Here is a 144,179-nt window from a genome sequence, read left to right as displayed (position 1 = left end):
TCTTCTATATACTCCTTAGCCTCATCGTAGTCCCTCAAAAGTAAATCCCACTGAAAGGATGATTAATTTATCAACACAAACTTGAGTCCAATTAGAATAGGCCCTAATGTAGAGTTTATTACATGAATTTAGTATGTACATACCACCCAAGACAGGTTATAGGAGTTGAACCAGTTGTGGTTTATTGATATTGTATCTTCCTGGAAACATTATCAATGCACATTACAAGAGATAATGACATCAATTAATCTTTTCAATGCAATTCCTAGGAAAGAAGAGCGTCACATCAAAGATAGCTCTGAACACAAAACATGGGGAAGACGAGGAGAAAAATCCAAAAACTTTCATGAGCTCTAAACCAACTGTATGGCAAATCTCACATGCAAACAATCCTTCAATCTTACACTAAAGGATCCTAGTTAGATCATATATTCCAGTCAAACAATATGGGCAACACCTTTTAACAATCTAAAAGTACATGACTCCTCTCTGACTCAAGAACAACCCCAAACCCATACGATTCTTTATAAGTATAGCCCCATGTCTCTCTCTCTCTCTCTCTCTCTCTCTCTCTCTCTCTCTCTCTCTCTCTCTCTCTCTCTCTCTCTCTCTCTCTCTCATCACATCAATCAGTAAAGAAAAATGTCCCATTTCAAGAATTATAGCCCATAGGAGTGAATGCATTCAGTTTCCATGACCAGAACTAAGGGTAACTTCAGAACTTCATATCATACTTATGTCTTACCATAATTTCCAAAACCGGATCCAGATACAAGATGAAAAAAAATAAAAACATAACTTGCAGAAAATTGCAGCATCCATCAATTAAAAAATGAAGTTTCTTGAGAATCAGCATGAACTAGTGACTTAAATAATACAGCTTATTTAACTCCTAAATATGAAAGGAAGAAAGGTAACTTATTCTTTCATTGGGAGTGGGGAAACAAATACCATGAAATGGAAAATAGTTAACTTGGACAACCTTTTAAAACTAATTTCATGTTTGCGAAAGATTGAGATGATAAACTAGAAAAGCACAAAGAAAATTATCCAAAATTTTCGCGACCAAGAAAAGAAAAAAAAAAAAAAAAAAAGACTAAGATACCAGATTATGAACTTGATGGTACCATCCACTGGGTACAAAGATGATTTCATTTTGTTCTTGAGTGCACTCCAACCAGGTAGCCTGCACAATGAACATACAACCCATAACCACAAGCAAAAGACTAAGGGCTCATTTGGAAACTTAGAATATAATATCTCTGAATAGTAATGAAATGGTTGTGAATAGTAGTGAAATGGTTTGGGATAAGATGTTTTATTGGATTTTGGGAAATGAGAGAAAAAAGTTGAATAAAAATATTATAAAAAAAAAACTGTTATAATATTATTTTTGTTTTGAAATTTAACAAAAAGTTCTATTGCTTTTTGTGTTTTGTTGGGAAGTTTGGAAAAGTTGTAATGATTAGGTAATGATTAGATGAAACAGTTAGATATTTGAAATTGAAAAGTGTTTGGTGTTTGAGTGATAGTTGAAAAGGAAATATTTCAGAATATCTAAGAATACCTCGTTACCCAAACTAGCCCTAAGAGAACTTAATAGAAGAACTATGCTGGCAAGTTACCTCCTTAAAACTAGGAAATTCTTTTTCACTGACATCATCAAAGATGTTATAAACAGACCCTTTCATGTTCCTGAATAGAAGTTGAAAAAGTATTTAAAGTTAACAAGGCCAAAGACGTGCATTTGTAGAAACTGTTTGTCACAAACAAGTAAATACTGCTTTTGTTATCACTGTATAAGAATAATATTTTTTTTTGATAAGTTATAACTACAAATGATAAATGGCACATCAACTATCGTATTGAGGTTGACATAACATTAGCAAGAATATTAGATGGCTCCGAGGTCATATGACCTGGTTCTTTCCTCTTCCCAAATCATTTTACACAATTCATCGTAAGTGTGATTTGTCAACAGGAGCAGTCCACAGTATAACTCAATACATTCTTCAAAAAAACGATAAAAAGAAAACATAAAATTTTGAAAAGGCTTACTCAATATCCCATCATAAACTGTTGGGTAGGACTCATATATGATTCCAAGTTTTGACATACAGAAGTTTTTATCTTATTAGGTGAAATACAGAAGGTTATCAACCTTATGTATCACAAAAGAGAAACAAGTATGCTCAGATCAATTATGGACACTAAATAAAATAGAATGTATGCTTGGAATAGCCACCCATAAAAGGAAATCCAAAGATTCTGCAACATGAATGAAGAAAACTTCAGTAGTTCTATCACTCTGTATTGTGTTTTCGGTGCTTTAATTATCAACCAGACTAGATGCAAGGTCCAAAAATCAGACAGTTGCCCAAAGAAAATGTTGTAAAGGCACATTAATGTAAAAGAATAGACGAAGCTAACAATGAGGTTATCAATTGAGGCTGATACCACAAGAAAGTGCATAAGCATCTAAGCTTGCTATCACAGTTAATTACTACATTAAAATGGATAACTTCCAACGTCTGTATGATTGAAAATCCAAATAGGGGAGATAATATCTACAGTTGCCTCCTTTCATCTTGAGTATATCTGATTTGATCTACATAAAGCACTAGAAATTGTATTCACACCTGTCAAACACACGATTGCACTGAGAAGGAGAGAGAAAAAGCCATTGTTTCCTCCCACACACATTTGCTGACCAACTATATGACCTGAAAACATCAGCATGAAGAGGAGTCCAAGACCCTGCATGAAAAATTAAAAATAACGTAACTGCTCATGGGATATACATTTAACCAATTGAGAGGACACAAAAATCTCTTTGTTGAAAGGAACCTAAAGCTTCCTTCACTCCCCCTTAAAAATAGTAAAATATAAATTACATAATATAGGTGTCTAACAAGGATGAGAAATTTGTTTCATCAGTGCTCGAACCTTTTGCTCCCATGTAAACAAAACGATAGTCAGAGCAACTTATTTCATTATTCGCTTGATAAGTGTCAGGATCCTTATGCATACGATAATTGTCGAGATACAGGTTGAGCCAATCATCACAGAAAAACAATGGAGTTGTGTAGGCTAAATATTCTGGGTACTCCTGAGCATCAAATTAAAGAGGATAAAGGTAACAAATCAGACTACTGAGCTAATAATAATGAAATATAATTCCTTAGATGCAAAAAACTACCACAGTCAAATTGGCATTGCCCTGCCAAACCACATTGGTGAAATTAAAAATGACTACTAAGGAACAAAAGCAAGCCTCAAGGATTTGATTAATATGAATTTAATGCTAGCTTATGACTGGGCCACTTGGCAACCAAGTCATGTAGTGATTAAACACTGATGCAACTAATTTACCATGTGAATTGAAGTTTTATCAAACAAAATTGTAATGGTCTGATATCTCACTACTTCTTTTAAGATAAGTCACCGATATCTTATTACTTGTAGGGAGAAAATCTTCTACGTGAATAATAAAGTAAGCAGAAGAATTGACTGAAATAAATTTTTATCACACAATCACAAAATGCCAATCCTTTAAATATAGCACAGAATGGTCCTAGCTGAAATTTGTTACATGCCAAAGTAACAAGTTCGATTCAGTATAATTTGATTTATCAACGAAGAAAATAAAATGAGTTATTTTATTAATATATGATACCAAAAAGGTTAGGAGTATTAAATCTTTTCTTTTTTTTGATAAGTAAGATAAGAAATTTATTAATATGAATGAAATAGGTGAAGCCCATGTACGCAGGGAGTATACAAAAGAAACCCCTAGATGCATTCTAGGAACCTGAAAACAAAAACAGAAAATCAGGAACACTAATTCCATTAAGCATCGATAAATACACAATGTATAGAAACTAAGTTACAAGAAAAAGATAAAACATTTCCTTAATTCTCCCTGAGAAGCAAGTTGAAGAATACTTTGAACCTTTTACATAATCCTATTGTTTAAAGTCTATATTTCACAGATGACTGTTATCAGAGAAAAATATGGTTCAGAGCATTAATCTCCAGCAAATTTGCTGGAGATTAATACATAGGGGGGCGTAGCCATATAATGCTAGTAACTTCTATTATCAGCTAAAAGACAAAGTAATTTATGAAACCTAGTTCATAAACCCTATCTAAAAGAGGTATATAAAGTTTTTCCTTGTTATTACATGTATTCGATACTTTAATACATTTTCTAGGAATGAAAATTTTTGTGAGCTTCTAGGAATACAAATGATGACACACTTTCTTTATAATAGTGAAAAGATAAGCAGTATGTCACAAGGTTTTAAAAAGACCAAATAATAAAAGAAAACTAAAGCATAAAGTCTATGCAAAGGAGGTTTAGAAAGTTTTCCATATTATTTGTACTAATACTTTAATCCTTGCCAAGGGCCTCTGCACCCCCAAGATTAGTCGGGACTTTGTTCTTGAACACCACATGCCGATTAAAAAACAAAATGCTATTACTTTAATACCTTTTCCAGGCATACAAATGATCGAATGCTTTCTCTATAATAGTGAAAAAAGAAAGAAGCGTGTCACAAGCTAGAATTATATAGCTGTCTCTAGAAAATTAATTCAGGGCCACTTGGCAACCAAGTCATGTATTTGATTAAATACTAATGCAGCTAATTTACCATGTGAATTGAAGTTTTATGAAACCAAGTCACAATGGACTAATATCTTACGACTTGTAAAAAGAAATCTTCCACATAATTGTAAAGTAGGAGTAAATTTGAATTAAACAAATTTCTATCCCACCTTAACAAAATGCCAATCCTTTAAATACAGCACATGATGACCATGACTGAGATTTGTTGAAGCACCACTCTGCTCTTCCATAGAATTCTCCAGCCAGTGGTCAACAAACTCGGAAACAGACATCTCCACTCTCTTCTGATCTGTGAATTCTTTTGTACCACAGTCTGCAACCTTTAAGTGCCAAACAAGTTTAATTTAGAATGATTTAATTCATCAAAGAAGAAACTTAATATGTGGTAGATATTCTATTTATATGTGATATCAAACAAGTTAGTAGTGTAATATTTAATCACTGAATTAATTGTCAATGAATGGGCAAATTTTTAGACAGATTGCATTTCAGACTTGAAGATCCAATTTCATAAACTTCCTATACAATTTAAAGAGAGCTAATTATTGGACAAAGTTAAATTCTTTCCTTAATTCTTCCTAAGAACCAAATCAGAGAATACTTTCCTCCATCTTATCCATAATCTTATTGCTCAAATTGTATATATTTTCACATATGGCTGTAATCAAAATAACATATGTTTAGCATCGTCTCTTACTAATGATGTCCCAGTACACAGACAAGCATCTCTTACGCTTCCTCAATTGAAGGTTTCTTATGGATTATGGTCATGCCAGAAGTTCAAATGTATTCATGTCGCATTACTTGTATTAGGAGGACCGAAAAAAAAAAAAAAAAAAAAAAAAAAATCAAACCCATTTTCCAACTTGACAGTATGTATGGCATGAACAAAAGAAATAGAAGTGGAAGATTGAACTCCAAACTGACCCTTAAGGCAAATCAAAAGTGACAAATAAATCCATCATGCTGCTGAGTCCTTTCCCGTTTTGTGGATAGGTCAATAAAATTTAATTGAATGAAATCATTAGACGGAGCCCAATTACACAGGAACCATACACTTGCAGTGGCATCACATTAAAAACCAATGAGTACCCCCCCCCCCCCCCGGGCGGGCCCGGGGAATAAAAACTTATACAAGTAATCAGCTATGAACAATAGGTAGTACCTGAACCCTGGAATTTCCAAAATGAGTTGAGAAGAATTGGAGATTGGGCTTTCCGTTATCAAAGACCCAATCTTTACAAGCTTTCCAATCATCCATAAGACCTATCATCACCACTGGCTGGTTCTTTTCCATGTATTTCAGCACAAACTCACTATAACTCAGTTCTTTCGCATTCACCTTCTCTATCTGACCCCCAATTCTGATACCCATTTTTCTGGCTAGGCTAGAAGCTATTTACAAATTGATTTGCGAATTTCTGATGGTTTTATGGCAAAAGAGCTTCAAGAAAACCTTTGAGCCTGTGTTGCCCCATTTTGTATTGTTCAGTGCAAATTAGCTAACCCAAGAACAAGATCATGAAAATAAGAATATAAGATAGACCAAATCAAAATAAACAGACTTAATGGTAAACTTCAAAATGCTCCTCCAATAAATATCATCATATACCCAAAAATTAAAATCCAGCAAGTCTATACGAACATTAGCATCACTAATTGCTCCCCTATCTTTTAGAATTTGGATGAAATCACTCAAATTGGAGCTAAAACACTCCGAAGTGGTGTAGGTCAAATTCTGATAATAAACAATAATGAATACTGCTTGGATGGTCAATACAAACAAGCTGGATATTTTCTTGACGAATTACATCATTCCTGGTTTGGAACAAATGTTTCCTGATAGCCTATTTATCATCGAGGAAGCTTCCCTCAAAGATAAATGTGTCATTATTTTTTCTAGACTCTAGTGAGATCTGTCTATCACAACTACTTTACTGACTTTTAAGTCCTTTTTTATCATTACCATCTTCTTTGTTTGAGGGAAACAAAACCTTTTTTTTCTTTACTTATAAAATAAAATTGTTTCTCTCAGAAAAAGAAGACTTTGTTCTCGCGCACATTATACACTCTTGTTAAAGCAGCCTCATCACGGCAAAAAGAGAAATTAGCGAGGGAGAGAGTTGAACAAAACTCGAAACAAATTTCACCGCTCTGTTTCTGAAAACAATTGTTTTTTTTTTTTTTTGATAGATTGTTTCTGAAAACAATTTAACAAAGCTCGAGAACAGAAACAGAAAACACTAATGCAGGTGAAACTTAAAAAAGAAATGCTAACAAGTTCAAGTTTAAAAATTTGCAGTGAGTAGGTCCGGCAAAACCTTTGTGTAGGTTCTTCAATTTCTTGAGAATGAGGAATATGACGACCTATATACAAAGAATTTTCATTCCAAGCTTCTTACTAAATCAGGTGGCAACTAGATCATTGCGTCCTATCGATGTTCACTATTATGAAACAGGCTATTTACAAGGTCACAAGCGTCTAGCTCTAGAAGGGAAATCTTCGTATTGGCAGTAAAGGGTGTCGCATTCGAACTCAGCAGGGACAACTGACAAGAGTTGAGTTCGAAAGCTCATTTATTTTTCTTGATTACCCTTTTTTGTCTTCCAACATTATAACAAGTTCGGCAGTTTCTGAAAACAATACTTGAAAAAAAAAACAATTAGAAAATTAACAAAAACAGAGAACACGGAATTGGTGTGTTCAAAGTCAGAAAACTGGAAAACAAGAGAACATACTGAAAACATTAAAAAAAAAACGAATGATAATTATCAAATGTACAGTAACAGGTACCTTCCGCGACGCATGCTGTTTAATCTATTTGGGTTTATTTTTTCTTGCTTCAATTAAACCTGACAGCGGCCCGGTCGGATGTCGGATAGGAACAAGACCTGGTCGGCGAAGAAGCAGATCCAAAAGCCATAGCCTATCCGTTTGCTTACTCTGCCAAGTGCCGAGGTATCCTATACTCTGTGAGGGAGAGAGGAGAGCGCGATGTTGCGGGCCGCATGGCGGTGGGCGTTCTTTTTCCTTAAAAATTTTGTAATTTTTATATCTAAAAGGGAAGAAATGGGAACTTATTATAATTTTCCTTTTATTATTTTTCGTCTTATAATAACTAAGCTTTTTAATAATTTAGTTTTAAATGAAGTCTATTTTTGTAAATATTTTGATGAATTGATTTTATTTTATTTTTTCTGTTTTATCAGTAAATAGTTCTAAGTAATAATTGAAATTTTGGTTTGGTTATACAAAATCAAATGATATCATCTCATTTTATTTCATATAATCATTATAATTTTTTCAAACTCACAGAGAAAATATAACAAACAATACAATTTTTTTTAAATTTCAAAATAAAAATAATATTAAAAAATAATAGTATAATAATATTTTATTCAACTTTCAACAAAATATCTCATCTCATTCTGTCTGAACTGCGTAACGAAACGAAACTGATTTTCTTGACAACCATTAATATACCTAATAGAAAAGTTATATTTATAAACCGATGTGTAAAGCACATCCTTCATATGATTGTTATGGCAAAACTTGATTTTGTAAGAAATTTTAAGATTTAAATCTGTTATAAATCAATTCTTGCCATGTCAACAACATAGAATGCCTGCTTTACATACCAATTTACAAGTAGAATAACTCTACTTAATAAAATCTTGAATACGTGATATTTCTTTTTTAGAGTTATAAGGAAAACACAGCTACAGTGCATTGGATAAGTTAGAATAATTTGGAGGTCTGAGGTTTCGCGACGTAGAAGCTTTTAACAAAGCTCTATTTGCAAAGCAATGATAGAGACTTCTACATAAACCTGATTCCTTGTTTGCTCTTATACTTAAAGCCAAATATTTTTCAAATGGTAATGTGTTAAGAGTCTAATCTGGATAGTAAACCTTCTTTTACTTGGAAAAGTATGTGGAGTGCTAGAGATATTTTACAGAATGTCTCATATGGAGAGTTGTAAATGGATAGAAAATAAGGATATCGAGAGATAGGTGGACCTCTAAACTATTTTCTTATAATGCTTCATCCCAACATACAACTTTTGCAAGGGATGCAAAAGTTGTAGCATTGCTCAATCAAGCAACGGGGTGGTAGCATAGTAGTTTGATTAAGGACTTGTTTCTAGAGGAAGAGGTATAGGAGATCATTCGAATGCCTGTGAGTCTATTAGGTGGAGATGATAAGCTGTTGTGGAGGGGGCACTAAGAATGGTTATTTTTCTGTTCTAAGTGCATACCAACTTTAAGTGGATATTCAGCATCGAGATAGAGGAAGTTCTTCTTCTACTAACAGAAGTAGTCCATATTGGCAAACTATTTGGGACTTGAATGTTCCAAATGCAGTCAAACACTTTATTTGGAAGGCTTTTCCATCTACTTGAGTCAATTTATTTAGCCAATAAGGCTTTATATTAGAAGGTACATATTGCAAACTTTCATTTGTCCAATCTACAACTTAGCCGAGAAACAACTATACATATCTTATGGAAATGTTCATCTTCTTCAGATGTTTGGAGTGTTGGTTCTAGAGTCTTACATAAATTTTCAAGTGTTGGAATTAGTTTTCTTGCAGTTTTTTCACTAATGTCAAGAACACTAAACAAGTTGGATCTGGAACTCATGTCACGTATTACAAGATTTATTTGGCTCTGCAGGAATAAATTAGTTTATGAAGGCAAGTTCCAAAATCCTAATGCATCATTCATAGCAGTTATATTGTCATTGAAGGAATTTCATGATTCTAAAGGTGTTGAGAATAGCAGCTCCAAAGGATTTTTCTATCAAAACTAATTAGGATATGGCTTTAGATATGCCTCAAGCATGTCACCGAGGTTTTTCTGTCCTTTACCTACAATAGCATAAGCTTGGGGAGCATATACAGTCGTATACTTTGGAACTGGGCTTCTGTGAAATCTTTGGAAGGTAATGCTGAAAAAAAAAAAAAGTGTACGAGAAATACTTGATTGAAATAAAGGAACTCATCAAAACTTGAGATTGTTGGGACTAAAGCCTCGGGTCGTGACGATTGGGTCATATATTGATACAGATAAGCCCAGTCCAATAAGAGACCAGCCGGTGTGATCTAAAAATGCCACACAACACCACGAAAACATGGCAATGTAACGAAGCGACAAGCTCAAAGGTTTTTCAAGCTAAACCGTCAGAAAGTCGTAATATTGCTTTATACAGCAGGTACTGTGGTAAGATGGCCAAACATCATGAGATTTTGGTTATTAGTATTACTTCCTGGTTTTGGTTCCGTGAATGTGATTATTATTTTGCGAGTTTATTTTAAAAAAAAAAAATTATAATTAAAACAGTTTTTTTATTTTTACTGTAATAAAATATTTCAGTATTAATATTATTTCTGGATAATTTATATATAAATAAATTAATTATATATGTATAAATTATATTTTAAAATAATATTAATATAAATTTTAAAAAGTTAAAACATATATTTATAAAACTCAATAATACTTCTAAAGTTTCAATCATTTTCGTTACAGAAAAGAGAGTAAGGATTTATTTTTAGTATTCGAGAAAATGGGATTGAAAAAAATTAAGAAAAAAATTTTTAAATATGAGAATTAGAATAAAAATTATGAAAAAATTAAACTTTTTATATCAATTATAAAAATATATTAATTTCGACTAGTATGCTAAAAACTTATTGATATTAACCGAAATGTACCGATGCAGTTGGTATTTAACTTGATACAAAATACATACATCTTTCATCTCGGTTACTCTTTGGGCACGGTATTCAAAACCTCGATTGAAACACTAAAATGGGCACAGAAATTGATCCCATAACTTGATTGGACTCAAGTTAGAATGGTTGTGGACCAGATCAATATGCAGCTTAAAATGCATTACCAATTTCAGCCCAACCTAAGAGTGGCAATATGTTATACGACATGTTAATCCAATACGAACACGACATGATAATAGTAGGTTAGGGTTTTATCTTAATGGGTTTGGGTCAAAACAGGTTGACCTGTTAAGACACGATTGCTTAACGGATTGATGACGGGTCAACTCGTTTTAACCTGTTATAACCCGTTATGACACGTTAAGAAAGTTAAAATTACAATTATGTCCTTATACCTAAAAGTAAAATTATTAGAATTTCAATTTCAATATTTTTATTATTTAGATTGTAATTTTCTACTTTTAATTAGCTTTATAATTTTTATAAATATTGTTATTTTAAAATTTATATAAAATTATGCTAAATTTAATTAGGTTAAACGGGTTAATTTCGAGTCTATTCAACTCATTTACATAAAAAGTTTAAAACGAATTGTATTGTATCATATTAACCAATTTCTTAATATTCACTAATTGATTAAAACGGGTTGACACGACCCGTTATATTAACGGGTCCTGTTAGGATTTGAGATTTTGACACGATAAACTTAACGAGTCAGATTAGTGTTGAGTTATATAGTATAATATACATATTTTGACACGATACGAACACGACCCATTAATACGATTTAACACCCTAACCAAACCTAATGCTTAACACAACCAAAAAGATGGCCTAAAATTAACTACTCTGGTCCTCCGCTAAAGCTTGTGCCGAAAGGGAACCAATTGGCAATTGGCATGGCTGGCAGTCACCATCTTCATGCATATATATTCAATTCAGAAACGAGACATCCCATGCAAGCATGCATGCATGCGGCAGACCCTACACAACCCAAAACGAAAAGTATGGGAGGCACTTTACAAGAATAAAATAAAAATGATTTCAGAGAAATTTTAAAATTATAATAATAAGATTTATCGTCTATATTTTAAATATATTTAATAATTTTTATTTACCCTTATTGTAATTATTGTTATAATCAAAATCTTTCCCGGTAATTGATTCTAATATTTTAATGTTGGGACCATCAAGTAATTGCATGACTCTTCTGAATTTGTGGCTAACATGCATGTGCGAGTCATCACATTAATACTGCTGCTTATAATAATAATAATAATAGCAAGACAGACACCCCGCCAGCATTGCCATGACACAAGCTGGCTTATTTATTGCCCAAGAGATCGATGAGCCCTTTCTGGGTATGTTGCTAAATAGAGTTAAAAAAATAAATTTTGAAACAAATAGGTTGGTTCTTCCGGCAGCAGCAACCTGAACTACATTCTTAAAAGGGATGCTGCAATCATGAGGTTGGAGTTCTATGAGGGGTGGGAAAACGAACTACTTTTTTATGTTTTCTATCAATAATCTTCACAAAAACACATTGAAAAGGGGAAAAAAAAATCACATATCTGCTACTGAGACAAGGGTGATAGCGTACTGATCATGTGGAGGGAGAATGGAGCTGCTAGCATGAGACCCACCTGACCCACCCATGCCAAACAAGCATGGAGGGGGGAGTTGTATACATGGTGGGGGCCGGCGAGTTGCATGCATATCTGGATCACAAGCTGGTTGTCCATAAAAACGAGGAAAAAATAAAAGCCTGACAATGAAAGAAAAATCTGCAAAAATGCAGGAGGAAACCAAAAGCAAAGACAGAGCTTGTAGTTCATGCATTTGCACAGCAATCGAATGATTCGAATTAGCTAGCTAGCTAGCATCGATCTCTTCTCTCGTAGATACGATATCGAATGTTGTATATATGGTTCTCTTTCACGAGGGTGACAGAGGCCGGGGGGACCTAAACACTGTACATATTGTATACAGTTGCGTGAAATCAAGGAACGTTCTTTCTTATCCTTAAGTCAACAGCTAGCCTATCGAGACAGACAGAGATAAGGGGCGGGGTTTCACACGCCCAATCATTGCCCACATTTCTTCACAGCCACACATCTCTAACGAGTAAGAGATCAGGCGAGGATAGAAGTCAGTATTTATTTATGAATATATTTCTTTTAGTTTTTTGGTTCTTGCAATTACAACTACACGTTCACGGTTCACATGACACAAATCAGCATATCCCTCCTGCACCGGCCTTTTGGTGACAGCATGGAAAACGACCTTTCAATTCAATGTTTCAGCAACTTTAATGTCAGGATGGTAAAAACAACATTAATTAATTTTACTAAGTACGACAATTCCCAAGTTGCTATACTCATTTTGCTGATCATCCTGTTTCCAAATATTATGCAAAACCAACACTTGGTAGCTAGCTGATCTTTACAATTAATTCCCACATGCATTACAACCAACGTCCTACTCCTACAAATTAATCAATATATGGAATATTGGAATAAAATTTCTCTTACTACATGGCTATTATATATGTCACTGATTTCTCGATAAATAGCCAGCTGAGGAAGATGATGAGTAGGCAAGTGAACAATGAGAGGACCCTCGGAGGAGCGACAATTGAGCCGGTGTGACTGAGGATGAAAGCGATGGTGTTTCAGTCTTTGTCAAGGAGTTGCTATTTGGCTTGATGGCCTCGGCTCCCACGGTGGGTTCGTGTTGAATCTCTCTTAATAATGCTGCCACATCTTTCATTGTGGGGCGATCTTCAGCACGATTGCTTGTGCAAAGCAAGGATATTCCTAACGTTTGCAGCATCTCTTGTATTTGTGTGTCTGGATGGCCTTGAAGCTTGGGATCTAGGATCTCAATTGGGTCCTTCTTGCTCTTTAGATGACCTCTAACCCATTGAATAACATGCTCTCCTTCAGCAAATGATGGATCTACTGGTTTTTTCCCAGTTATAATCTCTAAGAGAACCACTCCAAAACTATAGACATCACTCTTTTCAGTGATTTTCAGCATGCAACCATATTCTGTAATATGAGTCCAAAAAATATAATTGAAGTCAAATAATTAGAACAGGTGCAAGTTTCATTGAAATATATAAATAAAGGCAACAAAGCATGCAGTAAAATGTGACGTTTTGGACAAATGCTGAGCAAGGTAAACGTCACGTCATTTGCAATGCCAAATTAGAGCAGAGAGATCATCTTCAGAACAATTATGCATGTGCAAATACGTCCAAATGGATGAGACATAGCCCATCAACAGAACAAAGTTACAAACAACTTAAAAGCAACAATCAACAACCATAATGGAAGTATCTCAAAAAGTTGTACTGTTCTTTTTGTCAAGAATAAAGATTTTTTTTTCGATCGAATTAAATGATTTAATTTAAAAAATAAAATAAAATCTTACAATATTTAATGCTATTCACTTAAAAATTTTGATTAATATAAATTTTAGATTAGGACAAGTTTGATTATACAAAATCTAATTATCTCATTTTATTTTATATAATCATTATAATTTTTTTAAATTCTCATATAAAATATTATAAATATTTTATTTTTTTAAATCTTAAAATAAAATTAATATTAAAAAATTATATTATAATAATATTTTATTCAATTTTTAACAAAATATTTAATTTTATTTCGTCTGAATTGCGTATCTATACGAGGCCATAAGTGTTTAATACTGTATTCATGATCTTCTCTATATTAAACCATAAAGTTCGACTAAATCATTAAAAAGATGTCAATTCTTACGCCAACAATTGCATCCATGCACACATTAAAGCTCAAAGCCGTATTAAAAATCAAGCTTTTAGCAATAAACTAAAGATAAACACGTAAGCCTGCCTTTGGATGTTTCTAAGATGTCACAAAATTATGGGAAATTTGTCTCATCCCCTGTTCTTCCACTAATCCGATTTAGGAGATGCAAAAACTACTTTTCATAGAGCCCAAAAAAGGGTTTTTATTTGTACGGAAGTTTAATTAAGTCAAAATTTAGCTAATCCGATACAGAGGATCATGATTAATGACAGCGAAACTCACCAGGAGCCATGTAGCCGTAGGAGCCGGCAAATTGCGGGTTAGCTGAGAAGGAATTGGCGTCGTCTTCCACCAATCTTGCCAGTCCGAAATCTGCTAAACAAGCCTCGTACCGAGCCCCCAGCAAAATGTTGTGCGCCTTCACGTCCCGGTGTAAGATTGCCGGCACGCAATCGTGGTGCAAGTAAGCCAGCCCTTCTGCAACCCCCAATGCTATCTTGAGCCGAGTCTCCCATTCCACCACCATTAATCCTGCTGCTGCGCTCTCCTCGTGTAACAGTGCACCTAAGTTACCGTTGGGTAGATAGTCGTAGAAAAGCAACTTGGTTTTGCTGTTGGCACCCCATCCCAATAATCGGACTATGTTTCGGTGTCGGATTCTAGCCAAAGTGGCAATCTCCGACGAAAATGCCGACGCCGAGAACTTTTCGGATATTCGGAACCTTTTGACGGCGATGGTTAAACCTGATAGGATAGTTACCTTGTAAACGACACCGGATCGTCCGCGGCCGATTATGTTGCCAGGTGTCAGGGATTTGGCCACGTCAACAATCGACAGCTCTAGTTTCTGGTACAGTGTCACCTCCCATGGCAGGCCCATCTCCACGTCGCCGTCGCCTTCGAGGTCACACTCGTGGGCCCCACCAAATCCTGGGTCCCCGCGTCTCTTCGCTGCTCCCACGAGGATGATGTAAAGCGCTGCCAGGAGCAGCACGCATGCGGCACACAGTAGCACGATCATTGCCAAACGCGCCGCCTCCGCGCGTCTTCGGGTGGAATCGCGGCTCTTGTCGGCGGTGGCGCACTGGTTGGCTGAGAAGCACAGCTTGGGATTTCCGGAGAGGACGCTCAACGGTAGCTTCGCGAAGAAAGAAGTGTCCGGCACGTCTCCTGAGAAGTTGTTGTCCGATATGTTGAGGACCACCAGATTCTGAAGAACCGCGAGATAGCGGAGGTCACCAGACAGCTGGTTGTGAGAGAGATCTAAGATCCCCAGCTTGTCCAAGTTTGCGAACTCCGCTGGAATCTCACCGGAGAGTTGGTTCCAGCTCAAATTCATGGCAATCTCTAGCGACGGGATTTTGCCCAAACTAGCCGGGATATTCCCTGACAGTTCGTTTCCACTCAGGTCCAGTAACTGTAACTTCACAAGCGAACCAAGTTGAGTCGGGATCGTTCCGGAGAGCCGGTTCTGCCCGAGAACGAGTTTGGTGAGCGAACTGAGCGATCCAAGACTCGGGCTCAGCGTTCCTTCAATCGAGTTGTCTGAGAAATCAATGAACTGCAACGACAAAAGCTGGCTCAAGCTATTCGGAAGATTCCCGGCAATCGAATTGGAATGCAGGTCAAGATACGTAAGATTCTGACAGCTGGAGATCTCCTGCGGTATGTTTCCAGAGAGCCGATTCGACCCGAGATCCAAAAAATTGAGATTTATCAAGTTCCCAATCTGCGGCGGGACAGCCCCAGTCAGCTTGTTCTTGTTCGCTCGGAACCGAATCAGAGATGAGCAGTCGCCGATCTCGGTAGGAATTTCTCCTGATAAATTATTCGAGAGAAGCAAAAGCTTGATCAGGTTCTTGAGCTTGAAGATCCCTTTCGGAATGTTCGCCGTCAAGCTGTTTTGAGACAAATCCACGGCCTGGAGATTCTGACAGTTGGAAATCGAAGACGGTATAACTCCCTCCAGCTTGTTTTTCCACAAGAAAAGCATCGTCAGATTCCGAAGGTTTCCGAATTCGGACGGAATCGTACCAGTTATCTGATTGTTGTCGAGCTCGATATGGGTGAGTTCCGTACAGTTTCCGAGCTCAGCTGGGATTTCTCCCGATATTTGGTTCTCGCTTAGTTGGAGTTCCTGCAACGATGATAAATTTCCGAAAGTCTTCGGAATGCTTCCAGTCAACGAATTCATCGAGATATCGATAACCGACAACTGTCTGCAATTACCCAGCTCCGATGGAATAGTGCCAACCAAGCTGTTCTGCCAAAGGAGAAGGTTTTGGAGATTTACTAGGCTTCCGAGCTTGTTCGGGATTGAGCCGGTGAGGGAATTCTCGTATAAGTAGATGTTCTGGAGAGAGGTGCAGTCACCGAGTTCAGGGGGAATTTGGCCGGAGAGAAGGGCAGTGTAGATTGCGATGGTCTCGAGCTTCTTGAGGAGGCCGAGACTTGATGGGAGGAACCCCGATATACTTGTTTCGGCCAGGCCCAACATTACCAAATCAGTGCAGTTCCCGATTTCTTGGGGTAGAGGGCCTTGAAGGTTCTTATTCCCGCCAGCTCTGATTACTTGAAGCTGCTTCAGGTTGCCTATGGTACTGGGAATTCCACCACCGAGCTGGTTGTCATAGAGAATTAGTTGTACCAAGCTCCTGAGGCTGCCGATTCGGGCCGGAATCGATCCCTCAAGCCGGTTGGAATTGAGGTGGATTTCTTGGAGCTTAACCAAGTTACAAATCTCACTTGGGATTTCACCTGTCAAGGCATTGTCACTCAAGTCCAAGTAGCTCAGTCCCTCAAGGATGCCAATCTCTTTCGGGATCGAACCGGTGAGGTTTGTTCCGGTGAGAACAATCTTGTTCAAGGACAACAAGGAACTGAAGTTTGAAGGAAGTTCCCCCAACAAATCCAAGTACCTCAACTCCAATCCCACAAGCTCCTTGTTGAAGTTGCAAGTGATGCCAAACCACCCACATGGAGTTGCATCATTTGGGTCCCAATTACTCAAGGCCTCAGGTGATCCACTCAGGCTGTGCTTCCATGAAAGAAGAGCTTGGCCTTGTTGGTTAACAGCCAAAGCTACAAAAGGGTAGTAGGGAAGTGAAAGGGAAAGGATTGTAAGAAAGGAGAAAAGGGTCCATGGAATTACAGGCATTAGAGCTAAAGAGCTATTGGTACAAACTCCAATGCAGGAGGAATACAAGGAGGAGAGATTTGAGCCTAGGGAGGAGGAACAATGGGTGTGAGAAACCAAATCATGTCTTGTGGGCTATGAGTTTTTTAAGGCGTACTAATATAATGTGCAAAGGAAAAATTGAAAGACCCAGAATCTCCGGATCCAAGAACAGCTAGGCCATGACGTTTGTGCAGAGAGAAAATGGAATTTTAGATGGCTGTTTTTTAGCATTTGTTAATGGTGGAAGAGAGAGAGGTGGGGGGGAGGTGGATAACTGTTTTTTAATTTCAAAATGCAGACGGGGAGAGATGGGCAGGGCGAGGGAGTCACTGTCATGTCTAGCTTTCTATTGTGAAACTTTATCCTTTTTATATGGCCTTGTACAAAAAAAATTATCTTTAACACATGGTTGATTTTTTTTCCTTAACACAAAAAGAACTGAACAAAAAAATTAAATAAATATCAGTAAGTGAACAGTTCTTGTCACTTGCAGCAGCATGTTTTGGCCAACTAGCATTGAGGGGTCTGACTCAGCAGCCTTGTGTAGAGTTGTAGTTTTGGATTGGGACCCATTTTACAAATTTAATCCTGGATCTAACAATTTAGATTTTCCACCTGAAAGGAAATTATAGTTTTTATATATGATAATGATATCTAAACTCGTATGATTGGGTGTGGATTCATTTTCCATTTGGATTCTTCAAGTTAAATTCATCTAAAGCTATCACGTGATGTCGGAGGTTCTGAAATCATATTGGAGTTTAAAGTTTATGTGCTGTTATATTTCCCTTTTAAAGGTTCAAGCTTGCAGAAAGATTGTTGTAAAAAACAGCAAGCTGCAGCAGTTGGCAGCTCTCATCTCATGCAGGACCCCTTTTTTTGGTTTAATTTGGAGTTGTCGGAATGTCTTAAGAGTTTACAACTAGCTGCTAACGTGATAGTGCCACTTCATTAAAAATGCTAATCATTTAGAGTTTTTTAAAGTTTTCTTAAATACAGTTACTTTTGTACACTTTGCTGATATGATAGGTTAAAACAATTATTTTATATTTATAAAAAGTGACATAATCGATCACATTAGTGAAATGCACAATAAGTACATAAAAATGACTGTATATAAATTTTTTTTTTCAAAATATTACATAAATGTTCGCTCACCTTTTAAAACAGAGTGTTGCTTCACATCCTGTTACTAAAACTTGTAACCTGTTCAGATTTAGATCTATGTTAGAAAATGAAGATAGATGCTGGTGAGCCTGCTGCTCCAATTCTCAAATCTGTGAAGAGACAAGATGCATGACCTGGTCCATTTGTCCATTTATTGCTTATTATTAAAAAAAATAACACCAAATTCAACATTTTCTAAGTCATCCATCCATCCATCCATGATCAGATTTATGGTTCTGAACCTGCATATTGTATTAAAGAATTTATTAGACCATCTATCTGTATGTATTGGTGGTCTGCAACCCACAAAATGGGGGCTTCCTTTTCAACATAATTTAAAACCCCATTGAGTTTTCTGATTAGAAAAAGCTAAGCAGTCACGTGATGTCTTGTGACAACATGGCCATGCTGAGAATATGAATCATTTTGTTCTGGGATTTTACTTCACAATTTTGCAGTCATACGTATTGCCTGCCTCGTGACATTTCTGTGGGATTTATATTAGTTTATTCGGATTATCTTACAAGCATGTCTAATTAGGAATCTAAGCACGAGATGGGGGAGGGCTGCACATGAGAGAGAGAGAGAGAGAGAGAGAGATTGGAGTTTGCTTAAAAGGCCAAACCAGCCATCGTGTAGGACAGCTTTTTGGTGTATCGGAGGACTTTTTTTTTTTTTTTTTGTCGATGGCGGAAAGGAAGAGACAAGCACACCCTATCAAAAGTGGACTAAGTTCCTAACTCATCTCTCTCTCCCTCCATCATTACTTCTTGCTATAACCCTCTAATTCTAATCTCCCATACTCCAAATTGTTGAGTCAGTCCTAATAATCTCTTAATAATCTCCTTAAAAAATGACCCAAATAAGTGGAATATTTCATTAAATGTGCGAGATTTAAATTCAAAACCATCTGCTCTTGTACCATGTTTAACTACCATTAAAGTTAAGTCTTTAATTTATAGTGTAACAATGACAACCATTTAGGGGGCGAGAGAGAGAGAGAGAGAATAAAACCATACAAGGAGTTGGGTTCCATCTAGGAACATATTTGGAACCAAATCATGCATAATTTGATTAATTGGGCAAGCGGACATCTCTTCAATTGTCTTCTTTTTAGTTGTGCTGGAAAGTTTGCATGGAGTGAACCCCAATAATGGTTGGCCATTTTTCACTACAAAAAGCACATGATATGCTTAATGGTCCGAGATATGTTCTCTGCACCATTAATACGATTTAACAATGAATTGCAAACTTTAGTATTGTGTTAGAGAGAAAAGCATTAGATGAGAATAAAGATGAGTTAGGTGTTAAGGATTCAAATTCTATTGAATCCTTATCAGAAAGCAGTTGATTAATTAATTACACCATTAAACTTCTGCATGCAACCATATTCTTTCACCAGTTACCATATTGTTTTATCTTAAAAACTATGGGCTATTATATATGGATTTCAGTTGTAGTCTTATTCATTGATCATCATCTCCTTTTCCCTTGTTCACTAAGCATGTTGTCTGTTTGTTTATTTATCTGTTTTGTTTTTACCTTCTGATCTGCTTTCACTTCAATTACACAGGCCCCTGGCCTTCACACATAGAAATGGTTGAACAATCTTTTCAAACTCCTGTTAATTGAGCCACACAAAACATAAAATTTTTGGGCCATCTTGAATCCTTACTAATATATCGTTTTCTTATCAGATACCCTATTAGTCCTTGACATGACCTGATATTGGCTTTCAGTCATCAGCACACAAGTGGGTGCGTTCATGTGCCAGCACTAAGCAGTTTTAAGTACTGGGTGTTCATCTTTTAAGCAGTTTTAGGCAAAAGTAAGTTTTTGGGATCTACCACCATAAATGAAAAAACGTTGTTTGTGATCTACCACCATAAATGAAAATACCTTGTTAGTCATTATTTTCATCATTATCATTTCAATTCTTCCTTTTTTTTTTTTCGTTTGTTTGTTAATATGGCATTTCGTAAGTCTTTGGGTCGGGCCTTCAGCAACTCAAGTCTTCAATCTTAGACCTATGGATACAAAAAAAACACTGAGAGGTGGTGGCTAAGGGAGCCTCCGATGCCAAAGTCAGTAATACTTAGAAGAATATAGATGAATAGAGGGAGTTTGGAGAGTCTAGAGAGTCTTCTAATACCTGAGAATTCACTTTTATCACTTCAATAGATGAAATCTCACTCTTTTTTGTACTTATAAGGGGGCTTCTATCATTTTATAATCATTTCAATTTTATTTCCATTATTTTTTCCCATAATTTATTTTCTATATAAATATATATTTATTTAGGTTATTCTATAATAATATATCTATATTGGGTCCATAAAGTGGTTAATTTACGGTTTACCCCTCATTCCTTATAGAGAAGAGTCATTTTCTGTTAGAAAAAACTTTATTTTCCTTTATTTTTTGTCCCTACCAAACACCAAATATTGGGGAAACATTTTTAGAAAATCAATTTCCTTCAAAATAAAATTAAAGTAATACATATCATTAAAAGTTTACAGCATAAAATTTACAGCAAGTTTCCTTTAGAAGAAGAGCATTATTTTAGGTTGTGGGGACATTACCTTTTGCTTATCAATGGCGATTGAGGGCTGTGGATGGGCATCTTCATATAATCATTGCCAATTAAGAATCTACACGTGTCAGTTATTCAGGATCAGGCCCCTACAATCATGAAACTAAGGCATGATGTGTAAAGATTTCACATACTCTCATTCATTTGTCATTTTTGTGAAACCCCATGGTGGTGAATAAATTCTAATCACGATCTTAGCAAACATTTCTGTATGTGCATTCCTTTTTTATTTTGACAAATAAGTAAATATAAAACGGCAGTTACGATTGATCCAATAGACAAGACATCTACAGTCTTCTGTTACTCGCATATATCAATCAATTATTGAATTATTAATCAATTATTTGAAGAGAATTTTAATCTCTATTTTACTATGTATTACTTGAGCATTTGCACGACGAGCGTTAAAGAAATATTAATTTTTATTTCAACTTATAATTTGATTGTTATATTTCTTGAACATTTATAAGATTTTAAATTGTTTAAAGCGAAGTTCTTGTTTTAAATATTTTCTGATCGGTAAACAGAGTTTTATTAAGTATGAAATAGGCAAAGATTCAAATATACAAGACATCGCCAAGTTCTGCTTTAGATATCATATATGTTATGTAATCATAGAATAGAATACTTTGCATGCTTTGATGGAAACTTCAGTCCCATAAACATTGATTTTTCATCATAAGTATCATTACCAATGCATCTTGAAAAGATATTGGATAATATGAGCCACATTATTGCATTGCAATCCTTGTCAACATTGATCTTTCTTTTCCCTACTTATTGTTGTGAATTGTGAGTGGGCTGGAGCAGTAGGGGTCAGTAAACACAAGATCTATGGAAATTTTTGAGTTGATTTAAGCTATATATATATATATATACACACACATATATATGTGCTAAAATCTTACAAAATCTAAATGAAAAGCATGCAAGAACACCGATATTTGTAAGAGAATGTCACATCTTTTTATCATGAGATTTATGTTTTATAAGAAGAATACATGAACTTTCACATGAATGCCAATTAAAACAAAAGTAAGAAGAAATTTAAAAAAAGAAAAAGAAAAAGCCAAACAAAGCAATAAAAAAAAAAGAAATGCTTAGGGACCATTCCCTCATAATAGCTAGACCATACTGTATGATGAACCCTTGATATATATATATATATATATATATATATATATATATTTATAAGTGGAATCTTTGTTGAAGTCAAAGATTACCTAATCCATGAATATATATATATATATATAGATGCATTATGAAAGCATATTAAAAAGCAGCAAGATATTAGTTTAAGAGTCAATGCATGTTGAATGTATATTAATAATAATTTTTTGTTGTGGTTGATCTTTACCAGTCAAAACTCCTTTTTAATTGATTTTATTCTTCATTAACTCTTCCTTTTCCAAAGAATGCAATAATATTGCTTGAAATCTTTCTTTTTATTTTTATCATTAATGTTCTAATATTCGCGAAAGAAAATAAACAAATAAAAATATATAAAATAATTACAATTATATTGAATTGAATTAGCTAAGTTAATTGTATCATAAGTTTTCTCGTCTAACTCACGGTAGAGAGTACATTCTAAAAAAAACCCGTCAATGATATAATTGAAGCTTTTTTATAATTTTTTCCACTCAAATAATACAAAATTCTATTTATCACCTTATTATATATACTCAATCAGATATAATGTGAACAGACATTATATCTATGATGAATCATCCGTTAGGATCTGAACATCAATGTGTCACATTATGATCTATCTTATATGCATCTTAAAGTCCATAGTATTTTATGATATTAACTAATATTTTCCTGAATTTTGAAAATATTCCATGCTTAATTCCGAAGAAAATATTCCATAGACTAGGGGAAAGAATCTGCCCACAAAATAAAAATTAATACTGAGATCATGGGCTTTTGTTAGGCAGCTGCAAACTTTTTTGTTCTTTTTTTTGGCTTTTATTTTCCTCTTTTTGATGGCTTATCTGGGTATCACTTAGCATCAACCCAGACAGTCTATGAGATTATATTCTTAATTTTATTGATAATTACATTGTTAATGATTCTTTATCTTTTAATGATATATATGACATGCATGTTGAGATAAAAATTTGACATTTAAGCTCCGTTTGGATCTTTGAATGAGTTCGATTCGTCTCAGTTAGGTTCTATTTCAGACCTATCACAACATATAAACACACAACTCTTAAAATACTAAATATCATTTAACTCAAAATCTCTTTTATACGTAAGATTTAAAATCTTTTTTAACTTCTCACAAATACATCTAAATTCATTTTAAATAGATTCTATAAAATTCATTCTATCATCTCAATTCATTATTATTCATAAAAAAAATTTAATTTTTCTCAATTTAGTTCAACATTCTAACAAAGGTTAAATCCCGTGACATCCAACAACATAGTGCCGGATCGATCGAGCAAATATTAGTTCAAAAGGACAAAGAAAAGTGCAAGAAAGAAAACTGGTTGCTTACTTTTGGGCAATAATTGAAGTATGAGAAATGATCCCAATGAAGAAGCTTCTCTAATCAACGGTTAGTCAACTATTACATCATTTTGAAAGTGAAAGTTGGACGACACATTGCCCATTTTGGCTCCACCACACGCTTGCTCCTAACCTCACACCTACTTCCTAGACCACATAATTGAGCTCCTTCATCAATTGCCCCATCTACATATATTAATGGCTTTATTCTTTCCTTGGTGGTTTGTCATTTTTTTTTTCTTCTTTATTTTTATGTTCTCTATGTGTGCTTTTTTCTTGGTGGGTGTTGTTTCTTTTGCATGCAATTGAATAGTATTTGGGGCAGTAATCTCTAGTTTTCTGGGATGCTGTTCCCTTCTTTCAAGATAATGGCTGATTAGCTTTTCTTCTTTCGGCTCCAAAGTGGGATGATTAATTACTGATTAACAAAAGTATTAATGTGGCTAGCTACAGACATATTGTACTGTACTCTTGGTAATATATATTAATTGTTAATGCATGCTGCATTTGCTTTTTAATTTCCTTAATCTTTAATTAATTAAAGCCCGTTCGAAATTTAGACTCAATTCAATTTAGTCTAATTTTAAATTAAGTCTAACATTTAAACATCTAATTCTCAAATCACTAAATTCATCTCAACTTAAAATCTCTTTACACGTGAAACTTATAATTTTGACTCACTCAACCATCTTAACTCGTTACTATTTATAAAAATTTAAGTCATCTCAATTTAACTTAAGATCCAAACGGAGCTAATAGTCAAGGTCGGAAGAGGGGGAGGAGGAAGAGGACTGGTACATCTTTTTCAAGGCTGTGAAAGCTGTGCGATATGCATGCATGGACCCTGCAGCTTTGTTGAATCTCCATCAACAGCTGGGCAAACTTTTAAAGGTCCAAAATCAAAGGGCAATAATTCCATCCGTGAGAATAGGCTTTCTGAAAAATACCCTCAGAAAAAACTGGAAAGTGCGAGTGCAGAACATGATAGCAATGTGCATGATTGGGTCATCTATTTCAGCCAGCTTTTTGAATATCATTTATTTCTTCAACACATAAATGCTTTGAAGTTGAAATTATTGGTGATGCTTCTTGCTAATTAATGATCTCTCAGAAAATATGAACCATAAATTAGCAAGCATGGACATGCTTTGGCTTTTAATTTGGAGTAGGAAGCTGTAAACCTTTGCAGAAATTTTTGCCTTCCTATTATATATGTAATGTTTCAATCTTCAAACAATTTAGACATGTAATTTTCCAACTTTTTGAGGAAGTTTAGCAAGTTTATAAAGAGATCTTATAAAAGAATGCTTTTAAATGACGCGATTTGAATAAATTATTTTTTAATTTATATGAGACTTGTCTATTTAAGATTTATATCTGTCATTATTTTTTTTTGATTAGACTACAGTGGGTGACTGTCAAACAATGAGTTTTATTTTATTTTTTATGTTCTTTCTCTACGAAAGAGAAAGTAAACAATAGAAAGCTGAGATACTCTGGTCCGGATCATAGCAGAGAAAATAATTTTCAACTTTAAATTTGGAAAAAATAATTATTCAATTGACCTACCAAATATACTACCAATCAATATTAAAAAAAATTATTTGTATGTTAATTTTTTAATGCTTATAAATTATCCAACTAATTTACATGTAGTAGGTCTCTTAAATTTATCTGAATACTCTACCACTCCCATTTTCTAGTTCTTGCCATGAATATGTAATTCAATGCTAATAGATTGCATCCGCCTCACAGTTGAACCTCTAATTATCATGAGAAGTGTTAGAAATGAGTCACTGATAGTCTATTACTAAAAAGGCTTGCACACTTGAAGATCAGTTAATGTGGTACATTCCAAACAGACTTTATGAAAAGTCAGTTTGAAATATATCACATCTACCAGTATGATTGAAATGAAAAATCATATATAGTCACTTAAATAAAAGAGGCAATTAAAACGCATCACGCATTGCATTAAACTATATAATTGAGATGAAAAAATTTAAGATGAAGTAGCGGTTGATTCGATATTACGTTGACAAGCTTTAGACTTGATTTGTTTTTGCAGATAAAATGGGATGAACTTAAAGTTAAAAATTAAATAAAATATTATTAAAATATTATTTTTTTAAGATTTAAAAAATTTAAATTATTTATTTTATTTTATATAGGAGTTTATAAAAATTATAATGATAAAATTAGATGAGTTGTCAGAGTCTTTTTATCCAAACAACCCATTAATCAACCACAGACCCATCTAGTTCATCATGGTTCCCACCAATGGGCTCACCCTGTCACCCAATTAATTGGGTTCGGCCCACTTATGAATTGGGCCCTGCCAGCTCGGTTTACCCAAAGTGCCGGCTGTTGAATCAGTGCGAAAAAAATACTGAATATATTATATTAATGAAAAATGATATGTTCACTCGGAGCGTCAGCACGCGCCTTCCTTAAAGATAATGTGATTGGAATGAAAATGGCGGCCAAAAGCAAAGATGATGCATTCAAATACAAAACTCTGAGAGCGTGTGTTGTATACAGTTTACATATATGGAGACCCAAGCGGAGGACACTGTGCGGAGGAAGATGGAGTCGCTGCGATTGATCTACGACGGAGAGATACCGATTCAGCAGCAGAAGATGGATTCTCTAACGACGTCGTTTCGGAAATCCCTGGAATTGATCGGGGCCACAGCGCGGGAAACCTTCCAAAATCATGGTAAGATCGTATGTTTTTCTTTGTTGCTTGATTAAAGATGAGGGCTTGTGACTGTTTCCCTTGGGATTCTGAAAAACTTATCGTTTTCTGTTGCGACATTGTGGGCTGGGATTGTATTAGTGTCTTGCCGCATATGGTAGGGTTTCGTTCTGTATAAGCAACGTCCGCGGACCGATATTTTCACATTGATTAAAAGATTCTAGTTTCATTTGATTTTATCATTTAGGAAAAATAGGGGAGGTTAAAGCTAAGCTGAGACTGGCGGAGGATGATATGGTGAAAGCACTAGCAGGTATATGCCTTTGCTTCTCAAGTTGATAGAAAATCCTCAATCTTTTATGCTGTGTAGTTTCGAATTTGAATTTTATTTTTGAGCTTTTCTGTATTGTCACTTGTATAAATGGTTAGTGTCTATTTCTTTGAAAACAGGAAGTAATTCTCTTCGAGGTTTAAACTTTGTGTATGTGTTTTTGTTGTCAATTTCTTTTCTTCGTTACTCTTCTTATATAGTGAAGACCCGTAAAGAAGCTGAGAGGATGGCGAGAATGGATGCTATTGCTGCTCAAAAGGCAAGAGTAGAAGAGCTTAGAAGAAGCGTGCAAGAGCAGAGGGCTAATAGGGATGAATATGCCGCAATTACATCTCAACAATTTCTAGGTACTTCCCTCTCATCTTGTTACTTGTTTCGTACTCTGTTCATGAATTTTGTAGCTTCATACTAAGCATATAATTTTTGTGTTAAGTTCAGATAACATCGAATGACTATCAGGCTGATCCTGAAAAAACAACTGGTTTTATATTGTGCTTGTACGTAGTAAGTAATTTTACTTTTGATGTTTTCTGCAAACCAACTAGTATAATTTTGAATTTGTATGCCAGTACTTATCAACAAAAAACTTCTATGCAAGCGGTGAATGTTCAGTTAAGACCATATGAAACAAATATTTCTAGTTCCGTAGGACCAACAATATCAGCCTCTGAACAGTTTTTCATTTGTAGGAATAATGTGCAGGTTTTCTAGGATCAGATACCGTTTTCCCCATTTTGAGCAGTAACAAATTACAATTCATTTTATTTTCTCTGGTCTTATTTGAGTTTATTTTTCCATTTTTGTTCTAGGGGATAATTCTATTCCTTTTTATTTTATTTTATTAGTTCTATTGCAAGAACCAATACATGCGTACCTGTAAATTTCTAGTTAGGCCTTAAGAAAAATAAATTTAACTTTTGTTATAAAATGAAATTATTTATGAAGACCAAAGAAAAACTTATAGTCACATATGGGTCTATGATTTAAAAGAACAACTCAAGGTTATACTTAGAAACCGGAATGATTATAAAGTCTAGTCAATGTGGGGCATGACACATTTTATCTCTCATTTATCTATATCATACTTCACTCACCCAATATGGGACTTGATTGATCTTTATCATACTCATTTGCAATATCTCTCACTCAAATCCCAATGCAAAGGGCCCATGCCACACTTGGATTTATACTCTAGAAGAGTTAGTCGAGGTTACAATTAGATCTCTTGCCTATCGAATTACATCCCCTCTCTAAAACATTATAAAGGCAAGTAACATCTAATAACAAACCAATGTGGAATTTGGCACTTAGTGTATTTTATCATATTTTACCCACTTAATGTAGGAGTTAGCAGGGAGTTACACTATTCCTCTTTCTCTGTTAATATATTTTGGAAAAATACACCTTTTTCTTTCAAACTACCATGGTTTCTTTTAATTTAATTTTTGTACCTTTAACTACCGGAAAAAAATAATTTTCAACTTAAAATTTTGCACCCTTGGTTAAGATTCAGCAGTTGAAATGGATGAGAAATAGGATACCTGACACAATCTCTATTGGTTGGACTCTAACCGAGCATGCAAGTTGCCAAAATTTGATAATTGTGGTGCAAATTGACAATTTTGATAGTTTAGGGTGCATTGTTTTTTCAAAGATGGTAGTAATTTGTGGGTGCCAAAATACAATGTTCTGGCATAGTCTTGAGTTAACTCTACTACCCATCCCAAGATGCTTGATTCACCCCTTGTGAGTTTTTTAGCTTTTTATTTTTGGGGCTCATCTGTGGAAGGAGTAACCTTGTCATTTTTGATGGGAGGCTTATCTATCATTTGATGAAGCTATATGTCGTGTGTGGATCGTGATTTTAATTCATATTAAGCCATATTGCTTTTCTTTCACCTTATCATTGAATTCCCCGGCTGAAGTGATCCGTAGAAAAGAATTGTCAATGGGAATATCATTCTCGGGTCTCAATGGTGTGAGAATCATTGTTTTGTGAGTTGGTTTTATTTTGTGGTTTTATGGTTGTGAGGACCACTATACTTTGTGGGAGACAGCCTTGTGATGGTTTTACCACTTGTTAACATTGGATTTGAAGTATATTAATTTTCTCAAAAGAAATTTTATTTACTTCCTTATCCTCAAATTTTAACTTTTTGAGATAAGTATGTGTTATTTGAAGTCTAAGAAAGATGGTGAATCTGTTGACCATGTATTTCATCATTGTGAGGTGGATAAGACTTTAGGGGATGAGATTTTTGGTAGGATGGGTATTGCTTGGGTGATGCCTAAGCAAGTGGTGGATCTTTTTGCATGCTGGCAAGGTTTTAACGGGAGTCATCGCATTGTTGCCATATCGTTGAAATGGGTGAAACATTAAAGAAAAGATCAGCGCCATCTAAATCAAATTCTTCTCAGCCATCAATCTCATGTTTTTCCGTGATCTCCTCCTTGCGATGAAATTCTCCAGGTGCAGGTTCCTCTCAAGCTCGGAAGTCCCCAAATCCATGAGGTTCTTTTGGTCATCCTCTGTCCACTTAATTGCCGATTTGCTTTCATCCTCCTTGCCTCCCTGTGCTTCTTCCTTGTCATCTTCATTTTCATCAATGCCGTCTTCTTTGTCTCCATGAATTTCTGATTCTTCATCTGACTCAACGTTGGCATTGTTACTTTTACGAGAGCGTTCTGACACAGCATCTGACTCATCATCATGTGACATATGAGCAGGCTGTGGAGCTTTTTGATCCAGAAGTGGGTGAAGCTCCTCAAGGATTGGAAGGATGTTGGCTTGTTTGATGTGGTACTTATGGTTGGAAAGGAATGGGCGGTGCTTTGCAGATAGAGAACGCTTGATGGGAGAACTTAGATTGTTTTTCTTTAGTACTTTGTGTATTTGGGAAAAGGCTCTTGTATTGAATGGAGATATTGATTTTCTTTTAGCCTATTCTAGTTCCTAGCTTGTATTTAGGTGTTTTCTCTTGTATACTTCCTGTATACTTGGGCTATGCCTATTTATTTGTCAATAAAATTCTCTTATTACTTATCAAAATTTTTTTCCCTATCCAGATAAACCTTATTTATTGGTATGAGTTCATAAGAATGATTGTAATTGTTTTCTTCCTGCGTCTCATTAGCATTCTAGAAGTGTATGAAGATCGTTTCCTCGATAACAATTAGGTGCCACCATACCTTTTTTATTTTTTAATCTTGGCGCCAACTTGTGTTCTGCTACACTGTGTTTGAATGAGGAATTGCAGTTAATGTGGCATGGACTTGTACATCCACGAACCATCTCATTAGCATTTAATTGCAAACACTTCTTGAGTTGGTGGTGTAGAGATGCTGATACTGAAGTTGTCCATGTTATTTATAGTTTCAGACTGTCTAGTGGCAAATATTTTTATTTCCTTAATTTAGAAGGAAAGTTGCAAGATGTTAATTACTGTAGTTTGAGCTGTCAATAGGTAATATATGTGGTTTGTAAGTGTTGAAATGCTATATTGAACATAATGAAACGAAAACAACTTGCTTGTGTCTTGGCATTTGTTCTGTATTTCTTCCCTTATTATTTTTTCTTCTTTCCGAAATCGTCTGTCAACATTGAAATGTAGCTTTGTTAATGAACCTGGAACTGCAGAGGAAAGGGTGTTATAGTTTACTTTCCCCCATTTTGTACCATAAACAGCACTGGCAGCACTTGAAGATAGGAGTAACAAAGAAGTTGAATGTAAAGCTGAAACACAAGTTGCAACTTTGTGGTATAATAGAGTTCTTGGTTTCCATGTTGAAGGTGGACATGGTAATTGAACTCATTTAAAGCTCTGCAATATTTATTTTCTGTATTGTCAATAGCCATTTTCTTACAAGTTTTCTGTTCTTTAGGGGTAAAATTTACTTTCAAGAATATTAATCCAAAAAACCCAAATGAGAAGTACTTTTTCACCATTCGATATGCATATGATACTTACACCTGTAAGTAATTCATTCCCATTATTGTTCATGTTGTAAAATTAAATATATTCCATTGATTTTGATTTCAAGGTGCTGTATATTGTCTGTTGTGTAGTGTTAGATTGTGATCCACACTTGAATGACACCAAAGAGTTGATCCATGAATTGAACAGAACCAATGGTTTATTCAAATTTGTCAGAATCATGAGAGAGAAGTTTCAAGAAGCTGTGGCTCAAGGTAAAATCTTATTTCTTGCATCCTATGTGGCATACTGCATGCCTGACAAATGATATCGACTCAAAAGTGAGGACTTTCTTCTCTATAATTATCCCATTCCAGTAGTCAAAGAGTCAAATTCTAATTATTTAACCTGAATTGCTGACATACATGCAGCATCTTTTCTTGCATGTATTGTATATAATTAGGATACCTGAGAAAATTTGATGGTTGGGTTACTCTCTGTTCCATTGAGGTTCATCTTCTTTTGATAATGGTACCATTTGTGATTTGCCAGAGTTTTGGCCTCAATCAACTACTCGTCATCAAGAGTCTTCCATGATCTCTATGTCGGCTCCAGTGTTGTCCATGTCAACTGACAGAAGCGAATCCAGTGACCACTGTGTTCAACATGGAGAAGGCAATAGACCTAAGAAAGTAATCCATGCAAGAGTGATGAAACCTGATGTTTTGTCTCCAGGATCAGCATCATCTGTTAGATGGTCCCCTCGTTTGAAGGTATCATGAAAATGATTGATAGCCCATTTAACGAAAACACACACACACACAGAGGGTTGATAGATTACATTGGAAGCTTAAAGTGTGGATGTCAATTTCATCTACATTCTCACTACTGGGCTTTATGAGGTTTGAATGTCGTGCAATTTTCCTAGAAGAGTATCTCAGGAAGTAAAGTCCCAGAAAGTGGCTATCAACCCTAAGGGGTTGGCCTAAGTGGTGAAGGCCTTGGTTTTGGGGTATCACTCCCTTCAAGGTCCAAAGTTCAACACCTCATAGATGCAAACAATCCTTTGTGGCCCTCCGGCGAAAAGCTAGCGATTTAATCAGTTTTGTGTAGGGAAACTTTCGAGGGTGCGGTACACGGGGACCGGGGTTTACTTTGTAGGGGTGGGTTCGAAGGGCCCTGCCTTGGAGAAGTTCCCTGACATAAAAAAAAAAAAAAGAAGAAAAAAAAAAAAAAGAAAAGAAAAGAAAAAAAGAAAAAGAAGAAGAAGAAGAAGAAGAAGCAAGTGGCTATCTTTCTTTTCTTTTCTTAATTTAGTTTTGGGATAGTTGCCTTAGGGAGGATTTTAACAGTGGAAAGTCTGATCCAAAAGGAATATAATAATGTTATTTGTATGATTGCTGTATTAAGAATATGCTAAGTTGCCAAATTGTTTATTACTGGTGATGGGACTGCTTTTTGTCAGATTGCTTAATTCAGAATCACCTAAATTTTCAATTTGTTTCCATTAGGTAGCACCTTAGAAATAGTGGAAATTTATGTATGTAAACATTAGGCAGAATTCTTGATAGTTGGGTTTTAGCAAAATCTAATCTGTTTTGTTTGGGTAGGTTGGCAACCTGGTCTGATTATGATGTCGATCTGCACACTCAATTGTTCCCGGCTTTGCTTACCATATTTGAAAATTAGTAGCTAGAGCAATAAATTATAGGTGTTGCTCACAAGGTTGTAGAATAATACATATGAATATATCATTCATAATATTATGACAGTGCTCACAAGGTTTTGCTGCAGGTTAATAAATGAAGATGGTGGCTGTTATATCACATCAAAATTGATTCAACATACACCTGGGGCCGTAAGCTCTCAGCTAGTCATAACTCATGACTCAGGCTGTTTCACGATTGACATGCAAGCACAACATACAAGTGTTTGCCGTTTAGAAACAGATGACAGCCTCACCATTTTATGTTCCCAGAATTCTGTACGGTGTATTTTGTTTTAATCTAATTATCAGATTTTCTCCGCTGATACAACTCTTACATGTATTTCTTAGTTAACTCAATTACTTCATTGCCAATTATTCCCTTAAACTTGATCGATAGAATTCCTTCTTGCAACCGATCATCTAATTATCATTTCACCTCACATGCGTGATAAGTGCTGTTAACATGTGTTATTTAAGGGTAAGTGATAAAGGGGTGATAATTGGCAGGATTGAGTTGTATTAGGTCAAAGTTTCAGTAAGTGACAACAGGTGACAGTTTGGGGGATCGAGTTATATTGAGTCAAAGTCTGGACGATAAAAGGAGGTTGAGGGGTTGGAACCTACTCTGTATTTATCTTATTATTTTTTGAAGTATAGTTTTTCAATTAGTAATTCCACTCACTGTTCATGAGTCTTGCCCGTGCTCACGGACTCTGTGCGTTAGCAATTTTGTAGTATCATCTGGCATAAGCGGTGAAAATGGACCAAGAGAAGAATTTGGGTTCAAAGTTCAAACTTGATATTCCCTATTCTCTAGTCTGTGCGAGAATTGGATGGTTTGCCAGCCTATGATCTGCATTTCCTTTTTATCTGTTAGGAGCTCTAAGAACGTCATTTTTGCTGATTCTTGACCTTTGTTTTCAAAGAAGTTCCTTTAAACTTGTTCCTTGTAATATATTTGGCATCTTTTTAAGTAACATATATGTCCACATAAATATTGATATCGAATGGCTTGAAGTTGATTAATTTTGTGTAATAAATGCTATTTACTTAAGAATTATGCCCTGCTTTTGAGCTGACAATAATTAGTTCTAGTTTTGTCATATACTGCTTTGGTGGTTAACTAGTTCTTGCACTTACATGTCTTTCAATTTATATGTTTTTGTTGTCCATTTTTTGGTCTTAGCCAAGCATCAGGGACGACTTTTGTATAATTATCATATTTCTATTATTGAATAAGCCTAGAGTTGGAGGACCATAGCTTTTAGAGGTGATGAGAAGGGTAATAGTTCTCAAGCCCCTTTATTGTATTATGTATTTTAGGTGGTCACCTATTAGTAGGCTTCTCTGACTGCTTTTAATATTTGTAATACAAGACTCCTAAGGCTCTAAATTTACAGAAGAAGATATATTTTAAGCTGCTGGTTGGCCTAATTGCTTGTAAATCAGAGCTCGAGTGCGCTGCAATAGTTTTTGTGCTTCAGATTCATCATTTGCTAGACTTGAGCAGTTACTCTCATTGCAGTCTTCAAAGTATTTCCCTGTCACCCCTTCTAATTGTGGGCTGAGAGCAACATAGCATGTGGTGGATGCACCCTGCAGAAACATTTCGATTGAGTACATCAATACTCACATCGCGATATATCGATCAAGCTAAAGAACTCTCTAGTCTCTAGCAGGAATGTATGGAGACATACCTGAGATGTTGACTTTAGTAACTTGGATGCAATGAAATACAAAGAATCTGCATACAAGTAGTAAGATATTAGAATAGGATTGCACCTTGAATTGTAGCCAAAGGCTATGATGCTATCTAACCAACTCAAGTTAGGGTTTGGATCAAAGGGAAATGTATTTAATTCATGCCTGTTATAAAGCCCTTATGAGCTCTAATGATTCCTGTCTTCACAATGCCTGGATGTACTGCATTGATAGTTACCCTTGCATTCCTTGCCTGCAAGATTCCAAGAAACATTTCAGCAGTGGACTTGCATATCCATAATCCATTGATTATAACATTATCATCATTATGAGACCTCTGTTCTAAATTCATAACATTTCATGACTCTTACCTTCAAGTGTCTTGACATTTCCTTAACATGCAATATGTTAGCCAATTTTGACCGAGCATATGATAGAGTCCCATTGTAGCTGCATAAAATCATAAATAGTCAAGAATTTGTTTTCAAAAAGTTCATCATATCCAGCAATGGAAAGAAAACGACAAGAAAAGTGAGAAAATTTTACTTGTTTGGATTGAGCAATTGATTGAAGGAAAATTCATCTCTCTTCACCCAGCTATGAATAACAGAAGTAACATTTATTATTCTTCCTTGGATGCCTGTCTTGTCCGCTGTTTCTACCATTTTGTCCACCAGCATTTCTGTTAATAAAAAATGTCCTGCCCAAAATAATTCAAATAATGAGTACATTATATATATATATATATTAAAGCCCTAATTCGGGTTCTTAAATATATATATATATATATATTACTTTTTGGTAAAGGTATAAAGATGTTGAAGGGTGTATTATTTTCTTTTCTTTTCTTTTTTGTACAAAATTTTTTATATCTTAGGTTTTTTTTTTTTTCGCTTAAATAATGGCATTTGAAATACAAAGGAGGCCCCCAGCTTGTTCTTATTGGGTTAAGCTAGCAAAAAAATTTCATTGCTGGATTAAGGTTTTTTGTTCTTAAAACTACATATTTGTCAATTATAAAAGGGAAACTAATATAAATAAATTACCCAAGTAATTGGTAGCAAACGTCATCTCGATTTTGTCTTCAGAGAACTCCAAATTCTGAGAGAATATTCCAGCATTGTTTCTGCAAAAAAATCATTTTCAGAACTCCAAATCTCTCTCTCTCTCTCTCTCTCTCTCTCTCTCTCACACACACACACACACACACACACACACACACACACACACACACACACAAAGAGCTAGGAAAAGAACATGATATATGTGCATACTCACATGAGAATGTTAAGGGGTAACTCTAGTGACAAGAACTCGGTACAAAATCTCTTTACAGAAGTTAAGGAGCTCAAATCAATCTCCAACAATATGATCTCAGCGTGAGGACTCTCCTTTTGAATCTCTTCCTTCAATTCAGCTGCCCTCCTTAGATCCCTTGCTGGAATTACAACCCTCGCACCTCTCTTTGCTAAGACTCTGGCAGTTTCAACTCCAATCCCTGACGTTGCCCCTTAACAGATCAAATACCAAAAACCCAAAAAGCTTTAATTAGTAATTAATTATGCATGGGATCAATTTGAATGTGACATGCATGATAATTGGTTGTGACAATATTATAGCTAGTCGGCCGGCGCGACTCATCCTATGCAAAAGAGACAAAAATCCATATCCTGGTACAGCCAAAAAGAACCTCTACTATATTTATTTAGAATCCCATCCAAGCTTACTGATTGGAGGGAGAATGTACGTTTCAGAAAACCTTATAAGAAAATGTCTGCAAAACATGCTCAGTGTGTGTACCCGGCAATATTAAATTTGGTAAATTATTCCCGAGACTTTTTGGGAAAGTCAGATAAAATTTACTGTTTTTAAGATAATTGAAGAAGATCGATCAACAAAAGGAAAGATCGAGAAACGATACATATTGGAAGTAATGAACATGACTTCCATGAATCTCATGTGAAGCAAGCAGAAACCCGAGAAAGAGAGAGAGAGAGAGAGAGAGAGAGAGAGAGAGAGAGAGATCAGAGCCTTAACATTGGAGCAAACTGCAAACTATGATGCATGAAACATCTGATCCCATGCAATAATCAGTACTGATCAATTAACAACAGCTAGCTAGCGTGTTTCGACTACCACAGAGTTTATATCTTCATGTAGTTAGAGAATATGATCTGATGAGACTAACCGGTGATTATTGCAGTTAAACGAGAAGAAGAAACACAGCAAGAGGAATCTTCTGTGACTTGCTCTGCAGTTGAATTAGAGCCATAACCACTTGGGCCTGCAATTCCTGCCAAGTACCTTAGTGTTTCCTTCATGAGGCCACCAAATAAACCAATTGCCAACTTAGAATCCTAAAAAGCAAGAGCTCAGCATTTAGAAGAAAACCACATATATCCTTCATATATATATATAGAAGAGAAACAATATCTTGATCACGTTAGCCCTCCTGCAAAGGACAATTTGGCTGGGTGGTCCACAAATTAAGTAACTGAAGTACTGGTGGGGGTGGGAGGAAGTGCTTTTAAGCCTATCTATTCTCTGAAAAAAAGTAACTGTAAATTGCAAAAATTATGCACCATTATTATTACTGTACCTCTTTGTTTTCAATAATTACTGTCTGTCCTTGAGTGCTCTCAATTTTCTGGTTTGCTTTAGCTCATATTGTTATTTCCAGTCCTGCTTTTTGCTATTTCAAGTGTAATTTTTTGCTCTTCTTTTACATTAATTAAGGTTGTTGTGACAATAATATTGAAGTAGTTATTAATCTGTTTTTTTTCCTTAATCTTTCTCGTTAATTGCCACCGGCCCTAGCTAGCTAGCTAGCTAACTTTTTTTCATCTTCTTTGTGATTATAATTAGATCATGTGCGTACTTTCAGGTAATTAATTATATATATATATATTATTAATTGATCATCTCATGAGAAATTAACGTACGTACTGATCATCTTTGATGCTAATTAATTAAAAGAGAAATGAGATTAGGTTGCAATTAGTAGCTAATTAGATAATTAGGTGCTCAATCAAAAGATACGCTGACCATTACTAGCTGGATCAAAAGATTCACATTAATATTATATATATATATAAGCTAGATCATTTCTTTTATATTAATTTTCCCTTGTTTTTCTTGTTTATTTGGTGATAATCTTTTATATATCATGCATGTGGCAGCTTGAGTACTTGATACCTTATTAATTGTTTGACCAACATATAAATATATATCAATAAAAAGGCCCAAGTTGTTTTATTTTATATTTTTTTGGCATTCAACAATAATAATTATAATGTAATTAAATACGATGAGTAATTAACCAGCACCTTAATTTATAAAGTTTCAATTTGAAGCGAAATATCTAGCTAGCTAGAGATGTGAATGATCCTATATTTTGCTTTTTCAATAAGATAATTATGAACCCTCCATGCTAGTTTACAATTCAAGTTTTTTTTTTTTTAACTACCACCAATATATATATATATATATGAGTTTTGTTACATATAGTCATTTTTATGTACTTCTTGCGCTGCACTACAGTAATGTGATTAGCCAAAATATTTATTTTATATTAAAAAAAAAAGTAAGGTAGCTAATCACGTTAGTTGAGTGCATAAAAAAATACCTAAAAATGATTATATATAGAATTTTTGTATTTATATTACCTTCAACTTTCATTTTTAGGTGAACCATTATGCATTAAACATTCATCAATTAAAACTCATGCATGATGTTGCTCTTGCAAGGGAGGGAAAAAAATAGCAATATTAGTCATAAATCTATTATTTATGTCACTTCAACCCTCACACTTTATAATTTACAGAAATCTAATTGTAGATCTTAAAAAGAAAAAGAAAAAAGAAAAAAAAAAGGTGTGTAGTTCTGAGTTCTTATTATGGCCGGGTACATGCATGAACTCAAAAAGATAAAAAAAGGTTAAAAATTCATGAGTGGCTCGATCTCACACGTGGACATCTAGAAAATCTCACCTATCGATAACGCGTGCATGCAATCGTAAAACAGGGTTTTGACATTTTATCGTGAAAAAGGAATCAAATATACAGGGCGCTGTATGTATATATATACGTTTCTGCAGACAAAAATGCTTTTGCTGCGTGCCAACGTGCCACCTACGTCTCCTTTTGTCCCTAATGGCCAAGAATTTCCATCCTTTGGTGTTGAGAAATGATGGGCGGTGTTGGAGATTGACGGAGTAAAAGAGAGGCATTGAGGTTGACTACTCAACAATGGAGTTGTGAACTGGCTATGCACCAGGGCCCCCTCCTGTCTCCTCAGTTGCCTACATCTCTCATCAATCTGCCCCAACTCCATGAAGCATTTCCCTGTTCTAGTTTCGCATGTGATATATACACATATATACATATATGTCTTCTTCTTCATCCTTTCATCATTCATCATGACATTCTCCAAAAATAAAGTCATGTCAAAAGTAGCAGAGCGTAGCTAGGGTTGATTATCATTTGGGATGCCGCCTGCCCATGCATGCATGCATAATCTGTTCCTCATGTTCTAGCAGATATTACATCTATACATGCGGCAGCTTGTTGGATACAAAAGCTGAGGATACATATAATTCCCACGACTCATGAACTTAAAAGCTTAAAGAGGTCGATTTAGATTGATCTTTGTGAATTTTTAGGGTTATTTTATTGTAGGATTTGTAACAAACATAATCATGCACTACTACAACCAGATAATTATTTCATTATGGGTATGATTTGTTTAAACTAGCACATGAACATATATAAACTATGATACAAGCTTGTCGTTGTGATCTTTAACAACCAAAGTACGTATATGTTCTTTAAATAAAGTAGGAATTGGTACGATAATGCAATCAAAAGATTTTAGTTTTTTGGTTGAATTTGAATGGTGGAAAAAAATATTTTAGTTTTTTAAGAAATAGGACTTGGATTATTCAATTTTGTCATGCCATGATCATGATGATCAAACTCAACCATCTCCTCAAACTCCAAAAAGTCCATGACAGATTAGGTAAATGGGAAAGCTAGCTCTTTTATAATTGTTTCCCTTTTCATTTTTCCTAGCTACTTTGTTTTTGTGTTTTAGTATTTTCTTTACTTGGATGGAATTCACCAAAGGAAAGACAATGAAAAGCATTCACACTGATAAGAAATCTGGGTTTCAAAGAAAGGATTCCGAATAAAGCTAGCTGCTAGCTAGGTGTAATCAATTTTCACACCATTTATTTTCTTGTCTTGTCTTCTTCTAGTTAGCTAGCTAGCATTTGATAATTAAGAAACTTTTACTCCTAATCATCTTGATAATCTTTTGTCAAAATCACCAACAACTCTACCAGTACATCATCATCATCATCATCGATGTTATAGGAGTAAACAGTAGTTGTGAGAGCTTAAGCCAAACTACTAATTAAATCAACTACCTAACTAAGAGAAAATGAGTCTTTTGTACTGTTAATCTTTGACAATTCATGAGAAAATATTAAAACAATAGTGCTTAAATTAATATATATGTATATCTGAGGGCCCAGCTGTTATAATGTCTCCCTCCAGAATAGATATTTTTTTTCTACCTGAATTGATGTATTCAACAAATCTAAAAATCTAAGCTGCCGACATAAAAACCTTTTAAATTCCCTCTGATTATTCATCATTTATATATGTCAACACATGACCTATATCTATATGATGATCTTTTGCTATCCATGAAGATTCATAAAAATAAAAAATAAAATAAAATAAACAAAGCTAGCAGCTAGCATGCATGGAAAAGAGCCTGCATATGTATATCATTTTAATGAGTACCCGCACGTGCAATAAGCCAATCCCAGGCTTACAAGTGGCCCCCTAAGGCAGGTCTCACACCCCCATGAGCCAATCACGGAATTAGAGATACTTGGTGGGGAACACAGGTGAGGCCTAGCTAGTCATGTTCCCCTTTTGCTCATTTACCTTTAACGTATACATACATATATATATAGATCATTAATTAGCAATAATTAATTATTAAGAAGATGATCCGTGCTACAAGTAATAAACAACAATAATTAGATGATCCATCTTAAGCAATAAACGACAATAAGAAGATGATCCTTGCTTGCTTGTTTGTTTGTTTGGTACCTTGTATGGGAAGATTTGATGAAAAGGTTGTTTGTCTTCATCTTTGTCATCTTCAACGTCATATATATATATAACCAAAGAGAAGATCATTGGTTATTTTAACATTAGTTTTATAATATTTATATAAATGTTTATTTATTTATAGGATCGAATGCTCATGCTCATGCATATTATAGCACGAGGTTTGATTAAAAACATTAAAAATAGCACCCTCCTAACAGACATCATGAACAGAAAAGACATAAATAGAATGTTTCAAACCTGTGATTACATGTATGAATGAATTAATTGCTCTTTGAAAGTTAGGATAGTGGAAAAGGAGACATTTGAAATCACAACAATTTAAATTCAAAGACAACATCATGTGTTTCCCATATTATGTGGCGAGTGGCTTTGAGAGGGTGGTGGAACAACATTAATTTATTTTTTCTTTTGCGAAATGATGCTCTATATATATTTCGGTTGGGGATTAGACTTTTAAGTCTAAGAGAGAGATAGCTTAAAATATGGTTTTCAACTTTGGGGAATTAGTTTAAAAACTTTTTTGTTTTCTCCTTTGATGATCATTTCACCTTCCAACGACTCTCTGTGATCAATTTTATATATAAAAAAAAATATTTGATTTGACATATCACATCAAGTCACATCAATTTATAATTATTTTTGTAGATATATATAACAGTGTTTTCTCAAAGCTTCAAAAAGTTGGCACTTTTAAGAGCATAAAATTAAACTTTGATTCCAAACCTATAAACCAAAACTAAGAAAAAGAAGTTGCTTTGAATCCCAAGCTGTGCTGTCAAGGCATAATTCAAGTTTGCATGTGACGAATTACCCTGTTTTTTACTTGAATTGGGTTCCAATCCGCAGTCCAATCATGGTGGTGGTTGAAAAAGAATGAAATCCATGGTCGTCTTTTCTTTCCCAATTGAGACCATGGGCCTGAACAAGACAACTAATAGTAGTAGTAGGTCAATGAGTTAAAAGCCACCACTGTTCTGTTTGGGATCCAGCTTTTAATTCCCCATGCTTTCGGTTTCAAAATCATAACCATTTGTCTTTTCTTCTACTCATAGTGGGAAAATAACTCAAAAAAAAAAAAAAATAACACCCTGCAAATTGAGTAGTTTGATAAACATATACATTCATATGAAATATGACTGTTTAAAATGAAATTGTGCATGTACATGTGCAGAAAAAATTTAAGATGAAATATGACTATTAAGAACATGTTTCATACCATTATATGGAGAGTCTTCAAGATAGACTTTGGAGGTTAGTCGTCATCGCCATTATCACACCCTTATAAATAACATTTATAAGTAATACATTGACACATTCATTCATATACTTATATTAGAATTACTTCTCTACCTTAGGTATCATAATTTTACTGAGAATGTATCCATACTGTTGGTAGTGTGAAACAAATTCTTATTAATGATTATTTGCTGCGAGCAAACTTGATTTATAATTCATCTGAGTGGATTTGAACAAATTTCACAATATATGGAGGATTACTCCCATTAATGAGAGGTTAGTAGTTCTAACTTAGTTCCAAATCTTACTCTCTCTTTAAAAATGGGGGAAAAAACAATTATTTGGGCCTTGGGAATTGCTGTTATAACCTGGGCTGTAGGCCCATAAATGAAGTATGGGGCCGATCCAAAACAGAAAGGCAATGGGGTTATCTCTAGAGAGAATGAACAAGCTCCCAACCAGCATTAATGCGGAGGCCTAAAACGGTGCGTCGAAAGGGTATTCATGTAGTTTGGCTCAATTCGAATATCAAAAGAAATTTCAGATCCTTGGCGGACAGTGATATCGAATTTCGACGGTGATTCTCCCGGTAGCAAATCTTTAGGGTTTCGATTTCCATGGCTGCCCACACCCATCTCGATGATGTAATATGAACTCCTTCAATCCCTTAGCTGCTAATTTATATACCTTAGCTTCTGTTGTTTTGTTCATTGAAGGCATTCTTGTGAAACGTAGGATGATGATTTCGGAGGCGATTTTCCTGGAACTCACAATACCAGGCGTTCAGGTTAGTTCGGTTTTTCTGTAGCCGAGCTGATTCTTAGCGTCTGATTTTTTTAAGTTTTTTAAAATGTGTTTTAACTTTGTGTAAAATACATTAGCTGATAAGAGAAGCTTTGGGGATCTCGAGGACGACGAAGATGATGTTTTTGGCTCGAAAAAGGTAAATTTGATATTGTTTTGTCTATGATTTTAACTCTTTGTGTCTCTTAAGCCAATTAGGAAACTTCTTTTTTGAGTTGTAAACCTAATTCTTGGATTCGGCTATTCAATTGTCGGAAATTTTACCGGGACATGATATAGAGAGTGTGTGTGGGAGTCTTTATCTATGGTATTACATTCCTTTTCCCATTCATGAAGTTCAAAGACCTTTTCTTTCATGTCACTTGTGGATTTTTTAAGATAATCATTTGTTTTTTTCGCTATGCAGATTAAAAAAAATTTGGAAGAAACTGCTCCTGGTGTAGCAACAGGGATGATTTTGTCACTTCGTGAAAGGTATTCTAAGATCTAGAATGAATCTTTATATAATGGATGGAATTATATGCCATTTGCAACGTGTCTTATTTTTGCTGGATTTTTCTTTTGCAGTCTTCAAAACAGTAAGGATGAGCTCGCAACATGCCAAGTATGTATATATATATATGTACTTTGTTTCCGTTCTGTAGGAAGTATCTATCATCTTAGTTACTGTTAAAAAAAGGTAGCATCTATCATCGTAGTGCTGCAAGTTATATGTCCAAAGCTAATATAAATTCTAGCGAAAAAGTTAGTCAACACTAAATTAGGGAAGAAATTTCACTACTTAGAAACTTAATCTGTAGAGTTTGGGCACAGTTCTATCCTGTTTCTGTATTATCTATTAGTAAGAAGCCCTTAAGGTAAGAAGAAGCCCTTCTTCCAGAAGTCCAGTGTTTTTAGATTTTTTTACACAAAAAAGTTTGATTTGTAATTCTGTAACTTTAATCTTTTGACTCTTTACATGCTGGTAAAAAAATTCTTTCAACTCTATATGCATATCATACTGAAAAAATCAAAATCTCTGGTCTTAAATATGAGGCTTTTTACATTTTGAAGATTATGGAATGGATTAAAACTATTGAGGATGCCAATTCGTATGTAGGTGGTGAATGAGATCCCCATACGATAAGGAAAATGGTAGGTGGTTATGGGATCCCACATTGTTTGGGAAGGAAAAGTTTTTGCTCTTTATAAGGTTCCAATGAGGCTCCAATTGTATCATTGACTAATCCTTTTACAGTATAGGCCATTTAGTTTGGGCCTTTTATTAGGGCATTACAAATGGTATCAGAATCTATTCCGACCATAATTGTGGGACTTGAGCTGTCCCAACTACGACGGACAGACCTGACGAAAACATCGAGAATTTAAGGGGGGAGGGGAGATTGTGATACTTCATATGATAAGAATAATTGTAGGTGGTGAATGAGATCCCCATATGACAAGGAAAATGGTAGGTGGTGTATGAGATTCCACGTTGCCTGGGAAGGAGAAGCTCTTGCTCTTTACGAGGTTCTAATGGGGTTCTAATGGGGCTCAAATTGTATCAATGAGTAGTTTTTTTGGAGTATAAGCCATGTGGTTTGGGCCTTCTATTGGGGCGTGTATATTTTTCTTTCTATTAATTTGGAAGAGCATTTATTTAATCCTAAAGATTAGTTAGATTCAAGGTGGCTCTTCCTTTTTGATCACTGATAAAGTGGATAGCTTTCTTGATTTGGAAGTTTCAATTGAATTTGGAATGATTATGTTGTATCCAAATAAATGCCAATTCAATCATTTCATAAATAATAAGTTATCAATTAACCAACCCACTAACTACTTATTACCCATAATATGTTGGTGTTTCATTGAAACCTATACATTGTATGATCTATAAATGGGTTTCTGAAACTTACAATTAACCTCTTCTACTCAGAAACTTCAGATCAATAAACTTCAGCATTAGTAGCAAGGGAAATTTAGATACGTTTCCCGGTGCCACACTTGCACGTTTTACATTTTGGAGGTTATGTCCGCATTTTGTAAATGCTGCTTTCAAAATTTGGACATGACGAAAGTGCATAACGATTATATGAAAGTGCATAACGATTATGTCTATTATGTGGTTGTCTCTCTGCCCAAATATTTACTGGGCCACTAATATGATTTTGTCACTTTCAGGTGGACCTTGAAGCTGCAAAAGTTGAGATCCAAATGTGGCATTCTTCATTTCTTAACGAATCCTTTATACCTGCTGGGATTTCCCCTGGTTAGCCTTTCCTCAAGGAGTTCATTTACTATTTTTCGTTTGTACCCTCAGTTAAGATTTGATTGTTAAGATGAACAAAAAATTAGCCAAATAGCACAATTGTAGCGTCAAATCTGAATAGCAGGTGCAATGGTTATAAAAAAAAAAAAAAAAAAATTCTGAATAGCAGGTACAAAATAAAGCCTATTGGTAGTTTAAGGTGCAGCTTGAAACTTTTGGTAGTTTAGAGTTCAGAATGAAAGCTGATGCTGCTTGTGGGTGAAAAGTGTATTTTCCCCTTATTTTATGTGTTATGCAGCCTCTGTGTAATGTATGTATAGTTCCAATATTTGAGTCCTTGTGTGATCCTATTCTGCCTTTATTCCCCAAACAGCTAATATTCACATTTTTTGTAGAACCTAAATTTGTGATCGATTATCTTCAGACTCTAAAATCATCCGAGGAGTCATTAAGAGAACAGGTGGCTTGTTTTTAGTTTTGCTTTCTTTGCTTCGTGTAAAGTTACTCATCTGCTAATAAAAAAAAAATGTCACTATTTATTATGTAAGACTTCATCCATGTTTATTATTGTTACAGCTAGAGAAGGCAAAGAAAAAGGAAGCTGCTTTCATTGTAACATTTGCAAAACGGGAGCAGGAAATAGCAGAGTTAAGGGTATTTTTTTTTCATACCAATTTATGTAATTTAATTTTGGATCTACAAATCTCATTTTTTAGCAGAACAGATCTCATTGGGTAGAAAAGAGGAACAATTTGAGATGTCAAAACAAGGAACTTAAATAATCCTCATATGAATGTGTTACAACATAAGTGAGTCAAGTAAGATCTACTTATAAAATCAGCTTTTGTTGACATTAACCTGTAAAAACACTTGGAGTTTGCCACCAAAAGGAAGACTGCATGGTTCCTTAGCTGTGGAGTTGCCTAGATTCACAGACAACTCCATCACAATAAAACATAAGGAATTATTTACTAGGGGTGCCAAGCAGTAACTTTGATGCTACGGCTTTTGTTAATGACATAGAATATGCAGATTTCTTCCCAGATTGAATTATTCAAGTTAGCAGATTCCTTCAAAGGTTTCTGTAATTAACACCCAAAGATAATTTAGTGACTCCACCTCCTTACCTAAATTCGTTTATTATATAATTATCCCGTATCCTATTATTTCTGAATTTTATACAACTTGGTTTTTGACTTTGTTGATTCCTTGCATGCAATTCTATGGTTTTATGCCTATCTAAGACCAATTTCATTCTTAAATTCCCAGTCTGCTGTCAGGGAATTAAAAGTGCAACTGAAGCCACCATCAATGCAGGCAAGATATTATGCTTTGGTTTTTGTTGCTCTTTCTTTTTTTGGGGGTGGGGGTGGGGAGGACAGAATTGTGACTGGAGTATACAATATTCATGAAATTGTAGGATCAAGAGTCATTTTAAAAGTGTTTATTATGAGTAGAGACACTAAAATTGTTAATTCAGTGTCCCTTTCTTTTTTTTTTTTTGGGGGGGGGGGGGGGGGGGGGGGGGGTTGTGTTTCAGTTTGTGATTTCTCTGTGATCTCAGGATTTGATTTTTATAGGGAAGGAATTAGTTATCTTCTTTTGTGAACGATATATTAGCTTGCTTTGTTATCCTTAGTTCATACTGTTCTTTTATAAGTGGAAACTCGCTCACCAAAAGCCTACATTACCAAGTTCCGAAAATCCATCTCACATTAACATATATGTTTTGATACATCTACTTCATTGGGCAACCAAATTTCTTTTCAGTTTTGTGGATCATTGTCGGCATTTTAAAGCATTTTCCTTCATTAATTCCCAATTTTGTGTGTGATTTTTAATAAAATCTTCGACTACTTCTAAAAAATGTTATTCTCAATATTTCTCTGGATCCAAAGGAATGTTTTTTTTCCTCTTAGTCTGAAAGTTCTAGGTTCCCAACATCTAAAAAACTTCAGATTCGAGGTTGCCTCATATGTTCGTTCTGGTGAATATGTATTTGTCAAATGCATAGACAGGTATAGTGTTTGTTTTTTTTTTTTTTATTTTTCATTTGATTGGCACTGGGTGTCCAGGACAAAGTCCCCACTAGTCCCAAGGGTGCACAGGCCCTTGGCATAGTGTTTGATTTTGAGGTTTGGATTCCTTTTTTTGGACAACCAGTGCCCATGTTTGAGACTTCTGGGGTCATAGGCACACTGAGAACTGAATTTATTACTAATCAAGATTTGGCTAATGTTTCTCTTAAATCATAACCTGTCCTAAATACATATTTCGAAGTACATGCTAAAGGGTAAGCGTCAAAGTGGAAATTCTGAGTTAGTCATTCCTAGGAGTCCTGTTTATTTGCCTTGCTTAGGTTTGCAGGCAGGCATTTTCTGTACCTATCATTATATTTTTGTCATCTTTGAAATATATGAGACATTTTCTTGTTTGTGGTAACAATGTTTGAACGCACATTCTTGATCTTGGATGACTACTTGCCACTATTTCTAAACCCATTGAAGTGCTGAATGCTCTATGTGATTACCAAACTATTATTATTGTGTTGGTGAAATATCAATGACAACATTAATATATTTCTTGCCTTTTTTTATTTCTTTACTTATTGCAATATATATAATTGCTTATACTCTTTTGATTTCTTGAGTCTGGAAATCTCTCTTGTAGGAAGAATTGGAAAAGTTCATACCTGATATGATGTTTCATTGTGCTTATTTGGAAATAGAAACATGCTTTTTCTTTCTTTCTATTTTTCTCTTCTTCTTTTTTTTCTTTCCTTTTTTTTTTCTTTTTTTGAGAATTGTTAAGTAACTAATTAAATCCACAATTTTCGTATGCTGGTTCATTTGACAGGCTAGGAGGTTACTACTAGATCCAGCTATTCATGAAGAGTTTACACGTTTAAAGGTTTGTGCGTGAAAAGTTGCTTGCAAGCAAGTTAACTTTTACTAAAATCGATTCCTTACACATATGCCCTTTAATCCGTGTCGAGTCTAATTGCCAATGAGATGGAAACGATCTCATGTGACTGAATAATATAACTTTGTCAATTATGTAATGTTTGAATATCTGTTTTTTTCTACACAGGTTGACCTTTGATTTTTAATTACCAACTTCAACTCAACTCTTATGGAGCAAAATCATTTTAAAATTGTGCGTTTTGATTTATAAAGTCTGTTTATGTTTTCTTGTGATGCCATAATGCTAGAACTTAGTTGAGGAGAAGGAGAAAGAGTTGAAGGAGAAACAGGATACCATTTCTGCACTCAGTTTCACTCCACAAAGCAAGATGGGTAAGATGCTGATGGCTAAATGTAGGACACTGCAAGAGGAAAATGAGGAGATTGGAAATCTGGCTTCTGAAGGAAAGGTTCTGCATTTGATTTTAGTTCATTTTATCGTGGTTTCAATTTGTATTTTTATTCTCATCAGCCTAGAGGGTAATTATTCTTTTTTGCGTTTCTTGAGAAACTTACAGGATCTTATACTGTCAACGAGAAAATGTTATGACATAAATTACTTAGATGCAACGATATACACGCCTTTAATCAGTATCATGCAGTCTATATTAGGATGCTAAACAAACATTTTTTTACGAGTGAGAATAAAATCTTATTAAAAGGAAAGAGGCGTAGCCCAAGTACACAGGACTGTCAGGAAGTATACATGGAATACACCTAGCATCATCATCCAAGGACTAGAAATGGATACAAGCAAATTGTGGAAACTATCCCCATTACAATCAATAACCAAAGCCGATAGAAGGGTGTTGAAGAAGAATCTTTTCAGATCATCCAAAGAACGCTCCTGGTCTTCAAAACACCAACCACTCTCCATCCAAAGGCACCACATAATACAATGAGGAATCATTTTCCAAACTGCAGCAACATGTATATTAACCTGAAGACCCTTCCAACACCCAAACAACTTGACTACCCTTCTAGGCATAACCCCTGCCGCTCTGGTCTGGTTGAAAATATCATCACACAAGGACCTAGCCAGCTTGCAATGCAATAATAAAGGGTCCGCTGATTCCCCCTTTTTATTCTATGTTTCCAGAATCGATTGTTTGATTGATGTTCCTTTATACAAAACATTGGTTGATTTTTTTCAATGTTTTGTCTGCAGATGCATGAATTATCAATGCAACTTGCTTTGCAGAAATCACAGAATGCAGAACTCAGAAGTCAATTTGAAGGTCAGTAATGTGCAATTGTATGTATATTTGTTACTTTGGCTGGGTTTCACTTACCATTCATGCCAAAATATAAGTAAATTAAAGGGGAAATTCATCCATTGGTCCCAAGAGACTTGCCCAACCTCAAATGGGTACCTAGTGTAAATGTTTTCAAAAAAATGACCCCTATGGTATACTCTGAATTTCAAAGTGGTCCCACTATCTAATTTCCGTTAATTGATTTTTTACCTCAAATTAACCTAATGTTTTTGCACCTTTGGTTTACAAAGTTCACGCAATGATGATTCTCCTTGCTCTGTTGCATACAGGACTGCACAAACATATGGAGGGGTTGACAAATGATGTGGAAAGATCAAATGAAATGGTTTTCATCTTTCTTTCATTTCTTAATTTTCTCGAAGTGAAATATGCAGTTTGTTGCTATGCTTGTTTATTTATGTTTTTATCTAATGTGTATTTTTAGAAGTAACCAAAAAAAAAAAAAAAGAAATGTTCCCAAACAACTTATAAAAAGAAAAAATGTTCCCAAACAATTGGAGGACCCTCATGCTTTTTGTCTACTCTGCTGTTGGTGGATGACATAATTGTATTGGACCAATTTTCTAGGACAAGTGATATCAAGTAGTTGATGATTGCAGCTGTACGATTATCATTGTCAGACCTTAATAGACTAATGAGTTTTGGGCAGAATTATATGAGCTAATCTGTGAATTGCTTTAGATGCTTCAAACAAAACAAAAGACTGGAAAAGTTGATTTAAGCTTAATTTGTAACATGAGAAGCAATCAAATATCCGGTGTTGAATCAGACACTGGTGAACTTAAAACCTGGCTGACAATTCAATTGGGGTTTCTTATTGGTATTGTGTGTGTGTGTGTGTGTGTGTGTGTGTGTGTGTGTGTGTGTGTATTTTAATTAACAAGGATCTGTATTTATCTCATCTTTCTTCTGCAGGTGCTCCTCTTGCAGGAGAATCTGGAAGAAAAAGATGGAGATATTGAAAGGCTGAAGCAAGAGCTGCACCAGAAGAGCCAAATCGGCCAAATCGGCCAAATCGAGGATGAAAAAACCGATTCAGCTTCAAACAAGAAAGCTATAGATGAGACAATGATATCCGACACCGGCAGCTGAGATCTTCTTCATTGCAATTTTGTATAATTAAATCAATTTTCTCCTCTTCTCCATGTGTTTTGTACATTAAAACTAAACCGTTTTTAAGTAGAGAGAATGAGGGAAAAAGCTCATTCTGAACTTAGTCTATCCAGTGTTCCTTTGAAAGGAGCATAAAACCATGGCTGAAGATCTTAAAATGTGACCCGATTTTTCTTAATTCAGGCAACTTCAAACCCTAATAACTGGATTTGGTAGGGGTCATCATTTTTGTAAGTGCAGAGAAAAATAACAAAATTCACTTTCACAGAGGAAATACTGGACATTCATTAGTCTTATGATTTGCATGGGAATCATATTTTTATTTTTCATAAAAATTAACTTAAAATAAGTATCTAAATTTTTTTTATGTCAAGCGTGATAAGACATTTATGAATACCCAACAATCAGCCTATTAACTGTTAGTTGTTTATCTTATATCATATAAGGTATGCATATTTAACCAAAGATGTACAACATACCCTTTACATTGGACTAGTCATATATCTGGCTAATCTAACTTTCGGCTACATATGTTACATATTAAAGCTCAGCTATACCCATTGTCTTTTTCATCTGTCCCGCAAGAATTATCGTTAGATGCATAATGACCCTGAGATAAAGATGATTAGATAAAAATTATCACCCGTTCAATAAAGAAGACAGTTAGTTATATGCGCGATAATCATTAGATTATAAAATGGTTAAAGAGTTCAGATTAGATAAGAGATATGGCCAATAGATTTTGAAAATATGACCATTCAATATGTTAAATAAAGAACAAACAACAAAATTAAAAACATCATTATAATGGTTTGGCCAAACTTATAGGTAATTCAATGTGTTGTACTAGGAAGTGCATTACATAACAAAGCCAAGATTGCGTTTGTACCTAAATTTTTAACTAGAAAATCTCGAGAAATCAATGCCAATGCTTAAGTTCATGTATATTTTCAAAATTATTGTTCAAGGATATATCTATAATGTAATGATCGTATCTCGATCCATTTTTCTCTTTTTATTAATCAGTTCTTTCGAATTATGGCGCCACGAAATTAAGACAAATCAATTCGTTTGAGAACGTAAACATATATAGGAGTCTTTTTGTTTTGTTTGTCTTTCTTACAGATGATGATGGGAAGCATATCTCAGATTTAAACTTGAAGATTAAAGTGACGAAGGAGAACAAATTGGTAAATTGTGGTATGATTTCGTACCCAAACAAAAAAGAAGAGAGATATATGAAGTCCAAGCTTTGACATTTCGGCAAAAGAGGACAAATCATTACGACTATAAATAGAACGTAATACTCACAGGCTTGTGACAACATTTTTTTGGAAGAAACCCTTGGGTTTGTGGGTATTTGCGGGACCTTTTCGGTTATCTCAAGGGTTGCTTTGCTACGCCGTGAGGCCACCCCAATCCAGCATTACCAACATTTCTGACCGCTTGTATTGGATCCACCAATCCCTTTGTGGTGTTGCCAAGACCCTCCCCCTGCATGCATTTCACGAATGAAAAGATCAATATATTGGGGGTGAGTTTACAAAATAACCTCTGGGAGGATTTACAAAATTCAAGAAGAGCCCCTGTCAAGTACCACTCTATTGAGCAAAGTGAAACTGTTTGTCTAGAATAATTACTACAATCGGTATTGTTACTATTCTCCTCTGAAATTTTTTTCTGAAAACGACAACAAAAACTCGGTCAGTGTTATTAGAATAATACCTCCTTCCAGCCCATGTTTTCTAGAAGTTTTCTGGCATAGCTACCGACTCCAAATGACATATTCAAGGCCTCAGCTGCAGCTTCTTCTGTACTAGCAGACACAGGTGATGATTGCAGACCATATTCACCAAGAATAGTACTCTTTTGTCCAGGACCCACTCCGAAACCCCCATGTAAGGTTCTTCTCTCCGCAGCTCTGTCCCGGTACACATGGATTTTATGCTGGAAAAGCAACAGGAGACAAAATTATGAGTTAAAAGCAGACTGAATATGATGCTCACTATCCAGAAGGTCGTATAAATATATACCTTTGCATATAGGTAAAATACACAGAATATTGCTCATGAGTAAATCAACTTATGCTAATCATATTATTGGTCTACCATGCAATCCCTCAGATAAAGCTGGCAATTTCTAAACAATATGTGCCTACTCAACCAAACCTCCGATAGCTCTTGTCACTATCGGTCTTGTACCTGCTGACTCATACCTAACAATTGCACGCATATGATAATGCCTGGCATCAGATCACTGATAACATCAAGATACTCAGAGTAAGGCCGTCCTTTATCAAAACTTGAAACCACCTTTCCTTGGGTTTGAAAGTAGGTACTTGATGCAATTAACCAAGCTCTGCAAGTGAGTGCTCATCCTTTTTGTTATACTATTAAAGAACTCACTATGGCCACTAGTTTTACATGCTTCTATTTACTATGCGCTTCTTATACTTTTATAATAAGCTTTTCAATCAACTGGAACACGATCAGGTACAGATTCAGCACGTCAACTTTGAATCCAAACTTTTATAAAGAATTACCTTTTCAGATGCAGAAACATTATCTGGTAATAGACACGTATCTGTGCTGATGGATGCTCCAGCTGCAGTTTGTGATACATGCTTTCCACTGGATTTGGAGAGGGGGAGAGAGTCACTATCAACTGATAATTCTGGGAATCCCCAATCTTTTGTGGGGTTGGAAGAATCATAAGTTGACAGAGAATCTAAGTATCCCGCATTGGGTGTCCGCAACTTATATACTTGACCTGACAGAAGAAATTTCATGCGCTTAGTTTGAACTTAACACATCAAACACTGCTTTGAACAATTTCCATTCAACTTAGCAATGCATAAATGAATACAAGTCAATATGAAAAGACCTTGAATATAATGCAGAAGGATTGTAAATTCAGTAGAGTCAAATGCAAACCTGAGGTGACTCGTACCAGATCAAGATGGACTTCACATATTGGAGCAGTTTTCAGAAGGCCGCCGCCAGAAGCCATTGATGGATGACGCTTAACAGACCTTCTCACCAATCTCCCAACCAGTCTCACCACCTCACCTTTTCCATTCTTTCTGGAGCCAGTAGCCATTGCCTAGTCCCATAAATCCACAACTGGGAAATCTGGCATTGGTGTTTGCTCAGATTGAATGACTTGACCGTACTGTGCTCGCCAGTTTTCTTCATCGCATGAAGCACCTGTGCCAAAAATGCTTATGGTAACACGTGTTTACATGTTGTGGATAACCAAATGCCACATATTAGATTTTCATGGCCCAAGAATTGTACAGATTTGACCATCTAAACTGTCCATTGAAAGACAATTGGCTGATACTGGCCACGCTAGCACCAATGAAGCTTATGTATACATGTGAATGGTCTTGAGCTTTTAATAAACCAGCCACTGTACTAGAATAAAAATGGCTATCAAGCATTCGATTATTAGCAGTGTTATAGTGGCCATACCTTCATCTAACACATTTCCACTTGAAATATTTACACCACAATGGCTCTCCGGAAGCCATTCGTCTTCCAGCTCACAGGTATCACTGTTCCCTCCAGCTAAATTAAACGAACACATTTAGGTTCTGTTTCAATTGTAGTACCCTTTACCCAATACAGGGAGATAAAGGACTAACCCTCAACTGGCAACTTAAAGTTATCCAGATCATTTGTTTCCAAGGGCATCGTTACATCAGCAGCAGCAGTTACTACTGGCTTGGAATAACCAGACAAATAAAGATCAATAAGTGTATCTTCTAACCTAAAAACAGTAATTAAGTAGTGTTAGACAAGATATCATCAAGTGACAAATTGATAATGAAAATGAGGTAGTGAGATGCCTAAAGTAGCATACCATTCTGATGGAGGTGGATTTTCAGATGCATGACTATTGGAGCACTCTGTGCCACCTGTAAGTAAGTAATAGTTGTTTGAATATAGTCATTGCATTGAAGGATAATACTTTGTATATGAACATCTAAAATATCAATAGTCCTTCCATCGAGCTGCACTGAAGTATCCTTTATTAATTACTTTCCATTTGTTAAATAGATAGAGGAGATGACATCAAATGTATTTGTAGAATGCAATAAGGTGATGGTTTAGGCGGCCTCACAACAGCATAGGCTGTGGAGGGAATGTTTGAAAATAGCATGTGTTTAGACAGTGAATGTACAGTTGCAATGCAACTTTTTGTGACAAAGCAATAGTATTGGCGGTGGTGGCAACTTGCTCGGTAGCCGAAAGATTTGATTAGATTTTTTTTTTTTAATTGTTTTAATTTTTTAATTTTTTTTTTAAATTGAGTGCATCATAGGGAAGTGGATAAAGATATTATGACAGTAATTGTTGCTAACAAAGAACATTAAGCACTTTGCCTAAATTTTACAGGGGGAGATTTAAAAGACCGGTAACCAAGAAAATGAACTGATCCGGCAACATCAGGATGGAGCATACACAGGACCAACGGAAACGCACCACCTTTTACAAGATCACCATAATTTCTGCTGTGAAGGTGCTATTAAATGGATGACTATGATAAATTAACCCAGTTCTGATATCCAATAAAGGTCCAGGCACAAATCACGGGGTTGAATCATTATGATCTTGTCAGGTCATATCATCCATAAATCGCCTGGTTTTCCTTGATAATACTCTTTTTCAGAAATATATGAACTTTGTTATAATAGTAGACATACACACCTAGCTTATGTTCATCATTAGCAGTTCCTATATATTGGTATGCCTCAGATTCATATCCCTGGAATGCAGAGCCATTTGCATCGCTGCTAGAACACCTAAGTGCAGATGGTTCCTCACCCTGTCTCGGATTTTCAATACAAGTTTCGCTGCTCTGATTAACTTCATCTTCATCACTCTGAAACAACCAATCAACACGTTCATAAAGAATATTACAAATAACAACCCTACGTAGAAAACAACCATATAAGGAACAAGGTCGTACCTTGTCAGACCCCAGAAGCACATAATTTCCATTCTCAAACATGTAATAAAGACGGTCCCTACTACTGTAGTACCAACCAGCAACCGGGTCGTGGTAAAATCCACTACTGCTTCAAATTGAGACCCCAAAAAATAAAAAGACAACAATATATTGTTAGGGAGACTAGAGACGTTGATATAGCGTAATAACACCAGCTTAATCCAAGGTTTTGAACTCAGGGGTTATTAAATTGGAACAGTTTCGATTCAAACAAAGAGGAAGCCTGGACAGCAGGGCACCTTATGTCAAATACAAAATTCTAAATTTAGTGAAAAAGGAGCATCTGCTAATTCAAACGATATCAAAAGAAAACCTGGCATGGAAATAGAGCTGAGATTTCTCGTCCCAAACAAAGGAGCAATCATCTGCTTCAGCGGTACCCGCCAATGCCATTTGGTTTGCTCCGTCTTTCTCAGTGCGAGTCGCGGAGATCCAAAACTCAGTCTGTCGATGAGTTGGGATGGACATTGACGTTGAGGGCCTGAGGCTTTTCTACAATGTCCAAGATTGAGTTTGGGCTGATATTGGACTTAGGGCATTGTTCCCAGCAAAGTCGGTTAGGTTCGGCCCGGAAATTCTCGTGTTTAATTGGGCCACATATGGGCCTTTTTTATCTTGGGCTTTGTGTAAATATTCTAACAGTGGTTACCATTAATTCAAAATATAATAATTATTAGTTAATTTCTGAATATGAACTAGTAGTATTAATCCTGACATGTCATCAATAATTAATGTTTGAGAAATAATATTTGAAGTTGTACGATGCGTAACTCCAATACATTTTCTTTTTAAAAAAGAAGATAACTCTAAGATTTGAATGAAAAAAAAAAGGATTTTTTTAATAATGAATTTTACTTTTTTTTTTTTTTTTAAAGTGTGTAGAATTTGTATACCATGTATATACCAGTACTCTTAATATTTATGTATACAGTAAGGTTGTGCATTCGGATCTGAATTCGAATATCCAGGAACATCAAGATTCGACTTGTTTAAAACCAGGCGGATATTCGGATCGAGTGTGAATCTTGAATTCAGCCAACTTATTATAAGAAAAACATAACTGCTATATATTATTACATCGTTCCAGATCAGTTTGTACAATTTAATCAGAAAAACAATACATTCTCATGTGAGTGGAGTGTGTATCTCGAATTTAGCCAACTTATTGCTTTACCTTGCTAGGTTATCTCATATGGTTATACCCGGCTCATTTTGGTTGGTTCATATGCATCAAGATGCCGAAATGATTTTACAATATTCTAGTGCTTACTACGGCAAGTAAATTAAATGCATAATAAAAAGGTAATTATTTCATAAATTTAGCATTCATAATTGTTGTCTCAATCAGATCTTCAACCTTTTGCATGCCAAAGCCTTAGGACTTGAGTGGCATGTACATCTACATGTTAGGAACGATAAGAGAAAAAGAAAAAGAAACATACATATAATTATATACGACACGAACTTTACGTAGTTTGGCAACATATTTATGTTTACAAAATTGTAGAAGATTTTATTTATTTTGATAACCAAGAATATAGTACAGTATTGGCCTTATATGAAAGGTAGGGCAATATAGAAATCGACGGGACCGACTGTTACCGACTCTGAAAGGCCGCCAGAGTCTAGAAGAGGTCGAAACTAGCAAAAAACCAGTCAGCCAACGGTATAAATTTAATGAAACCAATGCTGGCTTGTTCTGTCTTAATTTGAACCAAATCCAAACCACCGTATTGACTGATAATATTATATATATATATATATATATATATATATCTTACGTAAAACAATGTTGTTTCAGTGAGTGAAACGACGTCGTTTTACATCTACCATTAAAAAAAATTTAAAATGAAATAATGTCGTTTGGCTTGAGGGTTTAATACCCTCGCGTCCCCCTCTCCTTTCTCATTTTTCTTCTCCCCAATTGAATCCTTTTAGAATCTCTCACATTTCTCACGCACAGCCACTGCTGCTGCAAGTCTCACCTCTCTCACATCGCGCAACCTCTCCCTCCAACAACCGATGACATCCATCTCGCCCTCTCTCTCACAAAGCGTAGCTCTCATTCGTTAACCTCTTCTCCCTCCTTTCTCTCTCCTTTGTATGTCGCCGCTCATGGAAAAATCTGGGACTTCAAGAGGTTTATTTTATTGTGTTGGGTTAATGGTTTTGTTTTGTGAATTTTTTGGTGTTTAGTGAATCGATGATGGAGCTTGTCCATTTTTGGTATTTGGTTATGGAAAAACCGATTTCCCAAACTGTCAAACCGATCGATATCAACTGTCAAATTCTAGGAGGTTCTCTTTCTCCCTGTCGGCCAGTTTCAATCAAGAATAGCATATTTTCTCCCTATCAGTGCAGTTTCGGTTTTGGACCAAAACCGCACCAATACATTGGGTTTTTAACCCTAATGCAAGGGTTTAGTATAATATGTAATAAACCCTAAGCAGTGGATCAAAATGAATTGGACCTATAAGTTCAAGCTCTACTCCATGCCCAAGCCTTACTGAGAATCATCAAAAACCACAACAGATCCTTCTCGAATCGGGTCATCAATTGGGATGTTACAAACAGAACCAGACTCCATACATAGATGCCCTATATCCTCAAAATGGAAAGTTAGGTTTGAGTTTCAATATATTAATCCCTCATTTGGTTACTAGATGAGATGAGAAATATGTAAATAGTAATGAAATAATTTATGAATAGTAATAAAATGTGTTGGGTTAAGATGCTTTATGGGGTTTTGAAAAAAAGATAATGAAAAAGTTGAATAAAAATATTATGAAGTTAAAAAATTGTTATAATATAATTTTTGTATTTGGATTTGAAAAAGTTGAATTACATTTTGTGTTTTATTTTGATGTTGGGTAAAGTACTAATGATTAGATGAAAAATTTTAAAAATTGAAATTAAAAAATATTTGGATGTTGAAACGAGATTTGATGAGATAGTTTGTGAAACCAATCAAGGTCTAAATCATGTAAAGCGAGCCTAAAATGAGCGGTTAGGTTTAAATCTAACAATAAACTAATCAATTCGTATTGAAGAATAAATTGATCAAAATTATTTTGGTTTACCTCCAATTAGTACAACCTTGTTTATTTGTTCCAAACTAGTGTACTCATCAGACTTGATATTCAAGTTGGCGAGGTCAGAGTTAATATGATGTGTGGCACCTGAATTAGGATACCATTGACCATTAGATTGCTGCAAGGGGGCTATGAAAAAGGCCCAAATTGCAAAATGAAGAGTCACCTTGATATGATTTATTGAATCTGTGATAGCATCTAATTGTTGTGTGGTCGGTACAATTGCAAACTTGATAGATTTGCTTTGACATTGGGGCATTCAAAGGGCCACGACCACCTCTTCCTCTACCTTGATTGGTTTTGTATGAGCCAAAATTAGAACCGTGGCCACCATAATGGGAGAAATGACCACCTCTTCTGTCTCTGGAATGTGAGGCCATATTTGCATTAGCAGGTCTAGGTGGTGCAAAGCTCGGATAGAAGGTAAATGTGAAACGGTAGAGGAGGTTTGGTAGAGTATTAAATTTTGGATTATTAAGCTGATTGAGAAAATCATTGCCAGAAAGCCTTTGTTTTGGCGTGATAAACAAATCCTGAAAGACCTACAAGTGATTCATAAGGAGAAAAGAAGCAAGCAGTGGCAGATTGTGAAATGACAGAGACCAAAGGAGGGTTGAGTTAAATTAAATGTTGATGGGAGTAGTAGAGGTAATCCAAGTAAAGCAGGGGTTGGTGGACTCATCAGGAACCACTCAGCCAATCTGGTATATACTTTTTCTGATTTTATTGGTCATGGCTCTAGTAATGTTGCAGAGTTTATGGCACTGCTTTATGGTGTGAGACATCTTCATTAGTTGGGTTTCTCACAAGTGGATATGGAATTGGATTCTAGCAAGGTAGTGAACTGGATCAAAAGGACTTCTTGCCCTGTCTGGTACCTTGAAGATTACTGGGATGAATTGTTGCTTCTGCTACGAGACATGACATTCACCATTTGGCATATGTATAGAGAAAGAAATTCTCTTGCAGATCACCTTGCAAGATTGGGTTCAGAGGAGTGCAATGTTTCATGGCAGTTGACTGATTATATCCTTGGTAGTCTTCAGGGATTGATTCATATTGATAAGATGGGCATTCCATATATCAAGAAGGGAGTGTAGTTTGGCTGTTTATTTCTTGTCTTGCTTGGAAGGTTATAATGTTGTTTGTTCTTTGTCCTTGATCTGTTTTCTTTTATTTGCATGAAGTCCTTTGTAATAAGGTTTTTTCCTTCACCTTAAGTGAGGAGGAATAAAAGTTGAGGTCTTCTTTCTTTCAAATAAAAAAGAAAAAGGACAAATGAAGACTCGGACAATTCCTAATAAAAAAAAAAAAAAGAGATTTGAATCAACTGAAGGTTGGTGCTGTTCCAACCGAAGTTTGTGAGCAAGCATGTTACTGTGGAGGTCTTCCAAAGAGATCGGATCCACTCTTGTTGTGATTGACGTTGCAAAGGAGTCGTATTCAGGGCCTAGATTAGCTAATATGAAGGACACTAGCTTGAAATTGTTCAATGGCTGATCTGTAGCAATAAAAGTATCAGTTAAGGAGGTGAATTTTTGAAAGTAGTTGGTGATTAAAGAGTTTCCCTTTTTGAGTGGTTGATAGTGAAGGTTCATGGATTGTGCCTGACCTAGATGTGAACATTTGTTCTAGAGTAGACCAAACTTGTTGAGTGGCTAGTGGATCATTTCGTAACATGTGCAAGAGCTATTTCAGAGAGGGAGGATTTCAAGGTGCTGAGGATGAATTGGTCCTGTAGAGTCCAAGTGGCCGGTGTATGCAGGATTTGACTGGCTGATTTGTGTGGTCGGTGAGAAGTAGAGAGGGATAGGGAGTGGAGTCTTGGATATAGCCATGAAGGTTGAGTCATTTGAGGTATGGAACAACTTGTGCCTTTCATAGTAGGTAGTTGTCATGGGTGAGTTTGGTAGGGTGCAAAATTGTTGAGAGAGGTACGTAATTGATGGAGGGAAGGTGTTTGATAAAATGATTGGCCGAGTGAAAACTAGGGAAGAGATGGTGGGGTCAAGTAGTTGAGTGCCTTGATTCTCCATGAAGAAAAAAAAAAACTGACATGAGTCAAGAGGCTTGATACCATGTTGAAGAATAAATTAATCTAAATTATGGCTTACCCCTAATCGGTACAACCTTGTTTATTTATAAGCAACAACTTCAAAACATTATTGAATTAGGAATCTATGAATAACAACAACCTAAAGAAGTAGTTTGACTAGGAACCATAAGTATCATATTATACTACATACAAGTAGAACATATATAACTTTATAATTGCTCAATGTCTATTATAGATAGGATCCAGTTTGCTTCTTATCTTGTTAATTGTGTTTGACTGTACTTGATCTTCTTATACTTCTAAAGGCTTATCTTGATCACTCCGAGAGATTATTTTGTGTTTCCTACGGTATCCTTAGTTTGCAAATTGAGAATATTGGTAGGGATACGTTAGGTAAGTTGAAGTTGTCCTATTTGGAAAAAGATGATACGATCCATCAAGTCAATGTATCACATCAGAAATATTGAGAAAATTTATAATGAAGAGTAGGCTTGTTCTCGATCGGTGGCTGAAGATCATGATACAATCAAATTGGCATGAAGAACGCACCATGCAGCTAGCTAGCTAGCCTCCACATTTCTAATAGCAAGATTCGATTTTCAAAATAATTTAATATTAATAATATCTTATAAATAAGTTCTTATTATATTAGAGGTACTGTAGATTGAAGTTGTATATATGATTTTTTTTTTTTTAAATTCTATTATTTATACATCTAAAGAATGATATGAATCGTATACGTGGCTAACCATGAGAAGGCGTGGCCATAATTCATGGCTTGTGTGGAAAAAAATTATATGACCAATTAATTTCAACAAAATGATTATTTTAATCAGTTAAAATTAATTATAAATAATTTTTTAATTATAATAAATTGATTACGAAAACTCAATTTTGTTATAATGAATTGATCATGAGATCATCCCCATGTATATATGTGGGAGTCCTAAAGCTTATAGATTAAAGAAATTAAAACAAAAAATCGATACATGAACATGATTTGAAAGATGATTTCATAAAGAAAAATGTTCACTATACCATACGGCCATCACGATCTCGTTATTATTTTACTTAATTCGATAACATGATATTACATATATATTAATCAATTATTAAATTGATAATAGGATTGCGATCTTATTTTTGTGGAGCCCTTTGAAAGTTAAAAAGTTTCTGGTGGTGTTTCTTTAACTTTTTGTCACGAGGAAGCTTCTAGTACATGGTCGCGAATCCTATAATTATATGTTCCACATGATGATCAAAAAGCTAGCTGCATGCAGGATGATCAACTACTACAACGCAAACCAACCTATAGCTACTCTTTAATAATGTGACACACATCATGCATGCATGAATGCACCACAAATTGTCATGAAATCCGGAGAACTTAAGAAAGAGCATAAAGAAAGTGGAAAGGCAATACTGGCCGAAGCTCTTGCCCAAAGTTAGCAGCTCACAGTTGTGGATTTTTGTGTTAAAAAAGCTCAAGAAATTATTAACATCTCGCTAGCTAAGTACTAGAAAAAGCGATGAAATTGTCGAGATATCGGAATAAAGAAGACGCGATGCATGCAACAACCTCTACCAGGAATAAAGGAAAAAGATGATGAATTAATTGCGAGCAAATGTCCTCTTAAAGTAGATCATGTTAGACCCATCCTGGCCCGCCACCTGTACGTAACTTGGAATTCATGATGACATGACCACTGACCCCACCAACTTAAAGAAAAATAAAAAAATTTAATTATAAATATATTTATGTATTAATATATGTATTGATTTATTACGATGGATTAAAAAGAAAATTTTATTAAAAATAATATTAATTTAATTTTTAAATATAAAAATTTAATATTAATATATAGATTAATACGTGACTTTATTTATATATAATAAAATTAAAAAAAATGATACTCATCCAGTTACCATGCACGCATCTACCATTCTAGTGATCTATCAGCCGTTGAAGAAGTACAAACCTAGCTTCCGAGAATTGCGTGCTCTCACTCATGCATATTATATGTAGAAAGAAATATTGGTTGTAGAAATTTTAGCGCCAAATCATGATGCATGGGACTAGGCATCACTATATGTGATTAATTAATGAATCATAATATATTTTATAATAGATAATGTTATACACGGTCATCTTATCATATATAATATAACGTATTTATTATTATTTAATGATAAAAAATATATAATAAATAATTATTTAATAATAATAAATATATCATATTTTATTTAATAAGATGCAAGTATGATGATATTATAGTGTATATAATTTTTATTTTATAATATATATATCTTATAAAATAAGGATATTTTTATAAAATAATATTAATTTTATAAGATATTTTATAAAAATAATTTTTTTAAAAAAATATTATAATTATGTGATATTTTTTGAAGATCAATTAGGATCGCTCGATCGATCGGATTCTAATAGTACTGTCGGCCGAGGGGATCAGCCTGATCAGGCTCTTTATATTATAAGCACTTGTGGGTTGGTTACATGAATAGTATAAATAAATTTCTTAATTTAGGATCATGATTAGTAAATTACAATTAAATAGCTTGAAATGACTATTATACCCCTCATACAAATAGCCGACAGTAAGATCTAGAATGGCCTACTCGAAAGCAAAACTTCAACTTGCAGCTTGTTTTTATGCCCGAGCAAACCACAACCAAGTTTTTCCTCCGTACCAATGATATTTCATTTCGAGATTCCAAAATAAACATACATCTGAATTTTTATATAAACCCCTCCTTAGTGCTCCGTTTAGGCACCAAACCAAACTGGTATCTCCATCCCCCATGGTACCTTTCTAGCTGTCCCTGATCGCCTCCCTCCAAGCTATCTTGTTTGCATAGACCTACCTTCCGTGTCCTTCCAATGGCGCCTCCAAGCTTAAGCAAAGTCGACCCTCTAGACGTAATGGGCCGGCTCCTTGATGGCAACATAGCAACCTTGTCCATAGCCTTGGAAGGATCTAACTTTCTTGCTAGTGGCCATCCAATTCTCACTGAAGTCCCTATCAACATTGTGGCCACTACCGCACCGTTATCATCAACCTTTGACGTCCCTCTAGAAAAGACCAAGAACATGAACATGGTCGGCTGCTTCGTGGGGTTCGATGCTGAGGAGCCGAAGAGCCGGCACTTGGTTCCCGTCGGCAAGCTCAGGGGGATAAGATTCATGAGCATATTCAGGTTCAAAGTCTGGTGGACAACGCACTGGGCCGGAAGCTGCGGTGGGGATACAGAACACGAGACCCAGATGATGATTTTGGAGAACAATATTGACCTCGGGCGCCCCTTCGTTCTCATGCTTCCACTCATTGAGGGGCCATTCAGAGCATCTCTGCAACCTGGGATTGATGACTACGTGGACGTCTGCATGGAGAGCGGCTCCACACGTGTCTGTGCGTCCAGCTTCAGGAGCTGCTTGTACATGCACGTGGGAAATGATCCATATAATCTAGTCAAGGAGGCCATGAAAGTGATCAGGGCTCACTTGGGAACCTTTAGGCTTCTCGAAGAGAAAACCCCACCAGGTATAGTTGACAAGTTCGGTTGGTGCACTTGGGACGCATTTTACCTTAAAGTGCATCCCAAGGGGGTTTGGGAAGGGGTCAAGGGCCTTGTGGACGGTGAGTGCCCTCCAGGAATGGTCCTGATTGATGATGGGTGGCAGTCCATTTCTCATGATGACGACCCCATCAGTGATGATCAGGAGGGCATGAATCGGACGGCTGCTGGTGAACAAATGCCATGTAGGCTCATAAAGTTTGAGGAAAATTATAAGTTCAGGGACTATCAAAGCCCTAGATCTAGAGGGGCATCTGATAAAGGGATGGGTGCCTTTGTCAGGGACCTAAAGGAAGAGTTTAAGAGCGTAGAGCATGTGTATGTATGGCATGCACTTTGTGGGTATTGGGGTGGGGTTAGACCCAATGTCCCAGGCATGCCGGAGTGTAGGGTCATTGCTCCTAAGCTGTCGGAGGGATTGAAGATGACAATGGAAGATCTGGCGGTGGACAAGATCGTGAACAATGGGGTGGGGTTGGTCCCACCGGAGCTCGTCCACAAGATGTACGAGGGGCTTCACTCGCGTCTTGCTTCGGTGGGAATTGACGGTGTCAAGGTCGACGTTATACACGTAAGTTCTGGAAAACCTCTGGCTTCTGTTCTGAAAAAACAAAAAAAAATCACTTCGGTGCAATGGATTTTTTTTTTTGCCTAATCCGGTGCAATGGATTTGTTGTGACCACACGGTGATTTTTTTATGATGCTCGAAAGAGGTCTAGCCGCCATTATATAAAAACAATATTTTTAAAAAAATATATTTTTTAATATTTTGTTCTATTTTTACCTGACTTGATAATCCAAGCATTTAGTTTATAAAGGATATGTACAGGTCCATGTTATATTCATGAATGTTTGCGCACAAATTTCTGTATAATTATTTGCACCTTTATAGCTGTAAACAAAAGCTCTAGATCTCACATATATACCTGACAAAGTTGCTCATTGTCACCCTCGTGAACCCTGGAAGAAACGCGCTCCTCTTCCATGAACAGTATATGTTGCTAATGAAAATCTTTTCTTCTCCATCTAATTACTTACATTTGGATCTTGAAAGTCTAAATTGACGATTGACAAACCGACTCGAAAAGGCCCCGACGTGGTTCCTGTGCTGAGCTTTCTCGTAATTTGCGGGGCATAATTTGGAGTTTTATGTACTCTTGCTCTGTTGGACACAGAAGCAAATATGAAGTATTGCTCTGGGTTGATGCCTTGATGGTGAGGTTTCCCTAGCATAATAGAGATCTAGGGTTTAATGTTTGTATTTGGTGTTTGCAGTTGCTTGAGATGGTATCAGAGGAATTTGGTGGTCGAGTTGAGCTGGCCAAAGCTTATTACAAGGCCTTGACTGCTTCTGTTAGGAAACACTTCAAAGGGAATGGCGTCATTGCTAGCATGGAGCACTGCAATGACTTCATGTTCCTTGGAACTGAGGCCATAGCGCTTGGACGTGTTGGTATGTCTCTCTCTCTCTCTCCAAATGTTTTGGATCTTTAGAGATACTAACGAGAGAATCCAACATTAACCCTTTTTTTCCCCTGTAATGCATATAGGAGATGATTTTTGGTGCGCTGACCCCTCGGGGGATCCAAATGGGACATTTTGGCTTCAAGGGTGTCACATGGTGCACTGTGCCTACAACAGCTTGTGGATGGGGAATTTCATACACCCAGATTGGGACATGTTCCAATCCACTCACCCATGTGCCGAGTTCCACGCCGCATCCCGGGCTATTTCCGGTGGACCGATTTATGTAAGCGACTCTGTTGGAAAGCACAACTTTGAGTTGCTAAAGAGCCTAGTGTTGCCTGATGGGTCTATTTTGCGATGCCAGTACTATGCTCTTCCCACTAGAGATTGCCTATTTGAAGATCCACTGCATGATGGGAAAACAATGCTCAAGATTTGGAACCTTAACAAAGTAAGAAGATCACCCTCTTCCAAGTTTTAGCTAGCTGTTTATCCATGGAAATTGTGATCAAAACATATCCTAATGTTGGAGACTGATCTACTACTATCTATTTTGGTCAATTAACATTAATGCTTGTTCTCTAACATGCCACAGTACACGGGAGTTCTAGGACTCTTCAACTGTCAAGGTGGAGGGTGGTGCCCTGAATCCAGGCGTAACAAAAGCGCCTCAGAATTTTCACACGCTCTCACCTGCTCGGCAAGTCCCAGGGAAATTGAGTGGAGCAATGGAGAACACCCAATTCCAATAAAAGGGGTTGATACATTTGCTGTATATATTTTCCAGGAAAAGAAACTGAAGCTCTTGAAGTCATCAGATCAGGGGATGCACATTTCACTTGAGCCATTTACTTTTGAGCTTCTTACTGTTTCCCCAGTGACGTTGCTATCGAATAAATCAATTCAATTTGCTCCAATCGGATTAGTAAACATGCTAAACTCCGGTGGTGCAATTCAGTCGCTTGAATTTGATGATGAAGAAAAATTGGTAAGAGTTGGAGTGAGGGGAAGTGGAGAAATGAGAGTGTTTGCATCAGAGAAACCAATGAGTTGCAGGATTGATGGAATGGCTGTTGAATTTAGTTATAGTGAGAAGATGATCATTGTTCAAGTTACCTGGTCTAAATCCTCAAGATTATCAGTAGTTGAGTACTCATTTTGAGTTAGAAAGGATGCTGCTTCGCCAGAAAGTAAGTGCGTGTTATAAGGTGTAATCGAAGTTCAAACAATGCAAGTCTACTCTGCAGCTGCATCTAATTGCTCTTATGTGACCTGACAAACTAGGATAAGTTTCCATTGGGCAATGTTCCTTAGATGGGAAAATTTTTAGCTAAGTATAGATGACTTGGCAACACTCGTCTTATTACAAGATGACGTTATGTCATTAAATTTGCTGATATAAGTACTGAGACATGTGAGCCATAAAAGTATGATCCATAGAGCTAGAAGAACAGAAGTATTGTGTATACTACCTAGTAAGTACTCCCATTGATGTTATGAGACTATCTCCCAACGTCTCCAAACCTCCTACTAGGTCTTCTATCCTCTTCATGTCTTAGCAAAACTATGATATATGTCGCATTTGATCTCAATACTGAGATTAAAATCTTTGATATTATAAAGGATTAAACATTAAAATAGTCTCTGGGCACTACAACATACATGATTTTTTGCGTTTGTGTCGATATAATTTTAGGACGCAAAAGACTAATTTTTCCATGTTCATGTCATCTCATTTTTAGCAAAGATGAGGGTGTTGTGAAAACTTACCTTTTGCATTGAAATTATATTATCGCAACTATTTGCGATAGAAGAAAGTAATTCCTGAGTGTTTTGTAGACTTGCGGCGAAATTAAATATCCGCAAAATCCCATAAACAAAAAAATTTAATGTGTTATAATTAAATTTAATGACCATACATAACATTAATTAAAACTATTGAACTATCAATTAAAACTAATCTTTAGTCATTAATTAAGAATATTATTGAGCCATCAATTAAGATTTAAGGTATACCTACTCCTTTATCCTCTTATATATATGGGTATCATTCACTTGTATATCATCAAGTTTTACATTTAAATAACAGCTCTTTCTCTTATAATATCCTCTCTCTCTTGCAATATCATTTCTCTTTTAATTTCATAACACGTTATCAGCACAAAAGTTTTGACGATTTTAAAACTAGTAGTCTTATACTTCAAGTAAGTTTTTTAATATATTTTTGTAGCTTCCAAAATGAATATGAAATATTACATTACTTATTATTACTTGATCAAAACTCTATGCTTATTCTCTTGATTTTATGAATGTATTTCTTATTTATAATATAAATATACTTATGTTCCTGATTTATATATGTAGAAAATGTCAAATCTTACAAAATTGAAATTTGTTGCTCTTGACATTTCTGGAAAAAATTATTTATTTTGGATCTTGATGCTGAGATCCATCTGAATGCGATGAACCTAAGAGATACAATTAAAGAAGGAAATCAATGGTCTCGGCAGGATCGCGCTAAGGCAATGATTTTCCTTCGACACTATCTTCATGAAGAATTAAAAACTGAGTATCTCATGGTGAAAAATCCACTTATTTTGTGGAATAATTTAAGGGAGAGATATGAATACCAAAAAACTATAATCCTCCAAAAAACTCGTCATAATTGGATGCACCTGAGATTGCAAAATTTCAAGAATGTTAGTGAGTATAACTCTACACTCTTTAAAATTAGCTCATTATTAAAATTATGTGATGAAAAAATTACTGATGATGACTTGTTAGAGAAGACATATACTACTTTTCATGCATCGAATGTGCTCCTACAATAACAGTATCAAGAGTGAAAGTTTAAAAAATATTATGAACTTATATATTGTCTTCTATTGACTGAACAAAATAATGAGTTTTTGTTAAGAAATCATCAGTCATATCCTATTGGTTCTATATCATTTTCTGAAGTGAATGGTACTAGATTTACACCATTTTCAGAAGCGAATGGTGCATCTTTTCGAAGAAGCATAGATGTAGTAGGAAAAACTATAGAAGTGGAGGTCCTAGAAGCTACCACATTAAAAGGGATAATAATAGATATATACTGTACCACCAGAAGTGGTTCAACTCAGAGAAGGGTAAAGGTTCTCAAAACAAATTTTTAAAGAAAGATGAAAATGGATGCCATAGATGTGGTATGACTGGATATTGGCCTCATACATATCGTACAGTAAGCACTTGGTTGATTTATACCAAGCTTCTATAAAAAAATAAAAAAATAAAAAAGTTTGAAACAAATTTTGCTCAACCATCAAATGCTTTAGTTTCTATAGATGGAGAAGATATTACAAGTCTCGATGTTTTTGATTTCTTTGAGGATTCTAGTGGTAGAGTTGATCATTTAATAGGTGATAGAAGTGTTCCTTTTTAATTAATGTATTTTCTTTATTATATATTTTTTTTTATATTTTGTAATGTTTTGTAGTAATGAAAGTTTTATATATTTTGTAAAATCATGACTCTTACTAATGAATTTTCTATCTCTGAGATGAATAATAGAGATGTATGTCTGGCTGACAGTGCTACAACTCACACAATTCTTAAAGATAAAAAATATTTTCAAAATCTAACATTGAATAAAGTCTACGTTCATATCATATCTGGTTCATCGAATCTAATTGAAGGCTCCGTAAGAGCTTATATTGTGTTACCTAATGACACCAAATTTTATATTGATGATGCTCTATTTTTTTCACGATTCAGAAGAAATTTATTAAGTTTTAAGAATATACGTCGTAATGGTTGTCACATTGAAACCACCAACGAAAATAATAAAGAGCATCTTCTCATTACTAAACTAATTTTGAGCAAGAAGCTTATATTAGAAAAACTGTCTGCTCTCTCATCTGGATTGTGTTATACAGAAATGAGAACAATTGAATCACATGTGGTAATGCACCAGAAGTGCATTGACCCCAAAGTATTTATGACTTGGCATGATCGCTTTGGACATCCGGAATCAATAATGATGAGACGAATAATTGATAATTCATATAGGCATCCCTAAAGAATCAAAAGATTATCTTACCCAATGAATATCCATACTCTGCAAGTTCTCAGGGTAAATTGATTATCAAACCATCTATCTCAAAGGTTGTTTTTGAATCTCCATCATTTTTACAAAGGATTCATAGGGATATATATGAGCCTATTCAACCATAAAGTGGACTGTTTAGATATTTTATGGTTTTAATTGATGCATCAAGTCGATGGTCACATGTTTGTCTACTTGTGACATCCCCTTTTTACGTGCATTTTCACTGAATGAATATTTTAATTTAATTAATATATTAGTTCTTTTATTTTAAATTTATTATATTTTAATTAGTTTTATTTTAGTTTGATGTGGTGTTTAATTTATTTTAGTCGTTTTATGGTTTTTAAAATTCTTTTCGTCGGATCAGTTTTTGGACTTCAGATGTGAGGATTGAACCTCATTTCTTTTCTCTTTTTCTTTTTCCCTTTTTCCTTTTTTCTTTTTTCTTTTCTTCTTTTCTTCTTTCTTTCTTTTCCTCTTCTTCTTTTTCCTTCTCCTCTCCCGCACCCTCAACCTCTCCCTCTCTCCCATTGCCGTCCGGTTCTTAGCCCAGGCCCGGCACTCGCCGGCGACGTGGCCGGCACCGCCCACCCAGAAAAATTCCCCACCGGCCGGCGCACCACCCCACCAAAAACCAGCCCCTCCCGTGCCGCTATTAACCCCCTAGAGCACATCTAAGCCGCACGGCTTTAGGCCATTTTCGGCGTCGTCGCTCTACCTTCGGCCACCACCTCTTCACCACTTCATCCCGTACCTCTTACTGTCCTAACCCACCCATTTTTGGCCTCGATCCGTTGCTGGAGCAGCTCCACTAGCTCAACTCTGATCTACCCCTTTTTGCACTTCCACCGCCATTTCCACTGCCACTCACGGCCAAAACTCACTTCCTTTAGCTTCATAAACATCTCTAGGCCCTTCCCTATCAATTTTGTGTCTTGGTTTGTCCCCGTTCGAAAGTAAATAATTTACAACCCACGGTTACAGTGTAAAATACACTGTTACGTTACTTTTTCTCCGCCGCTTGCAACGTCGTGATCTTTCGAAAAATACCTTATAGCGCTGTAAGTATTTTTCAAACTCTATTTTAGATTTAAATATATTTTTTTACTCTTACAATAAATTATTTATCTGGTTAGTTGATTCCAGACTGAGTCCAAGGAGTTTGGGGGTCGAATGAATTGATGATGGAATTGCTTGGTTTTGATGTTTTTGTGATTGGTTGGATGTTTGTATCTTGAGGCGTGCATTGCATGATGCGTTCATGTGCGTTTTAGTTAAATTGAGAAAAAATGTGTTTTTGTGTAAATGGATTTTCGGGTGCGTGTGTTACGACCCCAAGCCGGGATAGGGTATTATCTTGGTAGAGCTCTTCTAGTCATTCGGGAGTGGATAATATTGAGTGACATTCCCTGAGTTGTCGCTGGGCGACGACCGAATCACACGATACGGTAACGCTGTCGTGTCGACTCCGTGGTTCCTAGGCTGGCGATGACTAGAGGATGGTCTGATCTAGGTACACGCCGGGTGCGAGTACTGGGCATCGCTCGTTTAGGTGTCACACGCGTAGTCGTTACCTGCGGTGTGGCACAGGAGCCAGAGTGTGTAGATGATCCCTAGGGGAGATCATGGTGCATGCAATAATTGAATTGGGTTTTTGGATTTGGATACGGACCATTTTCTGAAAAAATGGCGAGATTATGTTTAAGGCTATGTGATCCATTTTCTGAAAAAATGGTGGTTTATTGATTTGGGCTATTATATGGGATAATGAATAGGACTGGTTTAAAGGACATGTTTTTGGGCCAAAATAGAATTTTTGGCAAGCGTGAAAAATGTGTTTTATGAGTTATGTACATTACATTTTTTCATGCATGTTGTTTGAGTTTAATATGTTTTTTATCTAGTAGCGTTTGGATCTTACTTACTTGCGGCACCATTTTTGGTACCGTAGATTTTGATGCAGAGATCGAAGAGGAGGAGGCTGAGCCCAAGGAGGCGGCTCCGCCGTAGTATTGGGTTGGAGTTTTAGGCCTTGTAGTTTGGTTTGAAATGATATTTGTGGCTTGTAATATTTTATTATGTATGTTTTGAACAGGTTTGTATTAAACAAAGAAAAATTCTGGTACTTAGTTATATGACTTTATTTATCAGCTGCATGTTTTCTTTTGCACACTTGTTGCATGTACACACACTTGGCACTTGGCGACAGGGTGGTAACTCGTGTTGTCATCATCCCGACGTCTCGATTTTTTCATGTCTGTACGTGGGATTTGGGGGCATCACACTACTTTCCACTAAAAGTATTGCAATTGCTAAACTTCTTACCCAAATAATTAAATTACGAGTACAATTTCCTGACTATCTAATTAAAATTATTCGATTAGATAATACAGGTAAATTTATATCTCAAAATTTTGATAATTATTGCATGTCAATAAGAATAGATATTGAACATCCAGTTGCCCACACACATACTCAAAATGGTTTAGCTGAATCATTAATTAAAAGACTTTAGCTAATTTCCAAACTTTTACTCATGAAATCAAAACTTCCCATTTCTGCTTGGGGACATGCTATACTTCATGCAGAATCGTTGATTCTAGTTAGGCCATTAGCATAACACAAATATTCTCCATTATAGCTTGCATTTAGTCAACAACTAAATATTTCTTATCTTTGTATTTTTGGATGTACGGTATATGTTCCAATTGCACCTCCACAACGTACAAAGATGGGCCCTCAACGTAGACTTAGGATATATATTAGATTTGACTCTTCATCTATTATTAGATACCTTGAGCCGCTTATAGGGATATGTTTAAGGCACGTTTTGAAGATTGTCATTTTGATGAATCCATTTTTCCAACATTGGGTAATGAGAAGTCGGTACCTGAAACAAGACAGGAAATTACTTGAAAAAATAAAGCACTTTTCCAATTTGATTCTCGTACAAATGAATGTAAACTAGAGATTCAAAAGATTATTCATTTACAAAGTGTTGCAAATCAATTACCGGATATATTTACTAACACTAAAGCTGTGGTAAAATCATATATTCATGTTGTTAATGTTCTAGCAAGAATTGCAGTCCCTGAAAGACAAGTTACCAAAATAGTAATAGGTGAGTCTAAGATACGCCTGAAGCGTGGACAGCTTATTAGTGCTAAGGAAAAAATTTCTTGGAAGAGAAAAATACAAAATGAATTTAGTACTCCTAAAGAGTTCTCCTGAAGAGTCTTTACTTACAACACAAGCCATTAGAGTAATTGATGCTCCTGAAAAGACTAAATCTCCTGAAAAAGAACTTCTTGAAGATGTATTTAATAAAATGTCTTCCATTGAAGAGGGACAGGTACATGAAAATAACGAGATTTTGATACATTTCATGAGTACTGGAGAAATTTTGAATAGAAATAAAACTGTTGTCGACAACATATTTTCATATAAAATGGCGCTTGACATTTTACTAGATTTTTCAAGGCTTCCTGGACTTTTTACTAGATTTCTCGAGGCATGTGGTATCGAGCTCAGTACACAATGCCTGGAACTCTTAAACAGAATGGTATTGCAGAAAGAAGAAATCGTACTCTTATGGATATGGTGCGGTGTATGCTTAGTCATTCAACTTTGCCTGAATTTTTGTAGAGTGAGTCTTTGAAAACTGCTACATATGTTTTGAATCAAGTACCAAGTAAGTCAATTCCTAAAACTCCTTATGAGTTATGATCAAGTAAGAGACCTAGTTTGCATCATTTCTGTGTTTGGGGCTGTAAAGCAAAAATAAGTTCTTATAATCCTCAGTAGAAGAAACTTGATCTTAAGACCATTACTGGTTATTTTGTTGGCTATTGTGTGGGATCAAGAGGCTTTAGATTCTATTTCCCTTCTAATGTTATTAGAGTTATTGAATCTGATTGAGCCATCTTCTTTGAGGATGTTAGTGACAGTAGGAGTTCAACGCCACGTGAAGTTGTATTTAGGGAGGAGTGTGTTGTTATACCTATTCAGGTTACTCTCCTATCAGTGGCTGCACAATCATTGATAGAGGTAACTAGTATTGTTTCCAAGACCAGGTTGTTAACACTATAGCTGGTGTTGATGTGAGAACAGATGATATTGTTTTGAAGAGATCACAGAGAAGTCGTAGACCAGCAATTTCTGATGATTATATTGTCTATTCGCAGGAGCATGAGTTTAATACTAGTATGTCTCTTGACCCAGCCTCTTTCAAGGAGGCCAGTGATAGTCCTTAATCTTTATATTGGATGGATGCTATGCATGATGAGATGGTATCGATGTGTCAAAACGGTGTATGGAACTTAGTTGAACTACCATGTGGCTATAGGCCAATTGGTTACAACTGGGTTTTTAAAACCAAGTATAATTATGAAAGTCAGGTAGAAAGTATAAGCTAGGCTTGTTGCTAAGGGTTTTAATCAAAGAGAATGCATTGATTATAAGAACACTTTCTTGCCTGTTTCTACTAAGGATTCTTTTCGGATTATTATGGCATTGTTGACTCATTTTGATCTTGAACTGTATCAAATGGATGTCAAGACAACTTTTCTTAATAGACATCTAATTGAGGATGTGTACATGATGCAACCAAATAGTTTCCAAGTGTAAGGAAAGGAACACATGGTATGTAAGCTTAACAAGTCCATTTATGGGCTTAAACAGGAATCGAGACAATGGTACCTGAAGGTTGATGAGATTGTTACCTCTTGCGGTTTCAAGGATAATCTTGTTGATTAATGCATATATTTAAGGGTTAGTAGGAGTAAGTATATATTTCTTATTCTTTATGTTGATTATCTATTACTCATCGCAAATGACATTGAGCTTCTATTTGAGACAAAATACATGTTATCATCTCATTTTAATATGAAGGATCTTGGTGAGGCCTCTTATATTTTGGGCATCCAGATTTTTCGTGAGAGAACTAGTGGAGTTCTTGGATTGTCTCAAAAAGCCTACATTGATCGAGCTCTAAGTAGGTTTAATATGCATTCTTGTTCTCCTGGGAAAACATCTATTATAAAAAGTGATAAGTTTTCTAAGTCTCAATGTCCTTAGGATGATAATGAGAGGACCCAAATGCAAACTGTTTTATATTCGTCAGTTATTGGTAGTTTGATATATGCTCAAGTATGTACACGACTTAATATTGCTTATGTTGTTGGTGTACTTGGTAGATACTTGAGTGATCTTGGTTTGGCTCACTGGAAATCTGTAAAAAAAGTACTTAGGTACTTGCAAGGCACTAAAGATCTAGTGCTTACATATCAGCGATCTGACATTCTTGATATAGTTAGATATTCTGATGCTGATTTTTTCAGTTGTTTAGATGACTGGAAATCCATTTCTGATTATGTTTTTATGATGGTATGAGGAGTTGTTTTTTGGAAAGTGTCAAACAAACACTTACAACTTCCTCTACAATGGAGGCAGAGTATGTAGCTTGTTATGAGGCTACACGTCAGGCTATATGGTTCTAGAACTTTATCTTGAGGCTAGGTGTTGTGAACACCATTTCAAGACCGCTGAAGATATTTTGTGATAATTCTACAGCAGTTGCTTTCTTTCGAAACACTAGAAGCTCTTCTCATTCCAAACATATTGATATTAAGTATTTGTTTGTTAGAGAAAAAATAGCCGAGTCTTGTATTCATGTTGAGCATGTTTCCACAGAACATATGTTAGTTGACCCACTAACTAAAGGTTTGGTTCCAAAACTGTTTCAAGAGCATGTGACTTATTTGCGATTGTTAGAGTCTTCTGTTGTATTTAATTAGTGGGAGTTCTGTGATCATTGACTGTTTGGCTATATTGTTTATGCTCTTATTCTGTTTTAAATATATCAATGTCAATGTACGCCTGAGTCACACGTATTTTGGATATGACGTACTTTATGTATTGAGACATTTTGATTAGTCCCGTGCCTGAGTCACGCGCATTTTGAACAATGCGATTGTTTATGTAATGAGACATTATGTTTGGTCTCATGCATGAGTCACACGTATTTTGGATAGGACATACTTTATGTATTGAGACATATTGATTAGTCTCTTGTCTAAGTCACGCACACTGTAGACAAGGCTTATTACCTATCAGAGATAATCTATTTTAGCCTATGCATGCCTGAGTCAAGTGATTGTGAGTATAAGTTTAGTTTCATATATCTTGTCGATATAGTCACTAGACTAGGTGCTGCAACTGCATTTTGGATAAGGCCTATTGTTTTAAAGACATTCAGATTTGTCTCTGGGGCTTCTTATGGAAACGAGTGTTTGTTACTCTTTTGATTATTTCCATAATGCACTTGCATCTCATTGGCCTGAGTTATGTGATTGTAATTATTGGTCTGAGTTATGTGATTGTAATTATTGGTCATGTGTCGAATGCCCTATTGGTGTATCGTTCACCAGCTTGTAATTGAAGACACATTTTGAGCAAGGCTTTTGGTTTTGAGACGCTTGTTTGTGTTTATGTTGTGATTAACTATAATATTGTCCTAGTGGGAGATTGTTATATTTATTTATAATGGACTAGCATTATAATTTAATCTCATAATGGGATGGGTCATTTTATAGACACATGGAAGCCCCTACTCTCACCTCACTTAAATAGAACTAGCCTATTGAGTTTTATGTATGTTCTACTGGCCATTTCTCTTCTCTTTGACAAATAAGGTGGCTTAGGACATGGAGTGAGACACTCAGACATAAGGGGCAGGGAGTAGTATTACTCCATTGAAACAAAATTCTCTTCTCTTTTGAAAGAACTCTAAAGTTTCATGGAAAATCCATCACAAGTGATTGGAGATATATTTGCTAGTTAATTTTCTTCACAGATTTGATAAGAAATTTTAGTGATCTCGGATTTATTCAAAATCCAACAAAACATAGATTGTGACCATGAATAATAGTTGTTGGTAGTTAATTTCTCACTAACTAAAAGAAAACCAGGATGATCAACAATTGTGAGAAAATACGGGCTATGAGGATCGGATTCAACATTAGCAACGGAAGAATTAGTAGGAATGAGATCAGCCATGATCGAAAGAAAACAGATGGAGAGTATCTAATTTTTTTCTGATACCATGTCAAAATACTCTAATTTTTAGAGAAAAGTAATTCACTTGTATATATTGAATTGTATTATTACAAAATTGCTTTACATACAAAGCTAAAGTAGGTTAAAGTAACCTGACAACTATATTGACTAACACTTTAAATAGAAAGATAACTAACTTCTTATATATACACATGTGAAATAAAGATAGTCTTATGTATTCCAAGTTGCAATAGGTGGAGCTGGATTTGCTGGCAGTGATTCAGGATGACACAGCTGGTTTACAGCACTACCCAAGCATCAACAATTGGGAGACTCAGGCCGTGCCACCTGGGTCTCGCGTGTTGGGAGCTGTTCTGACACAGAGACGATTCTAAATAAAGGAGGGACGAAATTTAACGTGGTTCGACAATTGCCTACGTCCACAGCTGCTGTAATTTCACTATGAAATAATTTTTACAGAAATCTCTCTCTCACCCACTTTGATGCACTTCTCTGCTGCACTCTCCACACACTCTGTCTGTACACACACGCAGCACACACTCTGTTTTCTCTCAGCTGCACACACTCTCCTCACACTTAAGCTCTCCTATTTATAGGAGAGCAGATCACTACGTTGCAGCAATTTGCTGCATGATGCTTGGGGAGGTGCCTAACAATACAAAAGAGCAAACGGTGCAACGGTGCATTCGGTGTCTTTCGGTGCATACTGTTCACTGTTTTTGTCTCCACTGCAACAATCTCCCACTTGGAGACAAATGAGTCTACATATCTTCATAGCAACTATCACAGCAACTTCAAGTCATGCCTTTAAGTACGAAGTCCAACTGAAGCTATACACAGCTTCAGTTTGTCAGCAGTAACTACTTTTGTGAACATGTCTGCTGGGTTCTCTGTTCCTCGAATCTTCTCAAGTATCAGCTGTCCACTATCGAGAAGAGATCGGATAAAATGATATCGCAACTGTATGTGTTTTGTTCTGGAATGAAAGGCTGGATTCTTTGCAACAAAAATAGCACTCTGACTATCACTGTGCAGAATGCCTTTTTCATTCTTCTTTCCCAATTCCTCCAAGAGTGACTGCAACCAAACCATTTCCTTCCCTGCTTCAGTTATAGCAACGTATTCCGCTTCTGTAGTTGAGAGAGCAACAATCTTCTGTAACTTAGAAGCCCACGATACAGCTGTATCACCCAGCGTATACATAAATCCAGTAGTACTTTTTCTGCTGTCAACGTCACCTGCTAAATCAGCATCTACATATCCCTGTAATTTTAAACCTGCTTTTGTAAAGCATAGTGACGTATCTGAAGAGCCTTGTAGATATCTTAAAATCCACTTGACTGCTTCCCAATGCTGCTTTCTTGGATTACTCATGTACCTGCTCACAGCTCCCACTGCTTGTGCAATATCTGGCCTTGTACAGACCATGACGTACATAAGACTACCAATAGCAGATGCATAGGGTATTCTGTCCATGCATTCTTGCTCTTCCTTCGTCTTTGGCGACTGATCCTTAGTTAGTCGAAAGTGACTAGCTAAGGGTGTGCTCACTGGTTTCGCCTTGTCCATGTTAAATCTTCTGAGCACATTCTTTACATACTCCTCCTGGGAGAGCTTGAGAGTCTCATTAGACCTGTCTCTAATAATTCTCATACCAAGGATTTGTTTTGCAGCACCCAAATCCTTCATCTCAAACCGCTTTGACAACTGCTTCTTCAGTTCATTGATTTCCTCGATGCTTAACCCTGCAACGAGCATATCATCCACATACAACAGTAGGATAATATAAGAGTTGTCAAAGTTCTTCATATAGCAACAATGGTCAGCCTGCAGTCTTGTAAATTCATTACTACACATGAAGTTGTCAAACTTCCGGTACCATTGTCGTGGAGCTTGTTTTAGGCCATACAAGCTTTTCTTTAGTTTGCAAACTAGATTCTCTTTTCCCTTCACTGAGAATCCTTGTGGCTGGTGCATATAGATGTCTTCCTCCAAATCACCATGAAGGAATACAGTCTTCACATCTAACTGCTCAAGATGTAGATTCTCTGCAGCCACAATTGCCAAAACTAGCCTGATCGTTGTCAATTTTACAACTGGAGAGAAAATATATGTGTAGTCGACACCTTCCTTTTGTTGAAACCCCTTCACGACCATTCTGGCTTTGTAGCGCTTGCTACCATTATGCTCTTCCTTAATTCTGTACACCCATTTATGGTGCAAAGCCTTCTTGCCTTTTGGAAGTTTAGTTAGCTCCCATGTCTGATTTGACATCAGTGACTCCATCTCATCTTGCATGGCTTTCTCCCACTTGATCGAATCTTCAATTCGTAGAGCTTCATCATAACTTTCCGGTTCACCACTATCTATTAGCAAGATGTAGTATAGAGATGGTGAGAACTGCTGTGGTGGCTTAATTGTTCTTGAAGATCTTCGAATAACATGAGTGGTGTACGTTGTTCGATCTGTGTATCATCATTTTCTTGATCCTCGTTCTGATCAGTGTTGACTCGAGTAACATCAAAATCAACAACCTCAGGTTTCTTTGGCTGTTCCTCAGATTCAGCTTGTGACTTAGCTTTGTACAGAATCTGCTCATTAAATATCACATTTCTACTTCTGATGATTTTGCGATTTTTATCATCCCAAAATCGATAGCCAAATTCTTCATCACCATAACCGATGAAAAAACATTTTCTAGATTTGGCTTCTAACTTGTTACGATCAGTAGAATCTATGTGAACATATGATAAACAACCAAAAAATTCCAAATGGGAAATATTTACCTTCTTTCCGCTCCAGACTTTCTCTGGTAAATCGAACTTTAAGGGAACTGAAGGTCCCCGATTAATCAAATAGGCTGCAGTGTTAATTGCATCAGCCCAAAAACATTCAGGCAATCCTGAATTTAGCCTCATGCTTCTGGCACGTTCATTGAGAGTTCTATTCATGCGTTCAGCTACGCCACTCTGCTGCGGTGTCCCGGGAATAGTCTTCTGAAATCTAATCCCTTTTGTAGCATAGAATTCTTTGAACCCTCCGTCGATGTACTCTCCTCCATTGTCTGACCTCAGACATTTTAACTTCAAGCCTGTTTCATTTTCAACCATGACTTTCCACTTCTTGAAAGTATCAAATGTGTCAGATTTATTTTTCAAAAAATAAACCCATACTTTCCTGCTTGAGTCATCAATAAATGAAACATAGTACCGCAATCCTCCAAGAGAAGCGACTGGGGATGGCCCCCACAAATCTGTGCGTACCAACTCCAACTTTGTAGATTTTGGAGTTCTACCATTTTTCAGGAAACTAACCTTTTCTGCTTCCCAAAAATGCAACCTTCACACATGTCAAAATCAGTTGATTCCAACTTTGGTAACTTCCCCTTGGATAATAGTACTTTCATTCCTTTCTCACTCATATGACCAAGCCTTTGATGCCATAGGTTGGCATTTGCATCAGCAATTGCAATAGTATCTCTAATACTTGAAGTCATGTATAGAGTACCTGTTTTTGTGCCTCGAGCTACTACCATAGCTCCTTTTGTTATCTTCCACGTGCCACCGGTAAATAGTACCGAATGCCCATCAGCATCAAGTTGTCCTACAGAAATCAGGTTCCTCATGAGTTTAGGAACATGTCGCACCTTCTGTAGCAACCATGCACTTCCATTGGGCAAATTGATAGGTACATCTCCCATGCCTTTGATTTCCAGCGTTTCACCATCTGCTAAGTACACCTTCCCAAAATTACCAGTGACATAATTCTGCATGATTTCTCTATGTGCTGTAGTGTGGAACGAGGCTCCTGAATCTAACACCCAAGATTCAATTTGGTTGTCGACTGAAAGGAGTAAGGCATCTTGGAGATCTTCTGTTGTGGCATTAACAGAGTCATGCTCATTCTTCTTCTTTGCTTCCTTGCAATTATTTTTGAAGTGGCCAATTTTGCCACAATTCCAGCACTGTACTTGTTTTCCGGACCTAGATTTACTTCTGCCTCTTCGGGATTTCGATCTGCCCCGATTTGAACTTCTACTAGCTCCTCTACCTCTCGTCTTGAGGTTTAAGGCAGAACTGGAAGTTGATGCTTCTCCTGTATCTCTTCTGCGAACTTCCTCGCTAAGAATATGGTCCCGGATATCTTGATACTTCATCTTTTTTTTGCCATAAGAATTGCTAACAGCTGTTCTCATGGCCTCCCAGCTTTTTGGCAATTGAGCTAGAGCAATCAGTGCACGTATTTCATCATCAAATTCAATCCCCACTGAAGCTAATTGATTGATGATGGTGTTGAACTCATTCAGATGCTGAATAACTGGAGTTCCTTCTGCCATTCTCAAGTAGAATAGCTTGTACATCAAATGCACTTTGTTATTGGCTGATAGCTGCTCGTACATGTCCGATAGAGCTTTCATCAAATCCGCTGTGGTCTTTTCCTTTCCCACATTGTGTGCAACTGATCTTGACAATGTTAGTCGAATGACTCCCAACACTTGTCTATCAAGGAAACTCCAATCTTCATTGCTCATGTCATCTGGCTTTCTTCCTAGGAGTAGAAGATGTAGTTTCTTCCCATAGAGATAATTCTCTATCTGCATTCTCCAGTAGGCAAAGTCTGTACCGTCAAATTTCTCGATACCAACACCTTTAGCTTCTTCTCCAGCCATAATTTTACAAATGAGTTCAAATTCAAACAAACAAAGATCACCGTTGCGTCCGAAACACTCGAATTAGCTGGAAACGAGTCCGGAATGATCCAAATAGTTTGTTAGCACTATTTGATCGTCGCGATGGAACTCCAACTGGCGTGATCTAGCCCAAAATGATCTGCAACACGTGGATGGTTCAGATCCAATGTACTGATGCCGAATCTCAAAATTTTGATCGTACGGATGAGTCTGGAATGATCCAAATAATTGGAAAGCACTATTTGATCGTCGAAATCGGACTCCGAATGGCTTAGATCTAGCCAAAAACATATCTGAAAAACGGACGGTTCTGATCTGTCTGGCGCGTGAGATACACGCGCTGCACAGTGCGCGTGGGCAAATGCATGGGCGCGTGTAATACACGCGCTACAGTACTGTGGCGCGTGGGGGAGAGTGAGGCGCGTGTGCAACACGCGTCGAACCTCTGTAGGGCGCGTGGGGGCGCATGGGCGCGTGTCCTTCACGCGTCTTCAACCTCTGGAGCGCGTGAGGGCACGTGTACTTCACGTGTCTTCAACCTCCGGCGTGCGTGGGGGAGCGTGGGTTGCAGCAGATGCACGCGCCGATCTTCTAGGGGCGCGTGTAGGCTCGTCCGAACTTCGTTTTCGATTCCGTTTGCGGCAACGGATTCGTCTCGACACGAGGAACACCGTGGAGTTGTCAAAAATTGATTTTGAACAACTTAAATTTTCAGACAGCACGAACCAGTGCTCTGATACCAGTTGTTGGGAGCTGTTCTAACACAGAGACGATTCTAAATAAAGGAGGGACGAAATTTAACGTGGTTCGGCAATTGCCTACATCCACAGCTGCTGTAATTTCACTATGGAATAATTTTTACAGAAATCTCTCTCTCACCCACTTTGATGCACTTCTCTGCTGCACTCTCCACACACTCTGTCTGTACACACACGCAGCACACACTCTGTTTTCTCTCAACTGCACACACTCTCCTCACACTTAAGCTCTCCTATTTATAGGAGAGCAGATCACTACGTTGCAGCAATTTGCTGCATGATGCTTGGGGAGGTGCCTAACAATACAAAAAAGCAAACGGTGCAACGGTGCATTCGATATCTTTCAGTGCATACTGTTCACTGTTTTTGTCTCCACCTGTAACATCGCGGGCCAAGCTGTGGCGCCTTGGTCGCCCAGGCAGGCCTTGTGACCCAGACTGCGTTAATGCTCAGGTCAAGCATGCACTATTGCTAACTGTGGAAATATTACCGCATGCACTACAAGTGGCCTCTAGTTTGGATGAGCGAGGAACAGGTTCGATCCGGTGTGACGGGAGACAGAATACCAACCGGAGATAATGTCGTCAAAGGTTGTAGCAATGGGATTCGGTAGGGACTGGATTGGTGAGAACAACAGTAAGGAAATTGACAGACATTGGGCAATCAGTGGAACTTAACGTGGTGCTTGATATGCTAATGAATAATCGAGAAGCAGGGAGGGGGACAGAGTGGTAGGTTTGACAGATGATGTATGTTTGATATGCTAATGAATAATCGAGAAGTAGCGAGGGGGACAGAGCGGTGGGTTTGGCAGATTATGTATGTTGTTGCCTACAATGTTTGGTTGGATTTATTTCTGCAGATGATGTGGAACCATTAACCATATCCTCCGTATCAATACATCGTTTCATTGAAAGGTCTTTCACACCCACTTCCTTTTTGGTTACTACGTAAATTAAAATGTATTCGTATTATCGTATATATTTATGTTGGTGAATGTAGGTGCTTACTTTTCAGTTCCTCATGGGTTCGATCAGGGTGGCTTCAAAGTTTCTGAGCGTTTAAACTTCTGTTTGTCGACAAAAGTGAACTACTTTTGGAGGCCGAAAGTTCTCTTGTCAATTGGAATGGTGTCTTGTCTTCATCAGCGCCCCATACGAAACCCTTTACGGTCAACAAGGATCATTTGTCATGAAAGCTGCTAATCAACTGCATATATATGATATCTATTTCACAAACTGTGCTTATGTAGGAAAGGGATACCAGGATGATTTGTCCTACATGCATAGACACCTGTAAATCTTGCAGAAGACCTATGGAAAATCGGTGTTTCCTTCCAAGGATATGTTGTATATTATGATATGAAAGCCCATATCAAATTCATGAATCTGAAGAGTGCCGTGAATCTTGCTGGTAACTTTAATGGATCTGTTGTTTGCTTTTTGGGGCTATGTATTGATTTGATGGGCTTGGACAGGTGTCGTTTTTGTGCATTGATTTTAGAGGGACCCTCGGGATTCAAGCACCCACGAGTCATCACTCTTCTTCACATGTTACCTCTTTTACAGTAGGGGCTTGACTAGAATGAATCCTAGGCTGTTTGAACAACTTTTAGTTATTATAGAATGATAATTGAAAATTCCGTTCATCATCTATCTATTTCATTGTAAGATATTATAATAATTAAGATATAAATGTATGAAACTCTTAAGAAAATTGAGCCAAATTCCTAGGGGTGAACCTTCGAGATTAGTCGGGATATTATTCTTCCGTAATACTGTCAACTTCTTTATATTTTTAAAAGAAAAAAAAAACAACAATCTCATTGTAATTAGATTGCAAGGATTTTTTAAAGGAAAATGCTCTGTCCACCGAGAGCATCCACCGAAGAAAGTCGCTGAATTGATATTTTCTTTAATGGTTAAAGAAATATTCTTTTAATAAATTTATATTTTTTTAATTTTAATATATATTTATATTAGGTGACCACTCTCACCGGATGTAGCATCATCCTTTTATTCTAAAGTGGTTTAGTCAAAACTGACGTTTTGCAACCCCATTATGCTCTCGCCTTATCATCTGACAAAAGGCCCACTTCAACGTAATTGGGTATATGTTGCAACGTGACAAGGACCATCTCCTTAATGTGTGTGTCGCAGTGCACCCTCGTGAAACAGAGACCCTTTCTTTCTTCTCATATAAAAAGGACCACTTCAATCAAGAGGCAGAAAAAGACCAGCTGCCTTGAAGGCAAGCATGCTCATGAGCCCTCAAAAGCTCAAAACCAAAGTCCTAAATCCTCTCGAGATAACCATAACTGAGCTCTCAAAAACACACACTTCCATGGTCCCTGGGGTTTTAATTCTTAACAAATTTGCTTTGTCCGAGTGCTGATTTTGTGGACCCTAAATCAGCTGGAGGTCCACACTATTTATGCTTAAGGAATTATACGTATCATCCCTCTCAACTTTATTCTTTGTTTGGTTTCTAAATAAACATCTTGTTAAGAGTCTGATGAACTGATAGTATATGATCTGATTTTTCAAATAAAAAATCAGACTCATACTCCCTCTGTATATTTATTGAAAAATGACAAAACTCTAGCTAAAATCCATCATCACCAATGTTCTACTCTTTTTGCTTAGATGAAAACGAAATGTTTTGATTTTCTTTTCACATGAAGCACACACCATTTCTCCTCTATTTAAAAAAAAGTTGAGATCCAAGTGCATACATGTGGTGAGAAAATAAAGGGATAAACAACAATTTGTCATGATTACATTAAGTTTGTCAACCTCACTCCATTTGGGTTGACCATTGATACAAACGATTATGCTAATCATTTTGGTAAATTATGTTATATTAATAAGAAAAGCTAAACCCACCAAGGATCCATTTTGAGAATGGGTTTCAATACAAAACCTTTTTATTTAACGATTAAAGAATTAATTTTTAATAATATTGTGATTTTTTTTTAAATATTTAAGGATATGAAACAAATAAATAATAAAATAAAAAAAGACCAAATAATCTTGTGAGAGTCATTCTCGGTGGGTGTAGCACGACTCTATCACAAGAGCCCTTCTCGGTGGGTGTAACATGGCTCTATATTGATACATTAATAGGTTTGCCCATTTTGCCAAAAACTTTTTCCTAATTGAGGCCACCACTTCTTGTTAATGCCTCAACCTACCCAATTAGTGAATTATGTTGTGTGCATGACTTGAATAAAAAAACACTAAAAAAGTCAATGGCCTTTTGGCTCACGTGATATTGGAGGTGGAAATCCCCAAATTCTCGATGCCTAGAAAAAGAAATTTTTGACTAGAACCAAAAAAAAATCTTGGTGTTGCCTTCATGTAATCCACCACTTGACCAATTTTACAACATATCATGTATATCTCAACATGTACAAAAGAGTTAAAATGTCAATTTTAATAATGATCACTATATTTTTTTTTCCAATGAAGGAGTATTAGTTTATTAAGTGATATATGTTATTAATCATGAGATAAAATATATGTGTAAGTATATTTATTGACGAATAATTCTGTTTGAAGGGCTTTACGTTACATATCATTTACATGATATAATTTAGATAATAAATTTTAAAATTTAAATTATATAAACTAAATTATATCACTTGAATAATGTGCCGTGTGAAAACCTTCAAATAACATTGCTTGATACATTCAATACATAGACTTTCATATATGTTAGACACTAGTGGAGGCATGTTGCACCAAAATTTTTGAAATTATATAATAACTCTTAGATTTTATGCATAATTATACAAATATAGAAAATGACCTAAAAAAAAAATTATAATCTCCATATGCTCTCTAATTTTTTTTTTTTTGTTTTTTGAAAATTTCAATATATTCAGAAATGTCTCTTTCCAATTTTTTTACAGTCCCAATTTTTTTTTTAATTTCTATATATTATCTACTTTTAAGGATATGTCTTTTCTAAAATTAAAATTAAAATTAAAATTAGGAGAAATAATAAACTTATTAATATAGATTTTAAAGTTTTTTATTATACAATATTGAGTTTCTTAACAAAGTAAAAATATAAGAAAAATTATTTAAAATTGATGATCTATATGAAAAGTAATTTATAGTTATGCTTTTATAATTTTTCAATCTATTTTTAATTTCTATAAGATAATTGACGTTTGCAGTTCTAAGATTATGTGCAAGTTCCATCTACTCATTTTGAAAAAATGTAGATAAATCTAAAATTTACATGATTTTTTTTTTTTTAATGTTGAACTCTATATTTTTTTTAAAGGGAGTATGTAGAGTTTGAATAATCTGTATTTAACCTTACTTTTTGAGAAAATCTTTTGATCGGTACATTTGATGTTGGGCTGAAATGGATAATAGCAAGGGCGATCGAACTTCCATCTGGTGGCAGCAGCGTTGGATGGAGTGGGGGCGTGTGGCTGGGTGAAATGTTGAGTGAAAATATGTTAAGGAATTTTTAAGGGAGAAAAAATTTGTGTATCAATTTAATGTGATTAATTAAAAAATAAATTATATTAAAAATAATATTAATTTAAATTTTAAATATAAATGAATAAGTAATTTATTTATAGGTAACAAAAATTTTTTTAAAATAAATTCTGAATGGGCGGTCCTCATATAATGTTTTACTATATTAATAACGTGGCAGAGTGAAGCTGGTTTCCCCTAAATAACAAGAGAAAAAACGTGTATTTTATGATTATTACTATGTCTTTTACGACTTGGAGCAGGTTGCACCGCTCCAAGGCAGTTTACCAGAAAACGAGTCTCTCTCACCAGTTTGTGATTATTACTATGACACCATCTCTTTCTGTTTTGGTTCCCAGTCCAAATCAAAAACTCCAATATGTTCACGGCTCAAAAACGATAAAGATCTTATTATCTAAGAGATCGGAAAGAAAATTTTAGCCAAAAAAACAGAAAATGTTTAGAGAGAAAAGAAAGGAAAGATAAAAGGAGGAAGAGAGAAAAAGAAAAGAAAAGAAAAGAAAAGCATACTGAGAAGTAGTGTCAGAGGATGAGAGCGGGTTTTTATTTTTTATTTTTTTTAAAGTCCTGCTCTACCTTTTTCTCGCACGCCCATGACGGTAGATATATATAGTACCTGTTTTCTCAAACTTTAAAATGGAACAGTGAATCTTCGCCTCAGTGGGGAGGGTAGTGTTTCCAGGTCTAGTCATCTACCATTGGAAAGCTGCAATTTTCTCGGAAAATCGTAGTGGGATTTCTTGGTTCCTGATAAAATCTTCTGTCGGAGAGTATTCCAAGAGGTGCTCCAGAACCTCTCGGCGCAGTTCAACTTCTCCACAACTTGTCTGTTCTGGGTATTTTTGCTATAAAAAAAAAAATGCCAATGTATGAAGATTTGGGATTAAAGCTTTTTTCTTTGTTTTTCTCTATCATTTTGTGAATTTTCTCTGAACCACGTGAGAAAGCTTTAAAAATATTATGGTGGCAATAGGCTTTCTGTCAGCATGTCGGGGATTCCCGCGATTTTCTTTATTTTTGGCTACCATTGAAAATACTTGAAGGTATGGAGATCTTTTCGCGCGATTTTCTTTTGGCAACCATTGAAAATACTTGAAGGTATGGAGATCTTTACGGGGTAGATCAAAATTCACAATTAGACCCGTGAAAATTCCATGCACAAGGGCTCTTGAAGCCATATGAGAGATTGGCCATTCCTTTCCGAGTCCTTCCAAAAGTCCCAAAACAGTCTGTCTTCTAGTTCTTCCAAAAAGTCTTTGTTTCACAGTTTTCTAAATATTGCTTCTAATTTCAGTTTCTTGAACTTACTTGGGTCAGACTCAGAGAATCTGTAACGCTCACCACCAACCTTTTCTGCATGCATTAACTCCTCCACCATCCATTTGTCACTCCTATTTTTGTCCTTCAGCCTTGCATTTATTCAGAACAAGCTCTCGTAGCGGTGGATGCCCAGTACTCTGTTTTCCTAGACGGATTTTCTTTCAATACCCTGTTTCTTCTAATTCCATGGCTATAAAAATCACTAGTGTTTTCTCAATGAGGCACTTGTTCCTGCTTTCTCTGGCTATGAATGTCAGCTTGATCTTGAGGACCATGTACGAGAGGGAACATGGCCTTAACTGGCTCTGTTTCGAAGCTCCGAATGGCCATCTTTCCCAGAGGACGCGTCTATCATTGTCATCTTCCTCGACCTCGGCAACCACTACTCCAATTGACGCTCAACCTGGTGGGGACTCGATTATCAATCTCGCTCGGTAAGTGCATGAATATATATATATATATATATATATAAATATATATATTTTTCCCCTGAAGTTTCATTTTTCTTTTCGGGTCCTTGAAACTATCTTTTTCTTCCCCGAGTCTTGAGAAGAAAGAAAATAAAAAAGATTGAATTTTTTTTCGACAAGAAAATAAAAAAAAAGGCCATGGGCATTGTTGTTATTTCGACAGCCAGAATTGCCCAGCTTTTGAGATGGGGAAGTATTAGGTAAGCAATTATGGAATCTCAAATCTAAGGGGTCCTTGATTGATATGTCAGAAATCTGGAATGATGCCAGTGATATCCCTCAAATATTAATGGGGGTAATTGGTATTTTCTTTTATTTTTTTTCTAGACATCTTTAATCTATATGGTCCTTCTGCTACCTCTCTGGACGTTGTCCAGGAGTAAGTAGTAAGTACTATGAGACTAGGCTAATGACGATAAACTATAATTATTTTATGAAATCTTATTTCATTTAAAATGTGGTTGTGTAAGTACAAATATATAGAGTTATGAATTTATCAATTTCTTAAAGGGCTGTGGAATTTGCCAGCGTAGATAGATTGTAGACAAGGACAGGTCTTTTGTCGGTTGGGATTTTTCCATGGTGGATGGTGAGGGTGTGGGGAGGCCCCTTTGCAACTCAATGACTCTGTTTTTGTCATTTCTCTGCTCCAAAGTCTAAGGGGTTGCTGGTGCTGGTGCAGGTGCAGTTGCTATTGCTAGATCATCAGTTGCACCATAGGTTTAGTGCTCACTGACATTTGACCGACACGTCATTATATGTACCTAAGTTGTGGACCTTCAATTGCACAAAATTAACATTTTAATAGGATGTCGGAGACCCGCAAGGTGCATGTCAAAGGCACTATCGTGACCTTGGAAGTAGATGCAGACTGCAATGCATGCTTGTGGGAGCCATCTGGCTTTGTGCACACAGCATTCATATGGAACTAAAGTGCCCCGTGGCTGTCTGAGATCTAAAGAACTTTTAAGCCGCCCACGATTTTCTTTTAGTCCTATATGGGGAAAAAAATCCCTGGATTTAACCCTTTGTGGTGTTTTCTGTAGATATAACCTATATCTCTTGGTTTTAACCTGTTGGCACATATATAGCAGCATATTCATCCAACCCATGTTGATATGAGTACTTTCTAATCATCGATCTGCTGAGTGCTGATTTATAGAGACCCACTAATACTATGCTGCCTTCCCCATTCCTACCTACCCCATGCAAATGTAGAAATCTCTGAGACACTATACCTCTACCCCCCACTTCTTGCAGTTGCCACTTTTTAACATTTTCTGACTTCTTTTCTCCTGTTAATGACCGTTTCTACAAGTTTTAAGATGCCTTCTACTTTTTCCTTGCTAACAAACGCTATATAATATTTTTGTTGTGCAGCTGACTTCATTTGTTTTCTATTTTGATGCATACTTAATTTGTTAGCTATTTGAAAACTTGTGCTGTATCAAATATCATTCATTTTCTTATATGCAACATGATAAATAAACTATTACCCAGTGAGGACAGTAGTATGATGAATATGATGACCAACACTGTACTTAAGAAAGATGCTATTTTAATTTTATAATGCTTGTTTCTCTTCAATAGGGGTGACCCGATCATGTTCGAAAGATACTGGCGACAAATGGGAGACAGAGCCACAGTTGTGATCCCAGGGTGGCAATATATAAGCTACTTCTCTGATGTGACCAACATTTGCTGGTTTTTGGAGCCTGAGTTTGCCAAAGAGGTGGTCCGGGTGCACAGAGTGGTGGGAAATGCTGTGACTGAAGGTCGTCACATTGTCGTTGGTACAGGTTCATCTCAGCTATATTTGGCTGCTCTGTTTGCTCTCTCTCCCCACAATGCATCTGAACCAATTAGCGTGGTGTCTCAAGCTCCATACTACTCGGTGAGTGTTGTATTGTTAATTCAATAGTAATATGTCATTATGCTTGTTAAAGAATCCAATTAGCAAACAGAAGGGAAGGTTTATTCCTATATTTTTTTATGTGATCTCTTTACAAGTGCGCATGATTATATTCCTTTTTTGGAACTTCTTTGCAGTAATGGAATAATATAATAATATGGTTGACCTTGTCCAACATATTGCCTGAAATATTGGTCGTAGCATGCCATTTTTTTTCTCTTGCACTACCACAATTTTCACCACTTTAATTTAATATTAGACTTTGGCATCTCAATTATTTTCTGCACTATGTGTTGTACCACTTCATTTATGCTTGTCTACCTTCTGTTCCCTCATCCTTGCACCATCGCATGATCACACAGGACCCAATTCCAATAAGCCCTTACAAATGCACATGGAGACTGCATATGTGCATGTGCCAAACTGGATAGGATGAACCTTGTTGAAATCCATCTTTGAATTAGTTGTTCAAATACTAATTGTACTTTAAAAAAATATCAAAAGAAAGAATTCCTTAGTTGTACTTTAACCTCAAATTACCCCTCATCAATTAATGGAAAGTATATAAACTCTATTGCGTATAAATCCATCTATAGGGTCTTACCCAAACAAACAAAAAGTCCCATCTATAGGGTTTGGTGTGTTCTGTCATGTGCACTGTCTGCTATCTACTTAAAGTAACATGTTTGATATGGATAACTGAATAGGGAACATTGCATCGGTATCACTTTGTTTGATTATTCTGGTGTCCTATCCACATACATGGAACTACATAATGGACAAATCAAGTCCATATCTTTTTCATTTATGTTAGCCCAATAAGAAGCAAGATGCTGGCAGATTTTGGAGTAAGGTATAAACAATAATGTTAATTAGACTACCTTGTATTCCGGACCATTTTGGAGTAAAGTGTAAACAATAATCTTAATTAGATAACATTAGACACAGATATATTCTTGTGTACCATCTTCTTTCTTCTGTCTCTTGGATTCAATCGATTTGAATTTAGTGACCTGGAGCCACTAAACATTTGTAATAATAGCCTCTTCTGGACTATAGAATACTAAAGAAGAGGACTTTCTGTATTTTCCTAAAGATACCAGCTTTATTTCTTGGTATTATGCATTGGTGAAAAATCTTCATTTGTGCAGATGATGAGAAAAATAATATGTTCATTTTTTCTTTTCTTCCTTCTAAACCTAAGAATTAGTTTATGGTTAACTTGGGAGTTCCTTGCAGTCCTACCCATCTATGACGGATTGCCTCAAGTCAGGCCTATACAAATGGGTGGGAGATGCACAGAGCTTCAATAAGGAGGGGCCTTATATCGAACTTGTCACTTCCCCCAACAACCCCGATGGCAATGTGAGGAGATCCGTGGTCAACAAAAGTGACGGGATATTGGTTCATGACCTTGCCTACTACTGGCCACAATATACTCCAATATCTTCCCCCGTGGACCATGAGATAATGCTATTCACTGTCTCAAAGAGCACCGGCCATGCAGGGATGCGAATTGGGTAAGCCAATTAGACGAAGATAATAATCCTGTTATCCGATGTATGATTTCTTCTAGTTCTATTATCTGACATTCAAGTCAAACACTTCTCAGACTATTCCTAACCATGTTGCAAGCTGTTTCTTACAAATTCCCCAAGGGGGTGATGGTAGTATGAAACTGTGTTCAAATGGTTCTATTTCTAAACTTATGATTTCTACATTTTCCAGTTGGGCTCTTGTTAAGGACCAAGAGGTTGCGAGAAGAATGACCACATTCATTGAGCTCAACACAATAGGCGTATCAAAGGATTCACAGCTCCGGGCAGCCAAGGTTCTCAAAGCTGTTTCTGATAGTTCTGAGCATGCTGCTGGCAACTTGGAAGAAGAGGAATCATTCTTCGAGTTCAGCTATCTGCTTTTGGCAGAGAGGTGGAAGCTGTTGAGAAAGGCGGTTGAGCACAGCGGAAGTTTTAGTCTACCTGAATTTCCTCCTGCTTTCTGCACTTTTTTGAATCGGGTGTCAGAGCCTCAACCTGGTAATAAAACTCAATCCACCAAGTGATCCTAGATGGATGCTTAATCATAAATTACTCTAGTAAGGTTGATGTCATCGAGTTGTACTCATATTCTTCAATATACTTCGCAGCTTTTGCTTGGATGAAATGTGAGGTTGATATAGAGGACTGCGAAAGCTTCTTACAAGGCCACAAGATATTAACTCGAGGGGGGAAGGAATTTGGGGTTAGTCCCAAGTATGTGAGGATCAGCATGCTTGATCGTGACGACAATTTCAATCTATTTGTGAAAAGGCTATCCACGATCCACTTATGATTTCCGTGGATCCCCTTGTGAGCAATTCATGTACATTAGAAAAAGAAAGCAATTTTCCAATTTATTTTTGTAATTATTAATTATTTCATGCTGCTCGATTCTTGTGGAATATGGTGACTCTGTTTAATTTATTTAACATATTATGAGGACAGAAATAATTAAGAGGAAACAATGCTACCCGGAATGGAATGTAACCAACATGACACTAATTTTGGTAAATCCATGTAAAGAACGTATCCTACTACCGGTTGTGATCGTTGACTTGTAAAGCGTTACTTGTAAAGCGTTACGTATGTGACACTTTCGATGCTTAAGTCAATAATAAGTGAGATCATAACCCAAGAATGCTTAATCAGATAATTTGAAAGTTGCTTGTTGCCTCTAAATAACATTGGATGAATATTATAATAGATCAACTTTTTACAATACTTAGTCATTAGAAGGCTTATTCTTGATGTATTGAAATTATCTAAACGCCACATCATTCATATTGATAAGCTGAGGGTTTATACTTTCCTAATAATCAAGGTAGCTTGAACTTGTATTAGACTATACGACTCCTTTTAAGTAGTTATCTTTTACAGATGATGGGCCTTAAATCCTATTTTGGACCAGACCAATATTAACTCGTTTACCTTTGTCCTTTGTGCATGCAGAAGGCAAAAGCCCCCTGGCTTGCTGATCGAGGAAAAGACGACGTTCATCTCATAATCTCCTTATGATCGATCTAACATTCTTGCCAATGCATTATCTTTGTTTTGTTTTGGATTGTAATTTTATAATAAAATATATTTTACTTTTTCAAACTCTTATCTGTCACACATTGTAAGTTCGAAAAATTAACAAAGAGAATATCAAATGTCTCTATGTATAGTGTAAGTGACAAATGGATGCATGCAGAGCGTACACGTACGTTGGTGTTGAGTGTTAAGGATTCTCTAAGCTGACAAGTACGCTTATGGTGTAATTTTAAGTAACTGATCAAAGTTGAAGGAGTACTTACAAAATCAAAAAATGGATCCAAAATTTGAAAGATTTCAAAGGCAGTTCTGAACTTTCGAATGACTCAAACCCAATAGAGAGAGAGAGAGAGAGAGAGAGAGAGAGAGAGAGAGAGAGAGAGAGAGAGAGAGATCAAAATTGATAACTGCTGATCTTATACTCCTGGTGTGGCGCCCCCAAATTCCGTTTGGGATCGGACGGACATTTGAAGCGTCGAGACATGCAACACAAGGTTACCTGCCCCCGTTCATGACATATAAGATGCAATATTCCTAACATGCATCTAACAATATGCAATATTCGCAGCGGATAAATTTTTTCTTTAGCAATACTATGCACCAAATTGAAAATATCCCAAATGCTTAAAACATACTTCATACATAAAAATCCATTGAACAACTAAGATCACAACACTAGTCCAAAATGGTTATGATCCAAAAAGTAGTAGAGATGCAACTCAATCGTACAAGTAGTAATTTACGTTAATTACTATATCAACATTTATGTCGCACCGTCACTTAGTCAACTGTGTCTAGTTGATCAGCTCCTGATTCTCCTTCAGGTCCTGTAACAAAATCTACCATTCGGGAGGAATGGTAGTTGAGACTACCAAAGTGAGATTTGATTACAAATCTCAGCAAGTTAACAAAAACCTTCCATACAGACTAATGATACATGTATGACAGTAAAAGTATAAATGCATAATCAAATTCATAAGTAATTAAAGCATAACTTAGCGTACAACATAGCATAATTGACATAGCTTAAATTGAATCATGAACTGAACTTGACTTGACATGAACTTGATCTGAAATTTGACTTAGCATGAACTTGCTCTGAAACTTGAATTAACATGAAAAATACATACTCCACAGTTGTTGTGGCCCCATGTATTCTACACAAACTTGACTTAACATGAAAAATACATACTCCACAGTTGTTGTGGTCCCATGTATTCTACGTGTAAATACATACTCCACAGTTGTTGTGGCCCCATGTATTCTACACAAACTTGACTTAACATGAAAAATACATACTCCACAGTTGTTGTGGCCCCATGTATTCTACGTGTAAATACATACTCCACAGTTGTTGTGGCCCCATGTATTCTACACAAACTTGACTTAACATGAAAAATACATACTCCACAGTTGTTGTGGCCCCATGTATTCTACGTGTAAATACATACTCCACAGTTGTTGTGACCCCATGTATTCTACACAAACTTGACTTAACATGAAAAATATATACTCCACAGTTGTTGTGGCCCCATGTATTCTACGTGTAAATACATACTCCACAGTTGTTGTGGCCCCATGTATTCTACACGAACTTGACTTAACATGAAAAATACATACTCCACAGTTGTTGTGGCCCCATGTATTCTACGTGTAAATACATACTCCACAGTTGTTGTGGCCCCATGTATTCTACGCATCACAATTGTAGTAAAATACATACTCCACAGTTGTTGTGGTCCCATGTATTCTACACAAACATAATGTACTCAAGATGAAACGTGACTTGAACATAACTTGAAATACATGACCAACTTGAGATAGAAACATTTCGTAACATGGCATAACATATAATAGACAACATATTTAACATGACATACTTGCAACAGTAAATATTACATGACTTGACATACATGTAATAGATGGCATACTTAGCATGACGTACTTGTAATGTACAGTAATACATAACAGAATATATTATGTAACAGATAAAAATTGATGACAGAATAAATTCTGTATAATAAACAATTACGTGATAACTTGGCGTGGCATGACATATATGATAACACACATACATACACTATAGTTCTTTTACTTAGCACACATACACAGTAGACTGCTAGTAAGTTAAAAGCTAACTTACCTCGATCTCCGCGTTTCTTATAAAACCTCAAGCGCGATCACGAGGAAAACAGCTTCGAAATGGGCATGCAAAAGAACTCCTAAAAGCTGTCCGAGAGAGAATGTTTGATATTCTTTTAAAGAAACGTGTAAATGAAGATAAGTTCGTGGGTGATGGCTGAAGATGCTTATGGAAGAGATAAGGGAGATGATAAGGCTGGAGTTGAGAGTTGAGTGTGGTTTTCTCCTACCTAAAATATCTATAAAATATTATCTCAAAATATTCTATCCAATAATATCTATAAAAATCAGTTCAATATATTTTCCAAATGTGGAGTAGACTTGGAAGAGTAAGGTGGCTAAAATCTTTCTATGTGTATTTTAAATCTCTATTCTTAAGATATTTTCCAAATGTGTATTTTGCTTAGGTGTCATGATCTCACACCTTGATTTCCTTCACAATTCCATCTAATGGTTTCTCTTTGTGCCAAGTATCTAATACTATTCATTATATGTGGTTAAGATCTTGCCAAGTGTCCAAATAAAATATCGCTATCCTAATTTGGACATTTCACACTATGATTTTGAAAACACTGCGCTCAGTACATTTACCGAGGTTACTATTCACTCCAAAAATAAACGTAATAAACTTAGTACTGAAAAATTCTAAATATTTAATTAAGCCTAGTGATGTAGACTATAATGTATTCTGACACTTTTAACTATCTCAAATAATTAAAATCGCATTTCTAGCACCATAGTGAGTGATAACACTAACTCTGTTGACAGGCTAAAATTTATGCGATTAGTCGATTCGTGTAAACTTACAGAGTTTTCACGAGGTTCCTAAAGTCAATAGAAATTCCTTAATTGAATTTCTAGCGGGCTGTTACACCTGGCTAGGTTTTAAATGTTGGAAATCACACAGACTTCTTCTCTAGAGATAATTACGACAAACATCAAGGAGAGAATCAAGGCTGATATCAAGGGAGCGATATACGGCAATGTAAAGAATCATAGATGTAGGAACTGATTTGTTCTAATTATATAATGTATAATCATCTTTCCTTGTATAGCATGTACAAATTTAATAGTGTCTGGAATGTTTACATACTTGTAAAGATTTCTATATAGAATCTCCTATGCCATATGCAATTTGCTGTGGTTTCCATTACTGTCTAAAATCTTCTCATGATATCAAGAGCTCTATAGGATTAACCTCCAATCGATCCTATGGCCTGAGACAACTCTTCTTCTACCCTTTCCTTGAACACCATGGTTCACATGGTAACAATAAAATTATCATCAACAAATTTTCTCCTCTGGCGTAGCCAAGTTGTACCTCTACTGCAATGTAAAAAATTATATGGTTATGTTGATGGTTCAACCTCAATGCCCTCCGCTACCACTGACCCCACAGCCTATAATCTTTGGAAGCAAAATGACCAACTTGTCATGAGCCTTCTTCTTTCCTCTCTCACGGAGGAAGCATTATCTGTAGTCATTGGACTCATGACATCAAAAGATGTCTGGACCGCCCTTCAAACTGCTTTCAGCCACAAGTCCAAGGTTCTTCAGCTTCAAATCAAGGATGAACTACATCTCATGAAACGTGGCTCTCGCAGTGTTTCAGAATACTCTCGAGTATTCAAATCTCATTGTGATCAACTATCGGCAATGGGACGACCAGTTGAAGTTACGGACAAAGTTCACTAGTATTTACGTGGTCTAGGCCATGAATTCTCAACCTTCTCTACTACTCAACTCTCCTTAACTCCAATTCCGAGTTTCAAAGATGTTGTCCCTAAGGCTGAAAGCTTTGATCTTTTTTCCAAGTCCATTGATAACAATGCAGGTGCCTCTGCTTATGTTGCTAATGTCTCATCTGCAAACTGAAATGCAAGGTCTAATAATTCTCAACATAAATATAAGGCAAGCCAATTCAAGGGAGAAAATCATGGCAAACAATAGTATAAACGTCCTCCTTGATGCCAAATATGCCGTGAAGAAGGGCACTATGCCACGGACTACAAAAACAGATACACAAAAAATGATGCATATCTTGCTGAAGCACTTGCAAATTGCACAATTAGTAATGATATTGCTAATTGGTATACTGATACAGGAGCATCGACACATATGACCTCAAATGTGTCTCAACTTGAAAAGGTGGAACCTTACACTGTAATGGACAAAGTTATTGTTGGTAATGGATCATCTCTACCCATTACACACACGGGTTCATGCTCTCCTACTTCTTCTCTTACATTAAATGATGTTCTTGTTGTGCCAAATTTAACCAAAAATCTGTTATCTATCAGTAAGCTTACAAATGATTTTCCTTTCTCTGTTTCCTTTATTGACAATGATTTTGTCATACAGAATCTTCAAACTCTAAAGGTGGTGGCAAGCGGAAACCATGTTTTTTCTTCCATTATTACCAAACAGAATCTTTGTAATTCCTTTGATACTTGACATGCTCGTTTGGGCAATGTATCATCAAAAATACTTTCCATGCTTAATAAAACGAGTTTTGTCTCTTACCTCTATATTGCCAAATCCATCTTTATGTGTTAGTTGTCAAAAAGCTAAAAGCCATAAATTCCCATTTCAAGCAAGTGAGAGTCGCTCAAACACTATCTTAGGTCTCATACATTGCGACTTATGGGGTCTAGCACCTATAAATTCAATCTTAGGATATTGATATTATGTAATTTTTATCGATGATCACTCGCGCTTCACTTGGTTCTATCCATTAAAGCACAAAATTGATTTTTATCAAACCTTCATAAGATTTCAAACTTTGGTTGAAAATCAGTTCTCGGCAAAAATAAAAAAAATTCAAAGTGATGGGGGAGGTGAATTCACAAGTACCATTTTTCAGTCTCACTTAATTAAATGTGGCATTCATCATCAAATTTCTTGCCCCTATACACCATCTCAAAATGGTACAGCCGAGAGTAAACATAGGCACCTCACTGAAACAGGCCTCACAATGCTTTTTCATGCTAATGTTCCTCTTCATTTTTGGGTTGAAGCTTTCAGTACAACCATGCACACCATTAATCGCTTGCCTACACCTGTCTTGAATGAGGTCTCTCCATTTGAAATTCTGTATGGTAAGTCCCCTACTTATGCTATGTTTCGCACCTTTGGCTGCCTATGCTTTCCATATTTGTGCGACTATGCTAAACATAAATTTGAGCCAAGAAGTCTTCCTTGCATCTTTCTCGGATACAATTCTTCCTATAAAGGATTTCGGTGTTTAGATCCTACAACACATCGAGTTTTTGTAACCAGGCATGCACGATTTGATGAGGCAATATTTCCATCTTTGTCTTCTAATATGAAACTCTCTCAAGCCCTATCAGATTTCATTTCCTTTCATGATCCTGCATATCAAATTCTTCCTTGCTTGGTACAAATCCTTCTGCAAGTTCCCAACCATTACCACAAGAAACTGAGTCTCGACTATGTAAATCATGTGCCTTGGAGTTGGACAGTTCTCGAGTATCATCAATGTCTTTGCCTTCTATAGGTAATCCAGCAACTAAGAATGTATCAATTATGCAACCTCCACCAATTTCGAAATTTTCAAATTAGAATTCTCATCCTATGACAACTCGTGGCAAAGCTGGTATATCAAAATCAGAACATTATAATTATGTTTGTCAAGTTCCATATTTTCCTTTACTATCATCTCTGCTAGTAATGAAGGAACCGAAAGGATTCAAAAGTGCTGCCAAAACTCCAGAATGGCTTGCTGCAATGAATGAAGAAATCCATGCTCTCAAACTCAATCAAACATGGGACCTAGTTCAAAGACCACTTGCCACAAATGTTGTTGGATCAAAATGGGTCTTTCGAACCAAATATCATTCGGATGGAACTATTGATAGGCTCAAAGCTCGCCTCGTTGCTAAAGGCTATACTTAACTCTATGGACTTGATTTTAATGATACATTCAGCCCAGTTGTTCGAGCATCAACAGTAAGAGTTGTTCTATCCATTGCAATCTCTCGCGGTTGGATCATATGTCAACTTAATGTTAAATATGCATTCTTACATGGTTTTCTACAAGAAGAGGTCATATGGAACAACCACAGGGATATATTGATGCTTCTTACCCAACTCATGCTTGTCGTCTCAAAAAGGCAATTTAGACTCGAGAGCATGGTTTCATTAATTCAGGAAATTCTTACTTACCATTGGTTCTATTTGTAGCAAGTCAGATTCTAGCCTATTTGTTCATTCATCAGCTAATGGTATTATTTACTTACTCTTATACGTTGATGACATTGTCATCACAGGAAGCCACAAGACTTCATTGACAATTTCATTGAAAAACTATGACACAAATTCTCCATGAAGGACCTTGGCAACTTAAATTATTTTTTGGGGCTAGAAGTTACTCATTTAGAAACTAGAATCTTCCTCAGCCAAATGAAGTATGCAAGAGATGTTCTTCTTCGCGCTGACTTACTCGATTCAAAGCCAATTGCAACACCAATGGTTGTCTCCACTCATTTAAATGCTGCTGGTTCTTTATTTAATTCACCAACTACTTATCGATCTTTAGTTGGTGCATTGCAGTACTTAACAATTACAAGGCCAGATATTACACATGCAGTGAATTCAGTGAGTCAATTCATGCATGTACCAAGAGATCAACACTTTCAAGCCGTTAAAAGAATTCTTCGATATGTTGATTTCGGTCTCCATATTAGCCCATCCAACAATTTAAATATCTCGGCATACTTTGATGTCAATTGGGCTGGCTGCCTTGATATAAGTAGATCAACATTCGGTTATGCAATTTTTATTGGAGACAATTTAGTGTCATGGACTTCTAAAAAGCAATCCACAGTGTCTCGATCTTCTACGAAATCAAAATATCGAGCGTTAGGACTAACCACAGCTGAAGTTAAATGGATGGTGAACATCCTTCATGATTTGCAAATTCAGACAAAAGAGCAGCCGACATTACTATGTGATAACACCAGTGCAATCTTCATGAGTTGAAATCCAGTTGCTCAAAAACAATCTCAACATATTGATATCAATATTCACTTTGTTTGAGAATTAGTTTGCAATGGTGTTTTAAACATTAAACATGTGCCATCACACTTGCAAATCACAGACATATTCACCAAAAGCCCATCCCGTCCCCTATTTCAGCTATTTAGATCCAAGTTTCATGTGTTGCCAACCACACCTAACTTGAAGGGGGGTGTTGGAGATCACACAGACTTCTTCTCTGAATAATTACGACAGACATCAAGGAGAGAATCAAGGCTAATATCAAGGGAGCAATATACGGCAATGTAAAGAATCATAGATATAGGAACTGATTTGTTCTAATTATAGAATGTATAATCATCTTTCCCTGTATAGCATGTACAACTTTAATAGTGTCTGGAACGTTTACATACTTGTAAATATTTCTATATAATATAATCTCCTACGCCACATGCAATTTGCTATGGTTTCCATTACTGTCTAAAATCTTCTCATTAAAGACACCCCCTTGCTACCACTACTAATATGAGGATATTTTCTTACCCTAAACAGTTCTGATCTGGGTTTTAATTAATGCATGATGGTATGCCATATATGGTTTTCGAAGCTGTATGAACTGATGGACTTTGCTAGTAATTGGCATCTAGATGCAAATGAAGCCTAAGGTTTCTTTGACTAATTGGGATGGAGATTGATTGCATAATTAGCTAGCTAGCTTTATTTATCTATGTTTAGCTAGCATACGTACGTTGTTGTTTGCTTTGATCTTTAAGCACTCTAATCTTGGGAATGGGTTTTAATTTGTACTACAAATTAAGTACATTTTCAAATTGTTTTGGAAGTTGTAATCAGACCAAAATTTCACGCACTTAAGATTAGCAATGTTTGTAGACCAGTACCAATGTTTACAAGTATTCGATCAGTTACTTGAATTTGCACCATAAATTTGTCTCAAGAGAGTCTATAACGCATGCTTTATGCCAGTACGCCAAGCTATACCATTCTCCTCCATGCATGCGAATCGTGCGATTGCGTGCATTAACCTGTACATGCCATCCATTTGTCATTTTCTTTTTGTTTCCATCCTTTGGTTTTGCTATAAATCTCCAGGTCAGTACGTCTTTATGTAAGTACTTGCAAGAATAAGTACCTGCCTTTCTTGCAAACACATATATTCATCTTTCTTTCTTTCAATAGTAGTCTCTGCTTCCTCTATGCTCTGTCAATACTCGTAATAACATGCATGGCTGAAGTTATATGTGTCTTCTCAACGAGGCACTTGGTCGATTAAGTGCCTCGTTGAGAAAATACTAGTAATTTTAGCAATCGGACTTTAAGTGATCAAGCTGCTATAGCAAGGATCTCCATCCGATTTAAGAGTTTTACATCCTCATTTGGTATGATTATTATAATCATCATCATCATCATCATCATCTTTAATGGATTCATTGCAGAAGCAGGTTTTCAACAAGGTGTTTGGGAGCAAATGGAACTATGTCATGAGGTGTGCCTCATGAGGGTTCCACCCACCAGATATTAAACTGAAAGTATGAAGACTGAAGATACCTACAAACACAAGCATAGGTAGGTAAAGCAAAAGAACATGGGCAGGGCTACTATGCCGCCCAACTATATATATATATATATATATATATATCTTTTACATCTTTTTAATAGATTTACATTTTTAAAAAAATAAAAAATACAATAATATAGTTAAAATCACTTCCTTAATTATTAAATAAAAAAATAAATTTTTTTTTCAAATATTACACTTGAACCTAACCGCCCGGACAATATATATATTTTTTACATATTTTTAATAGATTTAAATTTTTAAAAAAATAAAAAATATAATAATACAGTTAAAATCACTTCCTTAATTATTAAATAAAAAATAATTTTTTTTTTCAAATATTACACTTGAACCTAACCGCCCGGCGCTCGGACGGCAGGGGCATTTTTCAAAAATACATATACGAAAGATCAAGGAAGAAGCAGAAACTTTACCATTTGAGTTGAAAAATATGAACTTTTTAATGGTAAGGACCCTTTAGCATTAAAACTAGGCGTAATAGTAGAGTAAAAGATTCATTTAATTTCTATTTCCACCGTTAAACACCTCCTGGAATTAGGGGAAAGTCCCCATAAGCAAACGACTGTACAATGTGGTTTTAATTAAGCACTGGTATATTTACATTTGTAAAACAGTACTGTACAGAAACAAAATATTCATTCGTTTTCGTTTAAATATCGAACTGAGTTTATATTATTAAATTGAAATAGTTTAATAAATTTTATGAAATTCAAAAATGAATTTAATAAAAAAGATAAAGATCAATTTGAATATATTTTTGAGAAATTAAAAAAATAAATTTTACCAATAAAAATACTTTTACTTAAAGTTGACGGTGGGATCAATTTGTTGGCTAGCATAATAACTTTAAATAAATATATATTTTATTAACAATGATCAAAATTCACAAGGAAGGAGCTGATGGGATCGATTCTGTGGTGCGCGCGTCCTGTGAAGTGTAGCTGATGGTGCTATACGCGTAATTCTGGGATCAGTTTTGTCCATGACAGGGATGCTATACTGTTTAGCTGAGTTAAAATCATATGAGCTGAAACCGGTGGCAAACTCATCCAGTGTTTTAAATGGTAGAAAAAGTTGATGGCATTCAAAGAACCAAACGAGCCTTTAGCGTGTGGTATCAGGTTCGACTGGATTTGGGCGTGAACTTTCTTCTTCTCTCTTTCCTGACAACTTGTTTGTCAGTCCCGTTATCTTCTTCTCCAGCCCCGCAACCCGCTCGATCTAGACTGCGTGCGCGCTGCTTCCAGGTCTGCCATATCTGCTCCTTCAAATCCCCATCCCAGCGTGCACTGTTCGTGGTACGGCGTTCTGTCATTGGATGGGATCGCGCGATATACGGCCGAGTTTTCTCTTGGGTAGGTCATCTCCTTCGCTTTATATGTTCCACTTTATGTCTTAGTGCTGTTTTGGGCGTTTGCTGCGAGTTCTCTCCTCCTTTGTGTGCTTCTTATGGTATGTTCTCTGTTTTGTTTCCTTTCGCCGTTTGATTTGCTGCCCTTGTTTAATTGCCTTGTTCAAAATATTGTACTTTGAAGTAACATTGATGAAGAATCGAATTTTTTTGGGGAGTTTGTGAGATGGCTTTTGTTGTTGGGCATTTGAAAACGTCTATCTATTCGTCTCTTTCTTTTCATCCCTTTCTTTGTTTCATTTTTTGTCTAGAAAGTGAGAAAGAGAGGGAGCTGTATGTGTGGACTCTTTCTTTGTATTTTGACAGGGAGGGGGCGTGGTAGATGGAGTTCTCATGTTTCTTCTTTCTTTGCATTTGTTGTTGTTGCGTCTGTGTTAAGAGAGAAAAAGAGGGGCTTCAGAGACAGACGGCCGAGGAGGATTGGCTTTGAGCGGAAAAAACCGAAGCTAAATGGGATATATGGTGCAGCTATATGTACTTGATCATGATCTGTTGTTGCTGTTGTTGGTAATACCTTAGCTTTAGGCGTCGGATATGATAGGATAGGCTGGGTTGGGTCCGTGAACGGTGAGCGGTGTTTCTGAATGGGGGAGAAGGTGAGGCGTGTTATCATACTTTTTCTGGATATGTTTACTTTTAATAATGGGCGTCATTCAATATCTGTAAGTGCCTAGGGTAATGGCATTCAGTAGCAAATCAATTTGATAGCTTTATGACTGTTTGCATTTGTAAAGCATTTTATCCCATCTTATCCTATTTCATTGTTACAATTTTTTTAAATTTCTACATAAAACATAATAAATAATTCAACTTTTTTAAATTCTAAAATATTAAAAAAATAATTTAACAATATTTTATTCAACTTTCATTTTTTTATCTAAAATCATCTCGTTTCATTTCTAAATCCAAACCAGTCCTAGTTTGTTGTGGGTTTTGCACCTAGCTGGGCTGGGTTTGGTACTTGGGCTTGGGCCCTAGGTTTGGGGTGTTACATTACCTCCCAAACTCATGTCTTAAAAAGAAAAACATCCATGTGCCAAAACTTCAGAAAATAAGCTTGCCATGGCCCTCAGATAGAGAAATTAGAGAAACCAAGATTTTGTTTGAAACCCAAACAAATTCAAACGTGAGACAAGAAAAGTGGATGATGTTAAGAGAGCAGTTGTTGTCCTTGTTTAATTTCATGACTGGCTTTGGCGGGGGTATCTCAAAGGCATTTAAGCAAATTTGCAGTTATGGGCTGTAGATGTTAATTCCATGATTGCTAATTCTCAAATTAGTACGGATTGGCTCAAGTTGTAAGGGTCTTGGTCTTGGTGGCATGACTGGTATGGTCTAAGGTTCAAAACTCTTGGGTGCAAATAATCTCTAGGGGCCAAGTCCTATTGGTGAATAGCCGATGATTTATCTGACGATTTCCCAGACCTAATCGAAATATATATTTTTTTAATTTTTTATATTATATATTATATGCTATATATATTATACATATTATAAACTTAATATGATATGAAATTTTAATCTTATTATTTATAACTCCTTAATGTAAACTTATTAAAAAAAAAAAAATCCACAATATAAACTTACTCTTAAACATGAATATTAATATTAAGTTATTAATATGTCATTTATCCTTACATATTAAGTTATATACTTACATATATAATATGGTATAAGTATATAATATATATATCCTTACATATTAAGTTACATACTCACATATATAATATGGTATAAGTATAATATATATTTTTTTGATAGGGACATTTTTTAAGCCAAGTAGTTGGTATATACTTTGGAGTTGGCCCTTTTACTTTGCTGGTTGCATTTGTAATTGTTTTAGTGTATATGTTTTTTTAAGATTTTGTTTATGTTGGAATTTTTTTTTTTTTATATGTATGTTTTTGGCTTTTACCATTAGGAATGTTGTTGTTTTGTGCATTTTTTAATAGGTTTTTTTTTAGGCATTATGAAATGATTTTTTTTTTTTTTTTTTTTTTTATAAGCATTATTAAATGCATGTTTTAATTAAACTACTTGTGTATTTTGGCTAGTTGTCTTTAGCATTTATTTGGTTGATTAGTTACATGTATGGTGTTTTGAGCTGAAAATAATGTATAAGACTCTACCATATTTGGGCTAAAAGTTGTCCATTTGGGCCAGAAAAACCAACCAACCCAACAAAAAATTCCAAAGCGAATCACACCTGTAAAACAGAACCAAACGAAAGTTTTGGTTCCCCGAATTAACTGGTTGGTTTCGATTCTCAGAATTCTAAAACCGACTTAAGACTAGTTCAATTTCAAAATATTTTCAAAATCGAACCTTACCGAATTGATTGCACCTCTAGTCACATGTGCCATGATTGAGATGCATAACACATTACATTCTTTTGAATAGGGAGAATCAAGCAGGCGCCCTCCACACAAGTGTTTTTATAATTTGCCATCAAAGAAGAGTTAGTGATTTGAAATGATAAGTAATCATGTGTAATTTTACTCAAAATGGTTCACTACATTGGACTGGACAGGACGCCATGCATGTCTCATCCTTTCTTTTAATGCATTTATTGTCCTTTTTTTTCCCCTGATGCATGTGACCAACGATGCAACTGTGAGCTGTCTTCTCTGTTTTTAGCTTTCGGTTTCCTTGAGCTTCTTCTCTTTTCTGCTTTTCATTACTAAACTACCAGAGGCCCTCTCCTTTCACTAACATACGGGACGGCTTCTTTCATGGCCTTTCAGGAGGCTCTTCCTCTTCTTTCATCGGTCAATGGACGTACGATGTATTCTTGAGTTTTAGAGGTACAGACACTCGCAACAATTTTACCAGCCATCTTTACAATGCTTTGCATAAGAAAGGTATCAACACCTTCATCGATAACGAGCTTAGAAAGGGAGATGAAATTTCACCAATGCTTCTCAAAGCTATTGAAGAGTCAAGGATTTCAATCGTCATACTCTCTACAAATTTTGCATCATCTACATGGTGTTTAGATGAACTGAAGAAGATCCTTAAATGCAAAGAAGAAAAGGAGCAAATGGTTCTACCAGTGTTTTACGATGTGGATCCATCAGAGGTACGGCATCAAAAAAATAATTACGAAAAAGCCTTGACTGCACTGGAAGAAAGGTTTAAGGATGACTCGAAGGTGAAAGGATGGAAGGCAGCTCTAAAAGAAGTGGCCAATTTGAGTGGGTGGCCTGTTGGGAAAGGGTATTTCTAATCATTCCTGCCTACAATCTAAACTTTTTTTCCCTGCTACTAATTATTATACACACTTATATATATTATAAATTTAATGTTGGACCATATATAGAAATTTAATCGTGGACTAGATATATAATGTTCAAGTTCAATTTAAACGTATTTTAAAAGCCGAAAAGGTTTTCTATTTCTGAAAAAATTTATTCATTTAATCATTTTCTGTCACGAAAAAAACATTAAAAAAAATCACAAAAATAAAACACTTCACACCAGTGACACAGTTGAAAATTTATCTCTGTGGCGTGGATTTATATTATACTAAAAATTATTTGCTTATAATGTATGTCTTTTATAGATAATTATATTTGAAGACCTTTATGTCACATACCATCTACTCGACATAATTTGATTTGAAAGATAAATTTTAAATATATGTAATAATCAACACATATACGGCATTATACCTTGTGGTATTTTTCAATTCGGAAAATTGTTCTCTCTTTTTTATTTTAAAAATGGAAATCAAATGAAACTAATTTTGCTACTTATTTATTTTTTTATTTTTTTCCTGATTACATAAGGATTTGATTTGGTTTTTGTGGGAAGGGGTATTATCTCCTATATATCTTGCACCCTACCTGTCATTTGTTAAAAACAAAATACCTGGATCTTGATCCTATGTATTTCTGTTTATGTGAAAGGTCAAACTTACTATTTTGTTTTATTTTATTTTTAATATGTATCTTGTGTTGATAGGAATGAGCATGAATGTATTTTGGAAATAGTTCAAATGGTCTCAAGGATCGTGAATCGAACATACTTAAATGTTGCCAAGTATCCTATTGGGATGGAGTCCCGTGTACAGGATGTCAATTTGCTCTTAGTATTGGGAGTAATGATATTATACTCATGGTAGGAATCTTTGGAAGAGGAGGAATTGGTAAGACAACTATTGCCAAAGAAATCTATAACTCGATTGCTTATCAATTTGAAGGTAGTTGTTTTCTTACAAATATTAGAGAAACTTCAAAGCAAGAGCATGGATTGATCCAACTGCAAGAGAAACTTCTTTCTGAGATCCTAGGAGACTATCGAAATATGAATATTGCCTGTGTTGATCGAGGAATTAATTTGATAAAGTATAAGCTTTGCTCTAAAAGGATCCTTTTATTCCTCGATGATGTCGATCGGATGTTCCAATTAGAAGCATTAGCTGGAGGATGTGATTGGTTTGGTTTAGGAAGCAGAATTATCATTACGACAAGAGATAAGAGGTTACTAATTAATCAGAAAATTGATTTTACATACCAGGTGAAGGAATTGGATCACAATGAAGCTCTTCAGCTATTTTGTTGGAATGCCTTCAAAAGAGATAAACCTATTGAGGATTATGTTGAACTCACAGAACGTGCAATAACTTATGCTGGGGGACTTCCATTAGCTTTAATGGTGCTAGGTTCGGATCTATACAACAGAAGCATGCATTATTGGAAACGTGCATTGGATGGATACAAAATGAATCCTAATAAAGATATCCAAGAAATTCTTAGAATAAGTTATGATGGATTGGATGACAATGTGAAAGACATTTTTCTTGATATTGCATGTTTCTTCAGAGGAAAAAATGCAGATTATGTTACTAAAATACTGGACGGTTGCGGTTTCTTCCCAGATATTGGTATTGAAGAGCTTATAGATAAGTGTCTTATAACTATTAATGAACGTAACATTTTGGAGATGCATGACTTGATACAAGAAATGGGTAGAGAAGTTGTTCGACAAGAATCACCCAAAGAACCCGGCAATCGCAGTCGATTATGGGACCATGAAGATGTTCGGCATGTATTAGAAGAAAACACGGTAAGTTTTACATCTAAAATCGAAACTTTAAATGATTTTTTTTTGAAAAATAATGAGTATATACGCATCTGTGTTCTCACAGGAAAAATCCATTCCCAACATTTTATTTTAGAGTATTGTAAATGAAATGCTTTTTAATTAAGGAGCATAAAGAAACTAGCATCCAATAACTGCTATTTTAACATATTTTCAAAAGACTGGCACGATTTCAATGAGTGTTTTATATTTCCTTTATAGAAAGATATAACAAAAAATAATATGTAAAGAGAAAGACAGTCTCATAATCGATTTAAAAATAGAAAAACAAAGTAAAAGATAGGGATAGACGGAGTATAAGTAAATTCCTTTTTTGCATTACTTAATTCAAGCAAAATAGAAATTACAATTGTAGTAGTGCGGTGCTAAAAGCCTAAAAGTATGGAGATTTTGATGATTTTCCTTACTAGCCCACTAATGCATTGGTTTACCAGGGAACAAATAAGGTTGAAGGCATATTGATAGATTTGCCTGAACGAGATATGATACACTTGAATCCCAAAGCCTTCACGAAGATGAAAAGGCTCAGACTGTTTATAAACCGTAATGCAGGCTTTACTGGAGGGCCTAACCATCTTTCTAATGAGTTGAGACTGCTTGAGTGGCCTGATTATCCTTTACAGTCTTTACCATCCAATTTTCGTGGAAAGAAACTTATTGTTCTAAAAATGCATAACGGTTTCTTCAAGCAACTGGGTGATAGATTAAAGGTACATTTATTATTTTCGATCTTTATTTTATAAACGTAATTATGCTGTAAAAACTTTCTAATTTATACCCCCCTTTTGTTTTTACAGAATTTCCAGAAGTTAACAAGCCTAGATTTCTCTAATTGTCAATTCCTAACAAAAATCCCTGATGTTTCAAGTATCCCGAGTTTAGAGAGCTTGATTCTAGACAATTGTATGAGTTTGGTTGAGATTCATCCTTCTGTTGGATCCCTTGATAAACTTGTTGCGTTGAGACTTTTAGAGTGCTCTAACCTTGGGAGTTTTCCAAAAAGTCTCAAGTTGCCATCTCTACAAGTTCTTATGCTTGGAGGTTGCTCGAGTCTTCAAGATTTTCCTGAAATTGAGTGTAAAATGGAACGTCTAGATTACCTTGACTTGAAGGGCACACCTATAAAAGAACTACCTTCATCCTTTGGGCACCTCATTGGCCTTAAAGATTTAGCTCTTGAAGGTTGCAAAAACCTTGTAAATCTCCCAAGTAGCATTCATCATTTGCAGCATCTAAGGAGACTTTTTCTCAGAGATTGTTCAAAACTTGATAAGTTTCCGAAGAAAGAGGAGGATGAAAAACAATTTATGCCTTTTACTGTTTCGATAAAGGAATACGAAACTTCATCTTGTGCAGAACCATCCTTGATGCTGCCAACTCCAAAAACTTCAAGCATTTCTAATGATGGTTGTTCCTCCATTGTATTTCCAGCACTGGGACATATAGATGTTGGAAATTGTGTCCTATCAGGAACAGATTTCTTTATGACAGTTAATTGTTTTTCGACATTGGAACAGTTAGATTTATCAGGGAGTGATTTTACTAGCCTTCCCGAATGCATCACAAGATTTGTCCGATTGAGGTGCCTTAAATTGGAAGATTGCAAGCAGCTTCAAGAAATTCTAGAACTTCCTCCAAAAATAGAAGATATATATGCAAGTGGGTGCATGTCATTGGCACGATTTTCAGAAGTATCAAAGAGAGCTCAATTTCACACCTGCGACTTACCAGGGCTAGAATGGATTGATTTGTCCAGATGCCATAAATTGCTTGAGAATATATCAATGAATGAAGTGGAAAATCTTTTTCTGAACCAGGTATCTCTCTCTTCTTTACATGCATGTTTATGTGCCTTGGTCTGTACCTGGTATGGCTGAAATTTTGTGAATCTATCCATGTTCCAGGGACATTTTCAGGACCATCTGTTTGGAATTATATTTCCAGGAAACAAGATTCTAGATTGTTTCAACCATTGTAAAGAAGTTTCAAACAAAAGCGAATGTGAAATATGTATTAATGAGCCTTCACATCTGGATGGGAAGATCAAAGGTTTGGCTCTCTGTGCTGTTCTTGGAGTAAATGATGGACAGGCGCCCACTCCTATTGCATGCAGCATCGAGATCATCAACAATGGTTCACCAAGTTATAGCGACTCTAAAGCATTTAATATATCAGGATCTGATCATGTATGGTTGCTTTACCACGTTCCAGAATTTCATGAGATAAAGGGGGACAATCTGCAAGTTAAGTTTTGGTGCTCCACAAGTTTAGCGTCCTTTAGATGTGGAGCCCATCTGGTACGCACGAGATCAGATATACTGCATCGTCAGCATGCATCTAGATTTGTTCCATGAGGATGTTTGTTTGTGTCCACTTGGATATTATACCCAATGAAGATTGAGGAGTCATGAACAGTGGATTTTTAATGGTGATGGCAACATGGACTACAATTGGTACCCACAACATAAGAGGTATTCTTCAAGCTTTGCCATCATAATTTCAGGTGCAAAGTAGTCTAGATCAATCAAATCACCCAACTGACACCAACTGCCATCATATATATATACACACATATATTGTCAATTGATTTATACTGTTGAATCCTTGATTATTGATGATCTGGTCTTCTTCCTGTTCTGGAAGCGGAATATGACAATGTTCAAGTCTTCGGTGGGATTGACAAATGGGGTTGGATATGGGAATGCTAAGGAAACATTCAGCATTTGACAGTGAACGATTTTGTGAGACGGCTAACTATTTCAGACCGAGTAACTAGCTTGAGTTGCAACTTAGAAGAAGCCGACAGAAAATGAGTCTAATTGGTCATATTTGATTCCTTTTCTGTAGTTTAGTCTTATTAGATACCCACTGTTGTCTTTTATTAACCTCATTTTTCCTTTATTGACAGTGAGTTACCACTAAACTATTCGCAAGAATGAACAAAGCCTCAGCCCTCAAGGATACTACCTCATGAAGGGTTCTGTCATTTGACAGATTTGGCTTCTTTAAGAGTTGGTTTGATTAGGTGGGATTTCTCAGCTTTAAGAGTTTTTGTTTAAGCTTCCTCATATCAACTTGGGTGGAATCCTATTTGGCAAACTTTCCCAGAGTTTTATGTACCTTGAACTTATATTTAACAAACCCCAAATGGTATATGATACTACCTTGCTTGTGAAGTTGATGGCATACATATGATTGCTGGTCCTGGTGGCATATATCTGAGTAATACAGAGGCAAACTATCTCAGTTGGCCTACTGGATGGGTTGAATTAAATTTGTTTGTGTGGTTTCCAATTACCTATGATTGCAAAAGTTGGTATTGATGCTTCAAATGCCTTGTGTTTTGAAACTCATATAAAATCTGAAAGGTAAGGCTGGTCACCCAGGCCCAGTCTGGGTTAACTTGGGTTATGTGACTGGAGCCGGTACCAGGGTAAATCTGGAACTTTGACATCTGGAAATCTGGGTACGGGTTGTACCCAAAATTTGTATTTTTTTTTAATTTTTTAAAACGTCTATATTTTATTAAAAAATTCAAGAAAAAAATAATGTTAAAAAAATATATCAAAATGGAAAGAACTCCAATTAATTATTAAACTATATGCGATTGATTTTGAAATCAGCAACAACAGTAGTAGGAAAACCCTAAACAACACCAAAGCAAGAAACCACTATTTTTAGATGTGTTTTACCATCAACAGATCTCAACTACTAAACTACAACAAAGAAAGAGGGTAGCCTAGTGTGCCAAATGCACTTCCGATGACTAAGTCAATAATATGCATGTATTGCCTTTCAATGAAGGGTTTGATTATGTTATCTTGGGCTGCTAGTGTTAGTCTTTTATATAGGGGTGGATTGTTGCTGATAAGAATAGTTTAACCCTTCCCCAAATTTCAAGATCTTGATAGCCAAATTTTCGACATATAATTTCAGAAGGAATGATTAATATATCGAAGATAAATATATCAAAGTATTTTTGCCATTTACTTAGGAGTAAATATCTTTAATCAGTGATAATTACCATATTAATTCTATTGGGGCGGTGTGGTCCCATGGTAGCATGTGTATGGTACACCTGTAGCTTTCTAACTTGTTGGGCCCATTATATGGGCCTTTTACTTGATATTGTTGGGGCAGTCTAGTGGAGGTAAGATGGCCTCTTTATTTTCCTCACAAATTCCCATCATGCCAACATGGCTAGATGGGCCTCTTACTTGATACTATTGGTGCAGTCTAGTGGAGGTAAGAGGGCCTCCTTAATTTCCTCGCAAATTCCCGTCATGCCAGATTCTAGCCATGTTGGCGTGGTAGGAATTTAAAGATTATGAATGGTTCTATAAATTTTGATTGGTTGTTCGTGCTATTGTGCCAAGGGGGTTTCAGCAACTCTGTGACTGCACCTAGTCACATCACAAGATCATGGGATCTGGACAAAGCGATTAATGCCGTCAGACTGTTTACATTCTCTTTGGGGTATTTCAACTGTCGCGTCTCTTGTTATAAGTAGCCCTTTCCTCCTTCCTATTGTCTCTTCCACTCCTGCTTATCTCCCTTCTTCAATGTCTGTGCTTTCTGTCGAAACCTAACTTATTTTCTATAAAATCCCCCATTTATCTCTATGAGTCATTAGAATGTTTCTCAGCTTTCTTCTTGTGGATCATGTTTCTCGCCTTCCCCCCCCCCCCCCCCCCCCCCCCCCCAAAAAATCCAATAGGGTCCTCATTGAGACCAGAGTCCTCTACCCTCGATATACCTTATTTTGAGGGTTATAATTGGTTGTCGATTCTTACCAAATGTGACTTTAGGAAGTTGGGGGATTCATATGGAATCCAAGATTCGGTGATTCTTGAAGTTCCCCCCCCCCCCCCCCCCCCCCACCGGGGCCATCAATGCCAAGGGTTTTGTTGAGAATGTGTCCCTCATTGCCTGTTCCTTTTCTCATGGACTACGACTTCTTGTTTGTTGATCGATACACACGTTCTCGATTACTTGAAGTTGATGCCAGCTTAACTTCACTTTAACGCCTGGAGAATCCTCGTATATTGTTGTGTTGAGTGAAAAATGGTTTTAGAACCTGTAGGACAGAGGTATCCCAACTTCATTGCCCGTGAGTTCCTTGGTGCCTACGTAGTTAGTGCGTTGGAAGGCAACATTTGCAGCTTTTGCTCCTGACCTCAATATTGCCTCACTCGATTTGAGGGCTACCACTCAAATGCCGAACAGTCGCAGAAAAAATTCTTCCTTGTTTCTAGCCATGGATGAGAGTTCCTTGGTGGGGGAAGCCAATAAGGATGAGTTCCCAGTTTGAGCCATTTGGGAAAAGGTCCCCTACGACAAAGACATAACTGTTATTTTTTTGTCAACAAGACATGGTGAGAGAATTTACTTTTGGGTTGAACATAACTAGGAGTCTATAGGATGGATGCCTTGTTAACAAGGGCCCATATTGACAGGTTTTTGGTGATACTCAACTGTTCTCATGCGAGCAATAGTCGCCTTCTGAGGGAGCCTGAGGCTTTCCAAAACAAGAAAAGGCCTGCAGCGGCCCCCCTGAATAAGGAAGGAAAACGGGCCCGCCATGAGGCCAATGGGGGCATCTCGGCCTCAACCTGATGAGGGAACTCAAATCTACCCAATTGCCTAACTTTGCTCTCCCGTCGACATCACCAGTTGACCGAGAGTTGGTTGACGAGGAGGATGATGTCCACTGCTTTTTCTTATGGCATTTTGTATTCTACTCTCGCTCATAGTGACGTGAACTTGACTAGGGGAGTTAAGACTAGAGTCTCAATCGATGAGTCTCAAGTCAAGCTTGGCTCTTAGAGGAAGGGAGGGGAAAGGGAGCTTACTCCAGAATCCCTTTCCTTAACTATTTTTGGTGATGAAACCCCAATACTCTCCCACAACTTGGAGTTGAGTAGGGGCTAGTTTCAATTCCCTCCTTGCCCTTCAATGCCTCTTTGGGGGACGAGGAGGGACCTTTGTTTCCTATCGTTACCGAGGAGGCTGTATCGTTATTCCCAATCTAAGATGATGGGCTCATGGCAGGTTCCCCCCATGTAGAGGGACAAGATGTGTAGTAGTTGCTTACTATTGACCCCACGATAGTGCGTTCGACTTTGCTAACTATTGAGGGGCAGGGGTGGGAACCCCCTAGATGATGGGCTCGTGGCAGGTTCCCTTCGTGCAAAGGGGCAAGATGTGGAGTAGTCGCTGCCTGTTGACCTCGAGATCGTGCGTTCAACTCTGCTTACTATTGAGGTAGGTAGCCCTTATCTCCTAGTGTCTTTCGGTGGCTTGGGGCCTTTCCCTCGAGGTAAGGAGCATGCTAGTCCATTCCTAGCAAGAGGCATCTTTGTTCAAACCGTGGCAGACTAGTTGACTTTTCATTGGTAAGTCATTTGCCTAGTTTGACCTTTGGTTTTCTTTTGGGCTTGGATCCTAATGCATATATGGCATTGTTGATGAATTGGCCAACCTGGAGGATGAAGTCAGAGCCAGTCGCATATTTGCCTCTTGGGTACTGAAAGAGGTCGTGCGTCTAGAGATCAAGAAGGTTGAACTAGAGGTGATTGTTGACCAAGCCGACAGATACATTTGATCTCTAGAGGTTGACTTGGCTGGTCTACTCAAAGAAGCGATCGTACTTGGCGAAGAGCTCAACTGGGAGAGAAAGGAAGCTACTCGCAACCATTTCAAGCTAAGGATACTCTAGGAGGCAAGGAACAACTGTCTAGCCTTGGGTGGGAGTTGGAGGAGGCAAGGAAGCGATGCTGTGAACTAGCCGAGGTCGCATCAAAAGCTATTAAGGCATGTCATTGCCTGTATGATTAACCTAGAGGAGGAAAGGGGGGAATTGGAGTAGTCTTGTTAGCATGTGGTTATAAAAAAAGATCATGATGGGATGGACAAAAGGTAGAGTGAATTGACAAACTCCATGCTTCAACTTGATAGGAGGGTTAAAGCTTGTGATCGTATCAAGGAGTTGGAGTTCAAGCTAGCTGCTTCTAGTAAGGAGGTTGTTCACCTTTCCCTTCAACTCCAAGTAGTCAAGTCTTTTCATAACAGGGCCTTTGGCTATGGCTATGACACTTGCTTGTAGAGGTTAGGGGCCTTCCTGTTGGCGGACCCTCAAACCGACTTGAGGACGCCGAACCTTGAGTCTTTCAAGCCTGATCGTGCATCTTGCCTATATGTCGATTCCTTTGGGAGGGACATGATGCCTGATGCGTTCCTAGCCTCCAGCTCCACCTACCTAAACAAGATGTCTTTCTCTTTTGGTTGTACTAATAATCCTTTTTGTTTTGAGTAAATGAACATTTTTTCTTTCTCGATTGTGCTAACCATTTTTGTGTTAGACTGGTATTCTGAGTAAATGGATATTTTCTCCTCGTGTTAATTGATTGTAATAATTGCCTATAGGTGTTTTGTTTTATATGTTCTGCATTTCAAATGATGGAAATTCTTAACATGTTTGTGGGCATCGCTATGACAAGGATCGCACATTCTGAAGACTTACGCACCCTATTTCTCATTGCTAGTCTAAGGACTCGACATCAGCGTGTGAGGGTCGCACAACCTAGAATTTTGCATGCCTTATTTCTCATTGTGAGTCTAAGGACTCGACATTGTTGAGTTAGGGTCACATAGTCTAAGGACTTACACACCCTATTCCTCACCGCAAGTCTGAGGACTCAGCATTGATGGGCGAGGGTCACACAGTCTGAGAACTTGCATGCCTTATTCCTCACCCCGAGTCTAAGGACTCGATATTGGTAGGTGAGGGTCGCGCAATCTGAAGACTTGCTATAATACCCAAGCCCAAGCCCATAGAAACACCATCTGCATGAAACACCCCACCTCGACGGTTTTTCCTCTCTTCCCAAACAGTTTTTATTTTTATTTTTCTTCTTCCCACTTCTTCTTTCCCCTTTTTCCCATATCACACCACTTCCTCATAAATTCTCTCATCCCTCCACTCAATCCATGGCAGGCCATAGCATATCACGCAATCTCTCTCACTCGGACTCACCTACACCCGAAACCATCACCTTCAGTACGCTGGCCCTCTCAGGTCTCCATGTCCAGGTCTCCATGCCCAGACCACCACGGTGATCACCCCAGCGAACCTCCCCCACCACCCAAATCTTAGCCATCAATCACCACCGGACCAACCTCCACGTTCCCTTTTTTCTACCTTGAAACAGAGCAGCCTTTCAACCTCGAAACAGAGCAGCCTTTCAACCATGTTGAGCCACCACCATCCACATCTCCTAAGGCTAGGCTATGTTGCCATCGTTTCTAGTGCACCACCATGATTCTCAGCCAACCACCCAAACCAACATCACAGTGGTTCTTCTCCATTTTTTTCTCTTAGTGAGCAGCGCTCTCTCTCTCTCTCTCTCTCTCTCTCTAGTTTTCTCTCTGTAACCTCTCATCACTCTCTCTTCCTTTATTACTCAGCCACTCAAAATCGACGACAGTTTCTTCTTGAGTAGCTGTCCTTTTTTCTGGCCGCCCAGCTTCGTCACATGACTCTCCCATTGGTGTCTATTTCCTTTTTCATTATTGGGTAAGCTTTGCCACTCAAAGCTTGGTGTTCCTTCGTGTGTGTTCATGATGCCACTGCCCAAGTTGTTTTTCTTTTTATTACTCTGTTAACCCAATGTGCAAGAGATTGTTTTATTACGTTTATACCCTTTTATTGTGAAAGTGATGACCGGATATATTTTGAATGGTATTTTAGTGTGGGTTTCTATTTTCTAGATTGGACTTCTTTTAAGTTGGGTTGTGTTTAGCCTTTTTAGATTAGGCATAAGTTTACTCCGATAAATGTATTAGTCAGAAACTTGATTTCATAGAAAATATTTAAAGGTGATTTCATAGATAATATTTAAAGGGTTTAATTATATGATCTAGTATTAAATTTTACAACTAGATTTGCTAGTAAATTGTAAGCGTTTAATCTTTTGTTTTAAACACTTTAAGCCTATTATATAGAAATGAATATTTGATAGTTTTAAATTAGATATTGATTAATAGTTTACATTGATTTTTAATATAAGTATTATTAAGGATATTTTATGAACTACTATTGTTTAAGAGAATTACGATTTCCTACTACATTGTATGTTAGTAGTATTAAATTTTGATTTCAATAATAGTTTATAAAGATATGAGTTTTAAATATGATTAAGTTAATTTTTGAAATGAATTAAGTTGTTTTGCTAGATTCGATAAATTTAGAAAGTCATGGTATTTTAGGGTTAAGAAAATTTTAGGTTTCTTTGAGAGATTAAAATAGGTTAATGTTTGCATTTCGGGTTTAGGTATTGAAATACATTTCGATTGGAAATTTAAGAAAGTTAAGTTTGACTATTTTATAGGTGATGATTGGATTTCTGTTCACATTGTTATGAGGAAGATTCAGAAAGTTAGGAGTCCAGGTAAGTAGGGTTCCTATACTAGGTTTTACACGAATTATTGAGACTGAGGTTGATTTTCTGAAAACTTTGCATGTTTTGTTATGAAATGAGAACTTGGGAAAAACAACATCGGTCGTTTCTTTGCATTACTCATGAAATCAATATGAAAAATGGAAAATATTTTCTGACATGCATTATGTAGACATGAGCTATATTTTTGTCATGCTATCTCTGAAATGTGAAAAAGAGTGATATGAAAAATCTGAAAATTTGTGCACTTATTTAGAAAGATGCCCCGACTTTTGTTTTCAGAATGTGATAATGATCTGAATATGTTTTGGTATTCTATTTTCTTTTGATATGGCATCTGAAAAACCTTTGGCATGGTATACTGATTTTGTATCTAATTCTATCTCTGCTCTGCTTTGTTTGGGTTGGTACCAACTCCTCTGTCTCTGAGTGCACCCACTTTGGAAGCAAAGTGGTTTATTTGTGGTCTTTCCTGTGTACACATTCGGGGCTTCGAGAATAATAAGTGAAAGATTTCACCTGTCTCTGCCCAATTTGGCCGTTGTGGTTAGCACAATCCTATCACAGGGGAGACACATGGTCTCTGCTTTGTGAGATGCTCTATTTTGATGTGATGATGATACTCAGATTATGTTATGCCAAAGTACTCCGAGTTTTATATGTCTTAAAACCATCGCTCTGTTACATTTGAAAACATGTTTTATTCTGAATGATAACTTTGGAAAATATTTTGTTTTGCATACTGTACTCTAAAAATGCTCATTTTTATATATTAGTATATGTGATCTGCTTACTGAGTTGTTGATAACTTGCCCCTTATCTCCATAATATTTTTCAGAAGATTTTGGATATTTCAGCTGAGGATCAGATTATGAAGTATTGGGTGAGATGATTTAAGAATGGTGGTTTAAGTTTAGAGAGTTTCTATATGCGTATTGACGAAGTTATTAAGAAACTTTATTGTGTTTTGGTGACTTAGCATTTTGAAAAATTAATTATATTAAAAAAATTAGTTTGAATTACAATTTTTATATGATATTGGGAATTTGGAGTCTGTAATTATATTGTTAAAATATGAGTTTAAGTTAAAAGAAGTAATTCTTCGACCCCTGCGAGACCGAGGCGTTACATTTGCCTGCCCTATTCCTCAACTTTATTCATTGTTCTTCATTGCTTATACAATCAAGGATAGTACTTTTTTAGATTCTTAGCATTCCATGGGTGTGGCAGTTCCTTTCCTTGGGCGTCTTTTAAACGGTACGAGCCGGGTCGTCTACTAGCAATCATGACATATGGTCCTTCCCAATGCGGCCAAGTTTTCCTCTTCTTGCATGGTTATTCTAGTTTCCCTTAAGACTAGGTCACCAACTCGGGCAAAGCCCATGTTGCAAAACTTGAACCTACCTGATCTAGGTACGGGTCATGTAACCAAGGTACCAAAACCTGATACCTAATTTAAAAAACTTACCTAGTATCAAAACGACGGTGCCGTTTTAGTAAAATCTTTCCTCCCTTCATTCCAACTTTCTCTCTTACTCTCGCTCTGTCTTTCTCTCTCTTCTCTCATGCTGAATGCATCCTCTCTCTCTCTCTCTCTCTCTCTCTCTCTCTCTCTCTCTCTCTCTCTCTCACGCACCAAAATCCTAGCCTCCTGTCACTCTTCCTCTACCGATCAAAGCTTTGTTCCTCATGCCAATCGTCTTCAACTTTTTCACTCCGATGTCGACTTCTATAATATAAGGTTAGTTTCTTTCCATTTCACACACACAAATACACGTGTGCGTGTGTGTGTTGGTGCTATTATTTCGGTTTGGGTTGTGAAGAAACATTGTGTTTGAAATGGGTTCTATATATACTTCTACCACTTTATTGATTTGTATACTGCAATGTCGATTTATTACTATATATGAGTACAAGCTAGATGAATCAAGAGTTAATTAATTTTTTTTATATAGATATATAGTTTCGTTCTCACTACAACAAAAAATAGATTTTGGGACGATTTTGGTTTAGGACGAAATGCCGTCCCAAAAAGTTAGATTTTGGAACGAAATTCACGGATGTCCAGACCGTTCAAACGCGTTCGAACGGTCTAGTTAGGGACGAAATATTTTGTCCCAAATTAGTTAAACGTTCGAACACTAAAGATATACCATTCGAACGTATAAATTTTACCGTTCGAACGTAATTTTGGCGCGTTAAGTAAAAGTTTGTTTAGAGGAAAATTGATGTATCATTCGAACGTTAAAGTTTAACCGTTCGAATGATACATCAGCATGGTTCAAACATGATTTGAAGGGGTCAAACGATGACTAGGGGTTTTATTTTTTATTTTTTTTGCAGAATTATATTTATATTAACCAGTAAATATAAGAAATTGGTTAATTAAATAATATAAATAATATAAATTAAAAATTAGTTCATAAAATATAAAATAATAATATTTTATAGTTAAATACTGAATTTACAAAATACAAAATATTGTCCATACTTAAAACAAAAACTAAATAAATAAAAAAGATAGAAGGTACTAATTAAGACCCAAGTCTTTGCATACTTCCTCGACTGCAGCTATACGTTCTTCTATTTGTGTCAGTCGAGTACTGATGGTGACCTGAGTCGCAGACATGGCATCAATCTATGTACGAAGCACAGACACAGCAGAATGGATCTCTATAAGCATTGCATCAATCACCTCTGATGTCTGTTTGCTAATCATTGCACACACAATCTCGGACATCTCCTCACGAATAACATTGTTTATTGATGCCTTGGCCTGTGTGGATGTCCTAGCAGCTGATACTCCATGATCTCCTGGCTTTGCATCTCTTTGAGGATCAACCGGATTTGGAACATGTCCATGAAGACGCAGTCTCAAGTGTCCTGTGCTGCGTGAGAGGGTGGTGCTGTTTATAGGTCCCATCGGCTCCCGTTTACGCTCGGTAACATTAGGCACAACACCAGCAAACAGTAGAAATTGGGTGATCAGGATCCCGAATGGCAATATATCCATTGAAATGTACCGAGACTCTGATCGAATCCTATCGAATATATACCCCACCAAGTCGATAGGAATGCCACGAGCGACCCGTATCATAAATTTCGTTCGATCAATGCCAACCTCTGTCTTGTGCTGCCGAGGGTCAATATTGTTGGCAATTATCAAATTCAAAATCTTGAAGAAAGAGGATAAATCTGACTGTTTGATGCTCTTCATCCCGTCATACGGTGGAGCATCTGGACCAATAACCAAATCCCTCACCTCATGATCAGCAAGGGTATTGACCTCATCAGTATAAACTGATGCCTCATCCTCAGCTGTCTCCGCCTCAGCTGAAGGATCAGACTCTCTAGGCACCACGTTCGGATATGCATCTGGCAGCTTAGGAATACCGAGATGCTCAGCAAGTATTCGTGAAAATACAACAAGTACTCCTCAGACGGAGATCTTGTAGGCCCCTCCGTCATCGGGGCTGGCACTACCGAGTTCTCTATAGAACTTAGCAACAATGTCAATTTAGGAGACTGGCTCCCATGCTTCCTCCCGTGCGTTTAGGATAGGTCCCCAACCACGATCGCTGAAGATTGCTGGCAGTGAATGACCCTCCCAGACAAGACTCTGGAAATCAGAAATCTTCACTGGTCGTTCCAGTGAAACAGTCCTCTCCCTGACCGGACCACTACTAGTCTCACCAGGATTGCGTCGCTTACGTCCTGCCCTAGAAGAACACATTATAATCAACTTGAAATTTACAATTAAAAATTAGATACATAATATTAACAATAAAAATACATTAAATAACTATTCACAGTACACATCAAGGAATAGCAATTTAATAAAGTGAGACATTGTGAACAAAATAACTTTTATTAAATAATATCACTTTATTTAATATTAATGTGATTAATATTAATAGAAACATTAATATTAAATTTTATATTTTTAAATTATGGCATTAATTGTATTATAATATAGAAATTATTTTTAATTAAAATTGATTGGAACTATAATATGGAAAAAAACAATTAACAAATATTACTAAAATAGTTTATACCGTTTGAACATCTGAAATAGTGATCGAATGGTAAAACTGTACATTTGAACGTGTAAAACAACGTTCGAATGTTTAACGTTTACCGTTCGAACACCCAACATAGAGATCAAACGGTCTATCTAATGTTCGAACGTTTATATGAACAGTCGAATGGGTTACTACTTGGCCCAAACGTTTGAACGTCTAAAACAATGTTCAAACATGTAAATACCGTTCGAATGGTATTTACATGAATGGTCGAACGGTTGCATTGTTTTGGAATGAACGTTTGAATGCCTAAACAAATGTTCAACTTGTTAGTGAATACCGTTCGAACGCTTTTGGGAGCATTCGAACGGTATTCAAATCAATTTGGGCATTCAGGTCAAGTTGACTCAGCCATTGAAATCCATGGAATCCTTCGATTCCATGGATTTTTCACCCAAATAAATCAAATACAAACCTAAAGAAACATTTCTATAAAGGATTAAAGCAAATCTACGGTGAATATTGATGGATAAATTGGTTTATCCTAATTCAAACAAATAATCCATCAAAACCTAAATCTAAACGGTAAAATGCTTTGAAAAAGAAGAATACCAGTGCCTAGATTGATTGGCTTCGAGTGGGTACTCTTTACGTCGGAGAAGACGGTGTTGAAAGGCGGAGATCGACGATTAACGGCAGAGAACGTACGGAATGCACACGTTTGGCTTTCGTGAAAATGACGTCCGTGGCAACTTATATATGCAATATTGTTTGAACGGTATTAACTTAACGCTCGAACATATTAACTATAATTTCGGTTATTATTAAAAGATGATATTTTTATCATTATAATTTTTCATGATTACTATATTTATTATTTATAATATAGTATATAGTACATTTTCATTTAGTAGATAATATTATATTATATTAACTTATATATAGTATAAGTTATATGATGTAGTATAATATAGTATACTATATAGAGCTCTCTATATAATAATATTAGGTAACATATAATAGTGTTATGGTAAATGCATGTTATGACTTGTTTAGTATATTAAGCTAATTATATTTTAGTTATAAGCTAATTAACTAACACTCTCTATCCTAGCACTATAGATGACATTATATTATATGATAGTATATATATGTTATATATATTAGGATATATTAACATATTAACATATATAGTAATATTTGATTATAATATATAATCAAGCATATATGTTATAGCTATTGATGTCAAGTTGTTCATTAAATTAAACTAAACAATCATATGTCAATTGTTCTTTAAATCAAACTAAACAATTGTATGCCAAAGAGACTCTGAAGTGAAGTGCAGTCTCCGAGATAAGACATGTATTTTTTTAAGATAATTCTTAATCATTGTCTCTGAGATAAGAAGCTTGTAAGCGTTTCCTTCATCTTATTTATCAATTTAACATTATTATTTTACTTGACATCTCAAATTTGTAAAGCTAATCAGATAAAAAACAATTCATTTCGATTACATAGAATGTCTTAGGTTTTGTACTCTCGGAAAGAAATGCACTTTAATTTCATTCAGTTTGGCTTGGAACTTTATAGGATATCAGTAGCTATAATCTAGTGCAAATTCAATTTTTAATCGTTCGAACATAAATGTTCTACATTTAGACCACAGAACCTCACAATCTCGCGATCGTCTCACTGCTCCCAGTGTCGCTCTCAGTTCATTTCCCATATAACCAGTACCATTCTCTCTCAATCCAGCCCCCAAATATTATTTGCTTTCATCCATCTCGTATATTTTCGGATTAAGAGGTTATTTTTACTGTTTTTTGAAGAGTTTTTTCAAGGTTTTGGGCATTACGTGTACTCTTGCAATTTTATCTATCAAAACCAGGTATTTATGTTATCTTTGACTCATTTTGATTTGAATATAAGTGTTTTCGTTTGCTGCACTGATTTTGTGATATTGTGTGCTTTCATTTGATGTAATGAGTAACTTATATGTTAGAGTTTTCGCAGGTTAAAGACGACTGAAATTTGTTCCAAACCCGTTCGAATGGTACATGTTTACCGTTCAAACGTGCGTCATAAGTTCGAACGGTCAAGTTCACCGTTTGAACATTATGTTTGTTAGTGTTAAAATGTTAATTACAAATTAGAATATCCAACTTAATCTTGAAATCTATCAATTTCAATATTAATTAAACTACAAATAATTAAAATTCAATAATACTTAAATACTTAATCTTTAAATTAAGTATATGAATTTAGCTTAATTGTCAAATAATTAAAAGTTTATAATTGAACATATACTTAAAATTTAAATTAATCAACTGAATTTAAAAAAAATACAAATAATTAAGATTTAATAATACTTAAATACTTAATATTCTCCATTAATGAATTGAAGGTTAATTAAAATACAAATAGTTAAGAATTAATAATACTTAAATACAAATATTCTAGATTTAATAATATTTAAATAATAACGATTTAAATTAATAAAATTAAAGTTTGGAATTAAAATACAAATAGTTAAGATTTAATAATATTTGTTTACTAACTACTTAATTTAATCAATTTACTTTTAATTAGCATATATTGCATTGTTTGTATGATACATGTTAGCATATCTTGCATTGCTTGTTCATCAAAATAAACCTTAAACCCGTTTGAGAGTTATCAATCTCGATGAATTGAAAGATTGATAACTCTTGAATTGTCCAAAGTGGACAGTTTGGAATTGTAAGATCATTCTCGCAAACTATCGATCTATATTTGTTATACGTCTAGCATTAAGATTTTGATAGATTCATTCATCTCTTGTTCTCCGAATATGCATGATGGTGATGGTGTATGAACGTGTTAAACGTCGGTGCACACAATCAGACGAGCATATTTTACTTAAAGTTAGAATATTATAAATGATAATATGTTTGTCTAATTTTTTTTTTACAGGATGATTTTGAATTAAATTTTGGTCAGAGAGAGAAGTATAAGACTATGGAAGAGCTTATGAGTAATGCATTTCGCAAATATAAGGCGAGGTGTCATGAGCACTATAATAAGTTCGAGAATATGGAAGATGCACCCCAACATCCTTTTCAAGATGTCAAACCTTCTGATTAGGAAAAACTTTGTGACATGTTTGAGAATCCATCATATAAGGTATAATTATATTAATTATTTTAGTCATCCTATTTTTAATTTTGCTTTCTAATATTTTCAATTCCTATATAGGAGCGAAGTTCTATAAACAAAACAAATAGATCGAAATTGAAGATTACTCATCATGCAGGCTCAAGATCTTTCCACCACCTATCTAAGAAATTGGTATTGCTATTTTTTTTATTTGTATATAGTTAACTGAATATATAAATCCTAATGACTTTATATTTTAACAAATATTTATTATAACAAGATTCAGATGCCAATTATAATCTGACAAAATTATATGCTGCATCATATACTAATCGTAATGGAGAGTGGAGTCATCCTGATGCCCGTGAGAATTATGTAAGTATTATAAATTGTTCTAAATAAATATATTAGAATATTTATGATGATATTAACTATTTATCTTATGTGTAAGATAAAATGGTTGCCATAAGTACTATTGAATCTGCGTTAGATCAAAACTCTTCAACAAATGAAGTTGAGATTTTCACACAAGTTCTGGGTCAACGTTTAGGATATTTGAGGGGTTTCGGTCGCTGTGTAAAATCTTCTCCCTCTTCCTCTTCTTTCGGGTCTGCCTCTGCGGCCTCTATAGCGTAAGAGAATTCGAATCGCAGAATTGAAAAATTGGTTGCAAGGCAGCATGAGTTAGAGGCTCAATTGGTGAAACAAGGAGAGATGGAGACACACCTCAAACAACAGGAAGAACAACAAGAACAGTTCAGAAGAGAAATGCAACTCCAAATGCAGCAGCTTATGCAACAGTATAGGTCTCCAAGCAACTGATGTTTTTTACGTATAGATGATGACATTATCTAATTATATATGAACAATGTCAGTCTCGTGGTTATTTATTAGTTCGCACTTATTATAAAACTTTCGTGAGTACTAAATTGTTTCTAATGCATGTTTTTCAAATCTTATGAATGTCAAATTGGTTTTTTATTATTATGGGATTTTAATAAAATAGTTTTCATTTGAACGACTATGTAACGTTTGAACATTATTGATTGAGCCATTCGAACGACATCAGATTGGTAAAAAAAAGTTCGAACGCAATTCATTAGCGTACCGTTCAAACATAACTCAACACCATTTGATCTTTTCTTTTAACGATCGAACGGAAATCTCTTTTATACCGTTTGAACGTTATCAAAATGTGTGATCGTTTGGACGTGTTTTCATAACCGTTCAACCAATTTAATTTCGTTCAAACGCCCAATATATTACCATTCGAACGTCATTCTGGAACGAAATTGAACCATGACAAAAAACTAACCCGTTTGAACGGTATTGAACAGTCAATTTCAAAATCATCCCTAAAAATATTTTCTGGGACGAAATGATGATTTTCGTCCCAAAATACCTTCTGGGACAGTGATGTTGGGACGACCTTGGAACGATTTTTTTTTGTCCCAAAATATTTTCTGGGACGAAATCCCTACAATTTGGGATGAAATTTTTCATCCTAAAAAAATGTTTATGTTGTAGTGTCTCTAATACTAAATCTGTATTTTGGGAATTGAAATTGCATTTACCTTTCTATAACATTGTACCAACTTGATGCATGTGGCTCGTAAAGTTAGAGATGTGCTATAGGAATTAAAGGAATCTAAGGTACTGCAGTTGGAATCTATTTTCTAGATTGGACTTCTTTTAAGTTGGAGATGTGCTATAGGCAGCTTGAATGAGATATATTGAGAACCATCTTGCTCTTCATGTCGCAGTCATGCTATATATTATGCTAACAGTGGTAAATTATAAAGGACTACTAAGATCAGTGCCTAATTGGTTGGCCAAGCAATTTGAATTGAAGCTTAATTATGTATTATTGGTCAAGTGTAATCTTAAGGTCTAAGTTTGATAAACCAACTCCAAAATATATAATATAATAACATTTGTTAGATTTATGTTTATAATCCAATTAATCTGATCAGCACATACATACATTCGATTTATCTTAAAAATAACTAGCAAGAATGAGAGGAAACTATTGTAATAGAATGAGAGGAAACTATTGTATACAATATAACTGACAAATCATTATCAGTTATATAATTGATTTGTCATAATTTAAGTGGCTTGCACATAATCTATTTAAAAAAGGCATTTAAAATATATTATATTATATTATATAACGCACAAAAATGATAAAATTAAAAATAATTATAAAAACCAACATCATTTTCTATTAATTTATATTTGACTAAGAAAGACTTAGGGACCTAGGGTATTGAAAATTACACGAATTTGTCACTGCCCTGCATTGTTGGTAAACGTGATGAATATTAAATATATTAAAAAAGATTGTCATAAACCTAAATGGATTTGTGCCAAACCTCGGATAATTATTTTTTGCCACCAGTTGTTATATTTTATTTCATTTGATTTGAATGATCAACTTTGTTTAGATGTGTGTTTGGTTATTTGTTTGCTATGTTTAATTATTTATTTTATTGTGTTTTATTACTCAATTATAGATTGAAGAAAATTCTATGAGTTACAATATTAGTAAAACCCAGGGGGTTAGTGATGACTCATCTTCTATATATTTCAGTAGATACGAGGAGTATAGGAGTTTTCCAACCCTCTCATCCACATATACACAATACCCTATCAATTTCATCCCATATTTATCCAAGAAATCTAACAAAATACTTAGTAACCAATTGGTGATTTGGGAACACTTTATTAAAGTGCAACCTATTAACCACAATAACCCAAAAGTTTAGTGCAATTATTGCACTAAATTATACAGTTGTCACTATAAGAATAGTACTTAATCTATGATACACCACCTCCAGAATGCATGTGAAACCTTACCTCTTTGAGTTAAAGGAGTTGAGAAAATTCAATCCTCTAAATGTTAAGAGAGATGCTGAGGGAAAAGTGTGTAGTCCACAAGGTCTAGTGAAGTATAATGTAGAAAAACTAAGGGTGTCAATAGCTAAGTTTTTTATTAAGTGTGAATTACCTTTTAGGGTAGTGGAGCACGAATGGTTTGTTGAGTTCGTGGCAATTTAGAGTCTCTATTTACTTTGTCATATCGAATCGCTTTAAAAAAGAATTGTATTAAGCTATAAAATGAATAGAAGATATAACTAAAAAAATTGTTGGATGGTTAAAGAATCTATCTAGCCACCAATATCTGGACATCGATGCAAAATACGAACTACATGTGCATTACTGCATAGGGCTGTTCAATCGGGCTGGATAAAATCCGACCGGTTCCGGTTTTTGGCCTGGGTCAAATCCGGGCTGGCATCCGGATTCGAAAAACTGGATTAATCTAGTCCGGGTACCGGATTTTAAATTCGGATCTGGGTTTAAAACCTGGTACCTGGGTGTTATAAACTTAAGAAACAAAACCCTAGCCGCGTCCCCCTCCCATTTCAGATTTTCCCCCCCTCTCTCAATCTCTGCTCTGCCATGCGACCTCCTTCGCCTCCCTCCCCCAGTTTCCTCTCTCTCTCTCTCTCTCTCTCTCTCTCTCTCTCTCTCTCTCTCTCTCTCTCTCTCTCTCTCTCTCTCTCTCTCTTCAAGCGCTAGCGCTTTTTTCTTGTCCAGAACCCAAATTTGATCTTGTGGCTCACCGGTCATCTCCTTTTGATCGCGCGGCTTGCCGAACGGTGGAAGTGCTTTCGGATCCAAGGTTTCCGTTTGTGTATGTTTTCTTTCTTCCCTCTTGTGTTCTCTATTTGTTGATTTTGGGGTTTTTTTTTAATGAGAATGTTTGAATGTTTGAGTATTTTTATGTAAATTTGTTTGAATGTTTGAGTATTTTTATGTAGATTTGTTCTCATGTACAACGAATTTCAGGATTAGGGTGTGACACCTCGTTTTTTACGTGTATTTTCACTAAAGGAATATTTTAATTTAATTAATATAATAGTTCTTTTATTTTAAATTATCGAATTTTAATTGGGTTTAAATTGCTGTTTAATTTATTTTAGCTTGTCTTTGGATTTAAAATTAAATAGTTTGTTTTTACTAGTTAATTATTATATTTTAGCTTTACGTTGTGTTTAAAATATTTTCTTAGTTTTATTGCTTTTAAACTTATTTTCGTTGGATCAGTTATTGGACTCCAGAGGTGAGGATTGTACCTCATTTCATTTCATTTCTTTTTCTTTTTCCCTTTTTCCTTTTCTTTTCTTCTTTTCTTTCTATTCTTCTTTCTTTTCTTCTTCTTTTTCTTCCCGTTTTCCTCCTCTCCCACGTACGCACAGCTGCCCCTTTTTCTCATTCCCGTCGCCGCCACTTTGACCGACTAGTTCTCTGCCATCCGGCCACCGTTTAGTGCACCGCCACCACCATTCTCTTCCCCTTCCACCAGAGATCATCCCCACCAATTTTCAGAGCCATCGGACCAGTCGTTAGCCTTCGAGAGCCGCCGGAATTCGCTGCACCTGCTCTGTTTTTGCCCCTGTCGTCAGTTGCTTTCGCAGCCCAGAACCGCCGGTCGCCTGAGGCGTGGCCTACACCACCCACCCAGTTTTCTTTCCCTCTCACCGGTGAACATCCCCACCAAGTTTCACCTCCATCCGAGCCACCGTTAGCCGCCACGAGCTCCTCCAAGCCATACGGTTTTTCACCGTTTCCGGCGCCGTCGCACCACCTCCGGCACCATCTTTTCACAGCTTCTTCCCCTACCTCTTGCCGACCTAAACCACCTATTTCCGGCTTCGATCCGTTGCCGGAGCAGCTCCCACGAGCTCAACTTCGTTCAGCCCCTTTTTGGCCTTCGACCGCCATTTCCACCACCACCCACGGCCAAAACTCATTTCCCTTAGCTTCATAAATATCTCAAGGCCATTCCCTATCAATCCCGAGCCTTGGTTTGTCCTCGTTCAAAAAGTGGATATTTTACAACCCACGGCCACAGTGAATTTTCACTGTTACGTTGCTTTCCTTCCGCTGTTTGCAACGCCGCAAGCTTTCTAAAAATACCGTATAGCGCTGTAAGTATTTTCCAAACCCTATCTTCAGATTTAAATATATATTGCTCATTCAATAATTTATTGCTGCTGGTTGGTTGATTCCGGACTGAGTCCGAGGAGTTCGGGAGTCGGATGGATGGAGGACGGAGTTGCATGTTTTATTGAATTATGTTGGTTGTTTATTTTTGTGCATTGATATGGCATTTACATGATGCATGCACATGTGTTTTTGTTTATTTGTGAAAAGCCTGTTTATTGGCGTAAGTGGACTTACGGGTGCGTGTGTATCATGACCCCAAGCCGGGATGAGGTATTATCTCGGTGGAGCTCCTCTGGTCACTCGGGAGCGGAATAAACTGAGTGATATCCCCTGGGTTGTCGCTAGGCGACAACGGGAGCGGGGGCTAGGGGTTGCTTGGCTACGAACGCGCCGGGCGCGGAACCGGGCATCGCCCTACGCACCGACTCCGTGGCCCTTCGCTGGTGAGAGCTAGAGGATGCTTGGCTACGAACACGCGGGGCGTGGAACTGGGCATCACTCGTTAGGTGTCACATGCGTGGTGGTACTCTGCGGTGTGGCACTGGAGCCAGGGTGTGCGGATGACCCCTAGGGGAGGTCATGGTGCATACTGGTAAAAAAAATGGATTTTGGTTTGAGACGGTTATAGAGGCCAAATGTGACTTTTGGCGTGGTTTTTGGAAAAGATGTGTTTTTGGGCCAAATGAGATTTTTGGCGTGTGTGGAAAATTATGTTTTATGGGTTTTGTGCATGGGCATCACTTCATGCATTTTGTTTGAGTTCTATGTCTTTTTATCTGGTGGTGTTTGGTTTTACTTACCTGCGGTACCATTTTTGGCTCCGTAGCTTTTGGTGCAGGTTTTGAGGATGAGGAAGAGGAGGCTGAGCCCGAGGATGCGCCTCCGCCGGGTTGCTGATGTTATGCTTTATATTTGATTTTAAAACTATGTTCGTGTTTTGTAATATTTTATTTAGGTATGTTTTAAACAGCTTGTATTACGTTAAGAAAAAATTCTGGTACTTAGTTATGGCTTTCGTTATCTGCTGCGTGTTTCTTCGTGCACATATGTTGCTTTTGCACACACTTGGCACCCGTCGTTAGGGTGGTGACCCGGGTTGTCACCATCCGGACGTCTTGATTTTCCCGTGTCCGTGCGTGGGGATTTGGGGGCGTCACATAGGGTTTCACCAGTCGGCACTTCCTCTCTGCTTCCAGCTCTCGATCCCTTTGCTATAGTCGAGGAAACTACCACTCAGCCACCATGGGGTGAGTATTTTACCTTCCTCTTAACTATTTTCTTGCCGAAATTTCTCGACAATCTTCACTAGTTTTTTTTTCTTATATTATTCCTGCATCTTTTTAGTTATGGTTCTTTATTGTTGGGTTGAAGGTACTCAGTAAATTGAAATAAAGCGTATAGTGCGTTAGCTTTGCATTCTAAGCAACCAAAAATTTATTTAGATTGTATTTTTATCTCTTTTTTTTATTTAACTTTGTAGATAGTTTTTTTTTAGTTTTTTATTTAACTATAAATTACTTTATTAAGGGATTTTTCTTCTTATATATTGCCTTTTTTTTTTTTTTTTCCTCTGTTTGGGTTTTCTAGAAATAGAGGTGAGTTCAATGATGCCAAGAACTATAATTTTTCACCATTGTTGTTTAAGAACAGAAAATGAAAGGGACAATGACCTGTTTAAATAAGTGTAATTTTGCTGGTTTTGATTGTTTTTTTTTTTTAAAAAAAAAAGGGTATAGTTGTTATGGTGGTTGCTAGGATTTTTTTTTTTTTAAATGTATTAGTTGAGTTAGTGGCATTCTTTATTGATTATACTCACCATAACAGACTTGGGTAATGGTTTTTTTTTTTTCCTTTTTAATTTGGAAACAATTTGAATTGGCGTAATACATTCTTTGGAGAGACATTTTTTATGCTTCCATTTGCTGTTTTAGGTTTTGTGATTAAGCCTTTACAATTAAAAAGGGAAAAGTTTCTTATGGTTTGGATACTTCTAGTCGATGTTAACATTTACACAAAGGGTATAAACACAAACAGGGGCCAATAATCAACAGGTCCATAACTATTTAAAAGGAGAAATTTGCCGTGTTTGGGTGTGGAATTCTTCCTATGTTTTTTCACTTTTTTCTAATAAACCGCTAGAATTGCGATATTTTTCCACTTGTATCAATCCTAAGTTATCAATTTTCTCCGTTGCCAAATCTGAAAATAGAATCCAAATCTCAAGAATTGTTCAAAGTAGGGTCTTGTCCTCTTTAATGGGTAAAGAAATTTTCTAAGCTATTACTATTGATATGAACGAAAAGTTGGGGAGGGGGGGGGGGTAAGATTCTCCTTGTTACTATGCATGGTCTGAATCAAAAGCATAAAAATTCATTGTTTCAATCGACAACAGATACTCCTTATATGGAGTACTATGTAATAACCTCCTCGTTTTATTTTATTTTTCATTGTTTCATAATTGTTTTTCTCATATAATCTATAAGTGTTAAGTGTTTTCAAGAGTTAGTAATAGACCAATAAGGATATATAAAAGTAAGGACTTATCATATTCAGCTATTTGACATTCATGTGTCTCAGATCAGAAAGAAAGGAAAGATTTTTATAGATATATGTTGAAAGTGAGAGTTTGGATAACTTGAAGTAGACAGATTTTCCTGATTTTTCTCTTTTTTGTTGCAAAACATAGGTACTTGTTCCTACAAATGTAGAGACTCACATGAACAACTGAATTTGTGGTTCGTAAATACTATGCAGAGAAAAAAAAAAAACAAACTATAATTTTACCAATGTTCATTAGTTATTTATGGGATTGCACCATGTATCATACAATAAGTACTCTAAACTAGTTCTTTCTTCTCTGTGATAGTAAATGATCTCTCTTTTTTAATGTGATTTCCTTTGTGGTAGTAAATGATCTTTCTTTGCATTTTTACGTTATGTGGTTATAACTTTTTAAACCCTTATGCTCATCATATCAAAAGTGGTGGCTTGTTTCTGTTTTTCTTTTGATGACCTGCAGGTGGATAGCAAATCAAAATGGGACTATTTTCATGATGATAGCAAATCAAAGTCCTTCTGTGGTGATGTAGTAAATTAGTTCATGTTTGTTATTGTGCATTGGAGTTTAATTAAAACAATGTATGTGTTTTGTATTGTTCTAAGCAAATTTGTTCAGACAATGTAATATGTAGTGGGTTTTTTTTTTTTTACATGCATTTAGTTATAAAGTTCATTATTTGTTTGTAGCCTTAGCTATTCTTAACATAAATCTAGTTTTTCATTTTGATATTTTTAATCATTATGGACAATGATAAATATAGAGTTTTATATAACAAAAAGTTTTTGCTTTTCAACATTATTTCTTGCAAAATTTGTAATAAAATATAGGATTTTTTTATAAAAATATTTTCCTGCAAAATCAATAATAGCATATAGACTTAAAAAAAAAAAAAAAAACCCGGGTTCAACCTGAAATCCGGAATCCGGTTTTTTTAAAACCTGGATATATCCGGGTTCCAGACCAGATCTGACCCGGCTTAACCCGGGCCGGGTTCCGGCCCAGATTTGAGATCCGAGTTGCGGCCCAAGTGTACCTAGGTTCCTGGGTTGGAACTTGGATGAACAGTCCTATTACTGCACATTATATTTATTACAATAAGAGATTGTATAAAAAAAATATTTAAGTTTTGCCAAATTCCTAACCATATAGGTGAAACTATTGGAAATGTGTTAGATTTGGGATAGCATAAACGAGGTGTTTATAAAATTTTAACCATCACAGTTGATAATGCATCATCAAATGACATTGCTATTGATTATATGAAAATGAGAATAAAAGACATTGATTGTATTATATTAGATGGTAAATTTTTTTGCATACAGTGTGCTGCCCATATACTAAATTTGATTATTATGGATGACTTGAAGGATGTTTATGAATTTTTTAACAAAGATTAAAGATATCATTAGATATGTGAAATCTATACCATTAAAATTTTACAAGTTCAAGACTTATGTGGCAAAGGAAAAGATCAGTAAGAAGATTTACTTGGATGTTTCTATTAGATAGAACTCTACATATCTGATGTTGAGTACTGTTGAAAAACATAAAGACTAGTGAACTCCACTAGTGATGATTGGAAAAATGCACGGATTTTTATAGAATTGTTGAAAATTTTTTATGATGTTACATTAAACATTTTTTGTTTTTTATATGTGATAACTAATGTATATTTTAAACAACTTTACACAATTGAAAATTCATTAAATAATATGTGCTTGAATAATAATGATATTGTTACTAGTACTATGGGTATAAATATGAAAAGTAAGTATGACAAGTATTTGAGTAGTACAAATAGATTCAACTTGATAATATATATTACTTTATTCACAATACAATATAATGGCAATCAAGTTTTAGTTGCAAAAGTGCAAAGGATGATGAGTTATCGGATAAGATAAGAGGACAAAGTTAATATATGATGCGCCCCCCATGCATGACCCAGATGCAAAAATTCCTGTTGAGGATCATGCTGAAGATCCTCTGCCTTAATCTAAGGCTTTCCATTTGTATATTCATTGACCCGTAATTATAGCAGTTCATTATTCTTTCCATTCATTTGTAATCTTTCCATATACAATATGTAATTACGTCTATATATAAAATGGACTCACTACTGAAATAAGTGGTGGTTTTCAAGGAAAATTTTAAACGCAACTGGGGTATATCCCCATTGCGTCCTCGGTGCCTACGTGGCATGAAAATGTAAAAGACGCCGTTTACATTTTGGAATCAAGCCAGGTTAGACTTTTCAATTCCTACATTTTTGTTTTCTCTCGTCTCTCTCGTCCCTCTCATCTCTCTCTTCTCTCAAGCCTCTCATCTCACATGAACCCTAACCCTAACCCACACGAACCCTAACCCATAGAACCTAGGAAACCCACACGAACCCTAACCCAAAGAAGCTGTGAACCCACTCGAACGTTGAGAACCTGTGAACTGTTCAGTCTTCTCCCCGTCGTTCTCCCTCTCTCCCAAACCTCCGTCCCAGTTGTCTTCACCCCTGAGGCCATGACGGGACACGAACCCGGTGGTCACGAGTCTCTGTTGGAGAATCCAGGTTTTTTTTTTTTGTTGCTTTTAGTTTTATGAATGAAAGTTGGGATTGTGATTATGAGTTTTAAAGTGTTGATTAGTTGATTTAGAGATTTTGTTTGATTTTGATTCCGTTTATTTATATATTTTGAAATTTGAATTTTTTTTATTCATCTTTGTACCTTAGAATCTGGTTTTGGGCTTGACTCGTGGACAATAAAAAGGACATGTCAACAACACTGCCAGCTTTAGAACAACCGTTTGAATGGGTTAAAAAGCTCTAATGGACCCAACCCTTTAAAAAAAAAAACTCTGGTGCTTGATAATGCTTTACTTTTTAGGTTTTGTCATGAACTAAATACTTGGAAATTTGTGGCAAAAGTATGTGCCCTACCTTGGACCAACAAAAACTTATTTCAAACAAGTAAAAATAGTTGGCATGTGTGCTGGAACCAACAAAAACTTATTTCAAACAAGTAAAAAAAAGACAATTCTGCAACTCTATTGCTTGAAGTTTTCGAGATGTGTCCATAGCATGTGAAACTCGTACAAACTTGTTAACAACAATAAGAAGACAAATGGAACTTGTCCATGCCCACTTACCAATTCCATGGCTGATAGCTGTAGCTCATCATCCTAAACAATAATGGAACATAAGCTATAGGCATATTCCAAAAGCTAAGAGATTATTAGAAAACTTGTTTGTTTTGGTTCTAAAAAATAATCTATATTTAACCGCAATATGAATCCAGTTCCATTCAATGAGATTATTGGTGATCTTTTGTGTTGTAATGTGTTCAAAATATCATTCATTTGCTGCTACCACTTCAAAAAAAGATCTATGGGGTGCAATGTTGAATACCATGATATAATTGAGTGTCTTCTCTAATACCAATTGATTTAAAGTAGAGTAAGAGCTCAAGGTCTGATATTCAAGTATCAATGAAGACATTTGTCAAAACTTGCTGCTCTTCATTAATTATTCCATCATTATTCAACTGTTATTCAATTATTTTATGGGGTTTCATCTTAGAATGTCAAAATCATCTTCATCATCTTTTCCCAAATGTACTTTGGGAAAAGAATTGTGCTTCTGCGAGATCAAAGCCACATTGAAATAGTCAACTATTACAAAATCCTAGATGACCATTCTTAGGGTGTTCAAAGTATAATACCCAGGTAACTACATTATTTGTTGCCTAAAATATTTTTTATATATAAGCATTAATATACTGTGCAGTTCATACATTTCTAATATATGCATGAAATGAAATGAGCATGACTTACTATACTGTAAGTTTTTCAAGTGGTTGGATGGTAATGAAGTGACTAAGCTATAAGTTTGAGAATGAATTGATGAAGTGTTAAAGAAAGAGAGATATCGAGAAGATACTTAAGCTACTCAAAAAGAGGGAGATTGAGCTCTGTAAGATAGTAGATCGCCTCGAGAGGATGCAAATGGTGCTATCCAATAAAAGCGACGAGGTTACGCAAAAGGAGTTGGTGCTTAAGGCACAAGAAGCTAAAAGAAGGCGTTAGGCACGCTACTTTGGATTTATTATTGTTTTGTATTTGTACATGCATTTTACCTAGTGTTATATAAGTAATTTGGAATTGTTGTTAGTAGTTCTGTGTTTTAGTATTGGACTTGTGCATTTGTATTAGCCATTCAGTAGTTTGGAATTATTTTAGTGGTTATGCAAAATTATTTTGTGGAATATTATCCTAGTTATGTAACTGAGATTCAGTTTTAATAATTGTATCCATTTTGCCACTTTATATATGATCTTAAGATATGTTTGGTTTGGAAATATAGAAATCTTCATTTGTTTGAGGATACAAAGAGTACAATTCTAGAAGTTGTTAATCAATGTCTTAAATATGTGACCAATTTCAATGCTATTAAAATCTCTCAATTGATTGTGGAAGGTTACTGATGATATTTCACTTGGATATTGCTGGGTTGATATGGGAAGTGGATTCATTGAATGTAATTGAAGCTGTAAAATTCTTATTGAGCTTTACCATGTTGGAAGATAGGGTAATGAAGTTATAATGCAAAAAATATTCAATACACGTTCAGCTTGGGATTTACTGAAAGAAGGAAGACCGTGCACAATTTTGGAATCTCAAATGACAATTTCCAAACCCTCAAGACCATGTAGAATAAAAGGAATCATTTCTGCCCCGATATACAAACATTCGTCAACTAAATGAAGTAAAAACAAAGAGACAAACTTCTAGTTGAAACATCAATGACATCTTATTAAGCATAAAATCCGGTAGACAATATCCACAAATCACATAAACACTTTTTATTCCTTGTACCCAATGTCCCAAGTTACATCAAAATAGAATACAATCAATGTCAACTTGGCAACATCACTATTTATCCCAAACAACACAGAATGAAACACGACCTCCATCAAGTTAGCAGCAGCACGACACCTTCTATTGCATCTCAGGAAACCTCAACTAACAGTAATTGTTTCATCACCGTGCATTTGCACTTGCAATGCAACATATCCACGTTTATAAATACAAATATTAATACATTTTTGCTACCTGGGATGCTATTCCTAATTTCCTATAATAAAAGGAATCATTTCTACCCCCATATACAAATATTCTTCAACTAAATAGTGTAAAAACAAAGACACAACCTTCTAGTTGAAACATGCATGACATCATCTTATTAAGCATAAAATCAATCAGAAAATATCCACAAATGACTCCTTCAAGCCTACATATCCAATAGCACAACAAAGTGCACGATTCAAATGCCTCAAATACACAAAAAATAGCGAAATCTACAAATCCAAGTGCACAACAAAGTGCCTCAAGTCTAAACTGGTCTGCAAATCTAAGAGCACAACAAAGGGACTCAAATACACAAAAAATATTAAATCCACAAATCCAAGAGCACAACAAAGTCCCTAAAATATATTCAATACACACATGTTTCTTGGAATACATTCAATACACAAATAAATATCTTCACAATCCCAACCATCAAATAAGAATCAATTCATTGCAACGGTTGTGATCCGTCCAACCCAAAGTGCATCAATTGTGATCCATCCAACCCAATTTGCATCTGTAAATAATAAACCAAAATATTAATCAATCTAATAAATATTAGTATTAAACTCGGGGAAAAAATGCACAAATCCATTTACACTTTCTTGACTCTGCATCACTATTTCTCGAGACTGGATTCCATTAATGTCTATAGCCACACTTTCTCTTCCCAGAATAGCCTGCTGGAAATCAAAGGTAAATATATAGTCAAATATTGGAACTTAGTAATAAATATAAACTTATTAATATACCTGCATGTGTCCAACATTGGAGAGATCCATCTCAGAAGGGCTAAATAAACTCCTGCATACCTTCGCGACAGGTGTATCTCCTTTATCCACGACCCGGGTATCTCCTCCATCCCGCTAATAATTATTTAACAAATAAATATACATTAATCTTTGAATTAATAAAATATAAATAAAAAATGGATATTAAAATATCTACAGCTCTTTACGCTTCCCCTTTGTTGGTGCTTTCTTCGTCTTTGCTTTAGCTTTCCACATGTCTATCTCCATCCTGGATGCTCTCCTTAGAGATGGAAGTCTGCCTTTGCCTCGCACAATACGTGGACTGTGTACTTCCCAGAACACTCGACCGTAGTGTCCTTTGCCGTACTATCAACATTGGAACCAATTTGAGTCATCGATGGGGGTTTTTCATTGGCACGATACAGCTCAATCATTACATATAACTTAGTTCTCGCATCCTCGGTATGCTTTCTCGAACCCGTCACATGAGTAATCATCTAATAACAGATACCTAAAAGACTTGAATATCTATTAAAATCTGGCCATTGTTCCCCTTCATCATAGCTTCTGTGGATTAATGTGTATTGCCTTTTAATATCCTTCCTCCATTGATCTAAAATGTGCATTTCTGGAAAATATTTAATATTGTCACACTTGAATATGGCCAAAATGTGCCAACATAATATCTCCCTCATCTCAAATAATCTACAAGAGCACTTTGCAACTGCATCTTCCTCACTAAAGTCCACAAAATGTGTAATCAACTTAGTGAACTCTTCCAAACAAACTTCATCCTCAACCATATATGTCTTTACTGCACCATCACTTTTATATAACTTTGGATTCAAGTCAATGATATTGTTGACTTGTTGCTGAACTTCCTTGAACTTAGCAATCGCGTATAACTCTTAGAACCTCTTTTCAATCGAAAATCTATATATGCAAGGGATTGTGACATTAAATGACTGGAAGTCCGTGAGATTTTCATTCTCAATCTTTTTTTCAACGCGTTATCAAATTGGTCTATAAATTCCTTTAAGTTTGTCCTAGAATGCACATAACCGTCAAAGAATGCATTCATGCTCTCGTTTCTTCGTGTTGTACTCATTCTAGTCCAAACACACTCCTTCAAAAATGCCGATACCCAATGTTCACGCTCAACGTATAGGCTCTGCAACCACGCATTCTCATGCAAGTTGTAAGTGGTAAGCTACTGATCCCAACATTTCTCAAACTCATCAACACGTTGGATGTCATACACACATTTCATCAATGCATTTTTCATTTCATTTTTATAGGAACCATATGAGCCAAACTTCTCGGGAACTTTCTTCAGTATATGCCAAAGACAAAATCTATGTGACTCGTGGTCGAATGTGCTTCCAAGTGTAGAAGTGTCAAGTTGTATCAAGGATAAGTCTAGAATCGTATTCCACAGGGACAATGGGTTATCAAAGCGTATAAGATATTTGTGAGTAACAAATGAATCAAGTATGAGAGATGAAAATAAAATTCAAATGCAATGCAAAAAGATAATCGAAGTTGAAATTAGAGTTTCTAATCAAAAAGGCAAATTAACAAACACTTGGGTTGGGTCTGAGACTCTTTATTTTGGATTCTAGATAATTTTCTCGATTAACAATCCAATTAAGGCATTGATAATTGGAAGATAAAAAGGCTAAGCTCAAGTTTTTGCAATATTTTCCTAAGGGATTTTCTATTTTACTAGCCGAACACACATTAACAAACAATCGAGAGAAGCCTTGATAATTTTCAAGCTTTTGTTGTGCCTTACGTCAACAACAAAACAAGAGCAAGAGTTTCAATCTATTTTTAATTTAAATCGAATTAGTAACTTAGTGAAATCAACATTCAACCATAAAATATTGCATCGATCTAGAATCCAAAACAAATCACGTCCCATTCCACAACCCAAGTTTCTAAAATTAGCTACACATGATGTTTCTAGCTATAAAAATTAATCTAATTAAAGCCATATCAAAAACTAAGAAAATACTAACTAATATAAACCCTAGAATGAAAAATAAATAGTCTATAAAATATCAGCTCAAAGAAATAAAACAAACGAGACTAAATAAATAAATAAACTAAGAAAACTAAAATGAAACTGCCACCTTAAGACGCCAAACGAAAGAGCTAAGAAGAAAAGAAAAAGAAACCAGCCTCCTCCTGCTACTCAACGTAAAGTAAGAAAATAAAAGCTAAAGACTCTCCTACTTCCTAGTGTCTAAACGAAAAAGAAAGACTGAATAAAACCAACTCTGCTGCTTTCGTCTAAAACTTGTGAATTTATTGAAAGCTGAAGTAAAATAAATAAGAAACAAGTAAACAAAGAGAGAAAATGAAAGAACAAGCTGCGCAGAAAGCAAAAACTGCAAAAATATAAAATGCCTAAAATCTGGAACATGAAAATATCAACAAAATAAAACAATAACCAGCTAAAATGGGAGCTTCCGCCCCTGTTCTCTGTCTGAACGAAAAAAATACAAACTAAAAACCTCTACTCTGCCGCCTTGTGTCTAACATGGAAAGGAAAAGAAATTAAAATTCAAGACTACTGCTGCGCCGAAGGACTCAAAACAAAAGCAAGAAAAACTAATGTATAAAATTCAAACCAGCTGCTTCTGTCTTAAACGAAGAAGAAAGAAAATAAAAATAATGACTACTCTACTGCTAGCATCTAAACGAAAAGCAAAGTTGATATTAATGTCTGTAAAGCAAAACCAGCCGGCTGCTGTCTTGCCACCTGCTGCGTCCAAACGAAGACAACTCTAGTAAGACAAGCAAGCCGCCTGCTACTAACAGAAGAGAAAGAAAATGTCTGGAAGAACAAAAAACAGAAAGAAAGTAAGGCTATGAAAATAAAATGCAAGAAGCTACTCTAATACTCCTATTGCTACTCTCCAAACCAAAAGCAAGAAAAATGAATGAAGGTAATAAGAATAATGAAGCCGCCTGCTACTAAACGAAAATAAAGGAAAATAAGAACTCAGCCCACTCTACTGCTACGTCCAAAACGAAGGCAACGTCTGGAACTCAAAGACACAATAGCATGCCAAAAGGTTACTGAAAATAAACTAGAAAACCGAGAGCTTCAAAGAACCCCCGCCTGAAACGAAAACTGGAAAAAAAAAAGTAAAACTCTCTTCTGCAACCTATAGAAAAGAAAAATAATCCCCCCTCAATAAGCTTCAAGCCCCCAGTTTTATGAGGTCTGTAAGCTTACAGCCAGCTCAAAAGAATAACAAAAAAAAATGATAAAGAAAAAAAAGAGAGTTGGAACCCCGTAGACCATGTGCATGGTTCTGTTTTTGGTCCAGCACATGGTTCCGTTGCTTTCTTGCATGCTGTCTGCTGTGTTTGTTGGTTTGTTTCCCTTCCATCCGTGAGTTCCAGCATCCTACCATGTTCAGGCCATGTTCAGCGAAGTAAAGAGAGAATTTGTCGCCCAGCCATGTGCTTGGTTCTGTTGCTTTCCAACGAAATCCGAGTGTGTGCTGTTCGTCCGTGTGAGTGTGGTCTGCATGTGTGCATGTGTGAGTCCAGCTGTGTTTGCACTTTTCTGCATGTGTTCATGTGTGAGTCCGGCTGTGTTTGCACTTTTCTGCATGTGTGCATGTGATGCTGCTTGTGTAAATGGTCTGCATGTTTGCATGTGTGAGTCCGCTGCATGGTGTCCGAATGAGTGGTTGCTGTCCATGTGGTGAATGGTCTGCATGTTTGCTGTCCATGTGGTGCCCGAGTGAGTGGTTGATGTCCATGTGATTTTCTTTCTTCATGTGTGAGTTGGTGTGATCCGAATGATGTTGCATTTGATCTCTATTAGATGAGATTCCATAAAACCATAATTAACTTCTCTATTTTCTCATAGGTCCCATTCTTTCTTTCCTTCCATAAATGCCCTACAATATATAAATGAAATGATATTATAGTTTAAGTATTTCAAGGGCAAATATGAGACTTTGATGTGCAAAAATATTGGCATCAATTAATTTGACATTCAATATTAGAATTTGATGCATAATTAAGTGTTCAATTCTTATTTGATAAAATAAATCACTCATTTAAACAACTTAATTATGCAATTCTAACCCTTTATCACTATGCCGCGTATTTGGAAAGACAATTGCGATTGCATTTTTCATCGCTCTATCTTGATCAATGATAATAGCTTTCGGAGCGATACCATCTATTCATTGCAACCATGTCTTAAATAACCACACAAATGTCTTGGTATCCTCCCTAGAAATCAAGCATGCTCCCAAAAGAATTGACTTCCTATGGTGGTTTACACCAACAAATGGTGCAAAGGGCATCCCATATCGATTCGTTAGGTATGAGGTGTCGAATGTGACCACATCACCGAAATATTGATATGCTGCTCTACTACAATGATTTGCCAAAAAGACATTCTTTAACCTCCCGTTATCATCCATATCCATCATATAAAAGAACCCCAGATTTTTGTATTGCATCCTTAAAAAATATTGTCGGAGCACTCCAGCACCACCTGGGCCAAGTTGTAAATGTCTTGCCTTGTCAATATAATTACGACGATCCTTTTTCAAAAATGGGAGGTTCTCGAATCCACCCGCGCCAATAATGAGAGATCCATATCTCTTATTCGCTCGGATGCTAGCTAAATCATTTGTATTTAGGACCCTTTTTACGGCATCAGTAACTTCTCTATTAACATCGAAAGAAGCAGGATTTCTTTAGACTTATGCCATGGTTATGGATATTATGTAGTATCGTCAACCGAAACACTCTATCTTGCCTTAAGGCATTAATCTTTTCCATACATTCTGTCTTTCCTATTGGACGTGGGTTGACAACATTCAACGTCCTATTTCGGGCCTTTCCACCATGAGCACAAGCAAAAGTGACGTATCTAACAAAGTCATCTTCTTCCCTCTTAGTCCGTTTTGTCATCACCCCAGACTCGCATTTTTTACTATATTCCTTATAATAACTTAATAGCTCTTCAAGGGAATTAAACTTCATTCTCGACTTTGGCTCCTCAATCGTATCATCATCAACCACTTGGACATTCTGAGATTTCTCGACACTGCCATTATTAGATTCCGTAAGATTTGGTCTATCCTCAGTACATTTTTCAACTACGGGAGATCCACATGGCGCTTTAGTTTCCCCATCATTAGCTTTATTATCGAGCTCTGAACCAACTATTTTGCTCGTGGCAGAGCTTATATTGCTGATAGGAGTCGGAGGTTCCATGTTATGTTGAAATGAGTAACCAGCATTCTGCAAAAAATTATAAAAGGCCAAGAATTAAACTGCTGCAAATAAGCCACCTTATTTTTTTTTTTATAATTGCAAAGAAGCCAACTTATTAAGAATAAATCCAGATTAGTTATCACCATCTGTATGTTAATTGGATATTGGTTACCAGCTGGATATGGTAGAAAAGTTGGTGACCACGTAGGCACTGGTTCAAAGTAACCAGACATGTAATTTGGAATGTTTTGATTAGTTAATGGTATGGCCTAACATGTTATTAGATAAAGTTATTGATGTATTTTGGAAAAAAGAAAATATCAACAATACCAATGTTATTGATTTTTTCAATCATATAACATACATACCTCGGATGGGGGATTTGAGTTAGATAATATCTGCATAGTTGGCTATTTTTTCTCATTTCCCATGCTGGGAAAATATAATAGAATTGGCACCAATTAAATAATTCAACATAAATCTGAAATCTTAAATACTTTTTAATTCCATTTAATCAGATGAACACATAGTATTAATTGCAACCTCAAGTAACAACCAAAGAGAATAAGGAATGGCACATTAGTATAGCAAAGAACAAAATAGAGAACATAAAAAATAGAAGCATAAAAGCATAGTAAGGCAACACAAAATAAGGACCTTGTATTCAAACCACATGTAAAACTAATATGCTTTTAACAACCTAAAAGGATATATGATGAG

The 144,179-nt window shown here is 36.0% G+C and overlaps 10 protein-coding genes across 21 annotated transcripts in view; 6 read left to right on the top strand and 4 right to left on the bottom strand.

Annotated features, from left to right (window-relative positions):
- LOC122281225 (2-oxoglutarate and iron-dependent oxygenase JMJD4) overlaps positions 1-7,679 on the bottom strand; it is a 9,678-nt gene extending 1,999 nt beyond the window's left edge. The window contains exons 1-9 of one of the 3 annotated variants that reach the window (XM_043092572.1): positions 7,425-7,679; positions 5,796-6,132; positions 4,780-4,950; positions 2,947-3,109; positions 2,640-2,757; positions 1,626-1,695; positions 1,106-1,186; positions 144-200; positions 1-50 (exon numbers count right to left, since the gene is read on the bottom strand). The exon at positions 1-50 is cut by the window's left edge and continues 62 nt beyond it. In XM_043092572.1, coding sequence (XP_042948506.1) covers positions 1-50; positions 144-200; positions 1,106-1,186; positions 1,626-1,695; positions 2,640-2,757; positions 2,947-3,109; positions 4,780-4,950; positions 5,796-6,005 — 920 coding nt within the window. In that variant the 5' untranslated portion in view covers positions 6,006-6,132; positions 7,425-7,679. Of the gene's footprint in view, positions 51-143; positions 201-1,105; positions 1,187-1,625; positions 1,696-2,639; positions 2,758-2,946; positions 3,110-4,779; positions 4,951-5,795; positions 6,133-6,951; positions 7,215-7,424 lie in introns of those variants that run through there. The other 2 variants (XM_043092573.1, XM_043092574.1) reach the window with 2 other exon arrangements.
- A 5,026-nt stretch (positions 7,680-12,705) lies between these two features.
- On the bottom strand, positions 12,706-17,699 carry LOC122281193 (leucine-rich repeat receptor-like serine/threonine-protein kinase RGI4). The gene is made up of 2 exons (XM_043092525.1): positions 14,447-17,699; positions 12,706-13,417 (listed from the first exon to the last, which is right to left on the bottom strand). Exons 1-2 carry the CDS (start codon positions 17,319-17,321, stop codon positions 12,918-12,920), a joined length of 3,375 nt encoding a protein of 1,124 aa, XP_042948459.1. The 5' UTR covers positions 17,322-17,699; the 3' UTR covers positions 12,706-12,917.
- Positions 17,700-26,048: 8,349 nt separating this feature from the next.
- On the top strand, positions 26,049-32,685 carry LOC122281667 (kinetochore protein SPC25 homolog). Of its 2 annotated transcripts, XM_043093392.1 has the most exons (8): positions 26,049-26,341; positions 26,568-26,633; positions 26,852-26,998; positions 30,337-30,450; positions 30,534-30,623; positions 30,718-30,840; positions 31,118-31,338; positions 32,360-32,685. In XM_043093392.1, exons 1-8 carry the CDS (start codon positions 26,173-26,175, stop codon positions 32,369-32,371), a joined length of 942 nt encoding a protein of 313 aa, XP_042949326.1. In that variant the 5' UTR covers positions 26,049-26,172; the 3' UTR covers positions 32,372-32,685. The 2 variants fall into 2 exon arrangements, with proteins under 2 accessions (XP_042949326.1, XP_042949327.1); XM_043093393.1 differs by lacking the exon at positions 30,534-30,623.
- A 792-nt stretch (positions 32,686-33,477) lies between these two features.
- Positions 33,478-36,457, bottom strand: LOC122281666 (short-chain dehydrogenase TIC 32 B, chloroplastic). The gene is made up of 8 exons (XM_043093391.1): positions 36,163-36,457; positions 35,253-35,484; positions 35,021-35,100; positions 34,521-34,674; positions 34,346-34,424; positions 34,140-34,227; positions 33,971-34,017; positions 33,478-33,869 (listed from the first exon to the last, which is right to left on the bottom strand). Exons 1-8 carry the CDS (start codon positions 36,293-36,295, stop codon positions 33,687-33,689), a joined length of 996 nt encoding a protein of 331 aa, XP_042949325.1. The 5' UTR covers positions 36,296-36,457; the 3' UTR covers positions 33,478-33,686.
- A 5,381-nt stretch (positions 36,458-41,838) lies between these two features.
- On the top strand, positions 41,839-49,864 carry LOC122281773 (FKBP12-interacting protein of 37 kDa-like). Of its 2 annotated transcripts, XM_043093539.1 has the most exons (14): positions 41,839-42,000; positions 42,092-42,143; positions 42,238-42,299; positions 42,567-42,634; positions 42,728-42,764; positions 44,321-44,408; positions 44,804-44,868; positions 44,985-45,062; positions 45,678-45,725; positions 47,265-47,318; positions 47,620-47,781; positions 48,540-48,609; positions 48,918-48,973; positions 49,564-49,864. In XM_043093539.1, the coding sequence occupies exons 1-14, from the start codon at positions 41,974-41,976 to the stop codon at positions 49,738-49,740; spliced, it is 1,044 nt and encodes a 347-aa protein (XP_042949473.1). In that variant the 5' UTR covers positions 41,839-41,973; the 3' UTR covers positions 49,741-49,864. The 2 variants fall into 2 exon arrangements, with proteins under 2 accessions (XP_042949473.1, XP_042949474.1); XM_043093540.1 differs by lacking the exon at positions 45,678-45,725.
- Positions 49,865-50,948: 1,084 nt separating this feature from the next.
- LOC122281772 lies at positions 50,949-55,274 on the bottom strand. Its single transcript, XM_043093538.1, is given in 10 exon segments — positions 50,949-51,255; positions 51,487-51,708; positions 52,304-52,530; positions 52,695-52,967; positions 53,235-53,330; positions 53,408-53,532; positions 53,626-53,680; positions 54,474-54,648; positions 54,736-54,844; positions 55,088-55,274. Coding segments are annotated over 10 exon segments (1,554 nt in total). The 5' UTR covers positions 55,243-55,274; the 3' UTR covers positions 50,949-51,138.
- A 7,395-nt stretch (positions 55,275-62,669) lies between these two features.
- On the top strand, positions 62,670-66,623 carry LOC122281771 (galactinol--sucrose galactosyltransferase-like). Its single transcript, XM_043093537.1, has 4 exons — positions 62,670-64,087; positions 64,792-64,969; positions 65,067-65,434; positions 65,579-66,623. The coding sequence occupies exons 1-4, from the start codon at positions 62,822-62,824 to the stop codon at positions 66,143-66,145; spliced, it is 2,379 nt and encodes a 792-aa protein (XP_042949471.1). The 5' UTR covers positions 62,670-62,821; the 3' UTR covers positions 66,146-66,623.
- A 19,925-nt stretch (positions 66,624-86,548) lies between these two features.
- On the top strand, positions 86,549-93,015 carry LOC122282695 (tryptophan aminotransferase-related protein 2-like). Of its 3 annotated transcripts, none has more exons than XM_043094676.1 (6): positions 86,549-87,869; positions 89,496-89,799; positions 91,057-91,337; positions 91,546-91,853; positions 91,964-92,165; positions 92,805-93,015. In XM_043094676.1, exons 1-5 carry the CDS (start codon positions 87,622-87,624, stop codon positions 92,146-92,148), a joined length of 1,326 nt encoding a protein of 441 aa, XP_042950610.1. In that variant the 5' UTR covers positions 86,549-87,621; the 3' UTR covers positions 92,149-92,165; positions 92,805-93,015. The 3 variants fall into 3 exon arrangements, with proteins under 3 accessions (XP_042950610.1, XP_042950609.1, XP_042950608.1); XM_043094675.1 differs by having other exon boundaries at positions 91,964-92,178; XM_043094674.1 differs by lacking the exon at positions 92,805-93,015 and having other exon boundaries at positions 91,964-92,317.
- A 9,500-nt stretch (positions 93,016-102,515) lies between these two features.
- Positions 102,516-111,315, top strand: LOC122281424 (TMV resistance protein N-like). 6 transcript variants are annotated; one of them, XR_006230218.1, is made up of 6 exons: positions 102,516-102,980; positions 105,781-108,103; positions 108,574-108,849; positions 108,937-109,956; positions 110,044-110,610; positions 111,048-111,315. XR_006230218.1 is itself a non-coding variant. In XM_043092889.1 (6 exons), the coding sequence occupies exons 3-6, from the start codon at positions 107,012-107,014 to the stop codon at positions 110,491-110,493; spliced, it is 2,838 nt and encodes a 945-aa protein (XP_042948823.1). In that variant the 5' UTR covers positions 102,516-102,980; positions 105,781-106,252; positions 107,000-107,011; the 3' UTR covers positions 110,494-111,315. The 6 variants fall into 6 exon arrangements, 2 of the variants coding, with proteins under 2 accessions (XP_042948823.1, XP_042948822.1); XR_006230217.1 differs by having other exon boundaries at positions 110,804-111,315; XR_006230215.1 differs by having other exon boundaries at positions 110,783-111,315.
- Positions 103,621-106,262, top strand: LOC122282131 (disease resistance protein RUN1-like). The gene is made up of 2 exons (XM_043094090.1): positions 103,621-103,698; positions 105,729-106,262. Exons 1-2 carry the CDS (start codon positions 103,621-103,623, stop codon positions 106,260-106,262), a joined length of 612 nt encoding a protein of 203 aa, XP_042950024.1.
- Positions 111,316-144,179: the final 32,864 nt, after the last annotated feature.

The sequence above is a fragment of the Carya illinoinensis genome, chromosome 11 (assembly GCF_018687715.1).
Source record: "Carya illinoinensis cultivar Pawnee chromosome 11, C.illinoinensisPawnee_v1, whole genome shotgun sequence".
Lineage (NCBI taxonomy): Eukaryota > Viridiplantae > Streptophyta > Magnoliopsida > Fagales > Juglandaceae > Carya > Carya illinoinensis.
Note: the sequence above shows the minus strand (reverse complement) of the source record. Positions and strands in the feature narration are given on the sequence as shown.

What these genes read in the sequence shown, in the direction of transcription:
- LOC122281667 (XM_043093392.1), top strand. Translation starts at nt 26,173, where the DNA reads ATGGAGACCCAAGCGGAGGACACTGTGCGGAGGAAGATGGAGTCGCTG. An exon ending in GGAAACCTTCCAAAATCATG is followed by an intron (nt 26,342 to 26,567) that starts GTAAGATCGTAT and finishes TTTATCATTTAG; the next exon opens with GAAAAATAGGGGAGGTTAAA. An exon ending in TACATCTCAACAATTTCTAG is followed by an intron (nt 26,999 to 30,336) that starts GTACTTCCCTCT and finishes TACCATAAACAG; the next exon opens with CACTGGCAGCACTTGAAGAT.
- LOC122281666 (XM_043093391.1), bottom strand. Translation starts at nt 36,295, where the DNA reads ATGAAGGAAACACTAAGGTACTTGGCAGGAATTGCAGGCCCAAGTGGT. An exon ending in GTTTGCTACCAATTACTTGG is followed by an intron (nt 34,675 to 35,020) that starts GTAATTTATTTA and finishes TATTTTGGGCAG; the next exon opens with GACATTTTTTATTAACAGAA. An exon ending in AAATGTCAAGACACTTGAAG is followed by an intron (nt 34,228 to 34,345) that starts GTAAGAGTCATG and finishes GGAATCTTGCAG; the next exon opens with GCAAGGAATGCAAGGGTAAC.
- LOC122282131 (XM_043094090.1), top strand. Translation starts at nt 103,621, where the DNA reads ATGGGGGAGAAGGTGAGGCGTGTTATCATACTTTTTCTGGATATGTTT. An exon ending in ATGGGCGTCATTCAATATCT is followed by an intron (nt 103,699 to 105,728) that starts GTAAGTGCCTAG and finishes CTAAACTACCAG; the next exon opens with AGGCCCTCTCCTTTCACTAA.
- LOC122281771 (XM_043093537.1), top strand. Translation starts at nt 62,822, where the DNA reads ATGGCGCCTCCAAGCTTAAGCAAAGTCGACCCTCTAGACGTAATGGGC. An exon ending in TCAAGGTCGACGTTATACAC is followed by an intron (nt 64,088 to 64,791) that starts GTAAGTTCTGGA and finishes TGGTGTTTGCAG; the next exon opens with TTGCTTGAGATGGTATCAGA. An exon ending in CATAGCGCTTGGACGTGTTG is followed by an intron (nt 64,970 to 65,066) that starts GTATGTCTCTCT and finishes TAATGCATATAG; the next exon opens with GAGATGATTTTTGGTGCGCT.
- LOC122282695 (XM_043094676.1), top strand. Translation starts at nt 87,622, where the DNA reads ATGGCTATAAAAATCACTAGTGTTTTCTCAATGAGGCACTTGTTCCTG. An exon ending in CATGCAGGGATGCGAATTGG is followed by an intron (nt 91,338 to 91,545) that starts GTAAGCCAATTA and finishes TACATTTTCCAG; the next exon opens with TTGGGCTCTTGTTAAGGACC. An exon ending in GGTGTCAGAGCCTCAACCTG is followed by an intron (nt 91,854 to 91,963) that starts GTAATAAAACTC and finishes TATACTTCGCAG; the next exon opens with CTTTTGCTTGGATGAAATGT.
- LOC122281773 (XM_043093539.1), top strand. Translation starts at nt 41,974, where the DNA reads ATGGCTGCCCACACCCATCTCGATGAT. An exon ending in CCCACACCCATCTCGATGAT is followed by an intron (nt 42,001 to 42,091) that starts GTAATATGAACT and finishes TGTGAAACGTAG; the next exon opens with GATGATGATTTCGGAGGCGA. An exon ending in TGGAAAGATCAAATGAAATG is followed by an intron (nt 48,974 to 49,563) that starts GTTTTCATCTTT and finishes TTTCTTCTGCAG; the next exon opens with GTGCTCCTCTTGCAGGAGAA.
- LOC122281193 (XM_043092525.1), bottom strand. Translation starts at nt 17,321, where the DNA reads ATGCCTGTAATTCCATGGACCCTTTTCTCCTTTCTTACAATCCTTTCC. An exon ending in CTACGGCTACATGGCTCCTG is followed by an intron (nt 13,418 to 14,446) that starts GTGAGTTTCGCT and finishes CTCATATTACAG; the next exon opens with AATATGGTTGCATGCTGAAA.
- LOC122281424 (XM_043092889.1), top strand. Translation starts at nt 107,012, where the DNA reads ATGTATTTTGGAAATAGTTCAAATGGTCTCAAGGATCGTGAATCGAAC. An exon ending in AACTGGGTGATAGATTAAAG is followed by an intron (nt 108,850 to 108,936) that starts GTACATTTATTA and finishes TTGTTTTTACAG; the next exon opens with AATTTCCAGAAGTTAACAAG. An exon ending in AAAATCTTTTTCTGAACCAG is followed by an intron (nt 109,957 to 110,043) that starts GTATCTCTCTCT and finishes TCCATGTTCCAG; the next exon opens with GGACATTTTCAGGACCATCT.